Genomic DNA, 106,142 nt, shown 5'->3' on the forward strand with positions numbered 1-106,142 from the left:
GTGGAAAACGTCTAAAAAGAGTTTTTATTACACTGTGACAACGTGTGATACTGATAGTGTGTTCTTGGATTGAAATTAATTTCAAAATATTTCCTGTGAGATGAGATAATGCGTGATAATTCTACGTCACATTTCCTTGTTATGTTACTGGGAGTTTCTAAACGTGGACCAGAAATGGCGACCACGACCAGCGACCAGATAAATTTGGGTTATTATGGTGTCAATTTTTATCCTTTTGTATTATCAGCATCAAAACAATAAGCGGCACAAAACTTTTTGAAACTGGTTTGAGCAGGTTTATTTAAGAGGCTTTGTATTTCATCATCAGTTTGTTATTTCTGTCAAAATTAGTCATTTTGTCAGCATAAAGACAATAGAATAATTGATTAGATTCATATCTCTAAAACTGCCCTTCCCAATTTTTTCCTACTGACAAGTTCTATCTATTCATACTAAAGGCATCTCATTCAGCATAATTAAACTTCGGTGTAACAAAGCTTACAAACGTCATACTTAATGACCATATAAATATTTTTGTCGAATAGTGTCACTTTGTCAAGAAAATGACTGGTTACTTCAAACGTCGATGCTTCAAAGGTCACTTTTTAGTATTCTGTAGACTTGATTTGGGCATTCTCTACGGTGGAGAGAGCAGATAAACTCGATAACCCAAATTTATCTGGTCGCCGGTCGTGGTCGCTGGTCGTGGTCGCCATTTCTGGTCGATGTTTAGAAACTCCCTTATGTTACCTTAATTTTTCTTTGTTGAAAATTTAAATTGAGAGGAAATTTTGGAGTTCGCTATCTCAAATTTTCCCTAATTAAATTGTAGTAAAATTTGTCCAAAACCATTGTGAAATTTAACAGTATATCCTACAGTAAAAAAAAAAAATCAAATTGTAGTTTCAGCTCAGGTGAACAAAATGTTATCTCAAGTTTCTGAAGTTTCTTGTCACACACTATCACGCGTTATCTCACCGTGGAAACTGCCTTTAATGAACCTATTTACTGTTTAAACTATTTGAAATTTTTAAACATCTTTAATTGTCGATGAAAGTTTAATTGGTGCTGTGTGCAAATATTATGCAGATTGTGCTTGCTTGTTTTGCTTGCTCGCTTACCATTATCCACCATATCCAACAAATTACACAGAATAGTTTTCATGCATATCAAACCCAATCATCTATTATAAAAAATGATGCATAAATCTGTATTTCTCCGAAGCCCAAAAGCTTTCAATTTTAAGGGACTAAAATAGGTTAAAAAAATACCCATACAAAAAAACCAGGGCGGGGTTCGGGCGTTTTTAAGACGTAAGTCGTTTGCTGTGATTTGCCCCGGATTTGTCGGTTCCGTAGAAAAAATACCGCATCGAAGTATAAACAAATGGCGAATGTTCATTTCAAAAATTTATTTACTCCGTGTTCGAGACCATTGTTTTAATTAATTGATGCTATTTCCCAAGACAATAACCATGGCACTTAAGTAAGTATGCTTTCTTTCAATTAAATGTATGTGAAAGAGAAAGTGAAAGCGTATTTCTCAGTGTAATTCAAACTTATGTGAATTTGACTGTTTGTGAGGAGAGAAGCCAGAAGGAGAGCTTTTTTACTGTTTTATTTTCATTGTTTTAACTTGAGCCTTTACTACTATAACTATAATTAGAAGCATATGTGTTTTTTTTGTATTTCACTTAATAATTTAATTATGTTTTTAGTTGTGTCAATGGTTTGGAATTGACTGGGCCAGAAAGACAGTTAGTCACACTTACAGTAGGGTGGTCAGTCGAAATTTCAAACTGATTTGCATTGCAAAATGTCAAACCAAGTTTAATGAAAAGCCCTTATCCTCAGAAAAAAAATAAGGAGTCACTCATCTTTAAACCTTCAGTAGTTTTCCAGATATTCCATTTTGAAGTTTCATTTTTTGAAGATTTCTGTGCAAAAACCTCCCGCCATCTTGTAACCTCTTCACGGCACTGAAATCGAAAGTGTTTCACAAAAAAAATCCTTGCGAGAAGTTTGGGGCGAGTGGGTTTTTCCGTAGCGCAAGCTACAGACGGGGGTCACCATACCATTAACTTTCCCTTAGCGCTTTCCACCCGAATCTATTTGATTAAAGATTTTTTCAGATTTGGAAAGAAAAAACATTTATCTTGTTAAAATAATAACGTTGGTTGAAAAATATTGTAAATTTAATGGAAATATTTGCAGTTTAAGTGCTTATTTTAACTTCCTGAAAAAAGTAGAACACTCTAGTCAGCCAACGTGGTACGTTTCGAAAGCTAAACTATTACGGGGGAAAATGTAAAAAAATTCAGGCCGATAGCTGACTCGGGTGGCTAGCGCTTTTGATTTTAGTAACCCCCAGTAAAAAAATTTCCTGTGCCGTGAACAAGACGTTTGAAAAAGCGCACCCGCGAGTACTCATTTTCAAATTTTGAAAGAACGAAAAGACATATACTATTATGGTTGAGTTACAGGAGGCTCTGGGAGCCCATTCTCGCAACTATAGATGCTTTGAGTAAGCATCCCGTCAGCACCTTGAACTGACTACCCAGTTCCCCTCACATGGCATGGGTTGACCCGGGCGAAGGTTTGTTCACTTGCCAAGTGAACCGTTTTTTCAAAAGTCCTACTTTTGTTACTGCCGCAGGCGCGAGCCTCAACCTCCCTACTTACAGGCTAGCTCTAAAGCTCTAAAACAGCATCTAATAACATGAAAACCATAATATGATTCATCAATGGGAATCAAAATATAAAGTGCACTTACAAACATCAATTTGTCAGATCTAACAAAATAGACCTTTTTTTAAAGAGGCAGCCATGTTGAATAATTATATACTCCAGCATAAAAACAATGATACAGCCATGCATAATTTTTAAAATATGCATGATACAGTAATTGTGCATGGCTGTATCATTGTTTTTATTCTGGAGTACATAATTATTCAACATGGCTGCCTCTTTAAAAAAAGGTCTAGTAATAACCGTTCTGTCGTCATTCTGACAAATAAAACAAACAATTTTCTGTCAAGAGCCTTGTAAACATTCCAACGACTTCCGAATATATGATCCATCATAGCTCGGTCTACCATTCTTAGCACGGTCCGCGAGCTCCCGCGCGGGTGAAAAACTTCAATTTGTCAATCATTTTCTCAAGCGAAGAGTACGCGAAACGATTCTAGCTTTACGATAGTGCCGCGGATCATCAATCGATAGTATTCAATTATCATTATTCATTTATTTTCATTCCTAGAACTTTTGCAAAAAAAAAGAAAAATAGAAAAGTTGTATTTTTTACTGCTCTATTCACATACTGAATTTGAAAGATCTTCTATGTGGCGTTTTTTTGCAAACTTCAAAAAACTGATTTTTGTCCTGCCTTTGTCCAGGCGGTGTCAACCAAACCCTATTGAACCGATTTTCGTTATCGAACTTTATCCAACAAAATCAAACAATAGCTGTTCGATTACCGAACCCGATCGAACAGCTATTGAACTTTACGAAAATTTCTTGATAAGTTCGATTTAGTTTGATGAGTGTTCTTTGTTTGATGAAGTTCGATTGATGTTTGATGAGTTCGATTTAAGTTTGATGTGGTTCGATGAAAGTTCGATGTGGTTCGATGAAAGTTCGATGTGGTTTGATGATTGTGTCGGATTGATTCTACTTTTCTTTACCTTTCACAAAATTACGAGGTTGTTTAATCAAAACATAGGCACAGTATGCTTCACTCATTATTGCTCATTTGAAATAATAGAGATGACACCCTCTTTAAAGAAAGTAATGAAAATTAAAATCTTTTTTTTTTACAAATTAACGACCAACAAAGAGCTTTTAAAAGCTCCAGCTTGTCCCATCCGATGGGATAGATATAGGATGGCCCGCGAGAATGGCCTGTGGGCGGCCGCCAATATGCCCTTGGAATATAAATAAAAAATTGGATGGCAAGGTATGAATCGATTTAATCGAACCAATCGAACTTCATCGATCTTAATCGAGCTGATCGAACCTCAATCGTATTCATCGAACTGCGATCGAACTATAATCGTATAATCAAACAGTCATCGAACTTTACGAAAGTTTTCCTGGTTCGATAGGTGTTCGATTGGGTTCGTTAATCGAACAGCTATCGTTCGATAGGGTTCGATTAAGTTCGATTAGTTTGATAATCGAACAGTTCGATTGACACCGTCTGGCTTTGCGGGACTTTGGCTTAAGTGCTTGCGGGCAGCATAAGGTACAAAGTCCAAACATGCGTTTCCCGTAATTTTTGTATGAAGAGTTAGGTGACTATTGACTTATAGGAAATTAAGGTTTCAAAATAGTTGTTTTGGCGAACAACGTGACGGTCTTTTAAATACGGCAAGTACAAAACGCCTACTACTTACTACCTACCATCAACTGCTCTAATTTGGGACTAACTGACATAACATGGGACGGCAATTCTGCCACCATTTCACCAAACCTCCAAAGTCATTTGATTTGAGTTAATGAACGGCATATTAAAAAGTACAAGATTTCTCTTTTGCACTGAGTAGGCTTTTAAATCGAAATATGAAAAAAATCCGTAGTGGACCCACACGCAAGTGTCTGGAACAAAGAAGAACAAATTAGTGGCAAAACGATGGAGCGTTTGACGTCACTCGCGCGGCAAGTTACAGACTCGTTATTTGTTAATCCCATCAGGTGATAGGCAACGGGCGTTCTCTAATTCTCCAATCGGCATCCGGCCATTTTAAATGAAAACAAAAAAGTTAAAAAGGGCACCCTATCAGTGAAAGTCAATAGGGAGGCGTACGGGACTTCCAAAAACCGATAAACCACGCAAAAATAGCTCTTTCACCGATAAACCGACAAAATTTATCCTCTTCACCGACACCGACTTTTTACTCTTGCTTCAAAAAAGGTCTGTAGCTCTTAATAAAGTAGACTGCGTGTATCCCCGACATTTTTGTAGCAAAACTAACCCATAATCCCCAATGGATGCTGGCAGGAATTCAAATTGTTGTTTAGGAGGAAGCAGGAGGCACAACCATGGTTTGCGCTGACGGAAAATTTTTCAGTTTTCTAGCTTTCGTTTAGGCTAAAAACGCCTTTTTTAGACACTTTTTTCCAAAAATAAGCTGGCTTAGTGAATCAATACTATTCAATACGGGTTTCTGCATTTATTATGTTGGTTGCCCTCGATGGAGAAAACTTTTGTATTTTCTCAACCCTCCGTGCGAGCGAAGTGAGCGAGAAAAAAATTGATGGACTTATTTGTGCCGAGATTTGTGCAAGTTACTTGTCCACGATTTTAAACTCAAAAATTATAATCACTAAAATCGTGTTTGGAAAAAGCATCTTTTGAGGCCCTAAAAGTATTACTGGACTGGACTATTTTATTTTCTGCTGGTCATATATACACAGAGGAGTGGTGGGTAGGTCAAGGGTGGGGAGGCAAAAGTAGAATTTTGGCTGAAGGCGCCCCCTAGGCATATTCTGGCGCCCCCTTTTTGGTCGCATTAGTATACCAAAATTTGTCTAACTTGAACTATTGGTAGGGGGGGATGTTAGGACTAATTTTTTAAGCCCATTTGTCAAAAGTTGCCATTGGGTATAAAAAGAAGAAAAATTCATGTAAAAACCCTGTGGAACTTTTTTCAAGGTTGCCACGGGTAGGGTGCCACCGCCGCTCCGCCAGCAAAATCGAAATTTCAAAAATTTTTAAAACATAGCGAAGTGACCCCTCATTTGAAAGGTATTTTCATGCTGATTAAGAAAATCAATATTGTAAGGGTGAAAGACACTCTCACAAGAAGTAACTTTAGAAAAACGATCAAAAAATTGCGTTTTTAGCAAAATCCTCAAAATTTTGCCATCTGTTGGAAATTACTTTTTGTGACAGTGTTATTCAACCTCATTATATTGATTTTCTTAACCAGCATGAAAATACCTTTCAAATGAGGGGTCACTTCACTATGTTTTGAAAATTTTTGAAATTTCGATTTTGCTGGCGGAGCCAAGGTGGCACCCTGCCCGTGGCAACCTTGAAAAGGGTACCACAGGGTTTTAACATAATTTTTTCTTCTTTTTTTACCCAAAGGCAACTTTTGACAAATGGGCTAAGAATTTATGCCATTTTTGCAAAATAACATCCCCCCCTACTATTGGTCATTTTAGAAACATTTAGGAAATGCGAGTGAAGCGAGCAAGAAAAATTTGCGACATTGTTTATCGAGATGAATTGCGTAAAGTCAATTAGAGTATAGTGATACTGAAATGCGAGCGAAGCAAGCACAAAATTTTCGACTAGAAAAGGAACAAAATAAAACCACGTTAAATTATTTTAATAACTTTATAAAATTATAAAAACTTATAATATATGACAAATTTTTTTCCAAAATAGAGCTTAAATTTGAGCAAAAGTTTAGTAAAAGGGCGCCTTAAAGGGAAAGGGACGCTAAAGTTACATACTAAAGAGCAAATACGAAAGAAAACTTCCTTCTTTTGGCGCCCCTTCAAAAAGCCTCCACTGGTTGCCCCCCCCTGCCACCACGCTACTGTATGTAAACAATTTTTTCCATCAGAGCTTTTACTAATGGGCTATTGCTGAACATATGTTATTTAACTAGGTCACTGCTGGTGTTTTCTGCGAGCGAAGCGAGCAAAGAACATTTTACTTCTTGATTTTTGATTATTTATGCACAAGGATAATCAATTCTCAGAAACCAACGTATGTGATAATCACCGAAAAACCTCTATTTTTTGATTTTTTCACCAATAAACCGAACAAAAATAGCTCAATCACCGACACCGTGATGTTTTCCCTTCACCGATAAACCGACATATTTCGAGCTCTTCATCGATAAACCGACAAAAAAATGGCCGAAACCAACAAACCGCGCAAAACCGCTTTCCCGTACGCCCCCCACGTCAATGTGACATGTTATGACAGAAAGTATGATTGATAAACTTGGTAGAGTTATCAAAACAAATTTGTTGTCAAAGAGATTTAACAGTAAGTGAAAATACAGGCCAGATATCAATAGTCTCATGTTTTGACCAATCGTCCCAAGTTAGAGCAGTTGATAGTGTCTTCCAATTTTTAAACCAATTTTCCAATTTTGGATGGGTGAGGGGGGAAAATGAAAATTTGAATAGTAGAGGGGGGAAACATCGATAGTTGGCAAATTTGGTGGGGGGGAAGTGTGAAATCACGTTAACTTTATCTCAGCAACCAAGGTCAGTCCACATGATATCATGTGATTAGATCATGATTGAAAAATTACATTACATTAACCCATTTTCGTTCTGTTCCTTTTGCAGCAAAATTTTATGTTTGTGTCAGGTTGAAATTTGAGAAATTTATATGGGTATATGGGGGGAGCTGATATTTTCAGAATTTTCTGGGGGGGGGGAAGCAAAAAAGAGGGGGGAAACTAAAAAACTGAAAAGTCATAGGGGCAAAAAAAGGGGGGAGATCAAATCAAGAATTTGGTGGGGGAACAAACCTTGGAGGACACTATGACCATAACGGTTGTATACTTTACAGACCAGAACTCTCCTTTGCCTGCTTGAAACCTCTATTAAAGTCTATTCTATAAAAAAAATAGTTTTGTGGTATTTGAATGCTAACACACAAGTCTTTGCTTTATATTTACTTGAAAAAAGTGTGTTAAAGAATATTAAAGTGAGTAAATATTCTCTTGGCCTCATTATAAGTATGAAACAAAAGGCTTAATTGAAAATCTTAATTTTTTTTCCTTAACCTACTCCCTCTTATGACTCTTATCATAAGAACACAAGTAAATGTCTAAAACACTCTACTTGGAATATAAATAGGGGGTCAATCTCTATTCTATTGTATGATCTGCATCATATTGAATGATTTCAAAATACTTCTTGGAATTCGTTTGTGAAGCTTTATAGTCAACAACTGTGTCAGTATTTTTATCAAAAATATCATTTTGTGACAATAGTCAATCCAATACCGTAAAGTCGGGTAACTTGCATCAGTGGAGGGAAACTTGCATCAGTGGAGGGAAACTTGCATAGCCCTCAAATAAATGACCCGGCTGGTCATTAAAATACAAAGTTAAATCAAAATAAAATGGTAGAATAGAGCTGCAAGCGCCAAATATTTTATAATCCAATCATGGCAATGTCAATTGTTTTATTTGGTCCAATCAAAAAATTGCCATATGATTGTTTAAAAAGAAGTATCCAATCAAATGAAGGTAAAGCGATTCATCTAAATCAGAAAAGATTCTTTGAAAAAATAATGCTCACATCAAATTCCCGCATTGAGAACTAAAGATAAGAAAAAACCTTAGAATCCTTAGAATCAACGATTGAAACAAATAAAGCTATATGACTACTCGTTATCCAAGGTGCTGAAAAGCCATTAGCGCCAAAAATTAGGTTCAGTTGTTAAGCTTTGAACATCATACACAGCAATCTCATTGGTTGAAATTTAAAAAAGAATTTCTGATGGAGCAAATTACGAAAGCCAATGAGAAGAAGAGACCACTTTCGTTTTTATGGAAGATTTCAATTATAAACATTGCACAGGGAATACTTCTGTCAATGTGTATTATGTGTCAACTATGTAAGCATTTTATTTTTGGAATAGAAAATAGGAATAAGGCAAGTCTAGCCTAGCTGTCAGGGGAATAAAAAGAATGTGAGAGCTTATTTGCATCAAAAACAAAACACATGGTATTTACCAAGCTGCCTTATTCTTAAAGTCATTTATATGCAGCCAACAAATATTCTGCACATCAGCAGCTCCATAATTCTTGGTCCTTATCTCAGCAATGCAGGACATCATTGAAACAATCGAAGGAAATACCCCAGACATTTATCTATGTGGAGATTTCAATATACCCCACATCATAAAAAATGACTCTTACACATCATTATTCTGGAGATCCACACTCTCTAACCAAAATTACACTCTTCTTACACCACATAATCAAAAATCTCATTAGAAGAGTAGAGGTAGAGTAAAGCTGCGAGCAGAGCGACATAGTTCTTGCACTGTTACATTTTGGTTTGCAATTTTGCTGTTTTGATTGGTCATTCATTTGAGGGTTATACATTTTAGCCTTCACTGATGCAAATCTCACTAATTTGAAGAACAACAATGAACAACTTCTCAAGAAAAAGATCTACAGGAGAGAAGACACCCATCTAGATCTGCCCATCACCTCAAACACTGACCCATTTACATGGGCAGAATTATTTTTAATTTTAGCATGGGATCAAATTGAGGAACAAATTGAAGTGCTATCTTGGGAATTAAGTAACAAACGCTGGTTGGTTGATTTGGCTGGCTGCCACGCATTAGCAATCAGTCATTTTGTTTCATTTCAAATTTTCAAGTTTTTAAAAATTAATTGTCTTGGGATCTTATTAAAATTAGATAACTCTACATCCTGTAGATAACAGATGTTGTTTTTTCTGAAAGCTTGATTTTCTAGTGTGACTAAACTACCCAGGGGCCTGAAGATCATTTATTCTCAATTTCAGTTGAGCTAGAATCTGTCTGTCTGTCTGTCTGTCTGTCTGTCTGTCTGTCTGTCTGTCTGTCTGTCTGTCTGTCTGTCTGTCTGTCGTCTGTCTGTCTGTCTGTCTGTCTGTCTGTCTGTCTGTCTGTCTGTCTGTCTGTCTGTCTGTCTGTCTGTCTGTCTGTCTGTCTGTCTGTCTGTCTGTCTGTCTGTCTGTCTGTCTGTCTGTCTGTCCGCCTGAAAACTTTAGGACAGCCTGCAAAAATGGTCCAATTTGCTTGAATTTTGGCACACTTGTTACTTGGATGAATATCTGGGGTGTTTTTTTTTCTTTTTTCAAAAATTTAAATTTTTGGTGGTCTAAAGGTGAGATTTTGCACTTTAAAACAAATTGTGTTGCTTTAAAAACAACAAAATTATGTCCCGTCCGTCACACATTTTCAGTTATAACTCAAATTTGGCTCAAGAAAATAGCCTTAAATTTTCAAATCATATGCTTCCATTATAGAATAATACTTTTACATAAAATTGACTAAAATTTAGAAAGCCAAATTTAAAATTGAGTGGATAAAAGACAAGCATATGCATGACGGATGGGACGTCCCGTCCGTCACAGATTTTTGCTAATATTTCAAAGACAAAACAAAGTATTAAAAAATGACTTAGTCCTGACTGATACCTTCTGTCGCAGTACCAAATCCACAAAAACTCAAGTTCTAATACCTAACACATCTACTTCTATGGCAATTTGAAGACAGTTTGTCTTGTTTTCAAAACTACGGTACAGATCTTGTCCCCCTTTTGATCTCAACTTTGCTCCTTTGCCCCCATTCATGAATTCAGGCTCCAAATGAACAATAACTTATAGTTTTTTTTTAGAATTGTGTTACAAAGTGTGATACTTTTTGGGTGCAAAACTAATTCTAATAAGCCCCCCCTCTCTCTGAATGATTGAGTGTTGGCCATAAGAACATACCCATACACATTTTTTTATAATAGCATCCAAAATTTTTGAAGCCTTCGATTGTTCTTAACTTTTTGAGTTTTTAGCCTAAAAATGTTCTTAATGTTCTTATTTTCACCATTTTTTGAGTATTTTTGTACATATTCCGAAGAAATCAGGCATTTTTAGAGCCTGCGAAGCTTAAAATGTTCTTAACTTGCTCTTAACATTTTAGCCATCGAAGCCTTATGTTCTCATTCTTATTCTCAAGCCTTATTTTGACTTCCTAATTATAAATATAGTATACAGTAAAACCTCTAATTAACGGACACTCTAAAAGGCGGACACCTCTGATTAGCGGATAATTTTATTTTCCCCGGCCGTTTCCTAGTCAAATCCTCATAAAAAAGTTTCTAAAAGGCGGACACTCAATTAGCGGACCCTCTGATTAGCGGACAAATGTTTTCGCACGAAATGGCCGAAACCCCTATTTTAGCTCTCCAATTAGCGGACATTGAATATCAAACGGGTCGCAGACGTCCAAAATCGAAAAAATATTTTAATTATTAATTTTTATTTCAAGCACTTATTAGTCTTATTTTTTCAAATTATTTCTACAAATTTCCAGTTTTCCCTTGACCCATTCAACGAATTTAGGTGGGCCAAAGGAATCATAAATCACTTGTACTTCAAGTCCGTACCCGCCACCTCGATTTAACCTCTTGTCAGTCAATAATAACCGTTTTAATAAGCTTTCTCTTGTTCTTCTATGGCCTAGTGTCTGCAGATAAGTACTTTACACCCCAATTTTGTATTTTTGACACCCTTGGATGGCCTAATTTCAAAATTGGAGCTCCGAGATCAAAAGTTTCTAAAAGGCGGACACTTCTAATTAGCGGACACTAACCCCTTTCCCCGATGGTGTCCGCTAATTAGAGGTTCCACTGTAGTTCTTAACAAAATTTGCTTTTTTCTGCTTCATTTTTCATCTTTATCTTCCAAATTCTTTCGTTTCAATTATATTCCACTCCTGAATATCTTTGCAGCAAGCACAAGTGTTGTTAAAAGATTTAAATATGGCAGAGAAAATTCAGGAAAATCTACGAAAACAGCCGAATTCAGCATCAATTTACCACCTTTACAGCCCATCTGAATGTGCTACAAGTGAAGAAGGAAGATCCAAAGACACACTTGAATGTAAAAAGTGCAATCGAATCATACACTACATTTATTCGAAGCTCCCCGTCTATCAAATCCAGTTATGTCTAACATACAAATCGAGAGTTAAGCCCAGGACGTAGAAATCACTCAATTAAAGTCCAAAGACGTTAATACTATCAGCGAAATAAAGGATAGTTTTGAGACCAGAATGGTAACAATAGAAAAGAAAATGGAAAAGAAAGAAGAAGCAAGACCACGAAGCTACGCAGCAGTCGCGTTGAGGCAAATCGAGAAGAACATAGAAAATGCATTTCGAAGGGAGAAACAGGAGGAACGACAGATTCAATCCACGGCATGCAATCTAATTCTTCATGGTGTTGACGAATCTACTGAAGATTCAGAGGAGTCAACCAAAATCTACGACAAAGAATATCTTCATGAAAAAGTCTTACCTATGATGCTACGCTTAAGGAATTTAAAAATCGAAGAAACTCAAAGAATCGTAAAATTTTCGAAGGAAAGAGAAGATGAGAAACGCTATCGACCAATAAAAGTCAGATTTGCAAACGAAGAAGACAGAAATACAGTGTTAAAGGCAACCACCAAAGGAAGATTACCCTTAAGATTACCCTTCCGGGTGACAGAAGATCTTACGAAAAATAAAAGGAAGACAATCAAAGAGTGGTGTATCAAAGCCCAAGAAATGAATACCTCACTAAAGGACACAAACTTTCAATTCAAAGTCAGGGGGAGCCCTAGGAAAAAACTCTACCTTAAAAAAATTGTAAACCGAACAAAGAGCGGTTCATAGAGGCCCATGTGCTCGCACGGTGGCCTGCGAACTTGTATAGCATTATTATTATTAAGTCTGCCAATTGATTCTAAAGAAGCTACATCATTTTTGCTCTTCGTTGCAGATTATTTTGAGACTTAGCTTGATGTTTTAAATTTGTTCAAGCCTGCATTTCGCTTTACATTTTGAAAAAATTATAGTCAAGATAAAAAAGAAAATTTTTGTTCTGTGTGGTAAGTCCCTTTCCCCTAGATTTTTGGACCTAAATTGAGATTAATTTTCCTTTGTTCTGTTTGTTTATTTGTTCTAGTCCTTTGGATACGTCGGTACAAATCTTTGTAGAATTCGGATAGGAGATCTTGTAGGACATTCCTTTTTGGATACTTTATTTTGAAAATTTTGCAATCAAAAGCTATCAAATAAAATTTGACTTTTTCCTATAGGAAAACGATAATGATGACTTCGTTGACATTGGGAAAAGAAAATCAAAAATCTGTTGATATCTTCATTTCAAAGTAAATTCGTCTCATTTTCTTGTGAAATTCTGATGCTATTTAGATATCATATGAATTGATTGGTGTCAAACTAAGAGTGTCATCAAGAAGTAATGCTCTATCGATATCCTTCTCCTAGGTCCCTTTTTCTATTATTTTTCAGTCTCTTTTCACCTTTTTGTTTTATAAGACCATTGATTTATGCTCCTTGAAAATTATATTTTGAATTGAAGGTCTAGACGTTCAACATAAATGGGTATTATTAAGTTTTTTTATCTTTACTTTAAAATGCCTCTTTCAATCAAAATTTTTACAAAGTTCTACAAATTTTTATTAAAGTATGTTCACAGCATTTTTATTATTGCATATTAATAGAGCAAAAAGTTCATTTAGTACTGCTTACTGATGTATTATGTTTTTTTATTCCTTTTTCTTTCTACACTCACACACATACTGCCAAAGAAACTTTGTTACTTTCTCACTCACTTAAATATACTAGTTTGATTGGCTGGTTGTTGACTCTTGTTAAATTCACGCTTGCCTTAAATATACTGGGTTGGTTGGCTGGTTGTTGAATCTTGTTAAATTCATGCTTGCCTTAAATATACTGGGTTGGTTGGCTAGTTGTTGAATCTTGTTAGATTCACGCTCTTGCCTTTCAAGAAATGATTTTAACAGCTCAAGAACATCAAATTTTTGTCAGATAATAACACTCCAGTATTTATATACACTTTTAGTTGCATATCTGCTATACACTCTTATTACCTTGGGAATGCAAATTGATTGAACATAATAATGATCCTATAATGGTCCTATAAGAACTCTTGTGTAAGATAATGGTTTGAGGATTCTACTTTTAATGTATATAGAATCTGTTCTGATTTTTTTCGGATACACAAATAAAAATAAAAAATAAATGGAGATTTTTTTTGATTTTTCTAATACTTGCTACTTGCCGTTTCAGACAGTCTTCAAGCAGATTTTCAAAATTTACAGAAATAACATTCGCAACGTTAGATATTGAGATACTGGAAATTTGCAAATAGTGTACATATGATATGAAGGTGTTTCCAATTTTTAGTTCCATTATATACTTGATAATGTAAGTTTGTCTTGCGAAAAGCTGTGTATTTTACTTAGAAAATAAATGTGTTTTTAAAATCAATAGATAACGTTAGATACTGAGTATTACACGTTTTTTTTTATAAGAACAAACTATATAAGAACATAAGGCTTCGAGCCCACAAAATTAAGAACATTCTAAGAACATACTAAGGCTTTGGAGACTTAAAAACATGCAATTTCTTAAGAAATTACATCAAAATGCTCAAAAAATGCTGAAAATAAGAACATTTTAAGAACATTTTTAGGCTTCAAATCCAAAAAACTAAGAACATCCGAAGGCTTCGAAAATTTTTGACGTTCTTATAAAAAAAAACGTGTATGTATGAGACTTTTTATTGCAGTGACATATCGAACTAATAAGTATAATTTCCCTGAGCCCTGACCACGAACCACTATAGTAATACCGAATTAGTTTTGCAAGCAGCTCACAAATTTTGCACTCTTTCTAGTAATTATGATAGGAAAATTATTATATAGAAACAAGGATCAAAGTAAAACTTTTTTCTTTCTAAGGGAAATTATCTATTCATTAACGAGCTTGCATGAGATGTAAATACTTGCTTGACACGAACTCTAGTTTTAGAATAAATTTTTATAATAGATTAACTTAAATTTACCAATTTGGATGAAATATTTTTAATACGCCTTTTTGACAGGTTGCTTTTTTGCCTAAAAGATTACGACAGCCTTCTTATTCACTTTATTTAATCAAAAGTATTGCTTGGGTTTCTTGGTTTGTATGTTTTTGTTGTCAGTCAAAATTAGGCTTGTCCCGAGAAAAACAAACTTGTTATTGGGATATAGAATCCTCTTAGTACTGCATTGATTTATGATACATGCAGAACATCCTCTTTTGAGATTCTTTGAGATTACTTTCAAATTGTTTAAAGAATCGGTCTATTTTTATTGGTTTTTATAGTTTATTTGGGTAGGAAAGCCCCTTATGAATTTAACTCTTGTCTCTGGATAATTTTTCCTTTGTGTTCATTGGTGGCTATTGGTGGTATTTAATAAAGAATAATGTCATTACAATATTTTTTAAGCTTCCACAAGTCCTTTTATGCACGGAATTCTGGTAAATTTTCTTTGGTAAAAGAGTTTTGCTTTTTAATCTGGAAACTTCTGATTAATAATCTCAATAAATTGTAGTTACAAATTGCTCCATACATTTGTATAACATATGAGCCAAATTGATAAATATCTGATAAAAAATGTTTCCAAAACGTATCCACTTCAGTCTCAAAAGACTTTGCACTTTTTGAAAAACAACCCTCTGAGAGATGGATAAACTTCCTTTATATTTCAGACAGTTTTCATAAAATTTGTTTTGAGGAAGTCTACCTTTGGGAGAGCTTTGCTTTTCTCTTTACGAAATTTATTTATTGGCAAAATACAAATTACATACAAATTTGTCGTGTCTTGTTAATCCATTTTGCGTCTAAAATTCGCACCTCTTCTTGTTAAACTGCTATTCAGTTATGTTGACTGAAACAACAGCTTAAAAATCTAAATAAAATGAAGTGAAATTTTTCCTTTACCACGTTTCATATATGTGTGTAGTGTCTTGTGGCAGGATAGCACAATTTAAAGGCTTTTCTTAGCTTGCTTTTTTTTGGATGTTGTCTGTGTCTGTGTTGTTTGGTAGTTAAAATATAGGCTTGTAATCGAAGGATCTCTTTTTAAAAAAAGTGTATCCAGAAAGTAGGGAAGAATATGGAAAAGGTTGCCAGTATTTTCCCCTAGACTTACATTGATTCTTCTCTTGTCTCTTTGTTGTAGAATCTACACGTTTTTTTTTATAAGAACGTCAAAAATTTTCGAAGCCTTCGGATGTTCTTAGTTTTTTGGATTTGAAGCCTAGAAATGTTCTTAAAATGTTCTTATTTTCAGCATTTTTTGAGCATTTTGATGTAATTTCTTAAGAAAATGCATGTTTTTAAATCTCCAAAGCCTTAGAATGTTCTTAAATGTTCTTAAATTTTTGGGCCCCGAAGCCTTATGTTCTTATATAGTTTGTTCTTATAAAAAAAACGTGTAGTGTTTTACAGACGCTTTTAAGGATCTAGGACGTTTACAATTTACGAAATAGCCCAGATTTTCTCTACCCATCCCGTTAATCTCTGCTTAGAAGCTAGTCTAAAGATAAGCAGCATTTGTAGACAATGTAATCAAAAGTTTAAAGTTTAGTTTCGGTCTTGAGGCCGTTATAAAACCATCGAATTATCAAGATTTAAATTGATACAGCCAACAAGCTTTTTTATAAGCCTCGACTATTCTTATTCCTCCTGATAGGCTTAAAAATATTCTCAATATTCTTAAAAATATTCTCAATATTCTTAGGTATTCCTACTTTCTTCAACTGAGGATAGTAATGGGAAACGATTTTGAATTTAGTTGCTTTAGAACAGATTGTTCTTAATTTCATCCTCTTTTTTGCCAAAATTAAGCCACTTGGGATACTTGGGAACATTTGTTCTAATAAAGAGCATTTTATATAACCTTTAGAGAAAAGGTCGATCATATCTAAGTATAAGTCTTACTATGAAATTATCTCCTTGTCTCGAATCGATACGATTATCTTTGCGTGCACCTTTCTTTCTAGATTTCTGTTTTACTTTTTAGCGTTTATAATCCAATACACGTTTTTTAAATATGATGATCACGTTTATAAGGAACTTGAGCCTGAAAATGGTCCGAAAGATAAGGAATTTTTAAGGAACTGCTTAAGCTCAGCATAAGAGAACAAATTAAGGAACAGTTAAAGTTGAACTTGCACATATTTACAAAATCTTAAAGGAGAAGTTGCTAAAATATTACGAAACAATGTTCAATAAACATATTGTTCTGTAGTTTAGTCAGTTGTTTAACCAACATCAGATCAAGCCAAGCTTAGCAGCTTAAGTAAATAAGGAACTCGATAAGGAACTGAAAGGCTGAAATTCTCTTGAAAAAAATAAGGAACTCCAGGCTCGGAGGCAAGTTAAGGTTCCTTATAAAAACAAGCGTGTAGTGCAGTGGTCCTGACAAGGAAATCTGAGGATCTTGGCTTAGTGATGGCTCGTATAGTTTTAGCAAAACCTTCAATCTCTTTGCCTAAATTGCTTTTCGAGGGTAGGGTTTTCATAATTTGAACTTATTTTGACTTTGAAAGCTAGGCAAAAAGATTTGAAAAGTTTGCTCCGGACGATTGAAGACATTAAAAGATATCTTTAGACCAAAGACGACCTCAAACCATCTAGTAAATTCTTTCTCGAATAAATATTGATTACTGTATGTATTTTGTCATGAATACAAAACATTGCTCCGAATTCGGCAAGATTTCAGTCTGGTTTGTGCACACGTACCTATTGTTTAGACTTTGCAGCCGTTACAGAGGCAGGGTACTGACCCATAGGGTACTAACTTGATTTTTCACTCAATTTCTTTTTAGTACCACCCACCCATATTTAGTACCGGGTACTACTTCATTTTTGCTGTAAAAAATAGAGACACCACCCCCTAAAATCTTATATTTTACAGATTAGACCAAAAAAGAGGGTACTATGTTAGTTTTTCTGACTGAAATGGACAAATAATTCAAAGAAACTATCATTGATTAAGTCAGAGGCTTTTGTTTTTTGATTTTAATAACATACTTCTTGACCATTTCGGAAGTTTTGTCTTCACAAATATCAAAAATTTCTCAAAAGAGTCTGAAAGAGTAAAAAAAAGTTTCTCAATTAAAAAAAATTTCAAATTCAAAAAAATAATATTTGAAAAAAGTCAAAATATTACAAAAGACTACTTTTTTTATTGAAAAAGGAGCAAAACTCTGTGAAAAAGTGCCCAAATAGTACCTTGTACTTGCTAGAAGAGTGCAAAAATAGACACCACCACCCGGCTATGGGTTAGTACCCTGCCCTTGTACCCCTCCTTTTTTGTTCTGATAACAAAGAATAGAGGGTACTATCCCTGGTTTTTTTTCTTGGGCTAAATCATTTATATTTTAATCGTTCTTCCCATTTCAGCTCAGAGTACTCAATGTAATCTGTATGATATCTAAAGCAATGAACCGAAATAATTTTTCGATTTTAACACACCTTGTTGAGGAAACGGCCTATCTTTTTGTAGAGAATCTACCAGGACCTAATTTTTGTTTATATAATAAAGCTTTACAGGTTTGCAGGCAACCGTGAAGACACATGGGCCTCTATAAACCGCTCGTACTTTTTACAATGATCTGCGTGCTGTCGATCGAATCAGCTGCTCCTCCTGCTTTTCTTTTCGAATTGCATCTCCAATGTTTTTCTCGATGTGTTTGGATGTGATTTTAGCGTAGCTCATTGGTGGTCTTTCCTCTTCTTTCTTTTCGATGATGTTTTCAATCTTCTTTTCAAGCGTTGTTATTCTGGTGTCGTTGACCATAACATTGACGCCCTGTGCTTTCAAATGGTTTATTTCTTCGTCCTGCCTTTTCATTATATAAGGCTATAAGGTTTTTTTTCCGAATTAAATAACGATATGACTGTTTATCGTGGAGAAGCTTTGACCCCAAAATACATGTACTGAATTCACCTATTGGTCGCTTCAAAACATTAACATTACTCCTGTCAAGTTCGTTCGACTATGTCTTGCTATTGACTTATTAAATAACGATATAGTACTCTGTTTGTGGAGGCATAATAATTTATATTCCCAATTTCGAAAATGTTCCGACTTTGAACTGAAAAATTTGGATGCTTCAATCAAAATTTAGACTAAAAGAAGGTTGTCCCATGCTGTCTCATCGGAACGCCCGCTCGGTTTGGCTAGACCATACCACTTTAAAATGAGGCATAAACAAGGCTAATTTATGCACGCTGCACACAAGTCAAATTATTTTCGTCAACGTAATTTTAAGTACTTTAACATAAACAACAACTCAAAGTTTGTTTTAACGATTCGCATACCTTTAAATATAAGAATATAAGTTTTTTATCATATCTTGTTCTTAAGAATATCAAGAATTTTCCTGGTGGATGGGATTTCTTTTGGATCTCTTTAAAACATGTACGGAATCTAGTTTAGTAGAGACCATTCAATGTGCTCTAATTGCTTGAGTGTTGCACCAGAAACCAAATGAGGTAGCAGAAATCGATTTAGACCAGGCAAAACTTGCTTGAGTTTTCAAAAAGAAGTCGTTTGTTGTACGTTTTACTTACTGTATAATTTAAATCCTAATATTTTTTTATAAACTGAGCAAGTTCGAAGATTTGAGTGTATTCTGAGACAAGGCGCTCTCTCGCTAATTCGAACTTCTAATACTCAATTTTTCTATAATTCTTAAGTCTCGGTCGAGGTAATTTCTTTATTTCGAATTGTTCTCTGTAATTCGAACGATTAAAAAGAGCCTGATTTAGAAAGAGAGCAGGAGTCAGTTATAAATATATTTGTTCATAAGAATTTATAGTTTGGTAATGATCAAGCTATGATCCTCTATTTAATTTCATCATCCACGTGTTTCGCCATCTAATCTTTTATAACAATCTGATCAAAATATCTTTATGTCTGCGTGTGGTTTCCACACGATGTTTCTTATAAGAAAAATACACACAAAAGTATATTATATTAAGTTACGTCATGCTATATTGTCAGAGTATAATGTGTACATGTCTTGTCAAGTTTTTCTTACTTACATCAATTTGTTTTTCTTTACAAACGGAATTTGTGTCTCACACACACAATAGTACAGTTTCTATTCACTCTGTCTTTCTTTATATGATTGATTGTGATCACTAAACTATTTTAAATATATAATTTTACGTTTTAGAAAAATTCATTCATTATGTCAAACGTGCGTTCAATAGGCGGACCATTGCAGGATCGTGTTGGATTAAAATCGGATTCAGATAATATCCCGGTTGGGCAACTTATACAATTCCAAGAACCAACGACAGTTAACGACGACGACTTTCAGTCACCGACAACTAACGACGACGATTGCCATTCGCCGACAAGTTACGACGGCGATCTGGAAGGTGATATGCCGAGGGTTGAAGAAATTGATATGACGTCGCAGTCGGATCAGGAACCATTATTACGCGATCAGGAGCCGAATGTCGGATTCCGGAAAGGGCATGCGCATAACGCAAGCATCGGGAGTGTCAGTGATATAGGAGGTATGTTTCATTTTGTATTTCAACATCTCTCTGCTATCAAAAAACCGTAAAAATTAATATTAGTCTTAATCTATATGGAAACATTCAGAAAAATTTAATTCTCGACTCGGGCTAGATAAAAAACATGGCACAATGGGTTGCCGCACTCATTGAGTTTAAAACCGGAAAGGCTCGAGTAGAATCTCTAACCTTTCCCAGGCAAGAAGAAGTGAAGCCGTTTTATTTCCCATCCAGAACACGCCTAGAACGCGCTGCAATCATGACGACGGATTGTATCTAGCGGTTCCTTTGTTTTTGAGGACTGCATTTTTTGAAATCTATTGATAGATTTTACTTTCAATCCGGTGCTTGTGTAAAAACCACGCGTGGGCTTAGCTTCATTCATAAAAATCAGGCGATCTCATATCTACTGCTTGCGATTTTAAGATCTGAGGAGCACATTTTTATGAAGATCATCTTCGAGATTGACCCATCAAGATGGTCATATTTTTTTTGCACTCGTGGTTTACAATGTAAATTAAGAAACTTTGTAATATTTATATTGGATTTGATTGTCAAAGTATGTCCGCTTTAGCACTTCCACTGAGTAAGAATGTTTGGATAAATTTACGTCATGCTTCTGCTCTTAATTTCCTGCACGTTTTTATAAGAACACGAGGCTTCGATGGCCAAAATGTTAAGAACAATAAGAACATTTTAAGGCTTTGCAGACTCTAAAACACTGATTTTTTTAGGAAAAGGACAAAAATACTTAAAAAATGGCGAAAATAAGAATATGTTAAGACAGGTTAAGAACATTTTTAGGCTGAAAACTCAAAAAGTTAAGAATATCCAAAGGCTTCAAAAATTTTGGATGTTCTTAAAAAAACAAACGTGTAGATATTCTCAAAACTCACCCTCTGTTCTCCTGATATTCATGTGGGAAAAATATATTGCATAATTTTGGAGGTATGGAATAAACTTATGGAGCCATCTAAAGTTGGTTCAATTGGCTTACAAGTGGGCATTCATATTATTGAATTGGCTAAAAACATTGTTTTTGAAATTCAAAACCTACCGCAAACATTTGTAGAAAATTCATAAACATGTGTGCCTAGATTTTACTCATTCATTCAATCTGTGAACTCATCGACACCTCGCAATGTTTGCATTGTACAACCCCGATTATAATAAAACTACACGTTTTTTGTTAGAACAAACTATATAAGAACATTAAGGCTTCGATCGTCAAAATATTAAAACATTTTAAGGGCATCATGGACTTCTAACACTAACACCGTCTAAGTTATTTTTCATTTGGAGCCTGATTTCATGAATGGGGGCAAAGGGGCAAAGTTTAGATCAAAAGGGGGACAATGAGCTACTATAAGTTTTGCACTCGGGGCTGCTGTTTGCACACCGCACACTTTGCACTCTTGACAATCGATCAGGATTCCATTTTTTTTCCTAATTAGTAAAATTATACCACCTCTTTTGCACACCAAAAAAAACAAAGACCCTTACAGTATTGTATCCCTGTTATTAGTTAATACAGTAATGTCCTTATTTTGCACTCGTTACTTTTCTCCTGTTTTTACTTATTTTGGTAACAACATTTTCCTCCCGTGGCTCAATTTTGTCGCCCTATCAAGTAATTATAGACATTTTGACAAAAATTTGCACACAGTACCTCGCCATGGCTAAACGAATAATGGGAATTTTTTTATGACACCTCAATTAAAAGAAAAGGTGCGAAATGAATTACTGGACGCACTTACTAATATGCACTTCTATTTGTCGAGCTATTAAAAATCATATGGACGCACTTACTAGTTCGAACTTCTATATCTCGAGCTAAAAAATCACCTTTCTTGGAAAACTACTATTTTTCATCAAGACACTAAGACAGGGATGTTATGTTTTCTCTGTTATTTAAACCATTCAACTTTCACGTTCAATGACCCCGTTTTAGGTGCATATTTTCATTGAAGCTTGAGTAATAAATATTAGAAAATCCATTGAAACAAGTCTTGCAATTGATTGTAATCTTATCTTACATGTCGAATAATGTTCTTGGAGGTCAAGTTTCTTTCATTGCATTGCACATGCAATTATATTACAAATTAATTCATAATATCAAATTTTTCGTACAACCTCGGTCAAAAAATATTAAGAATTTTGGTTAGTTCCTCGCTTTAGCAATTCAAAGTTCGGGCAAGAAAGTCGCTTTTGGGCTTATTAATAAATTTATTCGAATATTTCAATTCAGGAAGGGTTTATAGACTTCTGAGCTATATTCTGAGCCCTATTTGACCATTCTTGAATTTAAGTCTAAGTCTAGCGTTAAAACTCTACCCGTCCAACCTAATTTAGAGCGTTCCAAATCGTTTGTGGTCATAAGATTTCGAAGGAATTTCTCTTTTTTTCAAATATTATGATTTTTATTGTAAGTTACCCATTGATTGGAGATATTCGTCGATCCCAGTCCCCTCCTCATTAGTAAAATCGTTCTTTTATCAAGTGCCGAAAAAACCAGTGGACGCGCTTACTAATTCCAACTTTTGATTCTCGATCTAAAAACTCACCCCCATCGGAAAAATTCTGATTTTCACCAAGACACTGATCCGAGACAGGGGTGTAAATTCACACACACCCCTTCAACTTGACCTCATTTCAATATGTTTTAATTTTATTCAAACTTGAGTAATTTTAGATTCTAACTAATCAATTGAAACAGTAATTGACTGTAATTGGCCCAGCGCTAGCGATAGGGCCTTTCATTTGCAACTTTCCGTCCTTCCGCTGTCTGTCCGTCCGTTTTGGTAGAAACGGCGCTTGAAACCATAGTAACACACTTTTTAGTTTTGCCGTTTGGAGAGGGAAAAGGTTGCTAAAGTCGGATACTGGCTATAAAAGATATATTTTCTGATTTCGCGCTCCTTCAAAAACAAATTTCAAAACAAAACAAGATGGCGGTCGAAGCGAGGAGGTTGATTCATACTTTCTTGATTTCTTTGCTTTAGTGGTCAAGAGACTTTCAAACCAAAGATATTTTGTAATGATTTTCTTTTATAAACCTTTTTCAACATTCTGCCATATCTTATAGTCTTTGCTCAAGTTTTCATAAAGTTTTATGAGTGAAAATTCTACCTTAAATCACTTTTATTTTTAGTTTATTGCTTTCGAAAAGACTTTATTTTTAGGAAATAATGGCTTCTGATATAGAAATAAATAAACTGAAATGCAGCTCATTTGTAAATTTGAATAAGATTGGAACTTTTTTCTTGATGCTACACAAGAAAACAGTCATTTCTGGATCTGTCGCTAACAACGGTCGGTGGCTAGTGGGACGTGGTATGATTTTCAAACTCAACACATGATTATTAAAAGTAAACTGATTCTGGAATTTGGTAATGGAGGACACTAAAATGGAGCTCATGTGTAAATTGGAGCAAGATTGGTACTTTTTCCATGAGGCTACGCGTGAAAATGGTTATTTCTGGATCTGTCTCGTTTGACGATTGGTGCGGTGGCTTGATTTTTCAAACTCGACACATAATTATTTCAAATCTGATTATTGGAATATGTTAGCGGAGACTAAAATACAGCTCATGTGTAAACTTTAACAAGATTGGGACTTTTTTCATGATTCTACACATTAAATAAAATGGTCAATTCTGGATCTGTCGCATTAAACAGTCGGTGGCTTGATTTTTCAAACTCGACTCACATACCGTCAACCGTCTCTAACTTGGGAAGATTGGTCGAAACATGGGACTGTTGCATATCTGGTCTGTATTTTCACTTACTGTAAAATCGAAAGAGAAATCGTGTATTTTTAAATACGCCTTTCCTTAACTCAAATCAAATGACTTTGGAGGTTCGGTGAAATGGTGGCCGAATTGCCGTCCCATGTTTTTTCAGATAGTCCCAAGTTGGAGCAGTTGATGGTAATTATTCAAAGTATATAAACTGATTCTGGAATCTGTTAATGGCACTAAAATGCAGCTCATGGGTAAATTCAAACTAGATTGAACATTTCTCATGGTTGCAAGGCATGAACAGTGAAAATGGTCTCTGGATCTTCGCATTAACTGTTAACTCACATTAACCACATGAATTTTATTAGCTTGGATATGCAGACAGTATAAACTATTTTACCGTCTAGTTCTTTAAAGATCATTTTTCTTGTTTACGGTCTGGTCCAACTAACATGCCTGCAGGGATATTCCTCCCTGCATATGTGAGTGCACCTAATTCGTTGAAAAGCGCCCACTCACTAAGCAGAATATTCGGGGGATTTTTTTATATTTTTCTATGGGCGCGCATAATTATGGAAAAGCTGACCTTGTGAAAAAGATGAACAAATGAAAATGAAAAACACAGGTTCATTCTAAACAAAATGGAAAGGAGCCTTTTTAAAATGTTGGCCTGATGTGGCTGATGTTTTGATGTAGTTTTAAAGTAGTTTTGAAAGTTTTTTGAGTTTGCAAAAGAGGTTATATGGTAAGTTAATTATGTGTGTCTGCCTGGGTTTTGATAGTCTGTCAACAAGGGTTCACTCACAGGCAGTATCAAACAAACTGTACCCGACATTTTTAGTTACACCAGATAAGATTTTTTTTTCTGAAATTTTGAGTCTAGATACACAGGCTAGAATTTTATTGGAAAGTTGAACCTGCGCCTGTGTAGGCCCGGTTGGTAGGAGACCATTCAATAAATTTCAAGCGTCTAACCAATGAGAAGTACCGCGGTGATTTTGAAATTTTTTTTCCTGTCTTCACTTTGATCCATGTCAACGGGGTCTTGTATTTGCTGTTTTGCACGCTCGTTTTCAACACGTTACTTTTCGCTGGGCCTTCACGCCCAACGGGCTTCTTGTCTTATATTATTATCCCTCATTACGTTCATGTCAAGCAATGTTCTTCATGATCAGGTTTCTTTCACTGCACATGTATATTACAAATTCATTTTTAATATCAAATTTTTCGTGCCAGAGCCCTTCTCGCTAGTAAAATAAATCATCCTGAAATCGCCTTTATATAACATTCATCCCTGGGAATGACATGAATATTAATTCCTAAAAGATATACCTACTTTTTGGAGGCCTGCATCTTGTTTGGGTGAGACCACCATTAATAAAGATCTTTGTGGTGTCATTGGTTTAATCTTATCAATTTGTTGTGGTAAATCTAAGCGTTATGTAACGGCAATGAGAGCGATATCAGTTTGTCTGATTCTTTTAATGATGACCTAGCAAACTTTAGACTGGAGCCGTTTATAATGCGTGTAATACAGTGTATATATAGGTGTTATATGATAGTACGAGTTACTTATCTTTGAAATAAGTCTTTGAATTCTTCTTTTTGCGGAATTTAATAATTTTGCGAAAAGGGACCGAATTCGCATTAATGTATTTAAAAAATCCGCATTAACTTATCAAAAAAAAAACATGTATTATTTATCTCTATTTCATCTTAGGATCATTTAAACATTATGGTAGTTTCGCTGGTAGCATCAACAACTCAAGCCATTCACATCACTCACACCATTCACATAGCCATGTTGAAGACTCCAACCTTCATTGTCATACGAAAGACAAGACGCGACTATCGGACGTCAGAGTCGCACAACGTAAATTGACGATCGCGTCTATCGTTTGTTTATTGTTCATGATTGCCGAGTTTGTCGGTAAGTGGGAATCTCGATGTCTGATTGTTAGAATTTTAGCCTCCGATAAAATGGTTTGCGTACATGTTTGCTAGGCCTGTAACTTTAGAGCGCCATAAATTCAATCTTAAATCACATCTGTCCTGAGATAGAGATATAAGATATAGTTAGGGATAAGAAAGCTGACCTCGTCTTGTCTTTGGTAGCCTTTTGGTCGATTCTAACTACTCACCCTTCAATCTTTATTTCTCTCTAAAAGATATATCAATGAGAAGAAAAAGATGTCTGGATCTAAAATAACTTGATAATCTGGCACTCATTGTTCTCTATGAGCCTTGTTACAGTTGTTGAGTTGAGTTTACCTTTCTTTTTGGTGCGTGGTGTCGTCCTCGTTTTCCCATCCTGACTGATGATTCATGATATTCATGACGTAATCTTTTATACGGAAGCACCCGAGATAACTCGGAACTAGTGGCAAAATTGGCCACTAGTCTTTTGTTATTTTGCCACTAGTTCCGGGTTATCTCGGGTGCTTCCGTATAAAAGATTACGTCATGAATATCATGAATTTATCTTTCTCATCATTCCAGGTGGTTATTTATCGAACAGTTTGGCCATCATGACAGATGCAGCTCATTTATTGTCGGATTTTGGTGGCTTTATGATCAGTTTGTTTGCATTGTGGTTGGGAACACGAAAACCCTCCAAAAAGTTATCTTTCGGCTGGCATAGAGCGGGTATGTATGATGTTTTTTATAAGAAACAAGGGTTGAAATTTAGCTAAAACGTAAGATTGATGTTAAAGATGTTTATATTATAAGAAAAGGAGATGGACTAAGCAGAATTAACAAGAGAACTTCTCATAATTTTTCTATGCGGTGCAGGACTGTTGAAAGTGCAAATGGTAGAACATGCGTTAGTTGATCTTTTAATAGCAAACAAACAACCCTTTAGACATACAGTTGTTTGTTCTTTTGGCTGTAGTAGATGCAATCGGTATCATCATAGTAATTTGTCAAACATTTTTTATCTGCTTCTCCACTTCCCATGATTGTAGTAGATGGCTTTATTGGTCAGCCTAAGCTGAGCATTCAAATAGGTAAAATTTTCTTCTACTTCCACCATAAGACGGCAAAAAAAAAATCCGATTTTCCGATCTCACTTTGATTTCTAAACTTTCTTCCGATCGGGTTAACTTTTTGGGTACTTTTAGCGTACGTTGTTTTTACAGATCATAATGTGCTCACTTTGATTTCTCAACTTTCTTCCGATCGGGTTAACTTTTTGGGTACTTTAAGCGTACGTTGTTTCAAGATGGCGGCTCAAGCGATAGTCAGATGTGATAAAAGTCAGTGTTGTACCAAAGTATTTCCAGTATAAATCTGTTGCAAGCTTCAATTTCTGTCATTTATTTTTTAACTCGGCAAATCAAACACATGATTTTCATCAAGGGGACTCTTTTTCTATATCTTTTGAAGCTTTAAAGCCGTTTGCTCAAGTTTTTGTTTATGTTGAATTTTCTGATACTTTTTATTGCTGCTTTTTATTAGTTTTTGCAATAAAAACATATTTTTCTTGTTTGCCTCTAGGTGGTATTGATGGTGTTATAATGTTATTGGAATTTGATAAAGTTTACAAAAGTACAGCTACTGTCTAAATTTGATAAAGACTGGGGATGCAATTGTGCTTTTTTGGACTAAAAGGCGAATCGCAAAAAATTGTTTGGTTCCCGTCATTTCTACTTTAAAAAGTGGGGGTCGTTCGGTCATTCGGTTGAAAATATTTTTCTTTTAAGAAGCAGCTACATCTTGTTGAAAGGGAATCCGTCGTGTGGACTGATCTGAATTAAGAAATTGAGAAACCGTGGATAAACTGGTTTTCGGTTTACTCTCCATTAGAATGTGGCTCGCTACTTCGATTTGAAAACTTGTAAACACAGAGCGTGCAGAGGTCGACAGTGGAAATCCAGCAAAGCAGCCGAAAAGCTTTCCGACTCTCCAACTCTACCTGCTGACCGTAAATCAGGGTCGGTCAGATGACGGAAACCAAATGATGACATCACATCTCCTATTATTGGACTTGCAAAATTATGACAAATGGTCTTTGGAATTTCATCAATTATATTAATATTAATATATACAGTTCTTGTTGAAATTGATCAAACTATTTTTCATGCAGTTACGGACGCAGATTGTGTTTTTCTAACCTTTCCTAACTTTGGCGCACGTTTTGACCGAATAATGGAATGGAATGAATGACGATAACAGTTTATACATATCTCTTATCAGACTTGCAGAAAGCGGACTGCAGAAAGTTATGAAAAATGGTTTCTAGAATTTAATGAATTATATCGCCAAGTTACACAACAACAGATCCATCTGGTCTTCATTTAACATTGTTTTAAAGTTTAAAAAACACTGCCAGTGCTTGGCACAGAAGAGAGGACTACTTCGCTGCCTTGTTGAATTTATTTATTATGGTCGTGTGTTTATTCCGCTAAGGCGGTAAGGCGATCGCCCAAATTCATAGACCAATCAAAAGGGAGTTTAAAGCAAAACGGGGGAAAAATGAGCTTACCCGCATAGTTATGAATTTTAAGTTTTGCTTTCGATTATCATTTGCGACTAAACTACAAAATTTATTTACGCAGACTGGATGCAAATTATGTTTTTGACCTTGCCAAATTTTGGCTTTGACTGAATAGCAGTCAGTTTTTACGTACCTCATTGCCCTTGCAGACAACTGATAAATGGTTTCTGTAATTTGACCAAGTCTACCAAAATACAGTTCCTGTTGAAATGTTATAAATATGAACTACGTTTTGTAAAGTTTTTGATGCAAATTGTGTTTTTCTGGAGTTTGCGCTTTGTGACTTAAAGTTTGTAGCTTGTTAGTTTAAAGTGAAATTAGAGTTTTATCAAGTAAAACAAAAAGTACAGTTTCTGACGTTTTGGCAATTTTCTTATTTATTTCTAGTATAACACTTTGGTCAGATATGGATATTGTCTACATCGAACAGAAAAAATGTATCATAACTGACTGGAATGAAATTAACAAAAAGTTTAATTACACTATGTTTCTCTTTTATTTTATAGTAATGAACTATAGCTTAATTGTTTGATGTCATAAAAACAGTGCTACAATGCTAAAGAGAAGTATACTTTGAATTTCTCGTGGGGGGGGGGGGAGGTGTGAAGGAGCTCTCAGGCTTGTTATCAAATGTTTCACATTTTGTACATTACAGTATTCAACATTTTTAGTCTACTCTGTTTCAGTACATCTCTTACATCTGTTAACCCACTTATTAAAGCTATCTAGCTAAGCTCTATTGGCTGACCTTCCAGCCTCGGCTGGTTTATTTTCTTGTTATTATCAGTTACATCAAAATGCCTCGAAAATGTCAATATGAAAATTGCGTAATCAGAGAACGTATGTCTCGCTCATTATAAAAAGGTCGAGACAAACTTTCAATAATTGGATTGTAACATCGAGTTAAGTCTCTTTTGTTAAGTCACCAGGGGGTAAATAAAACAGACCTTGATACATTTATCGTTAGTTTCAACTTGACGATTCGTTTAAAACTCAGCCTCCTAAATATTTGGGGTAGGTAAAATATGTACAAAAAAATTCATACTTCTCCAACCCGGCAAATCTTTAAAAAAGAAGCGAACAATAAAATATAATTACCCTTTCCAAATAAACCTCTTCGGTGGCGAGCGTAGTCTACTCTGACGTAATTGTAAAATTTATGTGATGGGAGTTTGACATAGTAATATAATGTTGTTTGGGGAATTATGAAGTTCTCTGGAATTTCGATTGCATTTATTCAGGTTGATTTTTTATGACTTCTAATGGTACTTTTTCTAACGAGTTTGATTACTCTGTTCTCACACTTATGTCTTTTTTTTTCGCGTCCTTTTCCGTGATTACTTTTATTTATATTTTCAAAGACAGGTAAGAAGGCATATTGATGTAACTGATTATCGCGTTCTAACTTGAAATAAACCAGCCGAGGCTGGAAGGTCAGCCAATAGAGCTTAGCTAGATAGCTTTAATAAGTGGGTTAACAGATGTAAGAGATGTACTGAAACAGAGTAGACTAAAAATGTTGAATACACGCTTTTTTTTTATAAGAATAGTGTACTTTGGTTGAGGGTAAGCATTATTCTTATTTTTCTATTGTTCTAAACAATAGGCCTATTGTTTTAAACCCGAAATCTCACCCTGATATTCTTATAGAAGTTATTCTTATAAAAGAAAAAGCGTGTAATGTAAAAAATGTGAAACATTTGATAACAAGCCTGAGAGCTCCTTCACACCTCCCCCCCCCACGAGAAACTCAAAGTATACTTCTCTTTAGCATTGTAGCACTGTTTTTATGACATCAAACAATTAAAAAGCTATAGTTCATTACTATAAAATAAAAGAGAAACATAGTGTAATTAAACTTTTTGTTAATTTCATTCCAGTCAGTTATGATACATTTTTTCTGTTCGATGTAGACAATATCCATATCTGACCAAAGTGTTATACTAGAAATAAATAAGAAAATTGCCAAAACGTCAGAAACTGTACTTTTTGTTTTACTTGATAAAACTCCAATTTCACTTTAAACTAACAAGCTACAAACTTTAAGTCACAAAGCGCAAACTCCAGAAAAACACAATTTGCATCAAAAACTTTACAAAACGTAGTTCATATTTATAACATTTCAACAGGAACTGTATTTTGGTAGACTTGGTCAAATTACAGAAACCATTTATCAGTTGTCTGCAAGGGCAATGAGGTACGTAAAAACTGACTGCTATTCAGTCAAAGCCAAAATTTGGCAAGGTCAGAAAAACATAATTTGCATCCAGTCTGCGTAAATAAATTTTGTAGTTTAGTCACAAATGATAATCGAAAGCAAAACTTAAAATTCATAACTATGCGGGGAAGCTCATTTTTCCCCCGTTTTGCTTTAAACTCCCTTTTGATTGGTCTATGAATTTGGGCGATCGCCTTACCGCCTTAGCGGAATAAACACACGACCATAATAAATAAATTCAACAAGGCAGCGAAGTAGCAATTAATTTCAACTGGGAGTCCTCTCTTCTGTGCCAAGCACTGGCAGTGTTTTTTAAACTTTAAAACAATGTTAAATGGAGACCAGATGGATCTGTTGTTGTGTAACTTGGCGATATAATTCATTAAATTCTAGAAACCATTTTTCATAACTTTCTGCAGTCCGCTTTCTGCAAGTCTGATAAGAGATATGTATAAACTGTTATCGCTATTCATTCCATTCCATTATTCGGTCAAAACGTGCGCCAAAGTTAGAAAAGGTTAGAAAAACACAATCTGCGTCCGGAACTGCATGAAAAATAGTTTGATCAATTTCAACAAGAACTGTATATATTAATATTAATATAATTGATCAAATTCCAAAGACCATTTGTCATAATTTTGCAAGTCCAATAAAAGGAGATGTGATGTCATCATTTGGTTCCCGTCATCTGACCGACCGTGATTTACGGTCAGCAGGTAGAGTTGGAGAGTCGGAAAGCTTTTCCGCTGCTTTGCTGGATTTCCACTGTCATCCTCTGCACGCTCTGTGTTTACAAGTTTTCAAATCGAAGTAGCGAGCCACATGCTAATGGAGAGTAAACCGAAAACCAGTTTATCCACGGTTTCTCAATTTCTTAATTCGGATCAGTCCACACGACGGATTCCCTTTCAACAAGATGTAGCTGCTTCTTAAAAGAAAAATATCTTCAACCGAATGACCGAACGACCCCCACTTTTTAAAGTAGAAATGACGGGAACCAAACAATTTTTTGCGATTCGCCTTTTAGTCCAAAAAAGCACAATTGCATCCAGTCTTTATCAAATTTAGACAGTAGCTGTACTTTTGTAAACTTTATCAAATTCCAATAACATTATAACACCATCAATCCCACCTAGAGGCAAACAAGAAAAATATGTTTTTATTGCAAAACTAATAAAAAGCAGCAATAAAAAGTATCAGAAAATTCAACATAAACAAAAACTTGAGCAAACGGCTTTAAAGCTTCAAAAGATATAGAAAAAGAGTCCCCTTGATGAAAATCATGTGTTTGATTTGCCGAGTTAAAAAATAAATGACAGAAATTGAAGCTTGCAACAGGTTTATACGGGAAATACTTTGGTACAACACTGACTTTTATCACATCTGACTATCGCTTGAGCCGCCATCTTGAAACACCACATTATGATCTGTTAAAACAACGTACGCTAAAAGTACCCAAAAAGTTAACCCGATCGGAAGAAAGTTGAGAAATCAAAGTGAGCACATTATGATCTGTAAAAACAACGTACGCTAAAAGTACCCAAAAAGTTAACCCGATCGGAAGAAAGTTTAGAAATCAAAGTGAGATCGGAAAATCGGATTTTTTTTTTGCCGTCTTATGATGATGATGGAAGAAATGAATTTTACGGATTTGAATGCTCAGCTTAGGCTGACCAAAAAGGAGGAATTCCTACTTCGCAAGGAGTAGGACCCATTCCCCAGTGGGGAGGGCTCATATCATCATCATTTTAATACTGTACACATTACACCTTTATTGTTACTTGTCATTTACTAGTTACTTTTTGCATATTTTACCGAAGACTTGTATAAAACTTCATTATATTGAATTTTGTTTGGTCTTCATTGAAAACTCCTTTCTTCTTCTCTCATACAAACAGAGGTGATGGGAGCCTTACTCTCAGTCTTGATCATTTGGGTATTGACTGGTATACTTGTCTACGAAGCTATAATGAGAGCGAAGGATCAAAACTTCGAAATCAACCCAATCATCATGTTGATCACTTCAGGAGTTGGCGTTTGTGTCAACATCATGTAAGTAAATATTTTTAATGTTTATCGGCCCCGGCAAAGTTGAACCCACTCCCCTCACTCAGGCTGTGTAAAACAAAGTGGCATAAAAAACGGAAACCCTGTCTTACAGCCTCACTGGAACTTCTTATCACTGTGCGAATGAAAATTTTATCGAAATTTATCTCATGTTTGGTTAAGTTATATAACTTTCGCCATTATGGAATCAAACGTTTGATAAACATTCGAACATTTGCTTCCATAATGGTGGAAATTATGTTACTTCGCCAAACATGATAAACCTCTATATACCTAAGTGGCATTAAAAAAAACAGGTTTATTAAGATGTAAAATGGAATTTTATAATTTATAAGATTTGAATTTATTGAAAGGTTCAATATCCACTTATCTTTATAAAACTGTAGGTTGTTTCCTTTTTATGGTAACATATTTTTAGAAGGAGCTTTTAAGTCTTAATCTCTCTCTTTTTCCTGGTTAGAATGGGTGTCACGTTACATGGATCCGGACACGGACACTCACACGGTCTTGGTGGAGGACATTCTCACGGAAACTCTCATTCGCATTCACATTCCTCACCACATACGGATAATGTGGAAAACGGAACTCCAGCATCGGCCGGATCATCGACCAGTTCTGGTGAAAACGAAGAATTGATCAAACGATCGAAATCGAAATTAAAGAAAGATTTGAACGTCAGAGCAGCTTTTATACACGTGTTAGGGGACCTGGTACAGAGTGTCGGTGTCTTCCTAGCAGCGCTTGTTATTTATTTTAAGGTAAGACTCGTTTTACTTTATCGGCCAAAACTTAGTCGGCCCTAAGTGACTAAATTTTGGCTTGGTGACTAATATTAGGGCCGACCAAAAATTTGGGCCAAATTAGCAGCAATATTTTTTGCGATATTCACTTTTTTTGCTTGGAAGAGCTTAAAGCACGACATCTAGCCCTTTGGGCTTTACAGAAGTCTGTGGTCCTTGCCTCTGGTAAATATAATATTGTAAAAACTTCTCACTGAGGGTTTTTCTCCTTTCTTTTCTTCTTTTAGCCAACATGGAAGATAGCAGATCCAATTTGCACTTTCCTGTTCTCAATATTAGTCTTGTTCACTACGTTAACTATTCTCAAAGATATCGTTGTTGTTCTCATGGAAGGTAAGAACATTCTCAATTTTTGACATTACCGTCATTTCTATCGTCCGTGAGAGGGTTAGTAAACGCGGGGAAATATACTATATATGCTCATAATTTACAGCCATCACGCATTGGTTAACGAGAAAAAATAAGCTGCAGTAAAGTTTTTGAACAAACTGTAACACTTCTGCCACTGCTTACTCCGCCTTGGGCTAAACTCCATTTTCTAATTTATCCCGCCTCCTAAATTATTCCCTTTTTGTGACCTTGTGTAGACGAAAGGATCATCTACCATTTCTCGAATTTAGTGCTGTTGAATTATTTTAAAAAGCCTGGTTATATTTATACTCTATATATTAGTGCGGGTATTTTCACCTACATGCTTTTTTTAATAAGCAAGTGTCTACCCCATATCAGGCTTGCATCATGGAGCATTATATTGTTCTTAAACAATAGAGCCATTTTTAGGACCAAAAACTGAGCCTGCATATGCTTATAACCGTTATGCTTATAGAAAAAAAAACATGTGTTACCAATGTTTCTCTAATATTTTTGAAAATTATCAAATTAAGAAAAATGATAAGATTGGGAAACAACGATTATTAAAGGTTTTGTTTTTAAATAAGAGTGGTATCGTTTGCTTACTCATCAATTTAATTCACAAGCTTTTGACATTGGATTGACACGGATGTGGAGCAAGATTGGTTAGAAAGAGGAAAAGAAAAACATTTTTTGCCTATATCAGCATAATGTAACAATAGGCAGACACTGTCCTGATATGAAATATGTATCTGATATAAAACGGGAACACCTATGTAAATATAAAACCTTTAAGTAAAATTTTTTGTGATTCTAAACTGTCAGTTTTCTAATAGCGTGATGCACTTAATCTAAATTCTCAGGTACGCCAAAAGGATTAGATTTTAAAGAAGTAATGGAAGATTTGGAGAACATTCGTGCTGTAAGGATGGTCCATAATCTACATATCTGGTCGTTGACCATGGGAACTGCTGCTCTATCCGTTCATTTAGCTATCGGTAAGAAGGAAACTTATATCCATCAATTCTAAAGCTTGATTGAACCTTTGTGTAATAACAGTTCCTCCGTCTCACAGAAGATAAAGCCATTTCCGTCTCAAATATCAGCAAAATTCTAGAAAAAATAACCCAATTGCACTGAACCAAGGGATCAGTACTAACATCTCAGACATCATGATGTTTAGTGACGTGATGGTATACCAAAAAATCTCTAGATTCCTTTTAATACCATTAAGTACTAATATATTAAAAAGGAGAAATAATTTTCTGAATCTTTCTCAATTTTTTGCATATTTTTTTTACAAAATAAATTATATTTGTTTGATTTTTCATTCCATTTAGCTCCTTTATTTTATTTCCACTGGCTAAAAAGTTCCCATGCGAACCTGTCTCAATGGGACAGTGGTACTTTGTTTTAAGTTCTAAACTACAATTATTTTTCATTTTTTTCTAGATGATACTCGCTCGACTCATTCAGTATTGAGAGAAGCACAAGTTTTGATCGCCAAAAAATATGAAATCTATCACTCGACCATACAAGTAGAAAAATTCCATGACCAGATGGAAAATTGTTCAATGTGTGAAGAGCCTAAAGATTAAAGCTCCTTTCACATTACACAATGATGAATTTTCTTTTTCTGGAAAAAAACAATTTTTATTGTGATTGCATTCAAACCGACCAGTTTTTTTATTTAAAGAACTGGTAAAAAATGAAAATTTTTGTATATTGTTAATTTTTTTGGTTTGGTTTGTGCTCTCAAATCAATACACGTCGTATTTTACCGAACAACTGAAGCTGAGATGAGATTTCTCAAACCAGATATTGGATTTAGAGATTTAATGATGTTTGAAAATACGAAATGTTGATTCAACGACCAGTTATCATTACATGGACCTTATATGGGCGTTACATGGACGTTTCGATAGGGACTATTCAACTGCTCATTGGTCCTAAACGTTCTATTTAGGTGGTTAGAAAGACTAACCAAAATATCGCCCTGGGATCAACTAGCTAATACTTGGAATCCACGACAATGTCTGAGTTCTATTTGAAAATTTATAAAATATTTCAAACTTTTGGTGTCTTCATCACGCATATTCCCATTTCACTTTTTATACTTATCCATCATTTATCATATTCATATATATACTTGCTTCAAAAATTTCAAACATTCTATATTTCGTAGCTTTTATCATTGTTATTATTTATTTCTTACGGTAAGTTTGATTCACACCCCTGTTCCCTGGCACGTGATCTTCTTTACCATACAGGACGCAAATCATTTCTTTGTTATTGTAATTTCTCTAATTTAGTGCGACCGGAAAAATAATTATTTTGGAGGTGCCGCACTAATAATAGTTGAAAATAAAGAGGTTCGAACCGACAACTTTTTAACCGCACTAATGATTAGAGGAAAATTTACGCCTGACCGTTCTAAGTTAGAGGACGCACTAAATTAGAATAATTACGATATACCCATGAATATGAATTCGGTTCTTCCAGAAAGATGTGTCGAGTCCTGGTAAAGGATGTTTGCATGATCTCGAAATCTACCTTTTGCGTGATTTCTTTTATCAGATGTGTTGCGTTAAGCCTAGTTAAGCGCGAATCTCAGAAAAAAATAAGTAAATTTTGGGTCTACTAGCGGGAACCATGCCATCTGAACGCTATTAGCCTTTCTAACGTACCTTTTTTATGGAAGTCTTCAAGCTTTAATATTATGATAAAATATTACACCAGTTGGCCAGGATTTTATTAATAAAACTTTATAGAATAGAAAGACGTAGAATTTTATGGAAAAAATTTTTAAATTGATAATATTATAAATGTTGTATGTAGACCTTTTTTTGAAAAAAAATTGATAATTTATACTACTGAACCTGCATTTTTGAATATAAGGAAAGATCCGAACTTTGCCTGGTTACTTTTAGTCAGTAAACTCCTGTGACAGGTAGTCTGGTTGGTAAACTACACTCCGGCTCACAGACCCACTTGGACCCCTTCCCGCTGGAGAAAATATCGTCCCCGCTTGAAAATTATACTCCATCCAATTTTTGTTCCCATTGAAAAAAAACGAATAGACCAATCATCACTGAAAAATATTTACGATTGTTTCCATCCCCACTGAATTTTCAGACTTGAAAACAAAAGAATTGACATCCCCAGCCATAGAAAATATGGAAATATCAATCCCCATTGAGTTTCAGTCCGTTATTTTTATCCCCACTGGATGAAAAAAATCTACCAGGTCTGTGAGACGGGGGTGTTAAAATATAGCCTTTGTAGGCTACCAAGTACGTAAGTTTGATGTGACAAATAATAATAAATACCTTTGGACAGACAAATTCCTGTCGTTTTATACAAGGAACTAGTTTGACTCGCAAACCTCTATAGATATATCTCCTATAAGAAACTTTTTTCGCTAGAGGATGAGCAGAAGCCTAACAAGGAACTTAATACAATCAAGAAAAAAGACAAATTGTATATCCGCTCCTAGTTGGTTGAGCACTATTTGAAGCTTGCAGACTCATTTTCTGTTATCATAGACTGGAGTCGTTTATAATGCGTGTAATACAGTAGTATAGGCGTTATATGATAATACGATAATTGTTACGGGATAATATTAGTTTGTATAAACGACTGGAAGAATCCGGTGTTCCGGCCTTATAGAATCCCCGGCTAGCTACGCAGAAACTTGCGTAGCGAGAAAACAAAGGGTTTTTTCTGAAAACAAAAGAAAGCTTTTCTCGGACGGGGGTGCTTCCGTAAGAATTTGGCGCGCGAAAGGTAAGGAGAAATTAATTTTTGATCAAGCAACAACAAACTCTCAAAACAAAATGAAAGACGAAAAAAAAAAAATTTAACACACAACAACACACATTTTTTTTTCAAGAAAAGTTTTTTTTGAGCGGAGAAAAAAATTATAATTGCAATATTGACATGCCACCATAGACATGACACTTTTCTTTTGTTTGGAGTTAGTTTAAAAGAAACAAGAAAAATCTTTCGAGCGAGAAAATTGTTGTGTGTTCTGATTTCTCCTTTTATGTGTTTCGACCAATGGTGTGCGTCTCGATTGTTTTTTCTAAACCAATCAAATCGATTTACGAAATCAAAACAAACCGTTTTTTTCCGAACAAGCCCCCTAGATTTTTTTTTTCATTAACAATAGCAAACCAATATTAATATGAAGCTTTTGGCTTGCACAAAGGTTTCTAGACGACTAAAATTTGTTCCCTCCATTACTTTTTGTTTTATTTCTACTATATCTGAATTAGTCGTCTAGCTTGCTAGACTACTGTTATCAAGGAACTTAAATAAAACTTTTATCTAAGTTTCTTATTTTGCATAAGATTCCACTACCACCTTTCCACCAGAAAAAGACCATGAATCCGGGTAGTTGAAAAACGAGCTTTCGTAATTTTGTAAAAAATACAAGATTTTCGGTACCTTTAGAAAAAAAAACCTTTCCAATCTCATGTTGGTTATTTCGGGGAAAAAGTCAATGGAGTCTTAGTGCGGGTTGTGTAATCTTAGGCAAAACGACGGTAGATTAGTTCTGTTTCATTTCGCATTCCCCGAGGGTTTCATTCCAAAGCGCACTCATCCATGTTTAAAAACATGTCCCAAGAGGCTGTATATTTTTAAGTATTTTCAAATTTTCTGCTATCAATTGGAGAAGTATCATATCACTGTTACACAGTAAACACGAAGCGAAATCAGCGAAAAAGTATCTACTAGAAGAGACTCACTGAAGAAAACATACCTAAATATAGTAAGTAGTATTTCTTTGGCCTTTGTAGTCCTTCCAGCGTTCTTTTTCGGTTGTTGGTCTATCATCAATCGGCTTTGTAAATTCCAGCCCAGGGTTTCCCTTGATCACGGAAATAAAGTATATGATTGTCCCGGTAATTTCACTTTCTTTGGAAAAATCGAATCACTTATATACAATGCCTATCTTGCGATAACAGGATGTTTCATATGGACATTTAGAGAAAAAATCTATCTTGAGCTACAATCAAGGTCATAATATTTGAGAAAAGAGGGAAATCCACCGGGAAGTTTTTGAACCACAATTGATTTGTAAGTGCTCTAAAGTAGGTTGGAAGAGTAGAGTTTTAACTCTGAGTTTTAACATGAGACTTAAGACTTACGACCTTAGGATGTGAGGATCCAAAAGTTCAAAAATAGTCCAATAAGAGTCAGAATATAGCCTGGAAGTCTGCCAACCCCTCCCAAATTGAAATATTCGATTAAATTAAAAAGATAGCCAAAAATTGACTTTCTCGCCAGAACTTTAAATCTTGAAAAACGTTAAAATAACCAAAATTCTCAATATATTATGACCTTGATTGTATATCTTCAAATGCTATAGTGGAGGCCATTTTATATCAATTTGCAAAAAAAATACCAATAGGCAATCGCGAGAAATGCTCACTTTCCCTAAAAGTTATAAAAGGGAATTTCCCCAAAATCCGATTTTTACGGCCAAAAATTCTGTCTGAAAAAAACTGCTTGAGCCACTTTTTAGAGATCCTCGCCCTCTCTATCTTTATGCAAAAAATCATAAAAAGCTAAAGCAATCTCACACAAGTCCAAAAACCCTATTTTTGGGCACTTTTTGGCCCAAATTTGCCCCAAAATATTTTTTTCTCGAAAATCGGGCTTCGTCACTTTTTGGGTATTGTCGATTTGCATCACTATGCAAACAATCAGAAAAAACTTAAGGGCCAATCCCGAGACAAGCTGGAACAGACGAACGAATAAACGAACAAAGGTTAAATTAAAGGACCTCCGGGGTAGGTCCAAAATATTCGTCGGCAAAAATGTCAGCTTTGGAAATTCGTCACGACTCGGGTAAGTTATGGCATGTCTTAAAATTACCATAATTTTTAGATCGCATTAGTCGACAGAAAATGACCAAACAAATGATTGAACATGAAGGGTACTATGATGTAGTTTCTAGCCTGATGTGTAACCTAATTGTTTTTTCGCTGATTTTCGCGAAAAACCGCAAAAACTGATTATTACGTAATAGTCGATGACGTCATCAAAACTAACTAGTCATAGATTTCACTAAATGCCCCCACAGAAAGGTCATGTCATGCAGTTATAAAGCTTTTAATAAAAATAATCAGGAATAATTGATTGATTTAATTATTTATTAATTGATTGAAAAAAAATCATATTCCATTAACAAAATACTTGAAGAATTCATGCAGCTTGACAATTTAATGAAATTCAAGGAAAAGCTGGAAAAGCTTCTCAAAAACATATTTCGAAAATCATGGTATCATTATCTTACTGACTTTCACACCTCCTTGTTTGTTTGTTTTTTCTTACAACAATATATGTCATGATCATTCACTAAATAGACCTTTTCCGATAATGCTGCAGACATCTTAGATTGTAGGCAAAATATATAGCGGTGGGGTGAATAAATCAACAAGGTAACATGGCATGGACCAGGGGTTTAGGTACCCCCTAAGAAAATAGGTACCCCCTGAATTTTAGGTACCCCCAAACAACAGACGTTAGTAGGTACCCCCTGTGATTGGTACCCCCTGTGACTTGAGTATATGTCAAGAAATGAAAAAATTGTATATTTTTACAATTAAAAAGAATAATGATAGTTAGATAAAAGCAAGATAAAATATAGTTCCCAAGCCCCCAGACCTTACTGCATAAAAGTTAGATACCCCCAGAGATCATAGGTACCCCCTGAAATAAAAAAAAAATCCAGCCCCCAGCCTTTTTCAGGAAGATTTTGGTTGTAGCCCCCCCCTGAGGGCTGGGGGGGGGGGGTTCATGCCATGGGTAACCAATCAGAAATAGCTTGTTTATTTTTCATTGGCTGCTATATATTTCAACAACTCTCTATTGCTACTTTGCCTAATAAACAATAGTAAGATGATAAGATGATACTGCGTATAAAATTTATCAAAAAGTTCTGCGCCATCTGAAATAGACCAATCCTAGTTAAGGCCCGGGTTCCACTTGCGTACGCTGTGATTGCAGTCAAAAGAAAAATAAAGGAATGTCATTGTGGTCCATTCAGGCGTACAGTCGAAAAGTTGAAATGTGCCTAATTTTTTTTAAGTGCATAGTACTTTTTCATGATGCAATCTTTTCTCCAAGCTGAAAGGATTGAAGCCATTAAGATATGATTGCAGCGCAGACAATGAAGAGACGGGCCTTCAGGAAACTAGACTTTTTGAGTTTTTAGCTATATACTCTCACTTTATGGTGTTCCTGTATGACTGTCTGTGTGCCTACTCACCGTTAAATGCCTTAACTTGGAAAGCTAGAATTGGAGCTATTTCAATAAACCCCTAGAGCGTAAGTTATTTAGGCTATGGGGCCATCCATACACATACAGTACGTACGCAATGAAGGGGGAGAGGGGGGTTTAGCAAAAGCGTACATCTATTGTTTAAATGACTCATTTCTATTGTTCTTCTGCGTACAAGGGGGGAGGGGGTATCAAATTTTTGGAAAATCTTTGCGTACATACTATTATATGAATGGACTATATGGACGGCCTCTATCACAAAACTGCATGAAAAAAGTGGAACGTGGCGCGGTGATGCAAAGTTAAACGAATGTAAACGAACTTTTTTCAGGCTTTTGAAATAGATTTACCACACAAACAGTGAAAAAAACACTCTAAGTGAGGTAAATCTATTTTAAAGACCAAAAAAAAAAATTTGATTGACATTCACCCACTTTTGGATTCAACTTTACTCACGTGCACATTAACTTTTTGTACTTTGCCGGTATCTTGTTTTACCAAGTTAAGAAGGACTTTCTCGAGTTACGACCATATGATGGTCTTTAAAGCTCAAGAAGCTCTATAAACAATAAAGCTAGTTATTAATATAATAACAGACAAAGATAAATTACAGTTTGAACAAATATCAAATGTACATTTGAAAACTTGAGCAAACTTCTTTAAAGATTCCAGAAAAAGAATTGAAATCATTGCTGAAATAAACTTCTGACTAAATTACAGTATTTAGTATTCAGTTTGAAAGACAAGAAACAAAATTTGACATACAAAACACTTTTTCCAGTCAACGAATCAGCTCATCATCATAACCAGTCTGCCATTTTGTTTGTTTTGATTTGCACAAGTAATATTGTAATTCGTGTTATGGTGTAATCACTATACTTTTTCTATAATTTGCATTTATAACACTCGCTTCAGCTTTTCAATGCTAAATCGAAACTAATAAAATGTAATACGCAATAATGGTAATAGCATATAACGTAATATGAAAATATGTATAACATTTACCGCTGTATAATTTACCGCCATATTTTTGCGGAACACTTAATTGACCGGAAAGCCGATTACGACGCAAACACAAAAACAAAAACAATTCGCAAAAAATCGAGATTCCAGTCCAATATATTGCGTGAAGCTATGAGTGCCTCCTCAGTCGCTGCGCTCCTTGCGGGGGCAAAAATTGAATTTCTCAAGAATGGTTTATCCAATTGTCTTCAAACTTTCACCAAAGATGTATCGTACTAAAGTTGATCATTTGATAAAAAGATTTTTTCAAAATTTTGATGACGTCAGCAGAAAATAGGATTTTTCGTTTTTCACAAATTTCTGCTGACGTCATCAAAATTTCGAAATAATTTTTTTTTCAAATGATCAACTTTAGTACGATACAACTTTGGTGAAAGTTTAAAGACAATTGAATTAACCATTCTTGAGAAATTCAATTTTTAGTTTTGATGACGTCATCGATTATTACGTAATAATCAGTTTTTGCGGTTTTTCGTGAAAATCAGCGAAAAAACAATTAGGTTACACATCAGGTTAGAAACTACATCATAATACCCTTCATGTTCAGTCAATTGTTTGGTCATTTTCTGTCGACTAATGCGACCTAAAAATTATGGTAATTTTCAGTTTTTGAGACATGCCATAACTTACCCGAGGAGTTCCTCCTTTGGTCATTTTCAAGGCAGAGCACAGAGTTATACGCTGGTTTTTTATAAGTATCAATAAATTTTGGCTGAGCCTGAGATTGTTCTTAAATTTCTATTGTTCTGAGGGCCTAAATCGTAGGCTGGTGTTCTTGTAAAATTGTTCTTATAAATAGAAAATTGTGTAATTCGCAAAATACATCGTTTGTGGGCCAAGTTATAGTCCAACCAGTTTCATTTGGGAGTTTTTTTTTCACATAAAAACAATTGAAAAGTGCTTGTTGTATATAAGGGCGTTTTTTTTTCATATGATTTATTTTCTAAATTTTCGGAGCTAAATTTGTAAGAGTGAAACTATGTAGGGCACGACAGGGGGGGTCAACATCCAATTACCAGACCCTGGCCCTTAGCTAGAAAATACCCCGAAAATATTATCAAAACAGTCTGTATTTCTTAATTATTTTTGTGTTGTGTTATGTTAAAGAAAGAATATTTATAGCACATTTACATACATTTAGCATTGAAAAAATAATTTTTTTGAAGTTTCTCTTAGTACCGTGTTTGTGCAGGATAATAGGGGCTGGGTCCTCTTAAATTTTACAAAATCAAATTTGTCAGATTGGTATTGGTACTAAATTAGGGGGTGGGTTCCCTTTTTTTTGAAATTTATGATTTTCAAGTTGGTATCGATACCAATTTTGGGGTGGTGGTGTTAACATTGCTGAAAAGGTCAAAAGTTGGGTTTTTGAGCTATGGGTTGGTATTATAAATGTTACCTCCCCCCTGGGCACGAAAAAAAAATTCAAGTTTGTTACAATTTTATATTAGATGCTTTCGGTTTGTGTTTCCTTTTAAAAATAACAAACAATACACAAAGACAATCAAAAAATTATATAAAATTTTCAGTGATTTGAAATCAACATTATATACAAAGTGCTACAAAATAAAATTCTACAATCGTGTACCTAAATCATGAAAAAAATATGTCCTGAATTTAAAGAAAAGAGACCTGTAGCAACGGTCGTTTTTCCCTAGTCTGAATCGCAGACCTCCATCAAAACCACAGGGAGTATGTAGGGGGGAGGGGCGTACGGGGTTTGCGATTTCCTAAATACCGAATACATTTGCCAAAATCTCCGAAATCCCGTAAAAAATACTTGCAATTCCGATACCGATTTTTTTGGGATATTTTTCCTCGTTTTGATTAAGTTTTCATCAAATTTGATTTTTCAAGTATGAATTCCGAAAAAGGGGGATAAAAACTTTATAATACCGAAATTTCTAAGCAAAAATTCATGGATTTCCGATACCGATTTCCAAAGAAAAAAGGGTCGATTTCCGCAATTCCGAAATACCGTACGCCCCCACTATGTAGACTATATACATTCTGAAGTCAATATCTCAATCAAGCTGAATTTCGTATTTCCGCAAATTTCGTTACACAAAATATTGTCTATTCCTCAAAACTACATCCACTAAACTAGAGTCAATTGTCTTTAAGAGCGCACTTTTCTTGCAACCATATAGAAACCACTTCCAAGGGAATTACTGTAATCACGCTGACATGGTCTCCACATGAAAAAGTGCACGTTTTAAAGCGAATGCAATTTACTCTCGGGTACCTAATAGCCGTCCCCCCCCCGCTAATTAATTTTTCGAAAATTTTCCAACCAGGACATTCTTATTCCAACCCCCCCCGCTTATTAATTTTTGGGAAAATGTTTTTAAAAGTTCCCTCTTTTGTCCTAATTCAGCTGTATTAGCCTCCTTTTAAAAAATTTTCCACCCAGGACATTTTTATTCCAACCCCCCTGCTTATTCCAATCCTCCCGGCTATTAGGTACCCGAGAGTAGTTAGAATGCCAAGACACGTGAAACGCTGCAAAAGTGAGTGAGAAATGTATTGCAGCAAATTGAATTTTTTCGGTGAAAATGAATAAAGATTCCCTTCCTGAACGACGACGTAGGTACACGTTTTTTTTTTTTTAAGAAACACACTTTTAAGAAACATGAGGCTCAGAATGCCTAAAAACTAAGAAACATATAAGAAACATGCTGAGGCTGAGAATGAGAAAATAACATTTTTTCATCCGGTTTTTTTAAGAACCTACCAATCCAGCATTCCACGAGGTTGAGTATGTCAAAAAGTTTAGAAACATGTAAGAAACATTTAAGGCTCAAAGGGCCGATTTCTTAAGAAACATTGAGGCTGCTTGGTAAAACTAGTTTCTTAAAAAAAAAAAACGTGTATGCTATATCGCCCTATCTTTTCAAAGAAGTCTTGAAACACATCACAATTTGTTAAAAACCCATTCAAAACATCGTCTCGCCATAGCAGAATTTGGCAGTTTTTATAGTGCAAAAATAAAATTCAAGGGCAAAGCTTGAGTTCCATGCTCGCCACAACAAACATAAGTGAAAAATATTCTCTACTATTTCATAATTTATCTTTAAATATATCGTGATCTGCAGTATATAATTAAAAGATATGTATCATATAAATCTCTGCCAGCAAAAATTATCATTTCACACTCCCAGTACAGAATTTACTAGTGCCTAGTTTGAGTGCGAATAACCTGGTTTCGTAAATTTGACGTAGTAACTACAAACACCATTGTCTTGCAGATAGACTATAACTAATGTGGTCTACCAGCAGAGCTTTCAGATACTGTTCTCTTTTTACGTGTGGGCCGTTCGCCTAACAAATCTTTAATATGCTCAACGATCAAACCAACAGCAACCGAATTATCTGCACCACGTGGTATGATGACGTCAGCATATTTTTTAGTCGGCAATGCAAAATCTTCGAAAGATCTTTTCACGAATTTCGTATATTGATCTAAGACGGCGTCAATATTCCGTTTATGTTCTACGGTGTCCCGTAACACACGGCGCGCTAGACGCGTATCTGAGTCCGTATCTACGAAAATTTTCATATCCAACATATCACGCACCTCCTTGTTATACAGCGTAAGAATTCCTTCAAAAAGTATCACGTCTGACGGATAAATCGTCTGATACTCTTCTTCACGTGAATGCGTGGATACGTTATACGTGGGAATCTTGACAACGTTTCCTGCTTTGAGTTGTTTCAAAGATTGAATAGCGAGCTCATCGTCGAAAGCTGTCGGATGATCAAAATTGAATTTCCCATTCTGAGCTAACTCACGTTCTTCACCAGTCAGCTCACGGTAAAAACTCTTGTGTGCTAGAACAGTGACACGATTTGTCACAATTTCTGAGTTTTGGCCCAATTCTTTACAAATGGTGGAACAAACTTCAGTCTTTCCACAACAACTACCACCAGCGATTCCAATCAAAAACGGTTGAACTGAATTTCGTGTCATCTTTGCATAACTTTTTTCAATATTCTTTTTTTATGTTTTTGTTTTTCGATTACTTCACTGAAACGCAAGAACAAAAAACGTCAAATAAAACTTTCAAATCAGATGAACTGTTTTAGTACCTACCTTTTTTACAGTATAGATTTTGACAGAAAATTTCATCTGTTTGAACTGTTGAACTGTTGAACTGTTTTCAGAGATTTTAGAAAACGTAAAATGTAGAAGCAGCAAATATATAAAAAAATGAAGCGACTGTTTAATTAGAAATTTCCGTCATTATTCGTGACTTCATCAGCATATCAAGATTCAGAGATTTTAGGTATCATTATATCTCAAAAATGATTTTCTCCAACATGAACAGAGAAGTTATCACAAAGTTTGTTCTACTTTCTTCATAAACCATTGGATGAATTAAGTCACCGACAAAGCTTATCAAAACATTTTAAATCTCAAACAAAATATAGATATAGTCGAGTCAAGTCACATAAATCTAGCCTTATAATTAACTTTGATAAAACAGACCATGACCTGCCATGACTATTATAGTAATAACAGCAGTTTAAATATTGTATGCTAAAAATATTTTAAGAGTTTCTCTATCCTTTTCGTAGAAAAATAAGAAACTTAAGTCTGTCTCAAAGCCTACTACAAAGAGCTGGAACTTCGCTTTTTAGTACGAAATTTTTATATGAAATATTCAAATATAGATTTCAATTAGAAATGCTAAAATATCTTTGCTCGTAATATTTTTCCAACGGTGCATAACTTCTAACGATAAATCCGTTATATGAGCAAACGAGTGGTGGGTCGCGTACCTTCGAGACAGACAATATTTGCTATTTTTTGCAAGTTAAACATAAAGATATTCTTTCCAAGAAATTTCATAATGGTTGCTAGTGTAAACAAAATATAATGAATAATAAGCTAATGAATTATTTATGCAAAAGGTTTCTAGGAAGCGAGATTAAAAGAAAAGCATTGAAAGTAGAAGTTATTTTTTGAAATTTTTTGGAAAAGAAAACAACTTTTTTGTTTTAGAGAGAAAATAGCAGTGTCCCCAAGAAAAAGAATTGTGCTCTAGACTTTCAGAACAAACCAATGATAAATGAGCCTAAATCTTGAATGATGCATTTATCCAAGATAAAAGTTCAAAAATGTATTACAAACGCAAACCAATTTACACTTGTTGTATAAAATCATTACAACTTACAATTTGAGCTCGCATAATATACAAACATCAATGCGATCAAAATTCATGTAAATTACATTTTTACAATATAAAAGAACTTGTCATATGCTAAATAAGTATATAATTCCATTACTGATATAGTATTTCTCAAGACAATACTGTACTCTGCTGCAGATCTTTAGTTTATTTGAACAGAATAAACTCAAGGTCTCTCTCTACAAAAACAACACAATCTTTTTTTACTAGTACCTTCTCATTAACAAATAGTTTGTACTTTTCACTATAAGCACATTTCCTTTTTTAGCATACCAGTAAAGAGTAAAATGCTGCTGCTTTTTCAGCCAATTCGTAAAAGATTATAAATTGAAAGTTTTATGAACGTGAATGTCTTTTGAGCAGTTTTAAGTCAGTTTTTAAGTATATGAGATGCAAGAGAAGCAAAATCTACAAAGTCAAATGACAAAATTACAACATGGTGCCAAAGGATGGTTTGAATAAAAAACTGAAACTAAATATCATATGTAACAAGTTCTCTTTTAAACTTCTTTTATAACCATGTTATAAAAAACAGTTTAAAGTTTCAGAACCAAATCATCGTGTGATGAAATTCAATACACGTTTCTTTTATAAGAACAAAATATATAAGAACATTTTAAGGCTATTGCGGACTCGAAAACACCCAATTTCTTAGAAAAATGGGTAAAAATGATCACAAAATGGTGAAAATAAGAACATGTTTAAGAACATTTTTAGGCTTAAAACCCAAAGGGATAAGAACATCTGAAGGCTTCAAAAATTTTAGATGTTCTTATAAACAAAAACGTGTCGCCTTTTAATTTTTATTTTTGAGCAACTATTTTGTAACAGCTAAAAAATTCATGACCTTTTCATATTGTAAACAGTGAGTATTTCCTCCCTAACTTTAATTATGAAACTTTTACTAAAAAAAATTCAAAACAAGTAAGCATTTTTCCTTTTTCCTTAAAAGGACCAGAAATAGTCGCGCGGCTGAGGTCGAAAAAAGTGGCTAGAAAATGATTTTCGTGATACACCTCTTAGATTCCACTTTTTTCGATGGAAACTCTCGAATTAGTATATGTAGATTCCAAAATCAAAAAGTTTCCACGATATTATCGTGCAAGTAACGAGTAAATGGCGATTTTTTGCGTTTCCAGGCAAAATTGCAAGGCTTGGAAATTCATGATTTTTGGGGGGTCTTCAAATTAAAAAAAGACCTATATCACATGATAGAGCTCTTCAAACTGAGCAAAAAAGTGTATTACACCAAAGTCCCAACTTCTCTAGATCAAAAGTTATGGGCCTATTTGTGGTCAAAAAGGTGTTTAATTTTGCATAAATTAATGCAGATTGTGGGGAAATTCCCTGTTTTCCATCAGTTTTTTACCACAAATAGGCCCATAACTTTTGATCTAGAGAAGTTGGGACTTTGGTGTAATACACTTTTTTGCTCAGTTTGAAGAGCTCTATCATGTGGTATAGGTCTTTTTTTAATTTGAAGACCCCCCAAAAATCATGAATTTCCAGGCCCCTTCCAGGCCTTGCAATTTTGCCTGGAAACGCAAAAAATCGCCAATTACTCGTTACTTGCACGATAATATCGTGGAAACTTTTTGATTTTGTAATCTACACATACTAATTCGCGAGTTTCCGTTGTTTTTTTTGGAATCTAAAATATGTATCACGAAATGAAACGTTTTTCGACCTCAGCCGCGCGACTAAAAGGACTACTTATGTACAGGGATTCTCTATCAAAAAAACGTTAAAACATAGTATATACTCCAAAACATGGACCTTGATAATTCTAGAATTGGCTTATGTGCCATCAGCTGACAAAATTCACTTAAAGAAAGGTTTGATGCATGTACACGCTTTTTTTTATAAGAATACACTTTATAAGAATGTCCATGATGAAAATGGCCAAAAAATTAAGAATATGCTAAGAATATCACCATCATAGAATTTTGCTACTCAAGCTAAGAATGCCATTTTTAGAGCATTTTCAATTGTAAATTGTCAATTACCCCCAAGTAAGGCTCACTCCTTTCACAAAAATGCCATCTCATGCTTGAGAAGTATGTATTAAATGTTAAATCTAGTCTGAATTAGGGCCCTAACCTAAGAATATGATGTAAGAATATTTTAGGATGATTTTCCCAAAAAAGTTAAGAATATCCATGATGAAATGGATTTACACCATTCTTATAAAAAAAAAGCGTGTATTACTTGAGTGAATGTGATTGTATTACTCAACTCATGAATAAATTGAAATTTCTCTTACATCTTATAATTTATCCGAAGTACACGTTTTTTTATAAGAGCATCCAACATTTTTGAAGCCTTCAGATGTTCTTAACTTTTTGAAATTTAAGCCTAAAAATGTTCTTAACATGTTCTTATTTTGACCATTTTGTGAGTATTTTTGTCCATTTTCTTAATAAGTCCACAAAGCCTTAAAATGTTCTTAACTTGTGCTTAATATTTTGGCTATCGTAGCTTCATGTTCATATATAGTTGGTTCTTATAAAAAAAACGTGTATAGGTTGCCTACTGTTTAATCAAAAAATTCATATTCCAAACATAATTCTGCAAAAATAAATGGATTTAGTAAGAAAGAGAAAACAGGGTAAAGAATTATATATATCTATCTCTTCATTACATAATGATTTCTGTGCTAAGAATTACTATACTATACTAAAAAATGCTTAGAACATTTCCGATTACATTACCATCGTGTGGCCTTATATTAATTTACAGATTTGAAAAGAAAAAGCTTTTCAACCAGAAAAATTGTCACCCTCCCCTGGATAATCCACAAAATCATTTTCTAAGCCAGAAAATTATCCCCCCCTATTCCTAGAAAAATTTCTTCCATTTGAGACTACTAGTCTACCTACATTTTTGTAAATAAAGGGTTGGCAAATCTTTAGCTGCACACAACAGATCTTTTGCTAGTAAAACAAACAATGAAAATTAATTCACACTTAAAATAATTATGCATTTTATAATGTCATAGAATGCACTGAGCTTAGGGATGGGTAGCCCGGGGTCCACTTAGAGCTTTTTTATGGTCTTTTTGGCGCTGATAAGTGGCCCGGTAGTATATGGTAATATGCTTTTGCTTAGGCGGACTGTAAAACAGTCCGCCAGATTTTTGTTGTTTTTGGAAGGTAAAAACAGTACGAAGCAATGTTTTTATTTGAGAATAGGGCATTGCAAATCTGTTATTGATGGTTGTTTCTCATTTTTGATTATATCTTTCAACTCCAAGCAGTTTTATTGTTATTTGGATTTTTAACATTTTTTCTCAAAATAGCGACCTCGCCAAATGCTCCTAGTCTACTTCAATGGACTCAGCGCCATAAAAAATTATCAAAAAGCAAAGTTCAGCCAGAAGTAGACTCTAGTCTAAGGGATGGGGGGCTAAACCATTTTTGTTTGATTGGGGGCTGTATTTTTCAAAATATATTGGGGGTTAGCTAGCTAGGGGGGCTGAGTGTTGTGTAATAGAACTGGGGGCATAGCTGATAGGTTGAAGATATTTTAAATTATGTTAAAAATCTATGCTGTCGGGAAAGTTTTATCCCTCCTGAAAAGATTTTTTGCCTGAGGCGCAATAAATTTATAGACAATTTCCATGCAAAATTTCTTTGATATTTTGCTTTGTGAAGGTGGGGGCCATGTTTCTAGAATTTAGCTGGGGGCTACTTTCCTTAACCCTCCCCCCCTGAAAAATGCTGGGGACTGGACCCCTCTGCACACTATGAATGTGTCATTGTTTTGATGTTGGAATTTTTAATTATTCAAATTGGCACATAATTATTTGGGGCCACAGAAAATCATCCTCTAAGTGCAGGGATTTTTCTAAGGACTTTTTTATGTCCATATACCGGCCAAAATACTCAATCTAAGATCAAATATTCGAAATTCAATCCAAAATAGAAAAAATTTTTATAGCAAAATTTAACTTTTTGTTGTTTACAAGCAAAAATAACTTGTATTGTCTACTTTTTCAGTTTTTTTTCCTGGAGCTTTTCCCTTTTAACCCCTTAGGACCAGAACCCCAGCAGCTCCCAGCTTCATAAATGCACAGCTTTGCTGGGCTGATATTCTCGGGCAAAAAACTCAATCTAAATTTACAAAAACGGCCCCAGCTCAATTTATGTGCTTTGAAAAATCACTGAAGTGTATGCACCTGTAAAGTGTGAAATTTTTAATGTAAATAAAGGACCAAACTTTTTTTAAACTGTTGTTTGCTGTAACTATGAAAATAAACATCAACTTTCAAATATTCTTATTCATTTAATGTTATATGGCAAGATGACCCTTTAGAACAGAAACATACACATAAAATGATTTTCCCACCTGTGGGAGTCTTTATTAAAAATAACATTTTCCCCTTCAAGAAGATAAGATACATAACTTTTTAAGTTATTGGACTTTAATAACATCTGAGAAGTTTTTTAACATAGAATAAACCAGCCGAGGCTGGAAGGTCAGCCAATAGAGCTTAGCTAGATAGCTTTAATAAGTGGGTTAACAGATGTAAGAGATGTACTGAAACAGAGTAGACCAAAAATGTTGAATAATGTACAAAATGTGAAACATTTGATAGCTTGATTTAAAATTATTTAAAACAAGCCTGAGAGCTCCTCCAACCCCCCCCCCCCACGAGAAGATCAAAGTATACTTCTCTTTAGCATTGTAGCACTGTTTCTACGACATCAAACAATTAAGCTATAGTTCATTACTATAAAATAAAAGAGAAACATAGTGTAATTAAAACTTTTTGTTAATTTCATTCCAGTCAGTTATGATACATTTTCTTCTGTTGGATGTAGACAATATCCATATCTAACCAAAGTGTTATCTAGAAATAAATTAGCAAATTGCCAAAACGTCAGAACCAAAATAAAGATATCCATCAAATATACATAGAAATTGTACTTTTTGTTTTACCTGATAAAACTCCAATAACACTTTAAACTAACAAGCTACAAACTTTAAGTCACAAAGCACAAACTCCAGAAAAACACAATTTGCATCAAAATCTTTGCAAAACGTAGTTCATATTTATAACATTTCAACAGGAACTGTATTTTGGTAGACTTGGTCAAATTACAGAAACCATTTGTCAGTTGTCTGCAAGGCCAATGAGTACGTAAAAACTGACTGCTATTCAGTCAAAGCCATAATTTGGCAAGGTCAGAAAAACATAATTTACATCCAGTCTTCGTAAATAAATTTTGTAGTTTAGTACCGTCAAGTTACACAACATGCACACAACCATCTTGAAGACTTTGCTGGTCGCAAATGATAATCGAAAGCAAAACTTAAAATTCATAACTATTCAGGGAAGCTCATTTTTCCCTCATTTTGCTTTAAACTCCCTTTTGATTGGTCTATGAATTTGGGCGATCGCTTTACCGACAGAATAAACACACGACCATAATAAATAAATTCAACCGGGCAGCGGAGTAGCAATTAATTTCAACTGGGAGTCCTCTCTTCTGTGCCAAGCACTGGCAGTGTTTTTTAAGCTTTAAAACAATGTTAAATGAAGACCAGATGGATCTGTTTGTTATGACTGTGCAAGTTGTGACGTGAGTGTGCATGTTGTTTAACTTGACGGTATAATTCATTAAATTCTAGAAACCATTTTTCATAACTTTCTGCAGTCCGCTTTCTGCAAGTCTGATAAGAGATATGTATAAAAAGTTATCGCCATTCATTCCATTCCATCATTCAGTCAAAACGTGCGCCAAGGTTAGAAAAGGTTAGAAAAACACAATCTGCGTCCGGAACTGCGTGAAAAATAGTTAGATCAATTTCAACAAGAACTGTATACATTAATATTAATATAATTGATCAAATTTCAAAGACCATTTGTCATAATTTTGCAAGTCCAATAATAGGAGATGTGATGTCATCATTTGGTTCCCGTCATCTGACCGACCCTGATTTACGGTCAGCAGGTAGAGTTGGAGAGTCGGAAAGCTTTTCCGCTGCTTTGCTGGATTTCCAATGTCGACCTCTGCACGCTCTGTGTTTACAAGTTTTCAAATCGAAGTAGCGAGATGCATGCTAATGGAGAGTAAACCGAAAACCAGTTTATCCACGGTTTCTCAATTTCTTAATTCAGATCAGTCCACACGGATTCCCTTTCAACAAGATGTATAGCTGCTTCTTAAAAGAAAAATATTTTCGACCGACGGACCGACCGACGGACCGACCGACCGACGGACCGACCGATCGACGGACCGACGGACCGACGGACCGACGGACCGACCGACCGAATGACCCCCACTTTTAAAAAAAAATGACGGGAATCAAATAATTTTTTGCGATTCGCCTTATCAAACACTTCCAAACCAAGTCCAAAAAAGCACGATTGCATCCAGGCTTTATCAAATTTAGACAGTAGCTGTACTTTTGTAAACTTTATCAAATTCCAATAACATTATAACACCATCAATCCCACCTAGAGGAAACAAGAAAAATATGTTTTTATTGCAAAAACTGATAAAAAGTATCAGAAAATTCAACATAAACAAAAACTTGAGCAAACGGCTTTAAAACTTCAAAAGATGTAGAAAAAGAATCCCCTTGATGAAAATCATGTGTTTGATTTGCCGAGTTAAAAAAATAAATGACAGAAATTGAAGCTTGCAACAGATTTGCACTGGAAATACTTTGGTACAACAAGAAAATTTTACCTATTTGAATGCTCAGCTTAGGCTGACCAATTAAAAGTTTTCTTTGAATTCATAATTTCATATCACAGGTTAGTCCCTTCTGTTGTTACACATGGCTGAAAGTATCAATTAATCAATTAAAGTTTATATTTTGAAATCTGATCCACCTCCAGAAAGTACCTGGACACAATTTCAAAGAAGTCACTTAGTCCACAAAAGTTATATAACTATTAAAAAGTTATTCCTACAACTAGGGGTGGTCCCTTATTTTGTATGTTCATTATAGCCTTAATAGCTTATTTCCAATAATTTTTTGCCTCCTCAGTGAATTTTTTGTCTGAGGGATTATATTATACTTTTCCTTAAAGCATTTCTGAACTTCACTTTCAGTCAATCACACTAGTAAATCTAGGCTTCATAAAAAAAAAAAACATCAGTCATCTACAGGATGTGCCTGCAACAACAAGGGATGAGATTTACTTGAATGAAGTTCCAAATTCCAAGTCAATTACATTAACGTGAAAGCTTGAAAAAAAGGACAAATTGCTAACATGCAGTAGTAGCCAGCTAATCAACCAACCAAAATATGTTTTGTATATTGTCAAATTTTTCATTTACGACTTTCTTTTTTTAAATATAAATTTCATCAAGTGGCAGGTTTTTTTCATAAATTTTCTGTGGCCCCTAGTGCGAGTAACTGATTTTTAAAGCAACTTTTGCACTAATCATAAAAGTTTCAATCAGATATTCCACTCCAGCCTACTTTTTTTATTTCTAATATCCAGAGAGAATTAGGTAGTAGGTTGGTCTAATGTCAACGCTGAATGAAACTATATTAATTCAGAAAGGAATGGTATTCAATGTCAGCAGTCAGTAGCTCTAAAGCTCTAAAACAGCATCTAATAACATGAAAACCAGAATATGATTCTTCAATGGGAATCAAAACTATAAAGTGCACTTACAAACATCAATGTGTCAGATCTAACAAAATTTATAATGGCACTGTCATCATTGACAATAAAACAAAACTATATTCTGTCAAGAGCCTTGTAAACATTCCAACTACTTCCATCGAAATGATCTATCACAGCTCAGTCTACCATTTTAAGCGCGGTCCGAGGATTGAGCTGAGAACTCTCGCAGGGGATGAAAAACTTCAATCTGTCAATCATTTACTCAAGCGAAGAGTACGCGAAGCAATTCTAGCTTTACGATAGTGCTGTGGATCACCAATGGACAGATGTATAGTATTCAATTATCATTATCCCTTTATTTTTATTCCTAGAACTTTTGCAAAAAAAGGAAAAATAGAAAAGTTGTATTTTTTACTGGCTCTATTCACATACTGAATTTGAAAGGATCTTCTATGTGGCGTTTTTTTTGCAAACTTCAAAAAACTGATTTTTGTCTCGCCTTTGCGGGATTTTGGCTCAAGTGCTTGAGTGCAGCATAAGATACAAAGTCCAAATATGCGTTTCCCGTAATTTTTGTATGAAGAGTTAGGTCTACACTGGCAATTCTGAGTTTCCTTTCTTATTTCTAAAGAATGTTGTTGATGAAATTAGTGGGAGCTGTTGAGCTGTTGACTTAAGAACAACTTTTGGTTAAATAAACTCCATAGTGTTCCTTCTCCATGCTTTTTTGCTGACCCTAAATCAATGAAAATTACATTCTTACCCTTTCAGGACTATTAACTGCACTTGACAACACAACTGAATAACCAAACTCTATTCCTTTATTTTACAATCAAAATCTCTAAGCCTACGTTTATAAATCACACCTCCACTGTTATCTATTAACTTAACTAACTTGCTGTTGATTTTGGCCTATAAGCTGCCTTCCAAATCTGCATTTTCCCTCCTTTGGTTTTCTGGCTTTCCATTTTCCTTTTTCTTCTTCTACTTTTCATATATCTTTAAATCATAACTTGTCTCGTGCAGGAACAGAACCGTACATCCGCTTAGCTACCTAGGTACTTATTCTGTGTCTTTCACACTTGTGAATACTTAAAATCAAGGTTTCTCTGATTCCAGTTTCTACAACTATTCTTTTCTTCGTGTGTTTTCCTTCCCTTTTTTATTCACGGACTACTACACATACATTATTTATAAGATTGCATTCAAAAATAGAACCCCAAAAAGTGAGGTTTTCAATCACAACCACTTTTTAGCCCACAGCGTTGACATTCTTGTGGCTGCTGCGTAGTACAAAATTCCATAAAATAAGCAAATTGATGAGCTTTCCAAAAATGTGGCCCTCTTTGAAGTTGAGTGATTCAGTCTTGAAATATAAGATGGCAAAGTGAGGGCAGGTTTTGTGGCTGTATGTCATGTGGCTCACTCAACAGGTTGGCTTATATGTGCTGTCCTGCTTTAAAACTTCAATATTTTTTAACCGTTGTTCTTGAAATTAGTAGTTTAAGGTCTGATAAAGATATTTATGGGTTTAATTTGTGGCTGCAGGGTTTTCAATAGGCTTAAAATGTGGCTTCAATCATACTTCAATCACTAATTTATCAATTTACACATTCAAGGCTGGGTTTTGTTTTCGAAACATGAATATTTGCAAAGCCTAAAGCAAAACAAACACAATCTGACACAATACAGTGTTATTTTAAGAAAGAGTGTACATTTTGTGGCTGCAAATACAATTTTTTGTAACTATAACCTTCTGAGCTGTTACATTAGGTATTAGTTGGCATTTTTAGGGTTGGCTTATGTACTGTCCTGCTTTAAAACTTGAATATTTTTTAACTGTTTTTCTTGAAATTGGTAGTTTAAGGTCTTAAGATACTTATGGGTTTAATTTGTGGCTGCAGGGTTTTCAATGGGCTTGATATGTGGCTTCAATCAAAGCATATATGAAAAAAATTGTCAACTTTGAGCCGCAATTTTAGCCCAATGACCCAATAATTTTGGTTCCATTTTTGATATTTTGTGGATAAACCCTTTTGCTACGAGTTTCATCTGAAAAAAATGATTCTTACTCATTGATCAAATTTGTGGCTGCTGTTTTATCAACATAGTGTTTTTCTTGATTTGTGCCGCAATTTTGGCCCATTTTACAAAATCTTTTTTTTCAACCTACTTCAACCTACTTTAGAGCCAATATTGTGAAGTTTCGTTTTAAAAGAGTTATTTTTAAAAAGGATATTCAAATTTCTTTTTTTTTTTGCTGTTTTTGAAAACCTCACACAATTTTTGAATGCCATCATAAGGAACCTTACGCCTTAACTTAATAGCTCCGAACCTGGAGCCTATTTTTCCAGAAAGAGTTACAGCCTCAAAGTTCTTTATTGAGTTCATTATTTACTTAGCTGCTAAGTTAGGATTTGCTAAAGTGCTAAAGTATGTAACTTCTGTATGTAATCCTACTAGAAAACACTGGTGTAAGTTCAGTCAGGCACATCCTGGCAAATTATCGGGTGTGCATTTGCATGGGGTATTCGTCACCCAGTGTAAATGAGATAGGACGTCTCAGGCTAAAAGCGTGAAAATGAATAAAAATGAACTTCAAACTGAAAAAGGGAAAAAAAGAAGAAAACTGGGAACTTTATTTTTTCATTAAAAGTTTCTTCAATCTTCGAAGACAAAATTGACCCATGGAGAAAAAAATTTCATCTATGCAGTTCTTTGAAATGAAGCAAAATATTTCCAACCCGGTTCAATTAAACTGGGTATTCGGCGCTATTACGTCACTTTCGTTTTCGACCCCGTTCATTTGCCAATGGTTGCAAGTGAAAAATACGGGTCAAGTTGAACATTTACAAGATCTTCTCTAGCAAGCTTTAAAAGCAAGGAGAATAGATAGGTCATAGATATAACTAGAATAAAAAAGAAGCATAGTTACAAGACATATTCCACATGTGCGATTTTACATTCTCCAACAAGATGAAAGCGCGGGAAAAAAGTTAATTTGCCGAACAAAGAAATACTGATGTCATAGAGAGCAAAGAAGCGTTCGGCAAAATATAGTCAAGTAACAGTTTTAAAAACAAACAAGTTATTTTACAGAACAAAAATCTACCGATAGTTAGAGGCAGAAGTGAAAGTTAGGCAAAATAAGCCGTGTTTGGCCAATCATGATGCTTCTTCTATATGTTCTACGCAACTGAAAAATACCCCGTTCATTTTCTGAACACTGAACCCAGTCTTCTTTGTGAGTTGTTTTTAAGACAATTTGATCTGCAAAGTAGATCACTATGTTCATTTTTGGAGAGTCATTATGTAAACCCATCCTCCCCAGCAGCTGCAAAGTGGAAAATGTAGTAAAGTTGGGCTTCCATCATCCATGCATTATCGATTATCCCCATCCTCTCCTCAGAAAATTACGCAATAAAAATTTTTATTAAATTTCGCCAGCATTTACCTAGCTATAAAAACTTTAACTTAAATGACTGATACCTACATTCTTTATACCAATGATGATATGAGCTCTTTGTTGTTGCTTTGAGAGTAAATATAATCATTCAGTTTTGTTTGGTCATTTGAGTTCATGGGCTTCGGACTAAAATGGTCTCTGGAACTGGACCCTCAAACTGGACCACTTCGGCTAATCAGCGCCAGTTGAAAAACAATTAACACCCTGGCGGAGGGCATAACACAGAACTCCCCCGCCTCAACTATTTGAAACAGAAAGCAAAAGTGACAGGATCGTCCAGACCAGAGTACACAGTAACCAGGCTAAGTACCGTAGAGTCGTTTAATCTCGACATACGTCTTGCAATCTCGACACCGGATCTGTAAAATAATCAAAACAAACCTTGAATGAAATTCTTGGTATCATTCTTATCGAACAAGTTCATCCATCAAACTAGAAGTTCAGTAAACATTGCAATCCTTTCAATTAAAAAAACAGCCAGTTTTACACAACACACGAAACGCATGCAAACTTCCTCGTAACTTTCTCGTGTCCATCATTAAAATTTTACAACTTTATTACGCTTCAAGTCACGTGATAAAAATAATTCGCGCGCTTAGTCGACCTGGTTTCCATTTCCTTATTATTTATTGCAAGCACACGCTCTAGGCGCTAGGAGGCCGCGTTAAACTTCTAGGCGCCGCACCTAGCACACCCGGTCCCTTTTCAAATTCATAAGGAAACCGGGTTCTTTTAATTATTTTCGGTTCACGGTAAAAAGGTCTACTAAAAAATTCCTCGCGTGCAAAATGTTGTTGTGATTTGGGCATCTTCGTTGAAAGCAGGCTAATTAGTTTTTTAGTGACTAGGTCACAGTTTGCTTCAGAGCAAACTGGTGCGACCGCTGTTTTACAGAGCAATTAACACTTTCTTCAGCAGTCAAAAGAACAACATCCATCACAAATCATGTATGATACTTCATAAAAAATGAAAAACAGCACATGTAAAATTAGGCTTCTGCTCATCCTCTAGCGAAAAAGTTTCTTATAGGAAGTATAGGTCTGCGATTCAGACTAATGTAAAATGCAATAACTAACAATGTCGAAAATAATTGCAGAGGACCGAGAGAAGTTATAATTCAAAATTACTCCAAGAAGTACATCAAAAAACAAAGACTACCTCTGAAATCAAAACGCTTGCATCTTAGCTAACACGTTGAACTTTTTAAGCCACCGTACCATCCACCCATACCTCTCTGGGCCACCGTACACGCGGGATATCTCTTAGATATTTGCGTGGTTATATCTCCCTAATATTCAGCCACCAAAAATGAAAATTAAAGATGGTAACTTAAGCTGCACGATGTCACTTTCGATTTCAACTTTCAACCTCCCAGACTCGGTAAACAAAAACACGACGGTAAAAAACCGCCTTCAGGCGGTCGATTACTACATCGTTAAAGTGTTCTTTTCAAATATAAGTAATAACAGTTCACATTTCTCATATTATATTAACAATCTGTGACGTGGATAGAGAGAGAACAATTTAGTGATTGATTGATAACTTTGGTATGTATTTCCAGGCGGTGTCAACCGAACCCTATCGAACCGATTTTCGTTATCGAACCATATCGAACTTTATCGAACAAAATCGAACGATAGCTGTTCGATTACCGAACCCGATCGAACAGCTATCGAACTTTACGAAAATTTCTTGATAAGTTCGATTTAGTTCGATGAGTTTTCTTTGTTCGATTGATGTTCGATGAGTTCGATTTAAGTTCGATGTGGTTCGTACGGTGGCTCCTATCTGCCATTCGATTTGCACCACCATACACCGCTGTGTTGGTGCAAATAGCCAATCATCTTTTTTAACTCAATACATTTTACTTACGGTGTAATACGCATTTATCACCCAATTTGTAAGACATGGCGCCCCCATCGTGCAAATTTACAAGATAGCACCGCTCTATCGTGCAAATTTACAAGATAGCCAGTCTCTATCGTGTAAATTTACAAGATAGCCAGTCTCTATCGTGCATTTTACAAGATAGCCAGTCTCTATCGTGCAAATTTACAAGATAGCAAGTCTCTATCGTGCATTTTACAAGATAGCAAGTCTCTATCGTGCAAATTTACAAGATAGCAAGTCGCTATCGTGCAAATTTACAAGATAGCAAGTCTCTATCGTGTAAATTTACAAGATAGCAAGTCGCTATCGTGCAATTTACAAGCTAGCACCACTCTATCGTGTAAATTTACAAGATAGCAAGTCGCTATCGTGCAATTTACAAGATAGCACCACTCTATCGTGTAAATTTACAAGATAGCTAGTCGCTATCGTGCAATTTACAAGATAGCACCACTCTATCGTGCAATTTACAAGATAGCACCACTCTATCGTGTAAATTTACAAGATAGCGAGTCTCTATCGTGCATTTTACAAGATAGCCAGTCTCTATCGTGTAAATTTACAAGATAGCCAGTCTCTATCGTGCATTTTACAAGATAGCGAGTCTCTATCGTGCATTTTACAAGATAGCCAGTCTCTATCGTGCAAATTTACAAGATAGCCAGTCTCTATCGTGTAAATTTACAAGATAGCAAGTCTCTATCGTGCAAATTTACAAGATAGCACCACTTTATCGTGTAAATTTACAAGATAGCAAGTCGCTATCGTGCAATTTACAAGATAGCACCGCTCTATCGTGTAAATTTACAAGATAGCAAGTCGCTATCGTGCAACAGTCACTTTTGGTCGGGGTTGTGGATGGCGAAATATGAAATTTGTCGTTCTTTAAAAATTTGTCGTTCTTTTTGTCGCTTTTTAGTAGTTATTTTCGTTCTTTAAAAATTTGTCGTTCTTTTTGTCGCTTTTTAGTAGTTATTTGTCGTTCTTTTTAGATGATATGGAAACGTTAGATGAACAGTCTCCTTAACATTAGACGTAACTTCAACCTATTTTAACAAGACTTTTATGAAGATATTTTAAGACTCCATTGGGATTTTGCTACTGCTAAAACCGTTAAAGATTTTTCAAACTTTAACCCTTTCCGGACGAGAGGAATGTACTTATTGAGAAAAGAAATTCAAAATAATTCGCACGACATCTCGTGCATGCGAGACGATCGTGTTAGTGGTAAGGGTGCGCCCAAACTAAACCTTTTTTACTAAAAAATTTATGCTCTTTCCAACGTTAGCTGAACGAGCTCTTGTGAAGGCTTAGTTTCCGTGATATGTTGGTTCGAAGTTTGGTCACTCGTATGGGCCGCCCCGTGGCCCGTGCGTCTGGAAAGGGTTAAGAGGAAGTATGGAAATTTCAAATGAGCTCAATTTTGGTTTCTAAGCTATCTAAATAAGTTTCCCTACCCACGGTACAGTACTTTAATGGGATAAATTTTCGCGGGGATTAAATTAAGGTTTGTCGGAATGGCACTATAGGGAGACAATATTTTCACAATTTTGGTTGCCGAAATACACATTATTAGCGCTTCTTTGGTGCCAGTAAACAATTTAAAAGTAGTTATTTGATATTTTTTTAGTTCTTTTCAAAAAATTTTCGCGGATAAGGCATTTCCAAATTTCTATTAGGACTTAATTTCGCGTATGACACCCAAATCCGCGAATATTAATCCCCGCGAAAATTTATCCCATTAAAGTATCTATTTTCAACCGAATCATGACCCCAAAACCCCCATAATAAAATCTCAAAATATATGTCTTAACTCCTTCAGTACTGTACTGTGGAAAAGTCAAATTTTCGTTTTTTTTCAAAATGACAATGACAATGGACAAACTTTTTACGTGCTTTTTACGTGCTTTTTACACTTTCCAAAAAGTGAATTTTAGCTTATTAGCTTGGAACTAGTGGGTCAAATTTAAAAAATAATAGCTCAAATTTTAAGTTAGGATATCCACTTTTTAAATATCAAAACTCTATGCACTTCGGGACATTAGTTCGGCCTAAAGACGTCGAGAAACGTCCAAACTTTTTGATGGGTCACCCGGTAGATAATTGATAAGGGGTCCTTATGTCCTCAACATTCACCTACGGTGTTTAGGCTAACCGACTTTTCCGACGCAAGTTTTCTCCGGCGTACTGTACAACCAGGACCTGAACCGGACCTTGGACCCTCTGAGAAAACACGGACCCAAGACCTTTACGAAAACCCAGACCCCTCGTAAATTTTCGAGAAAACACGGACCCCCTCGTAATTTTTTGAGAAAACACGGACCCCCCTCAAATCGGTGAACCCGATAATCCGAAATCGACTTTTTGGGTACTTGTGGCCAATTTTTGCCGACTTTTTAAGACGAAATAAAAGTTTGCCACGGGTCAGGGCACACTTTGGGAAGGCACAGGAACAATTTAGAACCCAGTGGAGTGGATGCAGCGTTATTGGATATCTGTTTCCCTCTCCTGGAAATTTTTATCTGTTTCCCCGCGCTTTTTGTCATTGATATCTGTTTTTCCTAAAAAGGTTCAATTTGTTTCTAATGCAAAGTCATATTTTCGGAAACAGATATCTGTTCCCCAATTTAATATGTCATCTCCTTAGAGTCCTAGAAATATTAATCTGTTTCTCTCTAATGACGTCTCAGCTGGAGCGGGGAAACAGATAGTTTTAAGGAAAAGGTCTTTCCTAGATAACCGGATCTGTTTCCCAATTTTTCGAAAAAAAGCTCTCTCCTGGAAGGGGGAAACAGATATTTCGGGGAAATGGGCTCGTTGGCTGCTTCTGCGAGTCGACTCGTAATACGGATATAATATTGATGCCGAGTTAACTTCATTTTTTTTCGTTTAATTATTTGCGTTTAATCACTAAGCTATCATAAAATTACACGTTAAAAGTTTTATACCTATTGTTTGTGAGATAAAAATTGTTTACGCTAAAAACATTCGCAGGAGATAAAAGAAGGCATTGCTACCTTTTCACCTATCCCCTTGATTGCTAAAGTGTTTATTTACATCTGATACGCTACATGTTTCATATAATAGAAAAAGAGTAGGAGAAGATTTGGAGTATGGGTACATAGGATAGTATGAAGACATTGGGAGTATGAAAACATTGAGATTAATAGAACATCGGGGAGTATGAGAATATTGGGAGTAATGAAATACAGGGGAGTATGGGTAAACATTGGGATTAATGGAACATAGGGGAGAGTATGGGAACATTGGGAGTAAGGGAACACTTGAGGGTTGAGGGGGGTCCGTGTTTTCTCAAAAATTTACGAGGGGGTCCGTGTTTTCTCTGTCTGTCCCTTCAGAATAATTTTAGGCTATTTTTAATCTACATAACTCGAAAATTCATTCACTAGAACGATTTTTCGTATCCTTTGAGAGTTTCAGTTATGTAGACTTTACTGTAGCATTAGATATGTGTTGTACCGGTGTAACAGAAAATAAGTACTCCCCGGGGGGAGTACTTACAGTGCATTCATATCATCAATTTCTAACCTTTACAGTGCAGCACAGAACAATGTCTTTGAAAATCCCTTCTGAGCCTTAACTATCAGTAAAATGGTCGAAAGTATAAAATTTTGGGTTTTTTAAAAGTTAAAACGCAATAATTAGGACAATTTCTGGTAAACAGATAATAAATTGACCTGGTTCTTCTTTTGACTCTCTCGATTATTGTGATTTTGGCCAAAAAATATACCATTACAGTGTACTCCTCTAAAAGTACACCCTTGCCTTACAGTGCTTTTCGAGGATCTCAAAAAACCTACCCTAAAGGGTGGCACATGCCGTAGGTCGGACCATATGAGTGCCCCCCCCCCCGGAAAAAAAATATTTTCCCAGGAAAACAGATACTCCCCCGGTACTTTTTTCCTAGGAAATTGGTACCCCCTCTGGGAAATTTGTACTCCTCTACAAATACTTTATTTCCAAGAAAAAGTGTACATCCTGAGAAAGTAGACCCTCTTTGTACTTTTACTCGCATAAAGTTTTGTACGAGAGCTTTAAATAGTGCACAAATCATGGAAAATTGAATTAACAGCGTAGTTTCTACGGGAGTACTTTTTTTCCTTTAGGGGGGTACCTTTTCCCTAGGATAAATGTACTCCCGGGAGTACTTTTATCCTAGGAAATAAGGCGAGACCAATTTAATTTGTTGTTCTACGGGCCCGACCGACCCTATTTTTGCTAAAATCAAAAAAGTAATAATATTGAATTTCCAGTACAATATATTTTACACACTACTTATTTGTAAGAATCAAATTTGAATAAAGCTGAAAATTAATTCAAGAAATTAAAAAAGCAAGAATTCCATCCACTAAGATTTTATTACGATCTTCATCGAAGATAAAAAAGGTGAATTTTTAAACCAGATATTTTTTAGAAAACATTTTCGGTACCTTACCAACCCTGATAAATGAAAAATTTATTCTTATTTTACCGACCGATCGACCCATATTTTGCTAACGATCTGCCCGTAGAACAACAAATTAAATTGGTCTCGCCTAAGTGCTTCCTGGGAAATAAGTACTGGGGAGTACTTTCTTCCTGTGACACCGGATATTAAAAGTTACGGATGACTGGCAGGAATTCTAACCTTGAAGTCAATGTTCTCTCCCTTAACATTCTTGCTGTTATTAGCTCCTATGCTTCAAATCTGTTGATTGGTTTATGGGAATAGGTCTATACCGTCATTCCTCTAATTAGTGCGGATTAATTATTTTGGCAAAGTCGGACTAATTTATTTCCTCTAAATATTAGTGCGGATGCTTTTTTACCCAGTTCTGATTTTCCTCCAATTTAATGCGGTCAAGGTTGAAACTCTAATTATAGTGGGGATCATAAAAGATACTGTTAAAATTCTATTTTTTTCTATTTTTTCACAATTTCAAGCTCTAATAAAACATGAATAAAATTACAAATCAAAAGGATCATCTAGGGCTGCTTCTTCTTCTTCCTGGAGGAGAAGGGCGTTTGCTTTTGAGATGCAAGTTTCGTAGAAATTTGTCTCTTTAATTTTTTGTCCTCTAATTTAGTGCGGATTGACTAAAATTTTCCTCTAATTTTTAGTGCGGTATAAAAGTCGATGGCTCTAAGTAATTTATTTCCTCTAATTATTAGTGCGGCACCTCCAAAATAATTATTTAAGAGGCCGCACTAAATTAGAGGAATGACAGTAGGTCTCTCTAGTTAAATTTGGTCATTACTATGTAATTTCCCTTGGTTTCTATTTGTAAAATTCCAGGGAGCTCTTTCTTTTTTTCCAAAAAAGATCCAGGGTCTTAAAAATAAACGAACATGCAGAGGGTCATGTTTCGCAAAAGAAGGGGGCAGAAATTTTCTGGAATAGCCCAATATGAAAATGAATTTTTTGGGCAAGCTACAGTTCTGGCAGCTAAAAAAACTGCGTGCTTTCAATTTATACTAATTTAAACACTGAAAATAAACAAAAATAAGATCCCTGGCAATCGATGATGCGAGTAAAAGGAAACATAACATATTTTTAATTACCCATCTTTCGAATAACAAAAGTAGCTACTTAGCTACTTAGATCTAATATAATATAAAAAAATATAAAACAGCTACACAGTGGGCCCAGAGGTGGAAATAGGGAAAAAACGAAAGTTAAAATTTTGCTTTAATAATATGATTTATGGAATCTTGAATAAATTTCTGATAAGATGCCAAAGTTTCAAGTCTGTATCTGATCTGTAACTCAAATTATGTGGCTCCAAAGTTGACTGAAAACCACATTTTGATGAAAAATCAAAAAAAGTGAAAAATGCATATTTTTGAAGATTCTGATCTAAATTCAGTTTGTAAATCAGTTCTTTTGTGTGATAACCTTTAGAGACATTATATTCTAAAGGGAAATTGCTTAAAAGTAAGTATAAATATCCAAGAATGAGAAAAAATTCAAATTTTCAGTCAAAATTCTCATCACGAAAATGCTTAAGGTAACCACAAATGTCCAAATATCTCAAAAACCGCTAAGTGTCACATATCAAACCATATATGTTTTGAAAACTACAGACACTAACCTTTCCAAAAATGCTGGAGTTTCGATGTGACACTTAGCGGTTTAAAAGTTCAAATTTTGCCTGCATTTTCCAAGCTACAAATCTCAATTTTCATGAAAAATCTCAAAAGAAAGTCAAAATTTAAAGTTTACTATTTTCTAACTCATGTAATGTGACCCTAGAGCTCTACTAATGCCTTAATAATACAAAAAATGTAAGAAATACTATCTTGTTGTTCTCCCACTCCCTATTTCCAAACTTTTGTCCTCTGGGCCCAGTGTGAGCTAGGAATTAAATTTTTGTCATTTCTTAGCGTAAAATATCAAAATAAATTCTGTATTTGGAGTGGACTTTAGCTAGGATTCGTTTAGTTTTCGCATGAACATATAAACGACTGGACATCTATCTTTTATTGTCTCTTTGAAGCAAGCTTCGTTGCCGCCTGTATTTCAAAATTGCTATAAAAAATCCGACAATATTCCGTCGTAATTTTATTTCTTTGAATTGTTTAGGGAAAATGATTGATAGAGCTTGAACATCACTCCTAATGCACAAAAAGACTATTTTCAATTTTTTTCACGAGTTTGCAATATATTTTATCAACATTTTCAACTCTGAAATGCAGAATTTCAACTGCGTGTATACTTTTGAATCCCTTTTGTCACTCCAATATTTTTTTTTATGACTTGAAAAAAATAGCTTGCCAAAGTTGAGTGCCTGTGTCATAAGAATATCGAAATTAGAATGTGACACTTTCTAAAATTATTAGACACTTTTAAGTCAAAATTTGGAAATATTAGTCGGAGTTTTGACAAGCTGACGATGATTTTGCCTCTGTTATCTTTGTTATGATATAGATAAAAGACTTGAGAAAAGTAGAACAACAAAGACTTTTGTCGAAATTTTGACTTTGTTAGCAAGGTATTCCCAAGAGGTATACCATCAGAATTTATTGTTTCATTTGATGATTTTAACGAGGCGGCAACGAAGCTAGCAGTGTTATCTTCAAAAATACAAAGGAGATGGATGTCCAGTCGTTTATATGTTCATGGTTTTCGTCAAGAAAAACTTAATTAACTAACTAACCCCTAACTCTGCTTGTTCTTGACCTCCGTCTTTTGTATTACCCTCTAAAGCTGTAGTTGAGCAAGAATCTGAGAATGTATGTGTATCTGCAAAATTTGAAAATTTGAAAATTAACCTACAGAGCTAGAATTGGGAACAAATACTTCCAAGGAACTTACTTGGTGATGATTAGATTTGTCATTAACATAAATTTAACCATTCGACAAAATAAGTTCTCGCCAAAATAAAAAATTTTCAGGGTAATGCTTCTCGTCAGAATAAGTTCCCTTAATGTAGCTTACAGTTCTCGAATAGGGCATAAAGAAATATGATCAAAGACAAAATTTTGATGTTATAAGCACAAGCGCTTCCAATTTCTTATTTCCACTCTGTGGAAAAAACAAAAAATCACTACGATGGCTAACTCAATAGACATTGTAAATTTTCCATAATGGTAGATTTTTTTTCGTTTAGACACATCCTTGCTGGACTAAAAAGATTTCTGGTAGCAAACCATACATATTATACACCATTCGATCAGAAAATTACCAATCTTAATCGTTTTCGATTTCATCAATTACGCAAAAAATTATTCTTAACTTCAGTTGAGCTAGTATCTGAGAGTTTCTGTGTCCCGTCTGTGTGTATGTCCCAAATACTCAAAGATAGTCCGATTTGGCTGAAATTTTACACACTTGTTTCTTGAGTGCATATCTTGGGGTATTTCTTTATTTTTTCAAAAGTTTTGATGTTTGGAGCCTGGGGACGAGTCCTTCGCCAAAACGAGGCAGAATATATTGGGATGTTTCTTTCATTTTTCAAATATTTTGATGTTTGGAGCATGGGGACGAATCCTTCGCCAAAACCAGGCTAACACTTTGGGGCAGTCTGGAGACGTCAAAAATGGTCGGTTTTGGCTGAAATTTGACACAGTATTGATGGTTTTCAATTTGCAATATTTCCAATGAGAAAAGTCGACATTATCAGGATAATGTTACAATTTTCCACATTGCAATAATGTCAAGTTGTATTGCCACTTCATGAATAGATTTCTTTCTTATTTATATCCCTGGAAAGAAAAGAAAAGAAAATAAGGAATACAATTGACGATCAAAGAATTTGTATCGAATGAGCCATAGTATTTGCTAAAGTTCACTAAAATAGATTCAGTACTTCATCATTTTGAATTTAAACCAATTACTTATACATCACAATCTACAGTAACATGATAAGCCAGATACAGCTAGGGGTAAAAAAGAAAACAAAAAGAATAATTTCTTTCAAAAGAATGATTTCTTTCCAAAAAGGTTCTATTTCATAACACAAAAAAACAGTGTACATCTTTTATGAGCAAGCAGAGGTTAAAATTGCCTCTAAAATCATAGTACCCCCTTTCTATTTAAAGTAAACCAATCCTTCAATACAACTCCATGTTTTCAAGCAATTTCAAGGACATACTTTTCAAGCATTTTCAAAATTTCAAACTTGATTTTTAAGGTATTTTTGTGAATAAGGGGGAACTGCAAAATTGTAAATTAAATGAAGGGGGAGCAAGAAATAGGAGAAGGACTCAAATCTTTTTAATTATGGTGGGTGATAAAAAAGAGGGTGGGGTGGAGGAGGACATTATGCAAAAATAAATAATATCTGATTGTAAATGACTATTGGCTTGCTTTCTCAATACTAAATGCACTTAGATAAACAAAAGCAAAGAAGACAAATTTCTAAGCAAATACTAACTTAGCAAAAATGCTAGAACATATTTTTCTGGCTTAAAAAGGCACCGAATGTTACAAGATTTTGAAGAGAATTAAAACAAAAAACGTGTTGCACTCAAAATTTTTCAAAATTTCTCAATATTGAAAGTACTGACGAAAACAAAAAAAGAAGGCACCCACCAAAAATAGACTACTAAATACTACTTCAAAAAATTTCAAAAGATTTCTAAGCAAATACAAATGTCTTGACTATGCAATTTTTGCTGTAAAAATACAAAATAGAACCATTGAATGCTAAAAACATTTTATAGAATATAAAGGCAGTAGGTATCAGTTTTTTTTTGGAACATGAGTACTTCATAGAACTTATTACTAATTCCAAATAAAATCAAAGCAACATTAGGTTAGAAAATAGATCTTTAAGATTCTTCGCAGATTGTGTATTTGATATTCTGACTAAAAGAATTCTTGCTTAAAAACCTGCAGATCTCTCATTTTTTCATCAAGACTGATTTCTTCCTAAATTTGCCTAGTCAATAACACAAGTGTCGATAAAATAAAAATTTCTAACATAATAAAAACCTTTCGTTTTTTACTCGTCATTATCATCATCCTCCAATTGCCATTGTGATGGAGTATAGTTCTGAATGTACTTGTTGAAGTTGTTTGTTAACTGTGTGAATGATGAATATTGTCGTGGTATATAAAGTATGCCAAAGCATGTCTGAGATCCTGGTTTAAGATAATCTACCGGTAGATTACAAAAGATGACTTTAATTTTGGAATTTGTCATCATCGAAGCTGACGCTGTTATGAATCGAAGCAATTGGGATAACTCATTTTCATTGCATGCAGATATATAACGATGGAGCCACGTGATGATACGTTGCTCATGATTAGACTCTTCATTGACAAGTAGATTTTCGATTATTGCTTCGCTGGATGGTTTGCTTCGTACATAGATTTCTTCCAATAACAAAGGGGACAAGTTTTTAAAAAAAGACATGCCTCTTACAATAGACTGCATTTGAAAGCAGGGTGCTTGCACCAATGCAACATGGGCTGCTTCTTGACACAGCCTTGTTAGGTTTGCTTCCTTGGGGCTTTCAAAAATGTTAAATTCGGAAAGAATTCTGGTGGCAGTAGTCGTATGTGAGGCTGATTTCTCATTGAAATTAGACAAAGTTATTTCTTCCCGTTCTGGTAGGAAATTAAAAAACGACTCCAGCAACTCAGTTGTGTTTACAGTACCAAAGAGATAATACTTCATGGTTGCTCTGGATAGCATGATTGGAAACATTTGAAACAAAATGAACGAGTGTGTTATTATTCGACCAATGACTTCTGCATCTTTTAGTCGGCTATGTGGGACAATCTCTCTGCTCCCTTCGAAGCGATTTTTCAATTCATCAAAGAAGCAGGAAAAAGCATCCTTCGCAACTCCATATCCACTTGCTTTTTCATTCTCTAATTTGAGGACCAATCGTTGGTACAAATCTGGTTTTTCCTCTGAATAAAGTTTGATAAAGCTGTTATATATGTCATCTCGAATTAAAGTGCCACTGAATGAATCATCGATTAGTTCTTGTAATGCTTCCTTTCGTTTCTCTTCCAAACCATCTTTTAATTGAAGGGGGTTTTTGTTGGTTGGTGAGCTGCCAAAATCTAAAGGAGGGTCTTGGCCAGTGGGCAAACTTGCACGATTTAAAGGGGGGTCCTGACCAGTAGGTAGACTTCCACGGTTTGAAAGGGGGGCCTGGACAGTAGGTAAACTTGATTGATTTGTAGGGGGGTCCTGTAAGGTACCAAAACCTCTAAATGCTACAGTGCCAGTAGGCGACATCAAGATTTCATGATCAACTTCATTCATGTTGTAAACACCTGTCTCAATCTTTAATGAAGGAGGAACAATTCGTCTTTCTGCGTTGTACAGGTTGAAGTGTTCTGGCCTGAGAGACAAACTTCCTATCCAGTCATACACAGCGGTCATAGATGAATCTGGCTTAAAGAATCTGGTTTGTGTTTTCAGAGTTGGGTGACGGACTGCCACTACAACATGTTCGTCTTCCAATGAAAGTTCTGGAGGAACTCTTGATAACCTTGATTGTCTTAATTGCTTGAGCCTTTCTTCTTCCTGGAGAAGTGCTTGTTGTTCCTCTATTCTGATTCTTTCATTACGAAATTCCAGTTCTTCTTCGTAACGTAGAGCCTCTTCAGCTTCTTTTTCCTTTCTTTGATCAATCAAAAGTGCCTCTTCATATGCTTTATTTTGCTCTTCAATCAGTGCCCTCCTTGCATTTAGGTCTGAATTGTTCATTGGTCTGTTTGGTGTGGTGTTTGGCGAAGTACTTGATTGTGATGTATCTGCTAGGACTTCAGGAGCTTCAAGCGATCTTCTGGATTCAGGTCTGTAATGATGTGACGGTGGTGTTGCTATTGGAAGGCTTGCAGAAAATATCTTAGGTTTTGTCTGAAAAAATATGCGAGGTCTTGCCATTTTATATAGGTCCAGATATCCACCAAAGGTAAAAGGGTTACCATGATAAATGTCCGGGATAGGATCATGCTTATAATCTGCGATGATCATGTGACATTCATTAGGAAAATGTTCTTTTCTTCTCCCAGTCCAGAAAATTGTAACACAATAATTGAAAAGTTCTTGTTTGGTGGTGTCTTTACTAAATTTTTCACTTCTTGATCCACCTCCCTTTTCAGCCTTTACGATAGCAAATTTATTTTTCTGTCTGTCGAAATGTTCCCAACTTAGGTGCAATCTCTTTGAAGAGGTTTTAGGCGATTCTTCTTGCTTTGATTGACGTTTTGACTTGTTGTTTTGAAGGTAGCTTTTAAGTTCATACTTCCTTTCATTGTTGTCTGCTTTAGAACAAAAAACTCGCATTCTGATGATGTCACCATCTGCTGTTAGTCCATTCTTTTTCAAAATTTCATCTGTTGCGTGTAAAATGGCTTCAATGTCAAGCTGTATAGAATAAAAAAGGATGCTACAAAAAGGAGTTGAATATAATAAAAAAAATAATTAATTAATTTCTATAATTTTGGCAAAGTTTTCGAAATTTACCAAAAATTTGAGCAGTTTTACTACACAAAATTGACATAAAAACTAGTATAGTACAGTAGTACAGTAGCATCTCTCCGTCTTGAACACACAAATAACTTTTAGGAAAAAAGCTATACAAAAAACAGTTTTTGGATAATTTTGAGGGTGGTGCACTTTTCGTAAAAATAGCTTGAAAAATAATTTGATTCGACAGTTTCCTGATACAAAAGCAAATGGTAAAAGTGAACTTTATTATCCTTTTTAGCTTAAGGGACAAACTTTGTGGTTAAAATAGGCTTTTTGATCCTAAAAAAGTTCGAAAAAGCAAAAAAACAAAACAAACAGGGTTATTTGAAATCTAAAAAGTGTCTTACAGCAGCTACAAATCTTCATAGAACAGATTTTTGCCAGAGAGAGAGAGAGAGAGAGAGAGAGAGAGAGAGAGAGAGAGAGAGAGAGAGTTAAGATATTTGAGAATAGAGGGTAGTCCAGATAGAGAGATTCCATGTATCAATAAGCTGGAAATCACTGGTTGAATGGCTTGTCACAAAGTAATATCATAATAAAGAAAGTACATTAGGCAATTACTTTTTTATTTTCTGGTTTACGGAATCGCCGACGTTTTTTTTGCAAAAATAAAATAAAAATAAAATTGGATTTTACAAATATTTTATTTATTTATGCTCTTCCGACCTTGTACTGAACAGCCATGAAAAGGAAACTTTATAGAAAATTACATTTTATAAAAGCGAGAAGGGCAAGTGTCCAGGTCTTTAATAACTTAAAACACAATTTCCCTACTAAAAACGTTCTTTAATGTATGTAAGTTTTCTCAAAACATATTTTTTTAATTTTCTCCAACATTAAAGTTTGAAAAGAGCAATTTTATTTTTATTTTTTTTCCATCCTTCCGGTCCAAAAAATCATCTTTGAATGTCCGTAAACCAGAAAATAAAAAAGTAATTGCCTTATGTAATAAAGTTTAAAACCTTTTCTTTCTTAAAATTATCAATAACGTGTTCTTCAACGTCCAATGTCTCCAAGAAAGAAACAACCTAAAGTAAAAGAATTTAGTTAATTTTGTCATATTTACAGGAATAAAAATAATGAATGCTTTGATTGTAACAAGTGGATTTTATTCCAAAAATTTTGAAAATACGCAATATATATAAGGACATCGTCAAAATTTGAAAATACGCCATGTCCATGAACATCGGCAGTTAAAGGGTTAAAAATGAGACAACAATTTATTACACAAAAGTCCCAGACAAAAGACTTCAAAAATATTCTTACCTTGGCCAATCCTTCTGATTCTGATGACATTGTTTGTTATTATAAAGACTGTCTAATCGTCCAGATAGTTTTAATCAACTTCTAAAAAATCACGATTCAATTTTATTTGCCACATCCTCACTTGATAGGAGGAGACACCTCAACTGAGTTACCCTTCTTAGTCTCTTTTATACTGGCACTCAGCCATAGAGGCTGTATAATTAAAAGTTAATTAACAAAGCATGATTTTAATAAAACGCTAGCTTTAAAATAATAAATTTCAGACCAGAAAAGGTCTTCTGTTTCAAGATAACCAAAGTTACCCTCTAGTGATGCAACAGTATAAAGAATAAACTTACAAGTGAGGATGTGGCAAATAAAATCAAATCATGATTTCTAGAAGTTGATATAACTGCCAGAGTCATACACAATTTCTATGGGAAAAATAACAACCAAACAGTTTGAAACCCTTTCAGAATAAATCCATAAACACAATAGGGAAAGTGAAAAGCTAAAACTTTAAAATGGTGATAACCTTTCAGCGATTTGTTTCTAAGAGACAATATATATTTTCTGAAAGTTTGTAAATCTAGCTTTTCAATGAATTAAAAATTCTAAAATAAAAAGTCAGAAAAAATGGTGAAATTGGCTTAAAAAATTACCAAAAATTTAAGCAAAATATTGATGGTTTCTGCAAACTGTTAATACTTTTTTCAATTTAAAGGTTGGATATCAAATGCTTCCTATAAATTGTTAGGTATAATATAATCCATACTTAGGATTATTTTTATTGATTGGTTCTTGGTTATCAGATGGAAGCAATCAATGTCCAAGATATCAATGGGCCATTCCATTAAATTTCCACACAGGGGGGTGGACGAACCTTTTCTAGTCAAAAAAGATTTTTTGGAAATGTGTGGACACCCTGGAAAATAGAAAAATTTGCAAAATTTCTTTGCATATCTTAAAGTGACGGTGGGCGAACTGAAATCAGTCTTTTACCCCTTGGAAAAAATTTAAAACAACACTCTTTTAGACCACCTAAAAATTCTGTTAAAGTCACCCCCTGGAAATGTTCGTCCACCCCTGTATGGACATAAAATGGAATGACCCAATATAGTCAGCAATTGGAAAATACAAGAGAGGGTTCAAAGTATGAAGTACCAGCAATGCACCTAAAAATTGAACATGTATATGTAAAGTTAAATGAAATAAACTTTCTGGTCTTTAAAATAGATTTATATACCTCGCTGACAAACAGTATTAAAACATTCTAAGTGAGACCAGACGGTCATGATTGATAAAAATTGATCATTGATAACAATCAATAACTAATCGATATTAATCAATCGATTAGAATCGATAATCAATAGCTAGTCGATATTCAGAATTTTTCAACGCTCAATTAGTATTGATTAGTATCGATTTATGACAATATAGATTGTTAAACGATTGTATACTGAAAAGGAAAAACTAGGACCAGGTCCATTTATTACTTTGGTATATTTAATAAACTCTGCCTTTCTTGTAACACCCTCCGAATAAGCGCCCCTCTATCTGGATACCCCCTGATTAGAAAACTTAAAAATTCAATCGATACCAATCGATGGATGATAGATCGATAATCGATGGATATTGATAATAATCTATAGAAAATCAATAATAATTGTTACGAGAAGGTAATCAATATCGAATCGATATTTCCAATTTTTTTACCTCATTAGCTTTCAATTATCGATTCTAATCTAGGTATATCTAATCCATTGATTAATATTATTGATCTCTATCTGATGATGCATGATCAATTTTATTGTTGATAACACAACCGTCTGGCAAAGACCAGAAAAAAGTTTGTTTACATTCATTCAACTGCAAGTTCAATTTTCAGGTGCACTGTCAATATGATGGACAACTAGCAGGGTTCCTCTGGTCTGTTAGGGTAAACCTCTGCCACCCCCCCTCCCCAAGATCTCTTGCCAATGCCAAATTCTGCCCCAACTGCCAAGCCCTCCCAATTGCAATCTTGAACATTGAACATTTTGAACATTTTGAATATATTTACTACCCAGGTGAGGTAGAAGGGACACCCCTTTTAGAAACTTAATTCTAATAAAAATACAGAGGTCGACCTAAGAAAAAATATACATATATATGAATACTTGAATACGGAAACTTGAAAAGCAAAGCCTAAAATTATTTGCCTGTATACTGGTGGAGGGAAGATAGTCCTACCTTAGGGAAGGATTTCAAAAAGATACCTGATCATTCCCAATGTTTACCAGCATCACCACCACATTACTAATCTTCGCTAGCACTGGGCACATGCCATGCCTGTCCCTGTCTGCCTGTATACATCGTCTATTATGGCTCCAACTACGTCCGCAAAATAAATAAAAACATCACGTGACTCTAGCACGAGACTTTCTATCTTGCAAATTTATTTGCTTGCACGCTATCTTGTAAATTTACACGATAGAGTGGTGCTATCTTGTAAATTGCACGATAGCGACATGCTATCTTGTAAATTTACACGATAGAGTGGTGCTATCTTGTAAATTTACACGGTAGAGACTTGCTATCTTGTAAATTTACACGATAGAGACTGGCTATCTTGTAAATTTGCACGATAGAGACTTGCTATCTTGTAAATTGCACGATAGCGACTTGCTATCTTGTAAATTTACACGATAGAGTGGTGTTATCTTGTAAATTGCACGATAGCGACTTGCTATCTTGTAAATTTACACGATAGAGACTGGTTATCTTGTAAAATGCACGATAGAGCCTCGCTATCTTGTAAATTTACACGATAGAGACTGGCTATCTTGTAAATTGCACGATAGAGTGACGCTATCTTGTAAATTGCACGATAGCGACTTGCTATCTTGTAAATTTACACGATAGAGACTGGTTATCTTGTAAAATGCACGATAGAGACTCGCTATCTTGTAAATTTACACGATAGAGACTGGCTATCTTGTAAATTGCACGATAGAGTGGCGCCATCTTGTAAATTGCACGATAGCGACTTGCTATCTTGTAAATTTGCACGATAGAGACTGGTTATCTTGTAAAATGCACGATAGAGACTCGCTATCTTGTAAATTTACACGATAGAGACTGGTTATCTTGTAAATTGCACGATGGCGACTCGCTATCTTGTAAATTTACACGATAGAGTGGTGCTATCTTGTAAATTGCACGATAGAGTGGTGCTATCTTGTAAATTGCACGATAGCGACTAGCTATCTTGTAAATTTACACGATAGAGTGGTGCTATCTTGTAAATTGCACGATAGCGACTTGCTATCTTGTAAATTTACACGATAGAGACTGGTTATCTTGTAAAATGCACGATAGAGACTCGCTATCTTGTAAATTTACACGATAGAGACTTGCTATCTTGTAAATTTGCACGATAGAGACTGGTTATCTTGTAAAATGCACGATAGAGACTCGCTATCTTGTAAATTTACACGATAGAGACTGGTTATCTTGTAAATTGCACGATGGCGACTCGCTATCTTGTAAATTTGCATGATAGAGACTCGCTATCTTGTAAATTGCACGATAGAGTGGCGCTATCTTGTAAATTGCACGATAGAGTGGTGCTATCTTGTAAATTGCACGATAGCGACTAGCTATCTTGTAAATTTACACGATAGAGTGGTGCTATCTTGTAAATTGCACGATAGCGACTTGCTATCTTGTAAATTTACACGATAGAGTGGTGCTAGCTTGTAAATTGCACGATAGCGACTTGCTATCTTGTAAATTTACACGATAGAGACTTGCTATCTTGTAAATTTGCACGATAGCGACTTGCTATCTTGTAAATTTGCACGATAGAGACTTGCTATCTTGTAAAATGCACGATAGAGACTTGCTATCTTGTAAATTTGCACGATAGAGACTGGCTATCTTGTAAAATGCACGATAGAGACTGGCTATCTTGTAAATTTACACGATAGAGACTGGCTATCTTGTAAATTTGCACGATAGAGCGGTGCTATCTTGTAAATTTGCACGATGGGGGCGCCATGTCTTTCAAATTGGGTGATAAATGTGTATTACACCGTAAGTAAAATGTATTGAGTTAAAAAAGATGATTGGCTATTTGCATCAACACAGCGGTGTATGATGGTGCAAATCGAATGGCAGATAGGAGCCACCGTAGGTTCGATGGTTGTGTCGGATTGATTCTACTTTTCTTTACCTTTCAGAAAATAAATTACGAGGTTGTTTAATCAAAACACAGGCACCGAATGCTTCTATGGCCCGCGAGAATGGCCAATACGCCCTCGGAATATAAATAAAAAATTGGGTGGCAAGGTATAAATCGATTTAATCGAACCAATCGAACTTCATCGATCTTAATCGAACTGATCGAAGCTCAATCGTATTCATCGAACTGCGATCGAACTATAATCGTATAATGGAACAGTCATCGAACTTTACGAAAGTTTTCCCGGTTCGATAGGTGTTCGATTGGGTTCGGTAATCGAACAGCTATCGTTCAATAGGGTTCGATTAAGTTCGATTAGTTCGATAATCGAACAGTTCGATTGACACCGCCTGGGTATTTGTTTATGTTTGATTTTTTATTTCGAAGACCAGCCTACAGCTATGTCGAGATTGCAAGACGTATGTCGAGATTAAACGACTCTACGGTACACAGAGGAAAACAGGAAAATTTGAACAAGCCAAGCAGCAAGGCCACTAACCAGTCAGTGAGTAAGTATATATTCCAATCCATCAAGCTATTGTATTTGACAAAATGGTATGGTATGCATCTACCTGTGAGGAAGGTGTCTAAGTGAAAACTTCCTTGAGGCAGTTAGTTTCGAAAGCATCCAGCGAGGTCCTTTTTTTAAACATCTCTGTCTGTTTGTTTCCCACGGATGCTCTTAGATCGGATGGCCAAAAGTCACCTTCATTTTTTTATTTTATTTTTATATCCACGGATCGCTGATAGTCACCTTTCCGAGGGTTTTGTTGTTTAGAATTGCTTAGGCAGTTAGTCACACTAGCGTCCCGCCAAAATGCATATCAAAGATTAATGCTGCGAAAGCGCTATATCGTTTTCTTGATTCTCAAGCAAAAAAAATGCGCCGCAAAACTTCTAAAGGGATTCATGAAAAAATAACCCGGCGCTTTTTAATGAAATTAACATGTTCAAAAACTTTGAGAAATTGCCTAAAATTTGAGCCATAGATGAAAAAATTTGAGCCAAGCCAACCTTGAAAACTAATTTGAAGATCAACTTCCCAAGAAAAAGATCTACGGGGGAGACGGAACCCACCTAGATCCGCGCACCGCCGGATAGGCTATCTCCCGGAAATTTTGCCGGACCTCAAACAATGACCCATTTACATGTGCGTAATTGTTTTACTTTAGCGTATGAACAAGGCCTTAAAAATCGAAGCGCTGTCTCGGGAATTGAATGACAAATTTTGGTTGGTTGATTTTGGCTGCTGCACGTTTTATTTTGTTTCCAACTTTTGAAATGCATCCTGTAGATGACTGATGTTGTTTTTTCTGAAAGCTTAATTTCCTAGTGTGACTAACTGTTAGGTCAGGATTGCTAGTTACGGCTAGCTTGTCACTGTGCCGGGTGCATACTCGTCGCCTTGGCTTGGGCCCCGCAGGGTTGCTAGTAACGGCTCGAATTTCAGTCAGGTTTAAAAAAGGGGTACTTTTGCCCATATTATAATAATATTACCCCCGTCTTTTGCCAGTTCGGTATAATATGTTATGAATTGCGTGATTTGGCTGTGCGGCAATGGCTCAACAGATAGAGCGCTGGCTTCCGAAGCTGAAGATCTTTCTTTGGTGGTGGTTCGAATCCCACTCGGTGCGAAAATTAGACTGGTCGAAATTGATGGACAAATGATTGACAGGTATGAAAACTCAGTCAGAAATGAGAGACTAAGTCTCAGAAACTCAGACAGTCAGAAAAGAGAAAAATAGGATAAGAGATAGGAAAGAAAAGAAGGTGACGATTGACCATCCGATATAACATCTACCAATACAGGCATATAGCCATCCTGGAAAATTTGATCTGTTGGCCAAAAGTTTCAAAAATCTTATTCCTAGAAATGAAGATCTGTTTCTCCTCATAACCTAACTTTTTAATCTCAAATTATCTTCCCTAGAAAATTTGATCTGTTTTCACAATTTTCAGAATTAAAATTTTGATATATGTTCTCCCAAGCTTAAAGGAATAGACCTTTTTTTAAAGAGGCAGCCATGTTGAATAATTATGTACTCCAGCATAAAAACAATGATACAGCCATGCATAATCACTGTATCATGCATATTTTAAAAGTTATGCATGGCTGTATCTGTGTATCATTATTGTTTTTATGCTGGAGTACATAATCATTCAACATGGCTGCCTCTTTAAAAAAAGGTCTATAGGATATCTGTTTCCTTCTCCTGGAAATTTTCATCTGTTTCCCTTACTTTTTGTGATTGATATTAGGGGGGGATGTTAGGACTAATTTTTTAAGCCCATTTGTCAAAAGTTGCCATTTGGTATAAAAAGAAGAAAAATTCATGTAAAAACCCTGTGGAACTTTTTTCAAGGTTGCCACGGGTAGGGTGCCACCGCCGCTCCGCCAGCAAAATCGAAATTTCAAAAATTTTTAAAACATAGCGAAGTGACCCCTCATTTGAAAGGTATTTTCATGCTGATTAAGAAAATCAATATTGTAATGGTGAAAAACACTCTCACAAAATTTAACTTAAGAAAAACGATCAAAAAATTGCGTTTTTAGCAAAATCCTCAAAATTACTTTTTGTGACAGTGTTATTCAACCTCATTATATTGATTTTCTTAACCAGCATGAAAATACCTTTCAAATGAGGGGTCACTTCACTATGTTTTGAAAATTTTTGAAATTTCGATTTTGCTGGCGGAGCCACGGTGCCACCCTGCCCGTGGCAACCTTGAAAAGGGTACCACAGGGTTTTAACATAATTTTTTCTTCTTTTTATACCCAAAGGCAACTTTTGACAAATGGGCTAAGAATTTACGCCAGTTTTGCAAAATAACATCCCCCCCTATTGATATCTGTTTCCCCCCAGAAAGTTCAATCTGTTTCCAATGCGATATCATCTTTTTGTTCCAAATTGGAAACAGATATCTGTTTCCCAATCTATTAGAAAGCATTTCCATAATCATAAAAATCAGCCCGACACAGGTAAATTGTTATTAAGATCATATTTGGTTTCATTGGTTTAAAATAATTAACATGGAAAAGATAAGGGTTTATTGGCTAAGAGAAACTTTGATTGACTGGATAAACAAAGTATATGCAAACCAAGTTTGTGAACGAAGAAAATTATGTCCTAAATATTGGTTAGCAATTTGTAAACATTGGTTTGTAACTCGTAAAACTCTGTTTGCAAACTGCAAACCTGGGTTTAGGAAAGTAAACAATAGTTTGTCAGCTGTAAGGTTTACACATTTTTGTGCATATTGTCTGTCATAGAACAGGGCACAAGTACTCCTCACTTTGTAAAGTTTTTATTCTAAGAAGGTTGTCTCAAACAAAAATCAAAACAAACATGAAGAGCATGTTCAAAGTTGTCTAAACATTGGTCAAAAGGAATTTTGAAAAGAAAATCTGAATAACGAACGAAATCCCCCTGGAAAATCTAAGATATTTAGCCTATTAGGGGGAAAAAGATGAAATAACCCTTTTCAATATTCTCAACTTCAGTCAGTCTGGTCGAATTCTGGATACACAACTTTTTTTTTAGTTCAGTTCAACTTTTTTCATCTCATTTTGAACCATAGGATTAAAAGTTCCATTGACTATAGATTGACACTACTTACATCAGTATTTAAATTTGTAAAAGGAATTTCTCTAAGCCACTCATTTTCAAAAAACTGTACCAAAGACGATTTTTCGTTTTGTGTAAAAGACATCTTTCTCCCCCTAAAATTCATTTAAAATGACCTAGCGTTGCAACAAGCCAAGCAAAACATAAACCTGGCTCAAGCAAGCCCACAACCTATCAGCTGATCAGTTCGGTTCTTGTTTGGGACAAGTTTGAAATTGCCAAATTACCATAGGTTTTAAACTTTCCAAAGCTATATAAAAAGTTGTGCGAATGCTGTGATTGAGCATTTTTGGCTGGGGCTAGTTTATGGTATGATCTTATAGCTGATCTTTGTGATGGGAGAATATTTTTGGTGTGATAGTATGATGAGAATTTTATGCAATTTAGTGATGAGTGAGAGCAACTATGTTCTTTGTGTTGTGCACGTATGTTTTAGAATGAAACTAACTTTTTTAAATTGATCATTTAGGTCCATGAGATCACAAAAATGAGTGAGAAAAATTTGTGACAAATGTGATGTGTCATCATTTACGCTGGGGCTTGAAAGGGAAAGTGAAAATTAGGAGCTCAAATATGGCGCAAATGAAAGATTTTCATCAAGGATTCCAAAAAGTAGACCTTTAGCTAGACATGATGTTGTGTTGAATTTAATTAAAAACTTCAGCATTAAAACAATGATAAGGCGAGACCAGTTTAATTTGTTGTTCTATTGGCAGATTGTTAGCAAAATATGGGTCGGTTGGTCGGTAAAATAAAAATAAATTTTTCATTTATCAGGGTTGTTAAAGTACCGAAAATGTTTTCCAAAAAATATCTGGTTCAAAAATTCATTTTTTTTATTTTCGATGAAGATCATGATAAAATCTTAGTGAATGGAATGCTTGATTTTCTAAATTTTTCAATTTCTTGAATTATTTTTCAGCTTTACTCAAATTTGATTACAAATAACTAGTGTGTAAAATATATTGTAGTGGAAATTCAATATTATTATTTTTTTGATTTTAGCAATAATAGGGTCGGTTGGGCCCGTAGAACAACAAATTAAATCGGTCTCGCCTAAGAAAAGATTAGTGTACACTTATAATAATTATGTATTAATGTAGTCAGAGATAACACATCATTTTTCTATGAATATTTCGGCCAACTGGCCTTTTTCAACATAAAAATGGATTTATTTGACAAGGTTTATATACTAATTCTATATACACAAGGGAAAAAAAGAATTATAGGTATATTGACAATTAAAAAGTTCATCTGAGAATAAAAGTTAAAAAGGCGTTAAAATGACGGTTTGTACAATTGTAATTAACGAAAATAAATTAAGCTCGGGAGAATAAATAGGGTAATAAAATATGATAAAGTAAAGAACTTTTTTCTCAAAAGTTAAATTCCCGCCTGACAAGAAGACAATATTGTCTTCTTGTATCTTCATGTATTAATGTGTAGCTGGAGATTTCAATTATCCAACATGAATGACATTGTGTCTAGCACCTTAAAAGGTCTTTATCACAACATATATCTGAAAATCAATATCAAATCTGTCAATTCAATTAGCTTCAACAATCCTATATTTGAAAAAGCAAGTCTCTATAAAGAGTGCAAGGCTGAAAATCACATAAATATGGCAGACCTTTTTGGGGGTTTATATTATCAAGGGGAGAGTTTTTTTTCATACCCTCCATAATTTTTGATAGGCTGGCGATTAAAAAATTAACTCTCGCAAATTAAAGTTTCTTGGCCTATGCAAATTCTGAGCAAGCCCTTGAGGCGGCAAACCAAATTTTTAGACCGGTAAATTGTAGTTTCATCTGTGCCTACCATTAAAAACAAATTCATATTTTTTGAAACTTCCTATTGATATATACCTAACACCTTCGAAATTTGAAGTCCTCTGAATAACAACTGTATCGAAAGAAATGCCAGTGTACATACAAGGTTCTTCTTCTCAGGCAAGGTATATATAAGAAAAGTACAAAAGGTATGTAGGTCAAATAAATGTTGAAATCGTTGAATAGAATATATATAATAGAATATATTATCCAAATGACACTAGGAACAACGCAACAAATTTAAGACCTTCATACCTCTTTAAAGCATTTTTGCTATAAGCACTCTGACTAATATTGAATAAATAATACCTAAAGGTTCAAATTTACAGAAAAGAGTCAGAGCAAGATCCTTTTTAGCTTATAATTGCTCTTTTCCTTAGCGTTTTTCTAATATTTTAATAATAATTTTAATAGATTTACTGGATTGAATGCTGAAAATTAGATCCTTGAGGTTACAAAGGAATGCCCATTTAAAACTGTGCTCCTAGTAAGTAAGCCTTTAGTAAGAAGGGCTGGAAATAAGATTCCAGAAGTCTCTTTATTAATAAGAGAAATGTTACAAGTTTCATTTAGAGGATTGCCTCATGGGTAGTAGTTATGTTTTTATGATTTCTTTTCATAATATAAGAAAGCTGTAAGAAAAATACCCGATTTTGTGAATTTTTATGTTGAAAATATTGTTTTATATCTTAAAAGGTAGCACCCTGAAAATCATAGTAAAAGTCTAAGGTACTCCAAACTACACATTCATCGATAGCTTTTATTATAAGCCTTTTATTATAAGCCTTGAAATTTATTCTTATAAAGAAAATTGTTTTAAGTATTCCCTTTTTCAAACATATTTTGATAATAATTCTTCACAACTTTATATGTTGTGTCAATAAAAAGGTTTTATTCACATTAAGTGTTGTTTATTCAGCCACTCACAGATTGTTGATGAAGGCTAAAGTAGAAAAATTGTTCAACTTGAATGTGAAAGGAGAAGAATTTTTATCTCAATGAAGAATGAAGATTTGAATAAATGTCTCATTTTGACGATGATCAAAGTTTTTGGTTTTTGGTAAATGGATATTTGATTGAGAAGGTTTGGAGTCTTGGCGCTTTGTCATCACTAACTCACTAAAATTCAAAATTTATTGGACAAATTGAGCAAATGTGGTACTGGGCCTTGGAAATTCATTTATATTTGGTTGCTAACTCTCAAAATGAACTTAAAATTACTCTAAATTTCATATCCTTTATTTATTTCTACTGGTTCCCTGAAAAGGAAGCCAAAAATTCCTTTAAACTTTCTGTTTCATATTTTCCTCTTTTTTGACAAAAAACTTCATTTTGTTCTTCATATTATTTATTATAAAAAGGATAATCAACCAGCCATATTTTCTTTTTGCACTTTGAACCTCAAATTTTTCTTATTCTGTCTTGTTCTTTATTCTTGATTATAAAATTAATTTAATGAGCGAAAGACTTCTATCATAAATCAGCATAAATTAAAAAAATATCTGAATTTAACACCATGCTAAAATTTGTGAGTTAATAGTTTCTTTTTTAATTTGATTTCAAGAAAGGTATTGTCACAAATAGAGTCGCTTAATATCAATTTAATGATCACTTACCATTTTCTCAGTAAATTGGAATTGAGTAAAAAATGATGTTTTGGAATGACGTAATTGGTCTAGCTTAATCATTGTGTTTCATGGTTTTATGCATGAAATAGCAAATCATTTTGGTATCATTTTAATAAGAGACGTATCATTTTGTTATTGTGAGTAAGTTGTAATGGCCTGTTCTGACAGATTGTTGGTAAAGACTCTTAGATTACAGGAAGTAAAAATTCCATCATTAAAAAGACAGTTTTTATTGTCATATGTGTAGTTTCGATGTAATTTTTTCTCAGAATTAGTTTGTCAGAGAGGATTGATGGGAATAAACTTTCTTCTTTGAGAGTTGAGTAGGTGTGTGGGTTGGCTGGGGTATGTACGTTTGACTTTCAAGAGAAATTTATCAGATTTTTTTTGGGTGGATGTTTGATTAGAAAGAACGTGCTCTTTTTAAACTCGATAGATTGACTATTTAAGACAAGGGCTGACAGGGGTTCTGTCTTTTTCAGCAGGATTTTCTATCAAGAACTTTTCAATAGACAAAATTCTTAAATGAACATACACGATCTCTAAAACTTGATTATAAGCAAGCTATTACAAAATTTTAACATCTATTTTAAATTTAAAAGCTTTAGTAATGATCTGTAGACATAGACGGGTTTAACGGTTTTGTTTTTAAATAAGAGTGGTATCGTTTGCTTACTCATCATATCAATTTTAATTCACAAGTTTTTTCACATTGGATTGACACGGATGTGGAGCAAGATTGGGTCAGAAAGAGGAAACGCAAAAACATTCTTTGTTTATATCAGCATAATATATATATAACAATAGCAAGACACTGTCCTGATATGAAATATGTGTCTGATATGAAACGGAGACACTTATGTAAAGACAAAACCTTTTAATACTTACTTTTTGGATTGAGTTTTCGGTTTTACTCACAACAGTAATTCAATTGCTTCAAGTTCATTGTATTTATGGAACGGATTTTTTGATCGTGCAATGATTTTAAAGTAAAGGTCAGAAAGGTTATACGTAGCATCTGCAAACTTTATATAGTTTGTAGTAATAAAATAAGATTATATTTGATTTGATATGATTACTGTTTAAACAGAATTTTTAAAACTCTTGTATGGTTTTGATTTGATTTTATACGAAATGTGCTACCATGTAATGTAGTGAATTAAAAGACTTCTCTAGGCTAGGCTTCTACAATCCCCCAACAAATATCTTGAGACAGAAGAATTCTAAACATTTTTGCAAGATAAAAATCCGTCCCCAGACCCCACTATCAGTGTTGAGTCCGGAAATGGCGGAGAACTCAACGCTGACAGTGGGGGAAAGGGGGACCATGTGAAGTGTCTCAGATAAAAATTGGGGGATTGTAGGCCAAGATTGATGTACACAGGCATGTAACACTGACTGGAACAACTGCTGCCTCGATATGGAGATTATTAAAATAGGAATCATCATCTACTTTATAGCAACAAATATTTCAGATCAAATACACTACAAAAACAAGAATTATACTTTAGACTAGCAGCCTAGCGTCTAATATATTAGATAGATATATCATTCTATCTGTATTTCTAATTGGATTACTACATTTGATTTGTTTAACAACAACATGGAAGATTTTTCTCTTACTCTGCAACGTAATATACATTTTAAGGGTCCGTGTAGCCTAGAACTCGCTTCACTTTCGACTTGTCAATCTTTACTTTAATTCTCAACTTCAGTTGAGCTACAATCTGACAATGTCTGTCTGTGTGTGTATGTCTGTCTGTCTGTCTTTCACAAAAACTTTAGGGCAGCCTGGAGACTTCAAAAATGGTCAGATTTGGCTGAAATTATACATGGTGTATATTATTGTTTAGGGAGAATTTTTTATACAATGAAGTTTTGTTTATGAAGAAAGTCAGACGACATTTGCATGGGTTATTATTTCGAAATTTTACATTTTTATTTGTTGTGTTTGCATGACGATTTTGAGTTTCTGTTTGTCCTGACTATTAAAAAAACTGATCTCTATTTTCTAGCCTGGATGGCACATCGATTAAAATATGTGACGTTGTAACGGTAATTTTTCCGTCATGTTGTTGTTTTATTTTGTTTGTCAACTAATGCTTCATTAGAATCGTGATGTTCGAAAGTCCGTTACAACCCATGATGTAAACAGAAAGGGATTGAAAAATACACGTTTTTTTTATAAGAACAAACTATATAAGAACATAAGGCTTGGAGGCCCAAAATTTTAAGAACATTCTAAGAACATACTAAGGCTTTGGAGACTTAAAAACATGCAATTTCTTAAGAAATTACATCAAAATGCTCAAAAAATGCTGAAAATAAGAACATTTTAAGAACATTTTTAGGCTTTAAATCCAAAAAACTAAGAACATCTGAAGGCTTCGAAAATTTTGGACGTTCTTATTAAAAAAAACGTGTAGAAAGGGATTCGACAAATAGAAAGAGTTTTAGTCTTCTGGATAGTTCTCACAGACAACTTTCACAGAAGTTTTTCAAAGAATTAGTATCTAGGTCTCTAGATGAGTATCTAAAAGAAATAATCGCTCAGTGATGGAGATATTTTGCGCTTTTTTGAAGCTATTGTTAAATCCATAGTATTTGTGTTTATGTTTAATCTCAGCTTATTTTATTTTATGGGAACAGTTTAATGAAAAAGTTTATCCACATTTTTATTATTACAGCTCAGATTATTTTGGAAAGTTAAATCTTCTCAGAGTGAAATATGAGATAGGCTTTCTTTTGAAATCTTTTATTTCAGAGTTAAAATTTGAGTTCTACAAACTAACACTTGGTGTAGACTGAAAAAAGTGATGTTTTCATTTTCGGAGAAAGTTGTTATTGAAATGAAAAGTAAAAGTCTTGAATAACATCAATCAATATAGAAACTTTTTAATAATTTAGAAATATATCGCGCCTTCCATGAGTTCAAATCAATTCTTTGAATACAACGACACATGGTGATATTATGTCTTGTACGACAACTTTAAAAAAATACGTGCATGAAAGTACTAGACAGTTTCATTGATTCCATGGTCTAACAAACCATTTTAAAAACCATCATGTTTTTCATTTATCTTAGTTTGACCAAGGGTGTCTCTTAATAAGAAATCACGTATTTTTATTTTATTCTTAGTTTTTATAAATAATTTTGATATTGTCAATACTGCATCTACGTCGTTTGATTGAACGAAGATTTTTCAATGTTTTTGGAAATATGTTTCGTTTTCATTGTATGGCGATTCGAAAGGTCTCGAAGTAACAGTTTTATGTTGTTGTTCTTTTAGACTAAGTCTCACAGAGACTTCACTTTTAGATTTCTAATTCTTTGTTTTGAAAATATTAAATATGAAAATGAAAATTATAGAGCTTGATTAAAATGTATCTTGTTTCTAGAAATTACAAAAATATAAAATTATATTTAAGTAGATATTTGAGGGGAATTCCTTGTCCGTTAGCTCTAGTTTAAACGGCCCACTTTTCGCCCTGCTGATTCTAATTTGTCTAATTGTGAATTAAAGTGGACTGATAGTGGGCTGTCTAAAGTCAATGCATTGACCTCTTTTGACGTCAATACCAATGACATCTTTTTCGGGCAAAGATTTTAACTGCCAACTTCTGCCCACTTTCTACATACTCTAACAATTAGAATATGTAGGTCAGAAAGTCGGCCGCCTAAACTAGAGCTTAGTTACGGTATTATGTACTTCAGTCAGAAAATTCAGAGATTATCCCTAAATTTTCTTGAGATACGTAGTTAAAATTACCATCGAGTTAGAGACCGTCGTTGTATCGTTGTGACCGAGTTTATAAATGTGTGTTTTTCTGCGACGGAGACAGTAAGTTTCTAATTTATCTAGATCCTGACTAACTGAGGGCGACGGTAAACAAGCACTTTTATCGACCTCCATTTCCTTGGTCAAACTACGGGTTCTTCCAAATCGCTTCAGACAGAGACGGTAAAGTTCTACTTTGTCTACATCCTGACTGACTGAAGGCGACGGTAAATTAACACGTTTACCGTCCTCAATTTTGCGGGTCAAAACTGCGGGTTGTTCCAAATCGCTTCGGTCACTTTACCGTCCTCAAAAGTGCAAATAGATAAACTCGTTATAAGTACCTGGATTGAACCATCTGTATATATCTGAATTCTTCAATTTAGAGTTTTCTTATTCAAATTCTTCTTCTTTTCGACATATGGAAGATTTATTTTTCTTGTAAATCCAACATGGTTTAATAGTGAATTTTTTTAAGTTATTATTATGATAATTTTACTCTTTTTTCTTAGAAAAATATTCTTCTTCTTTCTTTATTCTTTATTCTTTGAGGAGAGAAGCCTTGTGGTTATTAATTAAACTATCAAAAAAACCTTTTTTTCAAACTTCATAAGGATTCTCTCATCTTTTAATTCTAGAGATTTTTTTTTTCAATTCATGTTGGAAAAAAAGATTATCAGTTCACTGTGAAGATTGGATACAATTTAATTAGAAATAACATCTATAACATTTTAAAATCAAAATCAGATCAATTTTCGTTGGATGAACTTTTTTCTGCCAATTTTTTTTTTTCCGTGAAATTAAATCTCGGCAAATCACATGAGAATGCTGATTTTTGATCAATTTATACAGAAAATTTGGCTAAAATTATATTTGGCGTGCGAAATTTATTTTTGCGGAAATCGATTTAGATTTAAATCTTCGAAACTTTTACTATGATGTTTTTCAACCTCATTTATAAACACCTTGGTAGTAGTTGCACTGATTATCAAAAATATTATATTATTTTTTTTTCAGAGAAAAACAGATCGCAAAATATTATAAAACCAACAATTATCCATCAGAGAAAAAAAAGACTACAAAACTCTATGGTCACACAAAGCCAAGTCAAAAAATATGTATTTGGTATTTTGTATCCTCGTTTTGTTCGTGTGTCACTCATTACAACAATGTACGAATTCCGATTTTTACGAAAAACAAATCAAAAACCATAACACGGAAACGAGGCTAACATACCTCGAAAATGGAAACTACACAATACAAGCTTTACTTGTGTTTTCCGAAATGAACACAAAATGTGGTCAAATTTCCAAATCGGGATTAATTTCCATGTTTTCAATCCGATATGCGATCGGGAAATTTAATGATGATCCGTTTTATGGGAGTAGAGCCCGAATCGGGTTACAACTGGATGATAGTTGTGGGCAATTACCAACAACCATGGCACGTGGAATCGAGGTGGTCTCATTTCATCGGAATAATTCCGTTTGTCGATCGGATTTTATCCGTTGTAACAAGGATGACGTGAAAAATGTCGACATCAAAGAAGCGTCAGCCCTCATTGGCACGTTAATGAGTTTTACGACAATTCCTTTGTCCAGTTTAATGTCCCTGTACGATATACCACAAGTCAGTCCTTCAGCTTCCAGTCGTCTCCTCAGCAAGAAAGAACTCTACAAATCTTTCTTTCGGACAATTTCTTCGGACACTAATCAAATTAAAGCCATGTTGGATATCTTTAAAAAGTAAGTTTCTTTATTTTCATCTCGTTTGATTTTCGCTTTATATAAAGCAGATCATAACATAAGCGATCCTCAATTGCCATTTATGTAAGGTTTAAAGGTTTTGTTTTTAAATAAGAGTGATATCGTTTGCTTACTCATCAATTTTGATTCATAAGCTTTTTCACATTGGATTGACACGGATGTGGAGCAAGATTGGTCAGAAAGAGGAAAAGAAAAACATTTTTTGCTTCTATCAGCATAATATAACAATATGCAGACACTGTCCTGATATGAAATATGTGTCTGATTCGAAACGGGAACACTAAATAAAAAAAAATAAAACCTTTAATCCCTTTTAAAATGGAAATCTCTTACCGATGTTTTGAAATTTTCATGTTTTCCTTCCAATTGTCTTCCAACAATATAGGTTCAAATGGAATTATATTTTCGCCGTGGGTTCTGATGACGATTATGGAAAACTGGGCGTGTCCGATCTTAAACAATTGACCAGTAGTTTGGAAGGGAAAGAGAAGATCTGTATTTACAAAGATGAATACATACCATACCAGTCCGAGAAAACAGAATCGAAAATTAAAGAGGTTGTCAGCAAAATCAAAGAGGGAAAAGATGCTAAGGTATGACTGTCATGCAACGTTGTTTCAACGTTCATTTTCAACGCTATATGATGAACTTCTCACAGACCCGGTAGGATTTTTTCAGCCAGTGGAGATAGAAATAACGGACTGAAACTCGATGGGGATTGATATTCCCATACTTTTTATGACTGGGGATTTCTGAGTTTACAACAGCACGATTGGGTTGTCGTTTTATTCCTGAACGTTGAAAGTATAGGGGAACGCACTAGGCTCGAATAACTGATAAGCTGCATTTTTCATACTATAAAAATTATGATAGGCAGGGCAAAAAGTCGGCCGTCTAAACTAGTATTTCGGATAATAACCTGAGTTTACAACAACACGATCTTCTTCTGTTTTATAGGTTGTCGTCTTATTTCTGTACGTTGAGAGTATAGGGGAACGCATCATAGCTGAAGCTCAACGTCAAGGAGTGGAACGTATTTGGTTAACCAGTGAAGCATGGAATCCTGCTGCTGCTACCATCTTCTCAAAGAAACTCCACCTCCAAAATCAAACTCATGGTTAGTTGAATTTTGACAAAAAAACATGATTTTCATGACGTAATGTTTTGTACGGAAGCATTTAAAATAACACGGGCGTTTGCTACTAGTTTTATTGTTTGAATGCAAAATTAATGACAGACACCTACTCTTTTTAGGGGGCTTCCGCTAAAAACATTGCTTCAATAATGTCACATCGATAAAGACCAAAGAAAAATTCTTTTTACGAGGAACTATAAAATCTGGACGTGTTTTGAGATGGGTCGATTTTTTGATTTCTCATCAGAAACAAAAATTTCACGTAAATAAATTTGATAAGCTCTCAAAACATTCCTTCACTTTATAGGTATCCTGTCTGTATCTCTACAAAGTCACAAGTTACCAAAACTTCAAAATTATATCAAAAAAGAAGTCCTCACAAATTACAAATGCAATAAGTGGCTCCAACAATACATTCAGAATATGTGGGGATGTCAAATTGATACCCTGAGACAATCTGACAAAGCTTTCACTTGCCAAGGATCTAGCGAGGTGGTCAATTCCTCCATTGTGATTAGAGAGTTGGTCACCGAGCTGCCAGGAGGAACAGATCGTTTAATAGATGCTGGATACGCTCTCGGTTTAGCTATGAATACCGTGCTTAATCAAACTTGTCCGCGCGATGGGTCCAAGTGTCAAATTCCTAAGCTAAGACCAGCCGATATTACTGACGCAATGGAGAAGATTTCTTTCATAAATGACCAGGTTAGATTTTTAATATTAACATGTCCGAGTAATGATCTATTATATAGTGTGTCCGAAAAAAGTGAAACAGACTTGATATTATTTTTATTTCGTTCAAACGATAACTGTTCATTTTCCTAGGTATTCCTCACAATCAATACCTATCAACCCTCAGCGGTACGGTCGGCTTTTGGGGGGACTGGTAATTCTTTGTCTATAAGAATGCAAAATGAAACAGACATTTTGTCATCATTCTTTTCCAATAAACTCAAACCCAGCCTCCTAACGGTGTAAGGGTTGGTGGTATAAATTATGAAGATCATTCTTTAGATGAAATTTAATTTAAAACTGTTTCTTTAGGTTTTCAAACGCTTATATTTACTTAATATTCTCCATAAACATCATGTCTAGCCGAACTCGGGGGAAAATTTTGACGATACCTTTCTTACGGTATTGTCCTCGTAAAAAACAATGAATATGGGTTTAATCACAGATTTATAAAGCCCGAAGGGCTAGATGTCGTGCTTTAAACCATCGCAGGCAAGAAAAACTGAATATAGCAAAAAATATCGTTGCTATTGTTTTCGAAAACCCACATAGCTTCTGATTGGTCAAACGCTGAAATTTTATTGTTAATGTTATGTCACCTAAGTAGGATTTCCTACCTAACCACGGCACACTTTTCAGCCAAAGCACGAGATCTAGCCTTTCGGGCTTTATAAATCTATGGGTTTAATGGTATATTCATAATTTCCTTATTTTGAGTAATGATCAGATTATTAAAAACTATTGTTTTCAATTTCCGCAGGGAAAGAATATCACATTTAACAAAGACGGGGAACCAACCACTGCTTTCTATACAATCGAGAACCTAGTCCATGATGGGGAGAAGATGGTGTACCAACCTATCGGAAATTGGTCTGAGAAAAATCTTCAGTTGGATATGGACGCTATACAATGGCCTTATTGGTTTGAAAAGAATACGACTGTAGGTGAGATTGACTTCCCGTCATCTCGTTGCAGTAGAGAATGTCAACCAGGCGAGTTTGTAGTCGGACGCACCGGTTGTTGCTGGAATTGCCACAAGTGTTTAAGCTACAAGAACTATACCGACACGCCAATGCTTGATAAATGCAAGACTTGCTCAAAGTATTACCACACCTTAGATAACAAGGTATGTATTCCAACTGAAATAAAATGGTTGGAGATCAACGACCCGGCTGGCATGTCTATTGTCATTATCAGTGCAATTGGCTTCCTTGCTACATTTGCGACTACCATCTTCATAGCTAAGTATAACGCCTTAGTTACACTGTACGATTCCTCTAAACACATGTTATCGTTCGTCTGTGTTTTGTTGTTCCTGACTTTCATCTACGGGCCGTTGCACATTTTGGAGCCGAATGACGCCCTGTGTAAATTCCGGAATGGATATTTCTTCATTCTCCTCATGATGTATTGTGCGTTCGTGCTTGTACAAACACAAGCTATGACCAGTTATCTGAAAGGGCACGCGGACCGTACGTTCGGCGGGATTCTGTTAGCCACACAATTGCTGGTGCTTCTAATGTTCTTTCTACTTGAACTGGTATCGGTCATTGCATGGTTATACGTGGACGGCTATCAATTAAAAGAGGACCGTGACACAACATCTCAAGTCATTTTAAAGCAATGTGAAGTGGAATTTACAGCCGCTCGACTCGTTTCCACGTTTATCCCCTGCATCATTTTGATCATCGCTACTTTCTGCGCATTCCGTGAGCGGAATGCAGATCACTCGTTCTATGAGCCGAAGTTCCTCAGTTTCTCATGCATCGCTTTGTGTATCATAATCGTGGCTTTTCTACCGACCTTCAGATATGTTGTCGGTATTTACAAAGCTATAGTCCTGGCTTACACTATGAATGTGTTTGGATTTACGTTCCTAGTGTGTCTCATCCTACCGAAAGTGTACGTCGGAGTGATACGCAAGCGCCGCGGAAAGGATGAATACCCATTAAAGAAAAGCGCTACCAAGCGTAAGAAGAATAAAAAAGAAGACAAGAAGAAACAAAACGACACCCAGTTGGAAACAACAAGCGTCATTGAAACCACCATGACCCGACCACTGGGAACGGTCGATAATTCGACCTCCGAAGTATCGGACACGGCCGATATCCGACTTGATGAGAAGCAGCTCAACGGAAAGCAACACAGTGAGCAACTCACTTTCAGTAATGGTGGAAATTCTCAGGGAGAAAAATGCTAATAAAGGAGAGACTCTTGGTATTTAAATGGTAACAGATATTAACGAATAGATGGAGGACGACTCTCATATTCGAATCAATTTCATAATTGGTCACTGTACAAATTAGCAAAAGTTTATGTAATTGCATTTTTGAGGACGCCGGAGTGACTGAAGCGTTTTTGAATAACTCGCAAAATAGTGGATGGTAAAAATGTTGATTTATCATCCTTCCTAGTCAGTTAGGATCTAGACAAATCATTAGCTAACCATCAATGTCGCTGAAATACACAGATACATGAACTCGCTATTCTCCCTCAATGGGGAACTGAATCCGATGACAAATAACTTTGGATGAATGAAGTAGGGCTAGAAACGAATCTCCCAGTAGGATTTGGAGCCGCCAAATCCTACCTAAGTTGCGCGGCCTTGAACGGCCCGGGTGGTTTTTATACAAATTCCTGCTTGAAAGTAAAATTTGCCGCTATATATCAATAAATATACCACTCGTAAACAAAGAAACCGCTAAATTCAATCCGTCGTTAAAAATAACGGCGTATATATTAAGGCTTCACTTTTTCTTACCTGAGAATGGTTAAAGATTCGCTTCTAGCCCTTCGGGATTTTACTTCATTGCTTTGAGTTATATACCTAGTGGAGATCTTTGGTCATTCCTTGAAAGAACATAAATCACATAATCGCTTAGATGATTACCTGGTGTAGTCTAGCTTCTTAACACTTTTTAATGGCATACTTTATCAGGATATTTTGTTTCTTGACTAGATAGAGGAATTTATTATCATAACATACTTTTACAGACGAGCTTTCCTTGGAGCTTCTTGAAACTCGATTTCATTGATGAGAAGGAATCTTAAGGGATCTATATTGAAATATTTTCGTAGAATTTTATTATAAAGGTTGGTTGAGGAGTATATTTACTATATTTTGATCTAATTTTTTTATTTAATTTATTTAAAAACTCACTCCTATATATACACACTTGGTTGTCAAATGGTTTTTATATTTTACAGTCTTGATGAAGTTTAAGGATGTCTCAAGGGAAATTTCTGCCGAATATATGGGATTGAAATTTCGTCACTATCATTTTATCACGCACATTCGGCTTTGGCAAAAATAGACATTCTGACCGGGAATTCCACTACGGCTTAACCCTTTCCTTGCCGCTGACGGCATATGTCGACAATAGCGAAGTAAATACATATCACTTATATTTCTGATATTTTTTAGAAAATAAAGCTAAATGAGATGGTAAACTCTGTGGTCGATCATGTCGGTATATGCCGACATCTGGCAAATAGGTCGAACCCTTAAAAAGTACAAACGGATATCACTGCTTAACTAGAAAATACACAATTTTAAGATTGAGAATCTTCGCTCATGTGTAATATAATATTTTTGGTGCAAAAATCCAAACTTCTTCAAATCTTATCTCCATAGTCTTTGACAAGCCATGATATAATCTTCTCGTAAATTTTATTAGTATAACAGCTTTTATGTTTCACTATAACTTAAGATTTTCAATGGTCCTTATATTATTACTCTCAAGATATATTTTGTAGTCTTGTAAATAAAAAGAAATTTTAGTATAAAGTATCTATACAGAGATTTTGTTCTTACCTTTTTTTGCATCTTCATTATAATCTAAAAAAGTTTACTTAAAGTTTTATTTCGATGGCTTTATGTCAGAACTTTTCAAGGTTTCTATTCTGCTCATCTCTATGACGAGCCCTATGTTGCAAAACTATGATAGTCTCGCAATCAGAATAATCGCTATCGAAAAACCTGAAAGTTCTAGGAAAATCATAACTAAGACTAAGAAAACTGGAAAACGAGGTCATACTTCCAGAATAACTTTGTCAAAAACAAACCATTATAAAAATTGCTCTTGATCTTGAATTTTCTATTTTCCACATTGTTGAAAAATCATAAGTCGTGATAAGCCCCCCCCCCTGGTCTATCCATATTTTTCAGACATTTTCAAAGTAATATTTTTAAATTTTTTCTGTTCATAGTATCTTTTCATATTTCTTTTCTTCTTTGTAGATTAATTGTTTATTTTACGTACATTTTAATTTTTAATTTTCATAATTTAAAAATACATGGATATAGTTTTAGAAGTTAAACTTGGGTTTCGAAAGGTTAACCACTGTCATGAATCTTTGACACAGCTGATGTAGTTCACGTTCTCGGCTAAGATTACCTAAATCTGCTTCTGGTAAAAGTCAGCAGCAGCATTACATCATAGTCTATATATAAAACCCCGGTCTGGAAGCCTTTTGTTTCTTTCCATTGTTTCTTACTTGAACTTGCGTTGATAAATTAGTTTGTTTTGCTCACTTTTTGATCATGTGATTAAATCTTAAACCAATACCAAGAGGAGCACTTGGTAACGTGATCAAAAACTGAGCAAATCGATTTTCATCTTTTGATAATAACAAAGGTAAAAGCTAACAAAAAGCTAACAATAAGCTTCTAGACCAGTGTTTTTATGTGGATTATAATTACATAAACTATTTTCTTTAAAAAGCGTTTCACAAGTCATCGACACTCGTACTTGTCTCCCAAATGCTTCCTTACGCAGGGGCGTATCCCCACATACTAAGATATATCCGCCTTTATGAGGAGTCATGCAATGAGCTGGTAATGCATTTTCCCCAAATCTTTCATCGGGTTGTTGACATTGTGAAAGCTTTTGTATCACATTCCATCAAGTTGTCGACTTAACCCTCAAATACTTCTTAACATGAGGGCACATTTCCATCGACACCCAGGGAGGGGGCGGGAACTTTGCATACAGTTTTGTCTTGACAAAGTCTTTCACATTCTATCCAGTTGTTGATATTCATATTTAACCCTCAAATACTTTCTAACATAAGGACATATCTTCATATCAACGCCCAAGGAGGGGGCGGCAACATTGCATACAGTCTTATCTTGGCAAAGTCTTTCACATTCCATCAAGTTGTCGGCATTCATATTTAACCCTCAAATACTTTCTAACATAAGGACATATCTTCATATCAACGCCCAAGGAGGGGGCGGCAACATTGCATACAGTCTTATCTTGGCAAAGTCTTTCACATTCCATCCAGTTGTCGACATTCATATTTAACCCTCAAATACTTTCTAACATGAGGCCATATCTCCATATCAACGCCCAAGGAGGGGGCGGCAACATTGCATACAGTCTTATCTTGGCAAAGTCTTTCACATTCTATCCAGTTGTCGACATTCATACTTAACCCTCAAATACTTTCTAACATAAGGACATATCTTCATATCAACGCCCAAGGAGGGGGCGGCAACATTACATATAGTTTTGTCTCGGCAAAGTCTTTCACATTCCATTAAGTTGTCAACATTCATATTTAACCCTCAAATACTTTCTAACATGAGGCCATATCTCCATATCAACGCCCAAGGAGGGGGCGGCAACATTACATATAGTTTTGTCTTGGAAAAGTCTTTCACATTCCATCAAGTTGTCGGCATTCATACTTAACCCTCAAATACTTTCTAACATGAGGACATATTTCCATATCAACGCCCAAGGAGGGGGCGGCAACATTGCATACAGTCTTATCTTGGCATTCTTCCTCCACTTTTTGAAATGGTAGATTTTTCGGCAACGGCAGACAATTCTCTTTGTGTGATAATGGTGATAAAGGATCGTCCACCTAAGAATGATAAATTGTGATGTTAATTAAAGAGATAACTATGTCTTGTCGCACGTTTATAGTCCCTTATGCGTACCGTATTTACTTCGATTTATTATGGTTTTTGTTTTTTAGGCGTTTAATGGAAGTAATACGATATTTCTGAAAGTTTTGAAAGCCTTTGGAAGCCTAAATATGTTTCTTTTTCAGTATGTTAATTTTCAAGCATTTTGGTGTGAGCTCCTTACAGAAATGCATTTTCAGGGCCTTTAGAATGCTCATAAATATTCTTAAATGTTTTTCTATAGATGTTTCAATGGTTACCTTTTGTTCCTTTATTTAGATGCTCTAACAAACAAAAAAGTATAAAAATAAAGAAAGAAAAAATCTGGTTGACATTCGAGAGGTAAAGATATATGGCAAATTGGGGATCTTATGGATGTAGTGGTCAATTGATATGGCATTAATTATTGGTCAATTTTCTTCGTTGGTAAGTATTTTAAGCTTATCCAACAGTGGGATCACTGGGCCCTAAACAACTCTTGCGCAGACCTAGTATCTACGGCTAATTTCAAAATTCATTGCCGTACTACGAGCCCGGGGCGGGGGGGGGGGGTACTCAGGCAAATGGAGGTACGGTATGTGCCGCTCTTAAGGGTATCTTTTTTTTATTTCCAAAGTCCTGGTAAGGTCGGAAAAATCAGAAAATCAAATTTCAAAATAGGAAAGTTTCAACTTATTACCCCCGGAAAGATCGAAATTTGGTCAAAATTGGTCAAATTTATCCCAGTAAGGGTCGTAAAATTCACAAAATTTTCCTTTCTTTTCTCCTTTTTTAGTCCCGGTAAGGGTCCAAGGGTCGAAAGTCGGGCGGCCCCCCCCCTGTAAGCTCGCAACCCTAGTACCCCCCCCCCCCCCCCGGGACTACGAAGCGATAAACGTGACATACACCCTGGTACAGAGTACGATTTCCCTGATTTAATCTGTGTTAAGATCTTTTAACCGTACTTTCATGTCATGTTGCAAATGTTCTTAATTTTAATACACTTATACTTATACTACACTTAGTAAAGTAAGAATAGCAATACTAGAGAAACAAAAATATCAAGAAAGACTACACCTTACTCTACAAAAACACACGCCTTCGGATGTTCTTAACTTTTTGAGTTTCAAACCTAAAAATGTTCTTAACATGATCTTAGTTTCACCATTTTGTGAGTGACTTTACCAATTTCCCTAAGAAATCGGGTGTTTCAAACACAAAGCCTTAAAATGTTCTTAGCTTGTTCTTAACATTCATTTTGGCCATCGAAGCCTATTATGTTCTTATATAGTTTGTTGTTATAAAAAAAACGTGTATACTTTGCAAACAAAAAGCTTCGAGGCAAAAACTTTAAGAAATTTGTAAAAACATTAAAAAGCTTTGCAGACCTTAGAACTCTCACCATAACACTCGCAAAATGATGAAAAGAAGAAAACACTTTGGAAGTGATAGGGTCATGATATACTGATATATACTAGCAAAATTTTTGAATTTTAGCTCTACAAGAGGCGATCTGAAAAACAGGTCTTTTTTAACGTTTTTAAACAGAATTTGGCTTGATTGGTAAATTTTCTTTTTATTTTGAAAATGCTTCGGCGCCTGCTTAAGACTCAAAAAAGTTGAGAACACCTATACGTTTTTTTATAAGAGCAAACTATATAAGAACATAAGGCTTAGATGGCCAAAATATCAAGAAAAAGTTAATAACTTTTTTTAAGGCTTTGCGGACCTTACAACGCCCGATTTCAAAGGAAAATGGACAAAAATATTCAAAAAATGGCGAAAATAAGAACATGTTAAGAACATTTTTAGGATTAAAACTCAAAAAGTTGAGAACATCCCAAGGCTTTAAAATTTTCGACGTTCTTATAAAAAAAACGTGTACCTATACAGTTTCTTATTAAAAATCTCAAAACAAGAAACACTCACCTGACACTCAAAATCATTATCACGTCCCCAAAAAGCTTCAGTGATTCGAATTCCTTGATAATGATCACACATCAAATTCATATTTTCTTTGTCACAGGCCACCATCTCATTGGGTTTGCTGATCAACCAGTTTGTTACGTGACCTCTGTGTGACGTCACCATACTGATCATCAATAATAATGATGTCATCAACAACATACTAGTATGTTTTGAAATTATCATCTTTTATGTTTTCTTTTCGATACACGTTTTTTTTTTTTATTAGAACCTAGTTTATAAGAACATATAGGCTGAAATTCGTCGAAAAATTAAGAACATCTTAAGAACATGCCCAGCCTCAGTTTGGAAAAAAATGACAAGAAACTACAATTTTTCCTCTTTTTAAGCAGTTTTAACCGAATTTAGGGGTCTTTATTTTGTATCATATTGTCGATTTAGAGTAGTCTGAAAAATTAAGAACGCATTTAAGAACATTCTAGGCTGAAAATTGCTAAAAAAATAAGCACATCCAGGCTCAGCCAAATTTTAGGTGTTCTAATAAAAAAAAAACGTGTATTTACAAAGTTTCATTTAATTCAAAAAAATTATTGAAATGTCCAAATATTTCTTGAATCCTGCTCGTAACACACTTTCTGTACACTTTCTGTCGCTAGGCAACATTCATTTTATGCTCCATTGATTTTGATATGTATTTGACAATCCTCTGTCTTTTGCGGCTCTTGAATTTCTAGCCCTTGGGCCTTCTGCTATTTATATCTTTTCAGCTTTTATGTCAAATGTTCTTGATATTATGAGTTAGTTCATGTAATGTTTCCAGCTCACCCAAATAGAGACTTATACGCATGCGTAATTTGCCGTTCTTTTGAACCACATGCAGTTAATTCCCGTGATAAACAAAGAGGGATGAAGCGGTAGAGGTAGTACAGTCACTTTCGGTCGGGTTTGTGAACGACGAATTATCAAATTTGTCGTTCTTTAGAAATTTGTTGTTCTTTTTAGATGGTCGGAAATGTTAGATGAATAGCCTCTTAGACTTGATTTGATTTAAATTTGACCTGTTTTTGTCCGAAAGCCTGTGCTCCAAATATTCAAAAAAGTCGCAAAGTTGAATATTCGTTACTGCGGTCTCAGACGTCATCAAAGACGACTTTTCACTATATTTCATTATTAGCTTCTTTGAAGGCGGCACCTCTCTTATAAGTATGATATTTATAAAGTCAGATCGGTGTCAAAATCAAAACGTCGGGTCGTAATATCAAACCGTCAGAGCGTCGTGCCGAACCGTCAGGCCGTAATGTCAAACTGTCAGATCGTCGGGTCGAACCGTCGGGTCGTAATGTCAAACTGTCAGATCGTCGGGTCGAACCGTCGGGTCGTAATGTCAAACTGTCAGATCGTCGGGTCGAACCGTCGGGTCGTAATGTCAAACTGTCAGGTCGTCGGGTCGAACCGTCGGGTCGTAATGTCAAAGGGTCGGGTCGTAATATCAAAGGGTCGGGTCGTGATGTCGAACGGCCGGCTCGTAGTGTCGAACCAGACTGCCGGGTTAAACTGCCGGGATACAATGCCGGATTATCGGGTTTATCGGGCTTATCAGATTAGTTAAAATCTCGTTCCGCAGAATACTATAAACTAAATACTAAGAACAAAAGTGGAAGCAAAATGGAAGCGAAATAATTTGATCAGTGAAATGTTTATATTTTTACCGCTGATTAAATATACTTTCAGGTGTCTATAACATGTTTATATTATCAAAATCATGAAGTGTTCTTATTAGTGAGGTCTGGTAGCACATAAAAACGTAAGAATACTTCAGATGGTGATTAAAGCATGAAATTTGGCACAGATGATCCTTAGAGGGTCTAAAACTTAATTTTAAACAGTAACACCAAATTTTGCCACCTGGCCACCTGCCAGATGACGTCATCAGGTGGCTGGGCAAAAATTTATTTTTTTGAAAATATTCAAAATCTGATGGTTCCAGCGGAAAGAGCATGAAATGCTGATAAAAATTGAGGTATAAAACATGCCTTGAAAATCTTCCTATCAAAAGTTATGGAGGTTGAAAGTTTTTTGATGACGTCATCATAAGCCTTTCCAGGCAAAACTTAAAAACCTCGTAATTTTGGTATAAATTGACCAAATTTCATGTTTTATACATGAATTCATATCAAAATTCATTGCTTTTTCCGATTCCGATGTTCAAATTGAATTAAAAGCTTTAAATCCTACAGGATACTAAAACTTAGATTTTGAGCTTTACAAGGCAAATCAACGCAGCGTTCTCCCTTCAGGAGCACAGTGTACAACCAACTAACTTTTTTGGATGTTTTAAGCCTTCCTATGTTGTTTAGACCCAAGCATCAGATGGAACTTCAAATTTTGACATGGATTCATGTTTAAAACACTAAATTTGGTCAACTAGTTCCGTTATTACGGGATTTTAGGTTTTGCCTGGAAAGGCTTATGATGACGTCATCACAAAACTTTAAACCTTCATAACTTTTGATAGGAAGATTTTGAAGGCATGTTTTATACCTCGATTTTCATCAGCATTTCATGTTCTTTCCGCTGATACCATCAGATTTTAAATATTTTCAAAAAAATAAATTTTTGCTAAGCCACCTGATGACGTCATCTGGCAGGTGGCCAGGTGGCAAAATTTGGTGTTACTGTTTAAAATTAAGTTTTAGACCCTCTAAGGATCATCTGTGCCAAATTTCATGCTTTAATCACCATCTGAAGTATTTTTGTGCTAACAGACCTCACTATATTCATCTTTGTGCAAAGTTTCAATGTTTATTTTTCTATGATGCTGAAGATACAAAGAAGATATTTCCAACAAGGCTGTAACCAATTTAAACAGAACTATCTCTTCTCTTGCTTCTTTCAGTTAAATAACAATGTAGTCAATTTTGAACACTCAAGAGGAGAAAGAGATTTCTATTTTCTCTCGAAAGCGTGCATATGGATCTGAGAAGTGAATGAAACTCATCAAGACAAGAAAGCCTTTTTCAAAGAAGATTTTCATGGTTCGTACTTCAAAATATGGGACATTTTTGTTCATCCAATGACTTGAAAAATCAACTCTGGAGACTGTAGTCTACATAACTTCAGAATACTTCGATTGAATCATGGAACGCGGATATTATTTTCTCGACAAAAGCACTGTATCATGAGATTTTGCACGAACCAAATAAAATGAAGTGAAAAGTAACTCTACGATGAACGAAAAACTCTGGTTCTGAGCATCATATTGTACTGATGTGGAATTTTATGAAATAATAATGTTGAGGAAGTAGCAGTAGGACACATTGATTTGATTAAATTTAAAATCCTGTGACTATCATTGAAAATTAAGATCAAACCATCGATCAAGGGACTTTGTCTTCTTGTGCTTCTAGCAGTTAGCCACACTAGCGTCCCGCCAAAATACGTATCAAAGATTAATGCTGCGAAAGCGCTATATCGTTTACTTGACTCTCAAGCAAAAAAATGCACCGCAAAACTTCTAAAGGGATTCATGAAAAAAATAACCCGGCGCTTTTTAATGAAATTAACATTTTCAAAAACTTTGAGAAATTGCCTAAAATTTGAGCCATAGATGAAAAAATTTGAGCCAAGCCAACCTTGAAAACTAATTTGAAGATCAACTTACCAAGAAAAAAATCTACGGGGGAGGCGGAACCCACCTAGATCCGCGCACTACCGGATAGGCTATCTCCCGGAAATTTTGCCGGACCTCAAACAATGACCCATTTACATGTGCGTAATTGTTTTTACTTTAGCGTATAAACAAGGCCTTAAAAATCGAAGCGCTGTCTCGGGAATTGAATGACAAATTTTGGTTGGTTGATTTTGGCTGCTGCACGTTTTATTTTGTTCCCAACTTTCAAGTTTTAATTAATATTGTCTTGCGAACTTGATTCAGGTAACTCTCATCCTTGTTGTTGAAATGTATCCTGTAGATGACTGATGTTTTTTTTTCTGAAAGCTAGATTTCCTAGTGTGACTGACTGTCTAGCATGGTTCGACTCTGAAGCTACATATCTCTGCACCCTTTTTGAAAGTCCTCGTACATGCTATGATTTGGGAACAGTTGAACATATTTTTCATGTACCAGTTTGTTTCGTGATGGATGGACATAGCTGCATTTTTTACAGTGGTATGGATATGCTGCTGTAAGAAGAACTGTTTACATTTTATTTACGTTGTTAACTTGAGTGAATGTGGAATATTGTGACTGATGTTGTATGAAGTGACGATAAATACATATAGTCAATGATGAAATTTTAAGATATTAAAAACATTTTCTGCTAAAAAAAGTATTTTTTCACCAACAGTTTTGATAAAATTTTATTTACTAGGCAACTTTTTTCCCTATGAAGTGCTACTACTGTGTGAAAAATTCTGAGGGTGCTTTAATTGAGAATTTTTTTTTGAATGGAAAGAAATATTTTGAAAGGCAAAACTTCAAAGAGGAGGTCATATTATTATTCAAATACTTTTGCATCACTCTTGTTAAAAGTGAAGCCATAAAGTATTTGTAAATACTTTATATAGTTTTCGAAATCCAAATGTATATACAGGAATTTTGTAATGTGATGTTATTTTTTCAAAAAATGTTTTATGCTTTATTTACTATTTGTTATTTTGTTCATCTGCTCTTGATGAAACACAAAGAACACAGGAAAACAAAAAAGAACTGTTTATATCTTCTCATCTCACAATCTCTCTGTGTATAGAAAAACTCTTGTGTAGTATTTACATTTGTGAATCAATTTTGGCATAGCAAAACAGAAAATTTCCTTCATATAAGTATGATACAAGACAGAAGAAATTACACGAAAGATTTTTCATTCCCCTCCCAACGTATTTTTCGGTTTGTTTAGATTACGAAAACGAAAGTGAAAATCCCGTTCGACCAATCAAATTGTAAACTTTTATCGCGCTCGACCAATCAAATTCCAGACACGTGACCATAATATTTTGATTTGCGTAGTATTGGATTATCCCTTTAAAAAATGATATTTTACAGAACGATGTTAAATATCCCGATAAACCGGCATTGGATCCCGGTGGTCTGACTCGACGCTTCGATCCGACCGTTCGATATTACGACCCGACCTTTTGACATCACGACCTGACCCTTTGATATTACGACCCGACCCTTTGATATTACGACCTGACCTTTTGACATTACGACCCGACCCTTTGATATTACGACCTGACCTTTTGACATTACGACCCGACCCTTTGATATTACGACCCGACCCTTTGATATTACGACCCGACGGTTCAACCCGACGACCTGACCTTTTGACATTACGACCCGACGGTTCGACCCGACGACCTGACAGTTTGACATTACGGCCCGACGTTTTGATTTTGACACCGATCTGACTTTATAGATATTTAGATAATCGTCTCAGTCGTCGTTATGCTTGTTTTTTATCCATTTTGCAATTAGATTTGTGACGTGTTAATGATTTGCAACAGGGGGATTCAGGCGACTGTTCATATTTTGAATAAAACAGACAGAAAACTATACTGAAAACTGCAGGTAGTCTACGAAAATGACTAAAAAGGTTTTCTCTTTGTATTGTGTATAAAGATAACGATATAAGTATAGAAAAATATACAATATAGGTAAAAGTTTGATACAACGTTTAAAATGTATTAAATTTTTGATATCTAAAAACAAAACAAATCAAACATCACATTAATGTCTGTTTTGACAAACTCTAATGTTTATCCAGTGAAGATTTTTTCGCTAGTGGCGATCCTGGAGGGGTACTAGGGTTGCAAGCTGACGGGTATGTGCCACCTGACTTTTGACCCTCGGAGGCTCAGCGGGACTAAAAAGGAGAAAAGATTTGACCAAATTTCGAGTTTTTAGGGGAAAAAATCAAATTTCTCTATTTTCCCGCCCCTTGATAGAACAGACATTTACTTTTCTCATTTCTCCGACCCTTACAAAGACTACCAGGTACTAAAAAGATACCCTTTAGGGCGGCACATACTTGTGCTCTTCACTTGCCTTGGTAACCCCCCCCCCGTGTGGCGATAGAAAAAAAACTAAATGTGGGGATTACAAGTTATATTGTTTATATCCAAAAAAAAAACAAATAAAATTC

The 106,142-nt window shown here is 34.9% G+C and overlaps 5 protein-coding genes across 5 annotated transcripts; 2 read left to right on the plus strand and 3 right to left on the minus strand.

Moving 5' to 3' along the window:
• Positions 1-1,388: 1,388 nt before the first annotated feature.
• LOC136803189 (proton-coupled zinc antiporter SLC30A2-like) lies at positions 1,389-36,014 on the plus strand. The gene is made up of 9 exons (XM_067059924.1): positions 1,389-1,485; positions 19,801-20,149; positions 25,610-25,819; positions 26,389-26,535; positions 32,504-32,657; positions 33,133-33,430; positions 33,700-33,805; positions 34,687-34,821; positions 35,276-36,014. Exons 2-9 carry the CDS (start codon positions 19,816-19,818, stop codon positions 35,419-35,421), a joined length of 1,530 nt encoding a protein of 509 aa, XP_066916025.1. The 5' UTR covers positions 1,389-1,485; positions 19,801-19,815; the 3' UTR covers positions 35,422-36,014.
• A 9,000-nt stretch (positions 36,015-45,014) lies between these two features.
• On the minus strand, positions 45,015-46,154 carry LOC136803190 (uridine-cytidine kinase 2-like). Its single transcript, XM_067059925.1, has one exon. It carries the CDS (start codon positions 46,105-46,107, stop codon positions 45,397-45,399), a length of 711 nt encoding a protein of 236 aa, XP_066916026.1. The 5' UTR covers positions 46,108-46,154; the 3' UTR covers positions 45,015-45,396.
• A 23,541-nt stretch (positions 46,155-69,695) lies between these two features.
• Positions 69,696-73,564, minus strand: LOC136803192 (uncharacterized). The gene is made up of 3 exons (XM_067059926.1): positions 73,482-73,564; positions 73,178-73,243; positions 69,696-72,110 (listed from the first exon to the last, which is right to left on the minus strand). Exons 1-3 carry the CDS (start codon positions 73,509-73,511, stop codon positions 69,723-69,725), a joined length of 2,484 nt encoding a protein of 827 aa, XP_066916027.1. The 5' UTR covers positions 73,512-73,564; the 3' UTR covers positions 69,696-69,722.
• Positions 73,565-89,562: 15,998 nt separating this feature from the next.
• LOC136803194 (extracellular calcium-sensing receptor-like) lies at positions 89,563-94,463 on the plus strand. Its single transcript, XM_067059928.1, has 5 exons — positions 89,563-90,292; positions 90,699-90,906; positions 91,271-91,430; positions 91,756-92,153; positions 92,941-94,463. Exons 1-5 carry the CDS (start codon positions 89,664-89,666, stop codon positions 94,378-94,380), a joined length of 2,835 nt encoding a protein of 944 aa, XP_066916029.1. The 5' UTR covers positions 89,563-89,663; the 3' UTR covers positions 94,381-94,463.
• Positions 94,464-97,770: 3,307 nt separating this feature from the next.
• LOC136803196 (protein eva-1 homolog C-like) lies at positions 97,771-100,264 on the minus strand. Its single transcript, XM_067059931.1, has 2 exons — positions 100,006-100,264; positions 97,771-98,054 (listed from the first exon to the last, which is right to left on the minus strand). Exons 1-2 carry the CDS (start codon positions 100,225-100,227, stop codon positions 97,845-97,847), a joined length of 432 nt encoding a protein of 143 aa, XP_066916032.1. The 5' UTR covers positions 100,228-100,264; the 3' UTR covers positions 97,771-97,844.
• Positions 100,265-106,142: the final 5,878 nt, after the last annotated feature.

Source organism: Clytia hemisphaerica, unplaced genomic scaffold, assembly GCF_902728285.1.
Source record: "Clytia hemisphaerica strain Z4C2 unplaced genomic scaffold, Clytia hemisphaerica genome assembly, whole genome shotgun sequence".
Classification (NCBI taxonomy): Eukaryota; Metazoa; Cnidaria; class Hydrozoa; order Leptothecata; family Clytiidae; genus Clytia; species Clytia hemisphaerica.

Coding starts and splice junctions, on each gene's coding strand:
- LOC136803189 (XM_067059924.1), top strand. CDS start 19,816: ATGTCAAACGTGCGTTCAATAGGCGGACCATTGCAGGATCGTGTTGGA. Junction 25,820..26,388: donor CATGATTGCCGAGTTTGTCG/GTAAGTGGGAAT, acceptor TCATCATTCCAG/GTGGTTATTTATCGAACAGT. Junction 33,806..34,686: donor CGTTGTTGTTCTCATGGAAG/GTAAGAACATTC, acceptor CTAAATTCTCAG/GTACGCCAAAAGGATTAGAT.
- LOC136803190 (XM_067059925.1), bottom strand. CDS start 46,107: ATGACACGAAATTCAGTTCAACCGTTTTTGATTGGAATCGCTGGTGGT.
- LOC136803192 (XM_067059926.1), bottom strand. CDS start 73,511: ATGTCATCAGAATCAGAAGGATTGGCCAAG. Junction 73,244..73,481: donor AATCAGAAGGATTGGCCAAG/GTAAGAATATTT, acceptor CTTTTACTTTAG/GTTGTTTCTTTCTTGGAGAC. Junction 72,111..73,177: donor ATAATTTTAAGAAAGAAAAG/GTTTTAAACTTT, acceptor TATTCTATACAG/CTTGACATTGAAGCCATTTT.
- LOC136803194 (XM_067059928.1), top strand. CDS start 89,664: ATGTATTTGGTATTTTGTATCCTCGTTTTGTTCGTGTGTCACTCATTA. Junction 90,907..91,270: donor AAGAGGGAAAAGATGCTAAG/GTATGACTGTCA, acceptor TCTGTTTTATAG/GTTGTCGTCTTATTTCTGTA. Junction 92,154..92,940: donor TTTCTTTCATAAATGACCAG/GTTAGATTTTTA, acceptor CAATTTCCGCAG/GGAAAGAATATCACATTTAA.
- LOC136803196 (XM_067059931.1), bottom strand. CDS start 100,227: ATGATAATTTCAAAACATACTAGTATGTTGTTGATGACATCATTATTA. Junction 98,055..100,005: donor ATAATGATTTTGAGTGTCAG/GTGAGTGTTTCT, acceptor TATCATTCTTAG/GTGGACGATCCTTTATCACC.